The sequence below is a fragment of the Crocodylus siamensis genome, chromosome 2 (genome assembly GCF_052110815.1).
Source record: "Crocodylus siamensis isolate JL-2025a chromosome 2, ASM5211081v1, whole genome shotgun sequence".
NCBI lineage: Eukaryota > Metazoa > Chordata > Crocodylia > Crocodylidae > Crocodylus > Crocodylus siamensis.
In genome coordinates, this window is record NC_143396.1 from 277,164,768 (window position 1) to 277,286,915 (window position 122,148).

Sequence of the window (122,148 nt, forward strand, 5' to 3'; positions counted from 1 at the left end):
TTTCCCTTCTACTGGGATAGTCTCCCTCTGTGCCCGAAGGATCACGTCCTTTACGAACGACCACCCTTCCTGGACTCCCCTCTGGCCAATACTCTTCTCCTGCAGTGCATTGTTGACTAGACTTCTAAGCACACTGAAGTTAGCCTTCCTAAAGTCCAGCACTTCCACCCTCCTGGTTATCTTACCCACCCTATGCTGTATGGTGAATTTGATTGATTGGTGGTCACTGTCCCAAGGTGACCATGAATCTGCAGCTTCCCCTACCAGTCCTCCCCCGTTGCCAACATGAAGTCCAGTAAGACATTCCCTCTAGTGGGACCAAATACCTCGTGCGTTAGGTGAAGGTCCTGTGCACAGGTTAAGAACCTACGTGAACGGTTGGATTTGGCTGACTGTTCCTCCAAGCAGATGTCGGGTAGTTTAGGTCCCCCATGACAACCACGTCCCCAGACTGTACGGCCTCTGAGAGATGTCTCAGGAACTCCAAGTCTGGTGCTTCCTCTTGGTGTGGTGGCCTGTAGCAGACCCCCCCCCACCAAGCCCCTTTCCCCTTGACTTCCATGTATCCTAACCCACAATGCCTCAACTTTCTCCTCCCTTGATCCCATTTTGATTAGGGTAGATGTGTAATGCTCCTTAACATAGAGAGTAAACCCCCCCCCGCTGGTCCCTTCGGTACAACCTGTAGCCCTCAATGTGCACTGCCCAGTCATGGGTAGTGTCCCACCAGGTTTCTGTTAGCCCCACTAAATCCAAGTTCTTATCTGCAAGAAGGAGTGTGAGTTCTTCCTGCTTGTTCCCCTGCTCCTAGCATTAGTATAGAGGCGCTTGAGCCCTCTGAATGGTGCCTTTGGTGCCCCTCCCGTACTGAGGCCCAAAGGGCCCCTTGGAGGTTAGGGTCTGTGCAGGAATAGCTGGTGAAAGATCGCAGCCTGTTGTTAAGCTCACAGAATTTAACTTTAAGCATGCTCGATTATTGTGGTGCAACTTCCTTTCAGAAAAGTGCAAGTTCATCTCTGTGTCCTCAGATCTGAAGTGTTTTCGAGAGAATAGCTTGGAAAGAGTTCAGCGCAGGGCAACAAAATGCTCAGCAGCCCACAAAGCAACAAGGGTTGTGTAGCCTGGAGAAGAGAAGACCAGAGGGCAGGGGGTGGGATTTGATAACAGTCTTCAAATACCTGAAAGGCAATTTCAGAGAGCAAGGAGATGGGCCTGTCCCCATGGCTTCGAGCTGCAGCAGGGGAAATGGAGGCTGGAGATTGGGAGGACGTTTTTGGTGCTGAGGGTGGCCAAGCGCTGGTTATTCTTTCAGTCTTGAGAAGAGGAGGGGGTTTGTGGCGGTAGGGAGCGATGGCAGGGGAAATGGGGGTGGGAGACTGGGACAGCCTCCGGCTGCAAGGGCGCTCGGGGACCGGACCAGGCCGCCTGGACAACCGGTGGCCTCGCCACCTCCGCCTCCGCCCTGGGAGCTTTCTAGGGCACTTGGCCGGACGCGTCATCGGGGCCGCTCTCGAGCAGGGGCGCGCCGGCAGCCCTCGGGGGGGGTTCCCGCCCACGGTCGGGTGGCGGGTGTGCAGGTCCCGCCCCACGGGGGAAAGAAAGGAGCATCCCTGCGAGGCCGGGCGAGTGCGGAGGAGGAGCCGGGCGGCGCTGCGGCCCCTCACGCGGCTGTCCCGGCGGAGCGGGGCAGAGGGAGCCGCTGTTTCCCCGGCGGCGGCGGCGGCGGCGGCGATGGAGGCGGTGCGCGCGCTGGGCAAGGCGCTGTCGTGCGGGGGGGCGGGCAGGTCCCCGGAGCCCCGCGGCGCCGCGGCCGAGGAGCGGGTGCTGGTCATCAACACGGGCGGCACCATCGGCATGGTGGCCGAGAGCGGAGGTGAGCGGCTCCCCGGCGCGGCCCGCTCCGCCCGCTGCCGGCTCTGTCCGCACCCGCGTGGTGGCTGCCCTTTCCTTTCGCTTTCCTTTCAGCGCCTCGCGGCCGTGCTGCGCGCCGGGGGAGGGATGCCCCTGCCCCGGGCTCTGGGGAGCAGGGTTTCCCGTGACAGCCCGGCGCTGGCTCCAGCCCCTTGGATGCTCAACCACTTGTCCCCCTCCTTTATTTTCTGCCTGAGTGACAGCTTGAGGCTGGGTCCGATCACTTGGTGGTTTCCTGTGCTCTTGCTGCTTACCCGGTTGTCCCCCTCTCCTCTATTTTCTGCCCCAGTGTAGTGTTTTCGGCCGAATTGAATCCCGATTTGTTTGAATCCTCGCAGACTGCCGTTCATACCTGTTCTGGGCCTGTTCTCTCCGTTGTCAAGCTCACTTTGAATTCTAGTCCTGTGCGCTCAGATTCTCCCAAACTTCCCTCCCCCGTCACCAGACTGGTGTCATCATAGACATGTTCTCAGTCCTGCTCCCCAGGGTTTGAACGAAGATGTTGAGGGACGCAGGACCTGGGCCACACTCTGGCGACATCCCACTTGGTGCTGCCTTCCGGTTCGATGGGGTAGGTCTGGATGGTGCAAGACAGCACCAGGCGTCTAAGCGCTCCATGCTGGCTCTCAAACCACAAGCAGCGTAGCATAAAGGCAGCACAACAAGCTTTTTTGGGAGCTGCGCCATGCTAAAACAGCTGCACTTCTTCCAGGTCAGGAGCTAGCATGCACAAAGGAAGCAGGGCATGGCTTGGCTCATGTCGCGTGGGGCAGTGCTCTGGGTATTTGGCAAAGTTAGCACCGCCAGGGGCGCAGCTCTTCAGCTGAGAGGAAAGTTCCTTGATTTGGGCTTGTAGTTAATGTGGTCTCTTGAGACCGCAATCTTCCTCAACACCACAGGAGCCACATTTTATGAAGCACCTATATTCACAGATCCATCAAAAGCAAACTACTTTTGTTTATCGTCTGCTGGTGAAAACTGGCGCTGTCCCTGTAACTCGTCTTGAGCAGACACTTTGTCAAGGTTTGAGGCTGGCGCATAGATGAGACGCTAGCAGAGGTTGCAAATACAAGACAAGTGATTTCGGGAGAGTAGCTTGAAGGTACAACAAAGGTGGATGTCTATTCTTCTAGTTAAAAGGGTTTGCAAATAGTTCCTCCTCACACAGGCATTTTGGGAAGTTTCCAGAGACTTTGAGATTTTGTGAACGGTGGGTATCAGTAATAGGATTACAGCTAGTCTTGAGTTCTTGACTGAAGCCGGTTTTTACTGGGAAAATGCCAATCTGTCAGTAATATTTTAAGGAAACTATTTGGTGTATTTTTGAAGGACATTTCCTGAAACAGGCAGGACTTTGTTGGAACCTGGCAAGCTTGATGAGGAACCTGGAGCTTCCCAAATCTGTGGCTTCCCCAGGAAGATTGTTCTGGGTTAGGGTCTCTGGCTTCCAGGCTTCTCATTACTGAGTAGACAGCCTTGAAGCCTCGGCTCTCGGAGGGGCTCTCAAGGTCTAGTGTGAGGGAATCCAGAAGCCCTAAGTGCTCTTGCTTGAGACTGGGGCCCTAGAACCCCGGGGGCATTTTTATGGTGCTCTGGGGGTGGGAAGGAGGGGAGCGCTTTAATTAGAGCAGCTCTGAGCCACACTAAAGCACCCAGGGTGTCTTGCGTCCTCACGCTTCAAAATAGCAGCAGGGGTATTTTAGTTAAAGTTTGTTGAATGCGCTTTAGTTAAAGCTGCCCAGGTGCCATACTGAAGTGTGGGGATGCTGATACATGAGCCATGGAGACTGGCTGGAGCATGCTAACTGGCTCGCTTCAGCAGACTCAATTGATCAAGTCTTCTCTGATGCGCTGCAGTTATGGCGCAAGGAAGCAGCGACCCTGCATGTGTATAGGCACCCTGGGCTCCTTGGTCTGAAGAGTCGAGTGTCTCAATAACTGTCTCTCACTGTCTTTTAGTTGGGGGTTATGAAAAGGAAAGAGATGCTTGAGGGCTGTTGGGTGGGGAGAGGGGGAGTAGGGTATTCATGTGGTCAGTCAAATTAATCCTAATTCATTGGTCTCCGTGATTGTGTTTTGATTTATATTTTTTTAAGGATCTGTCTGGTTTGCCTAAACATGACCTTTTTCTTACCAATTACAATAAACATCGAGATCTTTCCATTCTACTTTCTGGATACTTCCTCCTCTCTCTCCTTAACTGCATCCTCCTAATGCTGAATAATAATGTGTGTATTCTTTGGTACTGGGAAACTGAAAGACACTAGATTTAAGGAGACAGATATTTACTTGTTTTTATAAGAATTTAGTCTGTTTTTGAGCTTTGCTCTGCATCATGTCAATCATTAATAGAATCTCATTTTGCTTGATTTACTTTCTCACAGTGGTACTGGATGACTATATCCAGATTCACGTGCATTCTCAACTTGTTTCTAGCAGCAGATTTACTCTCTGATAGTCTCAAGATATGCAGAAATCTTTTAGCTGTAAAGAAAATAGGGACTGACCAGAGTAGATGTTTTTTTTTTTAAACAAGCCTTCGTTCCTGCATTGTGGTATCACATTCTGTTTGACCACAGGTTGATGACTGCAAACAGTGCTGATTTGTAGCTTTCCCTGAGCAAGAACGCCTACTTTATTTTAGGGCAAGATAAACTTTGCAAGCATCTAAATTAGGTGAAGCATCATAGACTGAAACTGTGCCATCGCTGATTGCCTTCAAAGGTAGTTAGCTCTTCACAAATCTGGTGCTGGACCATGATCCTGTCTCACCTTTCCCTTTTTGCAGTCAAACAAGCTTCTGCAACAAGTGCTTTTGGATTCTTGTTTATTTGGTTGGGGGGGGTGTTGGCATCTAGTTTACTAAGGTAAATTAGATGTTTCATTTGGAGCCAGCATCTCCTGGATGCCCCCTGAGGTCTTGTCAGTCCATTTTGCCCTGCTTGAAGGTATTGTTCCTATGCCTTGCTGCAGGTAGCCTGAGCCAGGCCTTTCCCCTTGGCTAGGATGGAGAGCTTCCATTATTTTCTGTATAACCATCTCTTTCCTTTTGTATAAGGGCCTCAGCCCTCTGAGATGGGGAACTCCCAGAGTTATTTCAGACACTGGGTCTGCCCTAGATTCTTCATAACTTCTGATTGCTTCCTCCCTGCAGCAGTTTTCTCTTCTAGGTCAGCAAGGGCAAGCTCTCCATCTCATAGTGCTTGGTTACTTGTCCCAACCATTGTCCCATACCCATCATCTAAAAGGAGGATAATAAGGCACAGCAGGAGCTAAATCTAACTCCCTTTAAAGGTTTGATGTTCTATACTGTAAACCAGTGGTGACCTATTATTTCTGCCTGAGAACCAGACGCAGTTCAGAAAGGTCAAGTGTTGCAACAGGTTGGAACAGCTTCTCTGTCCTATTCCTCCTCTTTGTGCCATCTGATAGGTTAGAACTGAAACCACATCCACATCTCCCTGCTCAAGAATTTTCTCAACATAGATGGGCATAGAGTTACGATAACCTGCGCCTTCCCCATATATGTCTGTAGGAGGAACTTGAGATGAGAACTATTTCAGTGCAAATGGTGGGAGGTGTTTGAAGAGGCGGCGTTTCAGCATTTGCCTCTTCCCTCTGATAGATTCATAGATGCTAGGGTTGGAAGGGACCTCAACAGGTCATTGAGTCCAACCCCCTGCCCTGGGCAGGAAAGAGTGCTGTGGTCAGATGTCCCCAGCCAGATGCTTATTCAGCCTTCTCTTAAAGACCCCCAAGGTAGGGGAGAGCACCACCTCCCTTGGAAGCCCATTCTAAATTTTGGCCACTGTCATCGTGAAGAAGTTTTTCCTGATGTTTAGCCTAAATCTGCTCTCTGTCAGTTTGTGACCATTGTTCCTTGTTACCCCAAGAGGCGCCCTGGTGAATTTGTAGGCGGCCACAAGATCACCTCTCAACCCTGTCTTGCGGAAGCTGAAGTAATCCAGGTCCCTCAATCTCTCTTCATAGGGCTTGACCTGCAAACCCTTAATCATACAAGTGGTCCTCTGGACCCTCTCAAGGTTATCTACATCATTCTTAAAGTACTGTGCCCAAAACTGGACTCACTACTCCAACTGCGGTCTGACCAATGCCTCATAGAGGGGAAGCATCACCTCCTTGGTACTATTTGTCATGTGATGGATGATCAAGTGTGGTACTATTTGTCATGCTGATGGATGATCAAGTGTGGTTAGCTTTGCTGATGCTTTCGTCACACTGATGACTCGTGTTCATCTTGGAGTCCACTATGACTCTGAGATCCCTTTCCACTGCTGTGCTGCTGAGAGGGTCACTTCCCAGCTAGTAACTGTGCTGGATATTTTTATGTCCTAGGTGCAGCACTCTGCATTTGTCCTTGTTGAACTGCATCCTATTGTGTTGGGGTTGATTCAAACACATCTTTTTACAAAAAGCCTGGCTCATGAAAACATACTTCCACTTCCTAATCAAAGCATTGTTCTAATATGGTTGTACGGAAAGATCTGAGTTTAGAACTTCAAGACCTATAGGGTAGAAATCAAAAGTCCAATTTCGATTCTGGATGCTTCAAAACAACACTTCATAAAATGAACATCTTGGACAGTCTCCTGTTTGAATGTGATGTCCAATAAACAGCACAGCACTTAATCAAAAGCTGCAATCTTTGCAAATGCCCAGGTGGGGTAGATGGAAGCTGTACGTTGAGTGATAATACCAGAGAGTGGCTCCTAGATTTGGAAGTTGATGTCTTATGCCATTAAAGAGAAGGTAGAAATTTGTTGCAACAAGTTGGGAGGACTGAGTGGGTCACCTATTAACCGTGCAGTTTGGAAGATAACACAAATGTCAACCTGTCGAAAGCCCATTTAAAAGCAAGAAAAATGACAGCTTAAATGGGCAAAGGGCTTAAGAATGTGTTTTTGTTATTCACGTCACAGTGCAGATATCTAGGATAAACTAGTGAGAGAATAGCTTGTTTATGTCCAGGTCCAGCTTGATACCAAGCAAATAAAAATTAGCAAATGGACACCCAAGACATTTGAAGTTGTGCCTTGTGCTTCAGAGCTACAATGAGTCTTGTTCAGCAGCACAGCAGAAGTGGCCATTTGGGACAAAGTTAGGAGCAGTAGCTCCTGAATAGGAGAAGCATGGGTTTTAATTGAACGAATGAAATGCCTGAAGCTTGAAAGCATGTTAAGTATATTTTGTAAAACAAAGCACTCTGGCAGTAATCCAGACAAGCCTAGTTAAATGCTGGGGCAGTCTTGTGAGAAAATTTGCAATTTTCTTATAAGAAAAGCCTGCTACTTTATTTAATGCAAGCCAGGAAAGAGATTAGCAAGTTCCTAAAGACCTTCTATTAGGTAGTACAGACCCCAAGCCATGGGGGGCAGCTTGGCACTCCCCTAGCATGTACACAATTCTTGGTACATTAGAAAAAATAATAAGGGAGATGGTTTCAATTTCTGCATTTCATATTTAACTACAAATGTTTCATTTGTAAAAAAAAAAAATAAAAAAATTTAAGAGGATGGAGCTGGACTGTTCTTGGTGGTGGCAGATGTTGGAACAAGGAGCAACAGTCTCAAGTTGCAGCAAGGGGAGTTTAGGTTAGATATTAGGAAGAATTTTCTCACTAGAAGGGTAGTAAAACACTGGAACAGGTTACCCAGAGAGGTGGTGGAAGTTTGGAGGTTTCCAAAACCCAGCTAAGACAAAGCATTAGCTGGAATGATCTAGTTGGGGTCAACCCTGCTTTGAGCAGGGGGTTGGACTAAATGACTTCCTGAGGTCCCTTCCAACCCTGACTTTCTATGATTCTGTGCATTCGGAATTATAATTTGGCCTCTTCTCCCTCCTCTTTCTTCTACAACTTGTTTGGCCCAAGGAAATCAGTTAGCCCCAAATTAAAGCAAACTGGCACTAGTCCAAAAACTGGGTTTGAGAGCTTGACTTGCAATCTGAGCAAGAGTTCTGGACAGCTGAAATAGATTTATTCATATGAAGTTTGTTGGTAGAATAATTGCACTAAAGAGACTTACATTTGCACTGTAACTTGAATGAAAGTTATTTATAAATAGTTGTAAGGGGGTGAAGAAGGCACCGGGCTTGGGGGAGTCCCGAGCTGATGCGACCCGGCGTGGCTCGCGCGCCGTGGCTTATGGTGGGCGGCGGAAACTTACCTCCTGCAGAGACCCGGAAGCAGCAGGTGCTGGAGCGACCCGGACCGGCATAAGAAGAGCATCGGAGCAGCACAGTGGCACAGCAGATCCGGAAGCAGCAGGTGCCAGAGCCGATGCAAGCGGGAGCGCTCTCCAGTGGATCCGAGCCGCTTGGAGGTGTGGTCGGACCTTCTGGGGTAAGCAGGTCTCCGCAGTGGGGCTCAAAACCCAGGGAAGTGGGCCCAGCAAGGCTGAAGAGGGCTAAACGCCGTGGAGAGCAGCAGGGACCCTGTATGGGCCGTAGCCGTAGCGGACGGCAATGGGGCGGACGCCAGGGGCAAAGGAGTCACCGGTACATTCTTTCTTTTATCTTATAGATTTCATAGACATTAGGGCTGGAAGGGACCTCGGGAGATCATCGAGTCCAGCCCCCTGCCCAAAGGGCAGGAAGTCAGCTGGGGTCATAGGATCCCAGCAAGATAAGCATCCAATTTACTCTTGAAGGTGTTCAATGTAGGTGCTTGAACCACCCCCGCTTGGGGGCTCGGACAGTAAAGAAATTCTTCCTTATGTCCAGCCTGAAACGGTCTTGCAGGAGTTTGTGACCGTTCGACCTCGTCATCCCTTGGGGTGCTCTGGTGAACAGACGTTCCCCCAGATCCTGGTGGTCACCCCGATAAACTTATAGGTGGCCATCAGATCACCCCTGAGCCTGCGCTTTTCCAGGCTAAAGAGTCCCGTGGCTCTCAGCCTGTCATCGTAAGATCTGTTTTCCTGACCTCTGATCATGCGCGTGGCTCTCCTCTGGACTCTCTCAAGCTTCTCCACATCCTTTTTGAATTGTGGAGCCCAAAACTGGACACAGTACTCCAGCTGCGGCCTCACCAAGGCCGAGTACAAGGGGAGAATGACATCCCGGGATTTGCTCGAGAAGCATCTATGGATGCACGCCAGCATTTTGGTCGTTTTACTAGCCGCAGCATCGCATTGGAGGCTCATGTTCATCTTGTGGTCAATGATGACCCCCAAGTCTTTTTCTTCTGTAGTGCTAACCAACGTAGCACTGCCGAGCCTATAAGGGTGCTGCAGGTTTTTCCTCCCAAGGTGGAGAACCTTGCATTTTTCGGTGTTAAACACCATGAGGTTCTCGTTTGCCCATTTGCTGAGCTTGTCCAGGTCAGCCTGGATCACCCGCCTATCTTCTGGCGTGGATGCTTTGCCCCAAAGTTTGGTGTCATCGGCGAACTTGGCCAGTCCACTCCTGACTCCAATGTCCACATCATTAATGAAGATGTTGAACAGTATGGGTCCCAGGACAGAGCCTTGAGGGACCCCACTAGTTACAGGGCACCATGATGAGTGACTGCCATCAATCACAACCCTCTGGGTCCGACCACGAAGCCAATTTCCCAGCCAGCGGATCGTGGTGGAGCCAAGGCCACAACTGGGCAGTTTGGCCAAGAGGTGATCATGGGATACCAGATCAAAAGCTTTTTTGAAGTCAAGATATATGACATCAATCTCTTCTCCCTTGTCCAGGTGATAGGTCACCTGGTCATAGAAGGAAATGAGATTGGTCAAACAAGACCTACCCGCAACAAACCCGTGCTGGCTGTCCCTTAGAATGTTAACCTGGGCCAGTCCCTCAAGGATGGCCTCCTTAATAAACTTTTCTAAGATCTTCCCCAGGATAGAAGTCAGGCTAATGGGCCTGTAGTTAGCCGGATCCACTCTCCTCCCTTTCTTGAAGATCGTCACCACATTGGCCTTCTTCCAGTCTTCAGGCACTACACCAGAGCGCCAGGAGTTTTCAAAGACCCGTGCCAAGGGCTGGGCTATGACGCTCGCCAGCTCCTTGAGTACCCTGGGGTGCAGGTTGTCAGGGCCAGCTGACTTGAAGGTATCCAGCTTCTCAAGGTGTTCCTTCACGAGGTCAGCATTGATGGAGGGTAGGGGATCCCCCTCACCCAGATTTCCCTGTCCCATAGCAGGCATGGGCATCCTGTGTGACTGATGAAAGACTGACGCAAAGTACCTATTTAATAGGTTGGCTTTTTCCTGGGCGTCAGTTGTCAGTTGCCCCATCTGGTTTAGCAGGGGTCCAACATTGCCCTTGCTTTTCCTCCGGCTCCCCACATACCTGAAAAAGGACTTTTTGTTGTCCTTGATGCCTGAAGCTAGTTGGAGTTCAGTTGCAGCCTTGGCTTTCCTGGTTTGGTCCCTGCAGGACCGGACCAGCGCGGAGTAATCCTCCTTGGAGGTGAATCCCGTCCTCCATCCTTTGTAGGCTTTCCTTTTTAGCCACAGTAGGTCCGCTAGGTCTCTGGAGAGCCAGGGGGGCTGCTGTGCCTTCTTGCTGCCTTTCCTCCGTGTTGGAATAGATTTAGCTTGTGCACTGAGGATCGCTTCCTTGAGAAGCAACCACTCTTCTTGAACTCCCATCTCCCTGGGGTCGTGGTCCCTGAGGGCCTGACCGACTAGCCACTTGAGCTTGTCAAAGTCGGCTTTTCTGAAGTCAAGGACTTCTGTGTTGCTGACTGACTTGCCAGCTTTACGGCGGATGGTGAAGGTGATCAGCTCGTGGTCGCTGTCACCCAACTTCCCATCGATCACTAGGTCGCCGATTAGGTCATCCCCCGTAGCCAGTACCAGGTCGAGCAGCGCTTTGCCTCTCGTTGGCCCATAGACCTCTTGGGTCAGGTAGAGGTCATCCACGCACGAGAGAAAGTTTTGCGCCCACTCAGATTTAGCTGAGTGATCTTCCCATGAGATGTCTGGGTAATTGAAGTCACCCATGACAACCAAGGTCCTGGAGCAAGCGGCCTCAGTCAGTTCCCGGGCAAACTCCTGGTCATGCTCGGGACTTTGAGTGGGAGGTCTGTAGTAGACTCCCACCGTTGTGTCCCCTGTGCTGAATTCCCCACGAATTTTTACCCAGAGGGTCTCTAGCTGTCCATGCCGGTTGCCAACATCAGCTTGCAGGGACATGTAGCTTTCCTTGACATAGAGAGCTACACCCCCGCCCCTTTTGTCAACACGATCCCTCCTGTACAGGGTATAGCCCTCTATACCCATGGTCCAGTCATGGGTGGAGTCCCACCAGGTCTCCGTTATCCCAATGACGTCATATTTCTTTGCACTGAGCAGGAGGACGAGCTCGTCCTGCTTGTTGCCCAGGCTCCTGGCATTAGTGTACAGGCAGGCAAGTGTGCCCTTGGGGGCTCTTGCCTTGACCACAGATTGTGCCAGGGCTGGGGCAGGGGTGAGCTCCCTTAAGTGCCCCCTTAAGTGCCTTGGTCCGCTGGCTTTGCAAGGGCCGTTCAGCGGGCCAGCAGGGGCAGTAGTCCCCCCATCCCCCAGCGGGCTTAGTTTAAAGCCCGGTGGAGCAGGTCAGCCAGCCTGGCTGAGAAGAGCCTCCTCCCCAGGGGAGAGAGGTGGAGGCCATCTTTTCCCAGCAGCTCGCTGCCTCTCTCTCCAAAGAGCGGGCTGTGGTCATGGAAGCCAAAGCCTTCCCGATAACACCAGCGCCGCAGTCTTTGGTTCACCGCGTGGATCCTCCTCTCCCTCCTCAGCCCATAGCCCGAGACTGGGAGGATCGAGGAAAACACCACCTGAGCTCCCAGACCCCTAAGCCCCGCTCCCAACTCCCTGTAGCGCCTCATGACCTGGCTGGGGGTGCTCCGAGCCGTGTCATTGGTGCCCACATGAATCAGGAGCATGGGGTAGTGGTCTGTGGGCCGGAGGAGCTGCGGGATCCTCTCCGCAATGTCTCGGATGCGGGCCCCCGGGAAGCAGCAGACTTCCCGGGCTAAGGGGTTGGGGCGGCAGATTGCCCCCTCAGTGCTCCGCAGGATGGAGTCTCCCACAACAAACACCTTACGCTTTGTCTTGGGGAGAGCGGGGCCAGTAGCTGCAGTCGAGCCTGGGTTGCCTGCGGGAGCTGGCAACTGCGTGGGCTCTGCCGGGGCTGCAAGAGATGCGAACCTGTTGTTAAGCTCCGGCGGGGCAGCGGCCTTGGTGCGGCGGGCCTTGGGGCCCTTGACCACCTTGGTCCATGCCCCTGCCTGGGCAGAGCGGGAGGTCCCAGAGTCCTCCTCTAGTCGCGGAGGGAGACGGAGCTCTCCCCTGCGGCTCCCGGGGGAGAAGGGCTTGGCAGTAGGAGTCTGTCTCCTGCTCACAGTCCCTGATGGCACGCAGTCTCTGGACTGTGGCCTGGAGCTCCTCCAGCTGACGCGCCAGAGACCCCAGTAGGGAGCAGACCCCGCAAGGGGAGGTGGCCATGCTCCCGGGCCCCAGAGCCTGGAAAAGGGACAGGCAGCCCCCGCAGCCAAGAGCCAGGGGCTCCGTCTGCATGGAGCCCGGGACCATGGGCTCCGTCTGGGTGGCTGTCTCTGAGGTGCCCAGTGGAGGGTCTGTAGAGCCCGAGGGGACCCGAGGGGTGCGGCGCGTGCCCATCCGTGTCATGCCTCTGGTAGGCTGGCTACGGCTGGGGCTGGCTATGGCTGGGGGGGGTTGCAGGCAGGGTCTCGTGCCTTCCCACGCCCTCCCCTGCGCGAACTCCGCGCTAACTCAAGCGCCTGTTTATGCAGCCTGTTCGCGTGGCTCCGGTGGCGGGGCTCCCTGGGGGGCTGGGCCAAGTAGGGGCCTGGGCGGGGGCTTAACCCGGCCTGGCACCAGGCAGTGGCCTCCTCCCGGCAAGCGAGGAGTTAACCCCTTCCCACCACGAGCCCGCTTACCTCCAGCTGTGCTGGGGGTCGGCAGGGGGCTCGGCGGCTGCTGAGGGGGTGTCTGGGGGGCTTCGGGGGAGTGGGGGCGCAGCGGGCTTCACCCGCGCGTCTCTCACCGCTCCAGAGCCTACCTGAGTGCGATGCGGGCGAAGCAGCCTGTTGCGGAGTAAACAGGGGGTGATTTCCCCACCCTTCGGCAGACGAGGTAGCACTGGGGCCAGCAGTTGAGATTTGAAGCCGGCAGTACACCCTAGGTGACCTCAGCCGTGATTTTCTTTCCGTTGACTTCACTGTGCTTTATTTTGGTGCTATCCTGGAGTGTGTTTTCTTCCAGGTTGGCGGATCTCCTCTGGCGGGCTTTAAAATAGGCTCGTCGGGGGGAGGGGAAGATGAGGGTGGGGAAGGCTGTGGACCACCAAACCAGGTGGCACCCACAAGGACAGCCCAGCCTGAAGAAAGAGAGCTTTGGGAACGTGAAAGGCAGGGGGTGGACAGCAATACGGCACAGGTAAGGAACGGGAAGGTTAGAGACAAAAAGCCCTTTAGGACTTGGAGCGAGGGGGTAGCAAAAGCACCAGTCACAGGGCTCAAGTGCCTATATACTAATGCTAGGAGCATGGGGAACAAGCAGGATGAACTAGCGCTCCTGGTTGCACTAAACGACTATGACTTAGTGGGGCTGACGGAAACCTGGTGGGATCCATCCCACGACTGGGTGGTACATATTGAGGGCTATAGATTGTACAGAAAGGACAGAGTGGGGAAAAGGGGGGGAGGGGTTGCGCTCTATGTTAAGGAGCAATATACATCAACCCTCATCAAGACAGAATCAAAGGATGAGGAAGTAGAAGGACTGTGGGTTAGGCTACATGGGGGGCAAGGAGAAAAGGATTTGGTGGTAGGGGTCTGCTACAGACCCCCACATCAAGGGGAAGAAATAGATTTGGGGCTCCTGAGGCAACTCTCAGAGACCATAAAAGCTAAAGAGGCGGTGGTCATGGGGGACCTAAACTACCCGGACATCTGCTGGGAGACACAGACAGCAAAGTCCCACCGCTCACGCAGGTTTCTAACCTGTGTACAGGACCTCCACCTGACGCAGGAGGTACATGGTCCCACTAGGGGGAATGCCTTACTGGATCTGGTATTGGCAATGGGGGATGACATAGTAGGGGACCTACAGATCGGTAGCCATCTGGGGGACAGTGATCACCTAAAAGTACAATTCAACATAAGGCGTCGAGTGGGTAAGGTAACCAGTAGGGTGAACGTGCTGGACTTTAGGAAAGCTGATTTCAGCAAACTCAGGCAATTAGTGAAGGATGCACTGCAGAGTAGTAGTTTTGAAATGATGGGAGCCCAAGAAGGGTGGCTGTGCCTTAAGGAAGCTATCCTTCTCGCACAAAGCGAGACGATCCCCGTGCGAGGTAAAAGAGGGAAAGGGGCCAGGAGGCTTCCCCGGCTGACCAGAGAAATCCTGGGCAGACTAAGGGCCAAAAGGGGAGCACATAAAAAGTGGAAACAGGGAGAGATCACCAAAGAGGAATATACCTCTTCTGCTCGTGCTTGTAGGGAGGCAGTTAGACAGGCCAAAGCTACCATGGAGCTGAGGATGGCAACCCAAGTAAAAGACAATAAGAAATTGTTTTTTAGATATATAGGGAGTAAAAGGAAGGCCCAGGGAGGAATAGGACCCCTGCTAAATGGGCAGAAACAATTGGTGACGGACAGAGGGGACAAGGCCGAACTCCTCAACGAGTTCTTCGCCTCAGTGTCCCTAAGTGAGAGGCATGACAAGTCTCTCACTGGGAGTGTAGGGAGGCAGCAGCAAGGCACCAGACTTCCATGCGTGGACCCTGAGGTGGTGCAGGGTCACTTGGAGGAACTGGATGCCTTTAAGTCGGCAGGCCCGGATGAGCTCCATCCGAGGGTACTGAAGGCACTGGCCGACATCATTGCAGAGCCACTGGCGGGAATATTTCAACGCTCGTGGCGCACGGGTCAAGTCCCGGAGGACTGGAAAAGGGCCAATGTGGTTCCCATTTTCAAGAAGGGGAGGAAGGAGGACCCGGGTAACTATAGGCCAGTCAGTCTCACCTCCATCCTTGGCAAAATCTTTGAGAAAATCATCAAGGCTCACATTTGTGAGAGCCCGGCAGGACAAATTATGCTGAGGGGAAACCAGCACGGGTTCGTGGCAGGTAGATCGTGCCTGACCAATCTAGTCTCTTTTTATGACCAGGTCACAAAACGCCTCGACGCAGGAGGAGGGGTGGATGTCGTATACTTGGACTTCAGGAAGGCCTTTGACACGGTATCCCACCCCATACTGGTGAACAAGTTAAGGGGCTGTGACTTGGATGACTGCACAGTCCGGTGGGTGGAGAATTGGCTGGAGGGTCGCACCCAGAGAGTTGTGGTGGATGGGTCGGTTTCGACCTGGAAGAGTGTGGGCAGTGGGGTCCCGCAGGGCTCGGTGCTTGGACCGATACTCTTTAATGTCTTCATCAGCGACTTGGACGAGGGGGTGAAATGTACTCTGTCCAAGTTTGCAGATGACACTAAGCTATGGGGCGAAGTGGACACGCCGGAGGGCAGGGAACAGCTGCAAGCAGACCTGGACAGGTTAGACAAGTGGGCAGAAAACAACAGAATGCAGTTCAACAAGGAGAAATGCAAAGTGCTGCATCTAGGGAGGAAAAATGTCCAGCACACCTACAGCCTAGGAAATGACCTGCTGGGTGGCACGGAAGTGGAAAGGGATCTTGGAGTCCTAGTAGACTCCAAGATGAACATGAGTCGGCAGTGTGACGAAACCATCAGAAAAGCCAATGGCACTTTATCGTGCATCAGCAGATGCATGACAAATAGGTCCAAGGAGGTGATACTTCCCCTCTATCGGGCGCTGGTCAGACCGCAGCTGGAGTACTGCGTGCAATTCTGGGCGCCGCACTTCAAGAAAGATGCGGATAACCTGGAGAGGGTCCAGAGAAGGGCCACTCGTATGGTTAAGGGCCTGCAGGCCAAGCCCTATGAGGAGAGATTAGAGAAACTGGACCTTTTCAGCCTCCGCAAGAGAAGGTTGAGAGGCGACCTGGTGGCTGCCTATAAGTTCGTCAGGGGGGCACAGAAGGGAATTGGTGAGTATTTATTCACCAAGGTGCCCCCGGGGGTTACAAGAAATAATGGCCACAAGCTGGAGGAGAGCAGATTTAGATTAGATATTAGGAGGAACTTCTTCACAGTTCGAGTGGCCAAGCTCTGGAACGGGCTCCCAAGGGAGGTGGTGCTCTCCCCTACCCTGGGGGTATTCAAGAGAAGGTTGGATGTGTATCTAGCTGGGGTAATGCAGGCCCAGCACTCTTTCCTGCTTATGCAGGGGGTCGGACTCGATGATCTATTGAGGTCCCTTCCGACCCTAGCATCTATGAATCTATGAATCATAAGCAGATGACCGATCTGGTCGGACGGTCCTACCTGGTGGATCGGGCGAGGGTGTAGGGATGGAGGAGCCCTCAGAACCCAGGGACCCCAGAGAAGAGGAGAATCTAATTTCTGGACTGTACGCGCCAAACCAACTGGACCGGTACAGATCAACATCCAACATCCAAATCGTGGCAGGCGATGCAGACGTGTACGTTCGTCCAAACAGGGATGAGTCTTCCCGGGAGCAGTCCCTAGTGGAGAGGTTGGGCCGGCGGCGGCCAAAGATGTACCTAGCCTCTCTCACAACAGTGAAACATGGAATAATGGAATCGTAGGAAAATAGGACCGGAGGGGACCTCTTGAGGTCAGCTAGTCTAGCCCTTGGCCAGAGGCAAGATTATCCCTATCCAAATCATCCTATACAAATCTTTTTCTAACTTATTTTTCTAAAACTACACAGTCATTTCTGCCACACAGTCACAAGGCATGACACCTTAACATGCTGTAGGCAAAGCAGGGGGACTGTGGTGGCTAGTGTCCTGCTGCTGCAAGGATTGTTAAAATAGTCTCAAGAGATTCATGAGGGCCATGCCCCCGGCTAGGGGAAGTTTAGAAAAAAAAAATCCCCATACTGTACCCATCTGACCATGGGGTAAAATTCTTTTCTGACCCCAAGTGGAGGAGCAAGATCCTATAGACAGGAACCTCTGGGTTTTAGCCCCAGCAGAAGCATTGGTACACCCCAGTCTTGGCTGTAGCCAACACTCAATGCTCCTGAGGAAGGCACCCTCCCCCCCACCAGCAACATGTAGCAACAAGTGTGGGGTGAGGTGGTGGTGGTGGGGCAGCAATTCCTTCCCAGCCCCTTACACCAACCAGCAATGCCCAGAAGCATGGGAAGCATAGTATAGTATAGACAGAGCTACTTCTAGATCAATGGTTGTCCAACTTCTTGAAGACCTCCATAACCTCCCCAAGCAGTCTATTCCACTGCCTTGCTCTTGTAACAGTGAAGAAGTTTTGCCTGATACTCAGTCTGAACTTACTCTGCTGCAACTTCAGCAACTGGTCTACATCCTACTCTCTGCTGCACGAGATAAAAAATATTTTTCCTCTTTTTTATGGCAGCGTTTCAGGCATTTGAAGACTGTTGTCACATCCCCTCTTAAGCACCTTTTCCACCAGCTAAATGGGTCTATTTCCTTTCAGCCTCTCTTCAGGTAGCTTGCCTCCCAAACCCTTTATAATTATTGTCGCCCACCTCTGGACCCTCTCTTCACTTCATGTTGTTTTAAAAATGTCTAGCCCAGAACTGCACACAGTACTTTAGATGAGGCCTAACCAGTACTGAGTAAAAAGCACTATCATCTCTCATGTCTGCACCTAATGCTTCTGTTGATGCAGCCCAAAACTGTATTTGCCTTTTGTGTAGCTTCCTCATGCTGCAGGCTTATACTGAGTCTGCGATCTACCAAAACTCCTAGATACGTCTGCCATGCTGCCATCCAGCCAGGTGTCACCCATTTTGTTTTTGTGTTTTTGATTGTTCTTCCCGAAGTGTGGCATCTTGCATTTGCCAGCATTGAACTTCACCCCGTTAGCTCCAGCCCAGCTTTTCAGTTTGTCAGGAGCTGTCTGAATTGCACTCCCTGTTCTCTAGTGTGTTTGCAGTCCTTCCTAGTTTCATATCACCTACAAATTTGCTTAAGAAGCTTTTAATTCCTCTAGGCCTGGGGTCAGCAGCAACCGGAGGAGCTGCCACCACCTAGGCTGCCTAGAAACGGAGTCCAGCCATGGAGCCACCCCACCCCACAGGCAGTGGGACACCGTGGGCCGGGCCAGACGGCACCTGGGCCAGATAGGACTGATGGACCTGCCCCAGGCTGGTCAAAGGCCCTCTGCGAGCCAGTATTTTGCTCGCCTCAGTCTATCTTGTAGTAGTTTTTTGTAGCTTGCAATTCTTCAATTTGTTTGAGAAGCTTGTCCCCTTCCTTATTCAAATAATCCTGTGATAAAGTCCACAAACAATCTATCCATTGAATTCTGGTCATCTGCCCCTAAGTAGTTAGTTTGTCAAAGGAAGAGATCAAGTTTTTTCCATGCTATTTGTTCTTAATGAATCTGTGCTGGGTGATTGTGATCAACGCTTCCTTCTCCAGATGCTTATAAATGGACTTTCTTGTGATATGTTCCAGTAGCTTCCCAGGTATCAAAGTGAAGCTAACCAGTCTGTAGTTCCCCAGGCCCTTCTTTTTGCTTTTTTTTTTTTTTTTTAAAGAGGCTCTGTGTTGGCCATTTTCCTGTCCTAGGAGACAAGATCACTACCAAAGAACTTCATAAATATTATTGCCAAGGGCTCTGAGATCTCCTCTGCCATTTCCTTCAGTGACCTAGGATGAAGTTCATTGGGCTCTGCTGACTTGAATTCATTCAGACCCATCAAAACTCTTTATTTCTTTTGTTATTTTATCCTTCAGCTTGTCTCTTTACTTATCCAAATAATCCTTGTTTGCTGTCTGGTTGCAGCCTCATTTTTTTGGGTTAAGATTGAGGCAAATAAACTGTGGAGTAGCTCTGGTTTCTTAGCATGTTCTGTTAAGAGTTTGCCCTGGCTATTTAATGGTGAACCCATAGCTTTGGTCTTTATTTTCTGGCCAACATGTAGATACTTTTTCTTTTTGTCTTTTAACTTCCCTCGCCAGGTGTAGCTATTTTTTTCCCCTTTAATGTCCGGGTTTTTTTTGTCCCTGCTAGTTCTTGTGGTTTCCTGGCTGCCCATCTTTCCATTGACTGTATGCTTTCCTTTTGCATTTGAGGCATCCCGGAAGCTACTTGTGCAGCCACTTGGGCAGACTTTTGCATTCCAAATTTTGGATATTCAGACAGTCTTGCCTAAAATTGGCCATTCATATTTAAGCTCATGGTTCAATTTCAGCTCATGTCTCTAAAGCAGATAGCTTTATGTTACAGTTGCAAGGGCTGTCCAGGAGCCTGTACTGTTGAGTTGTACTTGTGCATTAAAGACAATGGAATGTGAACAAAGCTTCAAAACTTTGCTGTGTAGCAAGTGGGCAATATTGTGTTTGGTCTTTATTGCATACAGGATTCTCTTGTGTTACAGTGCCCAGTACATGTCGAGAAAACAGTCATTGTGGAGAAGTTTGTTCATCTATAAATTGTCTTTAACTCAATTCTTAGAATTTAAAATTGATCTAAAAGCGTATGAATTCTAAACAGGTAAGTGTGTAGTTTCATTTCCTGCTTTCTGATCATGTTAAGGAAGAAACTGATAGCAATTGCTTTTAAAACTAAATCAACACAGAAAATGAGTGTGTTTTATGGAGTAGGTGTAGATTTAAATCAGTGCTGGGATTTAAATGGAAGTGCAGTGCAAAAATGGAGAAGCCAAAGAGCAATCAACTAGAGAAAAAACTGGAAAATTAACATTTTGTCAATGGTTCTTCCTTTTGCCTTCTCCCTATTACTTGTGTTTTTGTTTTTTAGGACTTGCTCCTGAGCCTAACAAGTTAGTAAAGGCCCTGAAAAAAATGCCGATGTTGCATGATAAGGCATATGCCCAAGAAAGAGTCCCTGAGTTTCCAGATGACACCCTGGTGCTTCCGTAAGTACCTGAGAAGAAAAAATGTCTTGCTTAGTTAGAGGCATTTGTAGAGTACTCTGAAGCCTTAGCATGGAAAAGTCTTCTGGTGTTCCTGTGAAATGAACTTGGGGTCAACTAAACTTTTCAGAGAGTAAATAAGCCCCAGGACTTACAAACAAGGGGCATCTTCAGACCATCCTCACCGTCTCCTTTCCAGGGTTGATGTAAATGGAGCATGGGCAGGAGTGGGGATGAGAGCTTATTTTCCTGATGTGTGACTGAGCCCTTTGCTTAGCTGTTCAGGCATACGCTAGGTTAAAAGGGACTTCGCTAACAAGCATTTGAGATTAGATGTGAGAGATTCACATTTACTTTTGATTTCTCCCCTCCATGAAGTAGTAAGAATCCTTTGTGTATGAATTTCTCTAAATGGCCAAGCAATTCTTCAACAGGTTCTTGACTGGAGGGACATTGCAAGAAAATTAAGTTTAAATATTTGAAAACATGAACTAAAATAAGATTTATTCAGGTCCTATCTTGACTATTTCACCAGTGTAAATAATAGCTCAACAAAAATGTTATCTTGTAGTATTAAAAACACATCAGATAAATCACTACAGTGGCTTTTTGTAAATTGGGAGTTAACAAAATATTTATATTATTTTGAAACCAGAATGCCAAATCTCTGTTTTCACCTTGCTTGAGTCCCTGAAAAGCCACTGACACATCTGTATCTGTGACATGCCTTTTATTATCCCTGACATTAAGTCCACACAAAGTGGTGAGAGAGATGACCCAGCCACCCCTAGTGTTAAGGTTTTTTTTCAGGTAGTTGTATAGAGTAGAGGTGGATTTCATTTGCTGCCTTAGATCAGGGTGCTAAATATACACCCCATGGGTCAGATGTGGCCCATAGAGCCCCGCCATCCAGACCTTGGTGCTGCTCCAGAGTCTGATCGGACCCACACGGGGAATGGTATGCAATTGTGGTATACCTCCTCCCCCTTATCTTCCCCAACATACTGGATCTACCAGCTGCTTCAGCCAGTCTGGGACCCATGCTGCATGCAACATGGATCCCAGAGTGGCTGGAATGGGCACTGTGAAGTACGATCCAGCCAGAAAAGCAGCTGCGCCATATGCTGTGGCTCCCCCAGTCAGATTATACCTCACATGGCACCTGCTCTGGGACATGTGCTACACACTGTGTCCCTCCAGCTGATCTGGGGACCTGTGCTGCATGCAATGCATGCAACGTGGGTCCCAGTCTGGGTGGAGCAGTCACAGCCCCAGTGCGGCTGGTGTGAGCACCGCACATGGCACAGTCTGGGTGGGGCAGCCACGACATCCAGTACAGCTGCTGCTGTACTCAAACTGTGCTGTACATGGTGCTTGTGACAGGGCGGGGCCTAGGGGTGCCATGAACTCCCCTAGTGCCCCCTACCGTGCCAAGTTGGTGTCAATGCACCCTCACCATCTCACCCGCCACGTCTCGTGTTATTAGTGTTTAAGGGAGGCTGCCTTTTTATCTTCTTTGACACGGTGCCCTGAGATGTCCCAGTCTGTGCCCTGCCTTCGGTGACTCGGTGCCCTAAAGCCTTAGGGGCTACGCATAGCTCCTACCACCCCTGTACCACGCCTCAAGCCTTGCAGATATACCGGACGTTGTCTGGTCAGTTCCCCTCTTGGCGTCCTCATGGGTGCCCCCTGGCTTATCTCACAGTTGTCCGTGCCCTCATGGACGCTCCCTGACTTCTCCGCACTCCCACCCGCTCAGGGCTGGGGCCTTGCCTCGCGATCTCCCGCCTGCTCAGGGCTGGGGCCAATGCACCCCGCAAATGCTGCAACCTCTCCAGCGCCAGGAACCCCCATGCTACTGGGGAGTCCCTCTGAGGCCTCCTCCAACCCCTAATAGCCTCACCCGGTCCTCCAGTGTTATAAAACTACAAAAGCAATCAACATAATAACACGAACCAATCAGCTGTAACTCAAAACTAAGCCTCCTGGCTAAAGCGTTCTCTAAACCACACCCCATGTCGCACCCATAACTAGTGAGTTGTACCTCAAGGCCTTTCCATTTTCCCCTTTCAGGGCCAAGCTCTTTTTCTTGATCTAACAGTGCTCCTTCGGTCCAGCTGCCGGTTGGGAGAGGCAGGGAGAAAGAGGGAGCACCCACAACCTCCTGTCTGTGTTTTATAGTGGTCAGCCCTGCCCCTTCCGGTCAGCTGACCCACCAGGTGCCGCATACAGCTGCTTTTCAGTAGCAGGCACCTTAGTGCCCTGCTGCAGTGCCCCTCCCAGTTTCTTTGGGGGCCGCACTGCATGCAGCATGGGTCCCAGACCAGCTAGAACAATCACTGGACCAGGTATACTGGGAGGAGTGGGAGTGGGTCCATGGGCCCAGTCCAGCCTAGCCTACAGACCTGTCCTATGCCACTAATCTGGCCCGTGAGGTTGGATGAGTTTGACACCTCTGCCATAGGTGAAATAGTGACTTATAGTGTGTATTTACTGATCTGCATGGCACATAATACAATTGCTGCTAGGTGCCAAATGCAGTTACCTTGTCAGTAATTCTCAAAAGTAATTTTGGTAATTTAAATCAACCACCCTAGTTGTTGTAGGTTAGAAAGCTTAGCCTTTCTCCCAGATGTACGTTTAGCCCATCTGGGGTGCTCATTTGCTACTGTACTAGTATATAATCAGTGTTAACTGTGGATACAGTATACAGCATAATGTGAATTATCTCCACCATATGTCTGAAGAAGCAGCAGCTAATTAATGCAACCATACATTGGCTTCATGCTTTAATTCTACAGTCCCTGCTGCTGCTGCTTAAAAACCCTAAAAAAGCCAATTGTTTTTCTCCCCTAAATTTATGCAATATTATGGTAATGAGAGATAGGCTTTATAATTAATCTGCATTGCTTCTTAACTGTTGGGCAATGATTAATAAGCTTATAGGTTTTATTTAGAGGGCAATATGCTAATTTGATATGTTCCCCAGCTGTGATGAATGACTGCAACCCTGTAAACATTTTACATTACACAAAGAAAGTGGAGTGTATTTTACACAGTATGTCCAGAGTAAATAGAACTGTGGCTGTTTGCTGCAACGGTGGAGATTTGAACTTGTTCACTGAAAATCATCTTCAGAGGAAAAAATGGGAGATCTAGGCTTGGAAGTAAAGCAAGGCTTTAGATTTAGTCAGATCGTTGTCGTAAGTCCTTAAACATTTAAAAATATCCAGAGCAGGCAATAGTGGAATGAGGCTATGGTCAACATAATCTTTTTATAGAGTTTTCCCCTCAGAGATATTTTATTTAAGCTATTTTAAGAAAAAGGGATCTCTTACTTGTAGGTGATTTTTAAATACTTTATAACTGAATAAAAAATTATGTAGAGATACTTTTAAGGGAGTTGAAGTGGTGAAACCATATTAGTAGGCTTTTTGAGGCTGTAAGAGCATTTTGTGTGATAGATATGAATTAATAAAAAATGAACTAAATAGCTAAAGTGGTTTTAAAGAAATCTGATGAAGGGCCTAAATGGATTGCAAATTAAAAATTCTGTCTTGTTCTTTTGACACATTTGATTGCTGCTTCATAAAACTAAACATAGCAATATTTTATTTGCTTTTATCTTTCTTATGTTGTCATGATCTAAGAAAGATTTAAAGTAGAAGGTTAAGAAACTTTGCAAGATTTGGGGAGGAGAATATGGGAACATTTTGTGGACTTTGTATATCAATGTGATAACCATAGTGTATTGAAACGGAACGTTTTGTGACCTAATGATTTGTTTTTATGGAGGTGTTTCCACCACTAGAAAGAGAGATGACTGACCACCTTGTCATTTGTCAATGGCACTGAAATGTTTCCTTTTTAAACAGTGCTGGTTTCTCCTTTGTGCGTGTGTGTAAATATGGTATTTAAAAAGGCAAAATCTTATATAAAAATGAATTTCTTAGCTACGGTATGGCAATTATGTATGAATAAAAACATTAAGCAGATTGTCTGAACATTCATGTTATAAGCAATTAAAATATGCAGACCCACTTCTGCTGTGATGACTATATGAAATTAGCTGATTAATGATGGATTAATGCCAGCTGGAGATAATTGGCTCTTCCTTGGGCATATTTCTATTGTTAAAATATATATTCAAGAATAGTACACGTTATTGTTTACCCTTCTTCCCATCTGTGCGCCGTTTGCCTTTCTAACCTGTAAGCTGTTTGGAACAGGGACTATTTCTTACTATGTGTTTTGTACTGCACCTTACACAACACGGTCCCTGATTTTTATTGTAATCTTTGTGTGCTATCAGACAAAGATTATTAAAAGCTTTGTGAATGCCAATTATTGCAGCTGATAACTAACTCTCCTAAATCTGTAACAATTGTTAGACCATAAAAACTTACTGAAATAGAAATTCATTGTGAGTTGCTTGTTAAGAAATTCTCAGATTCATTGGTTCATAGATTAAAACCAGAAAGAAGTGGTAATCTGACCTGCTTTATGGCAGAAGCCAAAAACCTCACCCAGTAATTCTGTCAATCCCACAGCCAAATGGACATTCATATCTTTAGCTGCAGAAAGCTTCTGATATCAAAAGCTATTCTGGCCTCTGTTTCAACAGGCTTCTTGCATGTTGGCTGTCCACTGTTTATGAAGCTAATTGAAACTTTATGAATCTCAGTAAAATTAATGTCCATGTTTTCAGATGTTTGGGGTTCTTGCTAGTTTAACCTTATTATTGAATTTGAAGTTTCTTTTAGGAGCTTTTAGTACCATGCTCTCAGCTTTAAATTTACCATCACAATTTGTTTCCTCCCTCTTTCCTTTTGGTTTCATAATCTCGTCCACTTCCTCTTGCATCCTTATGCCTTCTCACCCAGCTAATCCTAGATAGGGCCAGGTCAGGAAGAGGTCTTATGTGGGTATCGCATCCTATTCTCTGCTTATTTCCATGATTTCTGATGGAGTAGTGTCTCATTTTTTGAATAATTAGGATCTGCAGGAGAGAAGCTTCCTTCCTGAAAACTTGACTTGGGCGGGACTGTGAAGAAAGCATGCTGGGGGGCATTCCCCTCTCCTATCTTGTGGACCCTATGCAGATCATCTGAGAGAGTCTTTTTTTATATATAAGGGGCTGAAGAGATGAGGCAGATGTAATGCTGTACTTGAGTAAGTGCATCAAGCCTCTATTTAAGGTTAGTAAGGTCCTTGATGCTGCTCTAAAGCCCTGGGTACATCCTAGGCACTGGGAAGCCCTGTGGTTTCCTTCCAGCAACCTTAGCAGGATTTTAAAAATGTTAATCAGTTTTAGAATTAAAGTTTAATAAGCCAGTCTTCAGGCTAGAATACTAGATCCTGACAAGATAAGTCCAGTGAAGTAGGTTCTTATCTTTCTGTCCTTTTTGCTTTTCACTGTAAAGAAGATTCTTTCTTGTAAAAGTGCTTCCCCCCGCCCCTTTTAAATACATTTGGGTCACTTCTAATTCAGGAGCTGCTATTTAAACTACGCCTTGAAATTGGTTTTATTAGTATACCCTGATATCCCGGGTAGAAGGCAGGGTCGATTTGCAGACTAACCAAAGCGTGTGTGTGATTTTTATTTATTTATACCACCCATTAATATATAAAATTATTAATCTCTCTTGCAGATCCTTATTTTAAATATAAAATAAAATGTAAAAGCACAAGCTTTTATGAGCTGAACCTCACTTCATCAGATGCTTTGAAAGAACATGGAAAAACCAGAGCATAAGGAGAGAGAAATTAGAATATCCTAATATGCCAATGTTCATTAGACTCTCATGGGATGGATTGAAGAGGCTAATAATTGGTAATTTATCCAATGAAAGGCTAGAAGAGAGTGTATAGTAGCTTGAAGGTTAACTTTTTTCATGTTTTTATTCTTGACAGTCTCTCTAAGCAAAATAAACGAATTGTCTACACAATTAAGGAACTTTCACCACTGCTTGATTCTTCCAACATGACTCCAGATGATTGGGCTAAAATTGCAAAGCATCTTCAGGTACTGCAACGTGCAACTAGTTTTTATTCTTTCAGTAATATATTGCTGTTTTTGTTTCATTGTTTAAAAGAATTTTAAATATTATTTAAGTATTTTTAAATACATTCTTTATGCTATCTTTAGTGCTATGCACTTTCTTATATTGTACTCTAGATATTCTGTTTCTAATAAAACACTAACAGAAAGGTTCATACTAAGGGCATGTGTAGGTAAAATGGGGCCCTTAAATTGAAGCAGTGGGTGTTTAAACCCACCGCTTTAATTTACGGCCATTGAAACCTCTGTGTTGTGCACATACCACACACTTACCTGCCTCTCCGGTGGCAGGGAGGGAAGGAGAGCTGCCAGCAGGCAGAGTGCTCCCTGAACTGTGGGAGGGGGGGCTGGTGCTTCCCTCCATGGCAGCGGTGGGCCCCGCTGCAGGCAGCAGCCACCTGCAGGCACCCAGCTCAGGTGGTTCCTGGGGGCACCGCAACCATGGAAGAAAGCACTGGGCTTCTGCAGAGCTCATGCAGACAGGCAGGTTCGGGGCTGGGGGGAGAATCAGGCTCATTGCTTTTCTTAGGTGGACTCTGCCTTCCTGGGCTGCTGCAGGGCTTCCTGCAGAGCCCCTGAGTGTTACGGAGCCCAGTGCTTCACTCCGCAGCTGTAGGAGCAGCAAACTAAAACTCCTTGGAGGAGTGTGCTGCACCACAAGTCATTTAAGGTGCATTACGCCGCCAAATTTCCTACAGCAGCTGGAATTAATGCGCAGTATGCTGCCGGGGCGTGCAAATGCCGATACTGTTAAAGCTGTGCAAAAGCATTTAGCCCTTTTAAGTGTTGTGCACACACGCCCCTCATTTCATCTACACATGGCCTAAATAGGGACTGTGCAAATAAGTCACAAGAGGATTTTGCTTCATGAAAATATCACAGTTTGTTTTAATGTTTGTGTATGTGCAGTCATGACTGAAGAAGAGTTTTATATGTGTTAACTTATGCATTTTATGACATGAATTGAAGAACAATAATGTGCTTGCTTTGGTAACTGGACATGTCTTAAAGTTTAAAACTTAAGAACATTCTTAGATTAGGGTTGCTAACATTTAAAAGGGTGCTGTGCAGATCGAAATCATAAGTTCTAATGGATTTAAATGAAAGATGCTCTTTTGAGGCCTGAAATTAATCTGTCATAATTCTGCAGATTAGTGAAATGGGCAGGGAACATTTAGCTTGGGCACAGAAACTAGCCTGATTAGCTTCATTTCTGGAATATGTGAAAGATATTACTGCAGCTGTGTTTCCAGTACTGTATAGGATTCCACATACGTAAAAAACAAAAACAAGAAACCCAAAAAGCCAGATCTATTAAATGAGTGAGTCTGTGTCATTATCCATTCTCTACTTCAATCCCCAAATCTAAATCTAGCATTGTCTTTTAAGGAGGCAGAAATTCTGCAGCACACGAGTCAGTGGAAGCATGAAAGTGGTGTAAGATGTAGGAAATCACACAATGAAAGATAGACGGACTACACTTGTGAAAATCCAGCGTTCTATTCACAATGCAAGTTGTGTATAAACTCCCCTTCTTCACCTTGTGGTGGCACCAGTGCAATCCCACCAACAGTGTTAATGCTGCAAGTTCTGCTGAAGGCAGTTTTGTCAGTGCAACCTGACTCGAAGCTGGTCTTGACAACCGTGGCTGGCAGCTGGGCTGCAATATCGCTACCACCAATAAGGGAGCTACAGCAATCCTGGGGAAACTTTTCAGGAAAAAAACCCTTGTTAAAACAGATTTAGTCAAAATAAGAACAGAAACGTTGCACCCCCCCCCACCTGCCCCACTGTCATAGGAATCAAGTTTATTGATTGAGTTTACTTGATTACTTGAGTAATGTAATGAAGGCAGTGGCTCATATAATGACTAGGTGACTGTTAGAGGTCCCACTCTGGGCCAGCCCACAAAAAACGTGTGTGGTTACAACTCCCAGCAAGAGCACTGGCTTTGCAGCTCAGGCAGAAACAGGTCATCTTTCTTGTCCTGAAGGGTCAGAAGCAGTGATACGTAGGTATCAGGTGGCTGAAGAAATCTCTTTACTGGAATGACCAACTCTTTGTTACTTTTCTTTTGCACTCTGGGTTTCACTTCTGCATTTCAGAAGTTGATCTCTTTCAACAGTGGTGCCAGCACACATGGGAACTTGACACCACAGTTTTGTCTTTTTATAGGGACCTCTTAAATTTCATATTAACTTTAGTTTCTGCTGTTAACAGAAATCTTTGTGAAAAACTGATCTCTATCTCTTGGTAGTCACTTCTAACCCTTCCCTAGTTATATACAGATCTCTTTTCAACGTCTTTACTGACTGTACGTGACCACATGGTAGAGATGTTTAGTGTTATCTTCTATGCATAGTTAAATGTTAGATGTACAGTTTACAGGGCACAGTGATGGCACATTGATGACTTGTCAAAGGCATCCTTTGGTACAAACGTCAGCCTAAGTTTGACATCACAACATGGTGTTTTATACCCCAAGATACTTTAGATCTTTTAAAAAAAAATTTCTGTTTCCTTCCAAGTTTTGCTTGTGCAGAACCACAAACAGCTCCTCTGAACTCTGAGTAATGAGCAATGGTGCCTTGATGAGTATTTGGAGATGAGGGCTCAGATAGCATGCCTGTTATGAGGAGTGTTGACATAAGGAGAAACTAAAGTAATGATTGCTTTTTCTGGCATTAACAAACACAATTTTAAAAAATCTGATTTCATTTCATGAAAACAAACAAGGATGCTCGCACTGAGGTTTGTGCTGCTGCTGGCACAGAAACTAGCAGAAACCAAAAATAAAACCAGAAAAAAAAAGGGAGAGAGGAGGGCAAAAAAAGTGTTTTGTGTAGATGCAGGTCTTAAAATAGTGGAGAGATTTGCTCTCCCTTTCTTCCCAAAAGTTAGCAGATACATTAATTCTAGCAGGTTCTAGTGCAGAGTGCATTCCTCTGCAAATCAAAATGTTATGAGAGGGACTTTACAATAATTTGTAGAAATCATTCTAGTTGAATCCCTTAACTCTTTAAAGACAATGCAGAACTCTTAGGTCAGAGATGATTCCTTTTATTCAACCAACTAAGAAATAGCAAAAATGCTTTCAGTCCATATTAGCAGTGGCAAATAGCCCTTTTACTGAAAGTTCTTTTGGTTCTTTCTTAACTATGGACCTAGAGCGCTGGTGATGATATTGTGTTTTTTTGAAGGACTTTGCTAGAGACTTCAGACTTACAGTAACGTGGCTGGTGCAAAGCTAAACAAGATTCAGCAGCTCTTGTTAACTTCTGAACAGAAGAGGTCTCTCTTACACTGGCAATGTGCCTGCTTCCCAATAGGATTAAACAGGCTCTTTTCTGTATGTTATGATAGCACTGGTTTGCCTAATCTGTTTCTGTAAATGGTGTAATCCCTAACGTAAAAGCCTCAACAAGAAATCAGACTATACTACTAATTTGCATATGTTAACATTCTTGTTTAAAGCCATTGCTAAGCTTTTCTTAATTAGCAGTCTTCTGGTTTAAAAAATGCTGCATTAATATGTATACAAAGAAGAATCTGTCTTTGACTCTTCCATAATTAGAACTACTAGATCTTATGCTTATTGCCATATTAACCCTTACTTACATTAAAATGAAAACCTGGACATCTTTAACAGGCAAGTGTGTATGTGTGTATTATACTTTTTAAAGGAAGAGCTATGATCATCTGCATGGGTAGAAGTGAAGCACTACACACCTGGTTTGGATCATTCTAATTGTATTTAATGTGGAAAATGTCTTTCCATCTTCAGAAATACTATGAGCACTATGACGGTTTTGTGATCCTTCATGGAACAGACACAATGGCCTATACAGCATCAGCCTTATCCTTCATGTGTGAGAACCTGGGTAAAACTGTTGTTCTGACAGGATCTCAGGTAATGATTGGTCTTAATTTTTCCAGTGCACATGTGTAAAGTACATGGCATCCTGATAAGACATGTAGGGGCAGATCCTTAGTTGGTATGAATTGCCATATGTTATAGCTGAAACCAGATGCTTCAGAGGAAGGTGCAAGAAACCCTGTAGCTGGCTATTGTGTAATATCCCATTTATATGAGAAACATCTTCCTATCCCCAGGCTGTTAGCGGTTTGTGTAAGCCCTAAAGCATGAAGCCTTATATTCCTTTTATAAATTGTTATCCTGTCTTATGCTGTTGTGGGTGCATTGTTCTCATATTTGAATGTAGATTATTCCCCATCTCTGTTATGGAGACAAAAGCCTTAATTTCTTAAATACTTTTTCCATTTTTTTTCTTTTACTTCATGGTTATGCCTGTAGGGTGTTTAGCTTCATTAGTACTGAAAGATTATACTTCATAGAGCATCTAACAGTGGTTAGGAAAGGAAACGAAGTGGTTGTGCCCATGCCAAGGGTGAAATCAGTGGTATAACAAGGACAGGGGCAACTGCCCTGGATGCCATCTTGGAGAGGGGCGCGGGGGGGCACAAAAAAGAGTAATTTATGTTTGCAGTTGTGCTGGTCCGAAAGTTGCTGCTTCCACTTTGCACTGGGTGCTTAGCCACATCCCTGCCTTGCTGGGTGAAATAATTTAAATTAATTTACCTATGGCTTAGACCTACTGCAGTGTGACTGTATTGTATGTTTGCAGCATTGGGTGTGTTGTTTTAGCAGGCTAGTTTTTTTATTTGAATTTTAAAGTGCAGCGCTAGTCACAAACGTTACTTGAAAAATGGCACTGTGACATTTCACCTTTTATCTCCTAGTAACTTCTTACTTGCAAATAAGCTTTATGTAGTACAGAGTACTAATTGATTATTTATGTAGTTTTAATGCTAGCCCTATAAACAAACATTATCCCTAGTGCTAGAGGTTCAGGTGATTATGCTCATAATGACACAGTGGCTGGCAGACAGTGAATTATGATTACTGCTCCTGGTTGGCTAGGAATTATGCACATATAATTTGTTACTCTCTTTTACCAACTCACCTGTTACTACTTGCCTCTTAGAGGGCGAGCTCTGTGGCTTAGGAGCTCTCATCTTACTTATGGTCGTACAGCATCTAACACATAAGGTGTGTCCCAGCCTGGTTGGCCTCTAAGCAGAATCATAATGTAGTTATTTGATAGCAAAATTTCTATCTCCATTGCTTTTGATATATTCATATGGGAGTGTGTTAGCTGTGATGAAACATCAGATGATGTAAGCCCTCTGCTTACGAAAGCTTATGCCATATATTTCTGATTTCATTAGTCTATAAGGTATGAATCTACCCTGCCTTTGTATTGGAAAGACCATAGAAATTTAGTAGCTGGTGTGCTGATCTGGGTCTTGAAAGACCTGACTTCTATTCCTGGCTCTACTACTAGTCTACTGAATGATCTTTGACAAGGTGCTTTACTTTGCTGGGCATCAGCTTCCCCTGTTGTAAATGGGGATAATGAAACTCACCTCCTGGTCTAGCAGTGACATGCGCTCCTGGTACCCTTACGTGATTAGCTGGCATTTGGAGCTTAGTAAAGAAGGCCAATGTGCCAATGCTGTCCAGGAAGGAACAGAATCCAGGTCGCTTTCCCTGAAGTGTGCAGACACCATAAAAATATTCAGGATTTTACTATTTCTCATGTCCTATTGTTTGGATGCCGACCTAGCATGTGACCCAGCAGCAGAGCAAGCGATCTTTAATTTCTTCATGGTTGAAAGGAGCTCAGGTCTGGGGGGTGACCTTTTTAACCAGGAGATAGTCTAAAAAGCCCTGAAAGTTGGCATTCCTTAACTTAGCGGATCTCAGTGTTTCACCTTATATTGTTTTACTGGTGGGAATTTCCTTGTTTAGCTCTTTCATTCTGCTAGGAAAGTTCTAGGAATTGATGCCATTTTGGGTGGTTGTCTGTGAAGAGAGGCTCTTGCTTATCCTGATTTTCTGTACCTTCTTTCTCCACTCCTACTCAAAAACCCTGATGGAACTGAAGACCTAACTCTCTGCTCTTTCTGCTTTTACAAGTGGGCTAGGCTTCACTTCTGAAAGCAGTTGCTTGATCAGAGAACAGTAACTTCTTTAATGAGATGTGTCTTTAAATATAGCTATTAATGAAAATCTGTTTTACATTCAGAGGGAGAAATCCCGCCATCTGCTTCAGTCTAAAAGAGTTTGGATGAAAAGTAAATTTTATTCACCATAAATCATATTATGGGAGATTTGCCTTGATTGTGCCATAAATTATTCATGTGCATTTGTATTGCATAAGCTGGCTTCTCTTTCTCTCTGCTGTTTGGCCTTTCTGTTAGCTATGGGATTTAATTTCGGACTCGTCTTTTTAGGTGCCCATATATGAATTGAGGAATGATGGCCGAGCTAACCTGCTTGGAGCGCTGCTGTTTGCTGGGCAGTTTGTCATTCCCGAGGTCTGTGTCTGTGGCACTTCTGGTGCAGTTTTACTTTCTTGAATTATGTGCAACCAAATGTTTACACCCTTACAAATATATGTTAAGCTGTAAAATCACATGCTCTAATCTCTCCACCCTTTTCCCCCTTAAGGAACTCTTTCAAGGTTAAGAGACTCCCCACAAGATACTACAACACTGCCTGCAGCCTTTTGCCAGATTTAATTTTATCCATATGCCCCTAATACAGGCAACCCTCGCTTAACGCTGTTTCACTTAGCGCTATTTCACTATCACACTCATTTGAAATTGATACCTGATTTCACTTAGCACTCAGCGAGTTTTGTTATAATGCTTGGGGTCACTATCTTGGGTTATTAAAAACAATTGCAGTCGCCATCTTGGATCATCAAATACTTTCGGTTTCACTTTAACGCTCATTTCACTTAACGCTCAATTTTTCAGAAACCAATTAAGAGTGTGAAGCGGGGGTTGCCTGTATATTCTGGAAAGATTGTTAGGTGTGTGAAATCCTGGCTGCACTAGATGGGAAATCAAAGTGTTTTCCCTTGTACATCAAGCTTGGGACTCAAAGTAACAAATGGAAAAAAGAGACTTTTGAAGTGCACTTACTACTGATAACAGGTGGGAGGTTTTGATGTCCCTAGAAACTTGAAATGCCTGTTATGTTAATAAAGAACAGCATGTGTAGCAGCTGGGGAAGCGTTCCTGCACTGCCTCACTAATCTGCCTTTAAATCTAACCTACATAGTGCATAGCATGCCTGGAGTGAGGGGAGTTTAATTTCCACTCTTGTTCCAACTTGGCCTGTCCATTGGTGCTGCCAGAGTGATATAGGCAAGACTGACACTTACTGGCTGTAATTTTCCAAAGTTACTTATAATTTGAATTCAGTTACTAGTCATTGTTAAAAAAATCTAAAAACATATTTAAGGGCCTGATCATGCTCAGAAACTTCTGAGCACTTGCCCTCTGCATATTAGGCCCCTGCTGGGTATCTCAGATCAGGCACCCAAAATCAGTAGTTACTTTTGAAAATCTTGGCCTTTTTTTCTCTAGGCCACCAGGAAGCCTAACACACTTTGAATTTCAAATACTTGCAACAAACCTTTAAAAAAGGGAACTCTGTTCCCTTCACCTATTTCCAGTTAAAGTGAATCAAAACAAAACCTTCCCTCACTCCTAGTTATGTAATTCTCCTGAGGGAATTAGGTAACTAGTTAACATTTAACTTGTTTTAAGAATTTAGGAATAACATAGTAAATGATAGACAGGCCAACTTTTTTTTTTTTTTTTTTTTTTTTTTTTAAGTATTAGCATTGTAAACCTACCACCCTCTAAGTTACTTTAAAAGTTTAGAAAATATTCTAAAAGGGGCCAATTCCAGCACTTATCTATTGAATCTTTCATTACTGGCTTATACAGAGACATATTTGTTTACTTGTTTTGCAGGTGTGCCTGTACTTTTATCATAAACTGTACAGGGGAAATAGGGTGACGAAGGTTGATGCAGGGAGTTTCAGTGCCTTTTGCTCACCTAACCTGCCTCCACTTGCAAATGCTGAGGTTGATATTACGGGTAAGCAACACCATTGTTTAAGCCTTATAATTCGTACCACATGCAAGAGCTTACTAGAGTTATTTCAATATTGTATCAGCGCTTACACAAGTGAAACAGTTTACACATGAATGTGATTTAAAAGCAGTGAATACTGACAGTGCTGTACGTGCTGTACAAGGTGCCTAAATGTTAATTGTAACAGATGTAAAAAAGTAGTGATTTTAAGCTTGGGTAAGACTTTTGTGCAGGTCTGCACTTACAGACATTTTCTAAAGATCCATCATTTTCAAAAGGGAGCACTTCTGAGATGATGCTTAGTCTGAGGATAAAAGTAAAAATGGATTTAGTTATAATATTCTTAAAGGGGGAGTGATAATATTGGTGAGCTTACATTTTTCTGTCCTTCCTTCCTGACTTATTTAGTACTTTATTTAATTGGGATGAGTGAACCTTTTAAAAAAATAGTTAATAGTAAAAAGCTACAGGAGTATACCTGTACCAGTACTCAAGGATGTTGTAATAGAGTCAGCTTCTGTTATGGATAAAATTTTTTTGGGGGGGGGGGGGAAGGGAATCTCATTTTACTATTAAGGTTCCAACAGGTTGCTATAAAACTTGACTTTTAAGCAGCTTTTGGAAATTGAGCAGGTTAGACAAATATTTCCTGGGGACATTCTAGATATAATTGATCCTGCGTCCATGCAAGAAGTTGGACTAAATGAATTTCCTTCTAGCTCTGTATTTCTGTGAAATGTATCAACATGACAGTGCCCAATGTATTAAATGTTTTAATTATATAAAATGGGAATAGAGGTGATGTGGATGTACTGACTTTTTAACTTCTTTCCTTTTATAGCTGATTTTCTTGTAGATGCACGTGAAAGCAAGTTAGGTTTTTTTTTTTGCCTAGTCTCTAGAGGATGTCTGCATAATTTAAAAATAAAATATAGATCAGGGTTCAGGCCTGGATTCTGCTTCTATGGCTTTGGCCCAGGCATCATATATGTCTTGAGAAGTCAGTTAGCATCTTTGTACTTAGCTTTGAAGGTGGTTGTAAGGACAGATCCATTAATGTGTTTGCAGATACTATGGTAGCAAACACTATGGGGGGGAAATGTAAAGAAATCCATGGACATAATTTTACAGGGCTCCTTCTACTCTGTTTCAAGACTGCCATTCTGCATAGTTCCAAGACTGGAATACAAAGGTGGTTTTGATTCAGGACTGAGGTACACTAGGTACTGCTCATGGTACATCAGCTATCATTAGGATATCTAGTAGGTAAAGGGAACATGCTTTCTATCAGTACAATTTTGTTAAAGTTCACCCAAGCAAACAAGGTATTTGTACATTTGCTGGAATGCCGGAGCTGCTATTTTCTGTCTTAGGTTGCCAGGAAAGCTTTCATTTGTATTATTCCTGTACATTGTGAAGATTTCTATTTTTTTCTTTTCTTTTTCGTTTTCCCTTGGATCTTTTTTCTCTGAAATGTCATAAATTTAGATAATGACAATCCTAAACATTCATTTTCTAAATGAAGAATAACAGAACTAAGCTGAACATAAATTCTCTCTTGGACTCTAATGATCTGTGTTGTGAGTACTTAACTTTATCATTTTGGTACTATAAAGATATCTGTTACTTGGGCCATGTTATCCCATTAATTTTTAAGCAGAACTCCCTATTGAGTTGAGTGGGGAGTTCTAGTTTTAAAACTGATGGTATTATGTGCCCTGTTATTACCTGTTTCAGTTGATTGCACTGTTAGTATAGTGTCGTTTTTCCAAGATAGAAGTGCCAGTATTGAATGATTGTTTCATTTTGGAAAAACATAGTTCACAGCCTACAGACAGTAGCTACACTAGTGCAGCTTTCCGCTGTCTAGAATAAATTGTATGAAACATGGTCATCTTCCTGGAGTGTGCACTAAGAATCCTCATATGAAGCTGTCATGGAGAAAAGGAACCACATGGGGCTTTTAAAAATAAACAAGACAAACCCATCTCTCTATCTTTTTTAAATTACTTGGATATATTGTCACTGTTCACTATTTCCTGGTTGCAGCTGGGTCCATCTATTTTGCTGTTTCAGCATTATAAGCCAATCTCTTGCCAATGCCAGGAGGAGGTTAAGCAGCTTATGAAAACTTTTCCTGTAAGAACCCAGTTCTGCCAAAACCTGCTGAGATGGAGGATGCTAGAAACAGACACTGGGAGGGTAGGTGATTCCTTTCCAGCAGTAGAGTAAAAGGCATGGGAAGTATAGGAGTGTGACGGGACCAGAGCTACATATCATCAACTGATTGATGTAGACACTGAGGAGAAGATACAGTAGGAGGTTAGAGTGCTAGCAGTATACTAAGGCTGTGCGAAATGGCTTTTCTGATTCGGTTTCAGATTTGGCCGTTTCGGAGGACAGTGATTCATTTCGGTGTTTCAGATCACTGTCCTGTTTCATTTTGGCCAAATCTGTTTCAGAGATTTGGCTCCTCTGAATCTGTTTTGAACAGGCTGCAAGCTTTACACAGCCCTACTGCCCAGCTGGGCAGGGCTTGGGGCCGGGGGCTTGGAGCCCGAGTGGGGAGCAGGACGGGGCTGTGGGTGGCTCATCCAGGGGAGGAGGAGGAAGGCCACTGCCCTCCATATAGGTGAGGAGACCTCTGTGCAGATCTCTCATCCCTGTCATGCCGGGTCGCAGAGAAGGGAAGCAGCGCAGAGCAGTGAGCAAGCCTGCTGGTTCCTGCCATGCAACTCAGCTCTGCAGAGAGCTGAGATCCGTGCTGGGGGTCTCCTTGCTGCTGCTGCCCACCCTGCGCTGCCCTGGCAACATAGGGCTGCGTGGGGCAGATAGTGGCAGAGAGGAGACCCACGTGCGGATCTCTGCTCCCTACGGAGCCAGGTCACATGGCAGGGCAGTGCTGGTCCCTGCTGTGCAACCTGGCTCGGCAGGGAGCAGAGATGCAGGGTGGCGAGGAGATCCATGGCGTGGATCTCTGCTCCCCGTGGAGCCAAGTCATTTGGCAGTGCAGCAGCGTACAGCTGTCTCCCTGCAAGCCCGGCTCTGAAACTCTGAATTTTCCTAAACATTTTGGATGCCTCATTTCATTTCGGAGATGTTTCTGAGCCATTTCGATTCAGATTTGGTGTTTCAGGCGTCAAAACGGCCTGAAACACCTCCAAAATGAAACGGCTGCTGAAATTTCGCACAACCCTACTATATACTCTCTTGCTGATGTAGACATGCACACAGCATAGCATAGAGAGGGATACAGAATACAGGAAGTCATCAGTGCTCTCTTCCATTTTTTCCCCCTTGGGACATACTCCCAATGACCAGTCCTTCTGGCTGACTTCTGACTCCTTCAGCCATTTTTCCCTATGTGCTCCTGGCTGATTTCTTGCAAGCTTTTTGAGGCTTTTTTAGCAACCTCTTTCTTTCATCCCAGTCCAGAGATGGATAATATCTGGATGTGCCAATTTCCTCAGCATTTTGGATCCAGTGAGCTAGATCCCAACTGGAAGCAGTGACAGTGGCGAGAATATTCCAGAGAGCTGTCCGTGTGAGCAAGGGAGGGGAAGTCTGTGTAGATTGATTTAAAAAGGCCTACTTGAAACAGGAAAGGCAAACAGAAGATCAAACATGGGAAAACCATTTATTTATTTATTTTTATTTTTTAGTCATCAAGTACAGACCATGACTCCAGGGAGATAGTTTCAGCATATTTCAGAACTTTTCTTCTTCCATGTTGCCTAGAAATGTCAAACTAAAAATCTATTTCATTGCTATGGCTAATGTCTGCCCATCTGGCATGTGGTTTGTTAGCTTGAGGGTGTTTGAATGTTTCTTAACACAATTCTAAGACTTCTGCAGAGAAAAAAAGGCACATAAGTGTATGGGCTGTGCAAATGGATACAATACAAAAACCTGAGAGGACAGGCTCTTGGCCTCATTTTCCTTGATAACACCACTGATGATGAGGCTAGTCAACACCAGCCTGGTTTAACTGTCTTGCTTCTGATTATTCACAGTAAAAGCCCAAGTCATTTTATTTTTGTTATCAAGATGCATCAAGGCAAGTGCCAACGCTGCATATTGAGGTGTGTGTCTTTTGGGGTTTTTTTCCTTCACTTCTTGTAAATACAGGCGTGTTTATTCTTGTAATGAATATTTAAAGGGAATGGTGTCATTTGAGGAGGTGTGTACAAGTTATCTTATAATGAAATGTTGCCAAAAATGGGGCTGTGTTTTTATCTTGTTTGCCTGCTTTACGAACTTCCATCCATAGGCTGGTCGAGGCTCCCCACCCCTTGGCTCTTCCCCTGAATGTTAATGAAAGCTGGGGTAGTTTATATAATGGTATGACTTGCCTGTAGTTTTTCAGAGAAGGATGAGAAGAAAGTGGTGCTGTCTGTGTGGAGCCTAGCAATCATTAAAAGCTGTATTTCTCGTTTGATTTCATAACTTTGAGTTCAGTCACCACTCCTTAGGGAGGTGTCTCTCAGTTACTGCACTCCTGTAATAAATAAGTTTAAACCTGCATTGTGTCATATATATATATATATATATATATATATATTGCTTAACAAAAGTTTGTTGCTTTTAAAAACATGCTTGAATTAGTCTGATTTCTTTAGCCTCATTCTGATGTGTAGTTTTGTCTCTTTCTACCAAAGTTAGTAAAGACTAGAAGGACACAGTCTGAAACTTCCTTAGAGAGCTTCTAGCACCTGCGAATTGAAATCAGAGAGATCCTTGATGCTTTTTGTTCAGTACTTCTAAACCTTCCCTTTAACAAACAGGATCCTCAGTGACATAAAGCACCAAGTTAAGATCAGGTACAGACATTACACTTTTACCAGTATATGTGATTGGAAACTGATCTATAGCTATAACAGAACAGAAGTTCAGTGAACACAGTCTGGTTTAAAAATGGTGGAATGTGGTCTAGGATTTGTGCCCCCCACCAAAGGGCTAACATATTTTCGATTTGCTGCCAACCGAAACTACACCACTTATGGAAAACCATGCAACTTAGATTGATTCTGCCTTGGGCATTTTGAATGTCTGTACCTTACCTAAAAGTCTACAAATGGCAAAATAAACCACTTCTTTGCAGTTAAATTGAACTGCATAGTAACTGCAGTACAGCTGCCTGGGTTGTAGTCGGACAGGTTCAGCAGTGGAACGTCAGCTGGCCAGATTGTTGGGCCCCAAACCGAACAAAGATTTCAGCATATACCTACATACAAAGGCAGATGAGCTGCTTTCAAACTTGGATGTTTAAAATTAAACACCTGAAAGCATGGCCAGGTTTTTCTAAGGAGCTAAGCGTTTGTCAGTCCCTCTGATTACATGCCCTTTTAAAAATCATGGTACCTTTTAAAGTCTAAAAGGGTTGCAACTGCCTGGCATTTTTTGTAAACCTGGTTCTGTTTTTAGTGTTTAATTTTAAGCAACCAATTTTTCAAAATGTTAAGCTCTTAAATATATTGTACTTGTATCCCACACATTTTAGCTTATCTGTATTTTTACCAGAGGTCATTTTGGACATTCAGGACACAAATATAACTACCTCATTTTTAAATATTATTTTTAATGGCGTACATCCTCTTTAAAGGCTTGCCTTGTCCTTGGCAAGACCAGTAGCTTGCTGATCATTGTTCTTACACAATAAGTTTTGTATCATATTTACATAATGCAGAGGAGTAAAACCTTTTTGGAAGCACAATCTATCCAAGTCAGAACAGGTTGCTTGTTACCTGTTCTGATGTGTCAAAGCTCAGTAACTTTGCTAATTAGTTATTTTATCATAGGATTTTGTAAAGTTTTCTGAACCCAGAAAGCTAGAATTTTCTCATGCTTTCACTTGTATGGATATACTTTGAAATATATACTACTTTTATATTGCCACTTCTTAAAACTGTCTCCATCAGCTGAGTCAGAGCCTGAGGTGATGCCACAGCTACGTAGAAGGCTTGTCATCTGGCAGAATGACAGGACATAAACCTTAGTCATGCTTTCTCCTTTCTTTGGGTGCTGTTTTTGGTCACAAAAAGCATTCGAAGAAGTTACTGAATGAGTTTTTCACCTTTGCATGGCATTCTGCCTGAGTCAGAATGGATGGAAACTTAGAATTTACACCTTTTTTTTTTTCCTCTTTGAGAACAAATGCAGCTCTGGTTTGGAACCTGAATCAAAGCAGAGAATAGTATTAACTGAAAGATGGAAAACTAGCATTTGTAGAGATAACCATGTTATTCTGATCTCCGAACTTATGATCAGCAGTAAAAAGGGTGGATTGACAAGAATCTTGACCTACATAATAATGCTGATTTTTGGAAAGATGTCTGGGCTCTTTTAATTTGGTGTGAAACCGACATCTCTTTCAGGGGATGTTACTTTCTTGTATACATCTTGTTCATGGATTGTAAACACAGAGCATTATTCAATAATGTATACTTCAGCAAACACTTGGAAGCTTTAAGAAACACCAGAGGAATCCTGATTATCTCTGTTCTTAATCGTCTAATCTTGGCCATGTCTTAATTTTGATTCATGCCAAGATAAATGATCACAGTTTATCTTCCCAGTTTCTTTAAAGAAGAAAAAGGTATGCTGATATTTTTCAAGCTATGTTTGGTAAATTCTCAAGGAAGTATTGGCAAAGTCAACTTTTTTGACTGTGAATAGAGGAAAGGAAGCTTAAAAAGTCCCTTTGGTAGTAATGGCTGTTGAGGATAGGTGAGGCTGCTTTTAAAAATTGGAACTATTGTTATGTGGGTGTTTCTTACAAAAACCACCACTCCTTCCTCTCTTCACACCCTTGAACCAGACTTGAAAAAACATCCTCAATGCACACTTGCGAGAGGACAGCTTACTGGCCTACGTGAGAATGATTTCTGCTGCTTTTGTCCTGAAGACTCTGCCCTCTTCTCCAGTTCTTAGGTATCATATCTTCCTTCCCCCACTAATCACTTTGCATCAGTAACTCTTCCTCTTGAATAGACTTGCTGGAATGGAATCGAGCTTTGAGAGACCTGGAGTGCTGTTTTCAGGTTCTTACTGATAGTGTTTATGTAGAGCTAATTGCATGCATTGCATCGTCTGGGCACCGTCCCAGAGAAAAGCTTTTTTGTGAGGAGATGAATGCTGACAACTTTCACATAGGTGCTTTTTGCAGAAAGGGTTGCTTGTTTCTTTCAAACCCAGATGTACGTAGGAAATCAAACATGCACTGGTCTACAAAAAAACCGCTACTCTCCTAAGATTCTATATAGCACTTGCACAGACGTGACTGAGCATGTAGATAAGATTAACTTGTGCATCTAAGACTTGATTAACATTGAGCAGCTTCGCATATATATTTAGTGTTTTCTGTCCTTCTGCTGTTAATTTTACTTTAATCTGTGGAACCTCCCCACCCCCTGGCCTTGCTGCAGGAGTTAAGCCTCCTATTCTTGGCACAGCACTGCGAGGAAAGGAGTTAGAGCTGTCAGTTTCTGAAACAAAGACAATAAGAATTGGCACAAAGCAGCAGAGCTTGGTAGCATGTAACTAAGCAGGTTTTTTTCCCCCCCTTTAACTGTTTCAAATATTGCTTCTAGGTATAGAGCAAGGCAGATGTTCTGCTCTATAGCTTTGAGTACTCTCTTTTCTTCACTGCGGTTGCCCAGAAGTCACTAATCTCATGGCTGATTGAGTCTTTTTCTGGAAGTCTGGTTTTCTGGTCTGCAATATCACAGACTTTTATTTTTTTATTCCTACAAATTGTGTAGTTAGTAACTGTGATGCATTAAGCATATAACTACATAGCATTTAGGCATTTACAAGAACCACTTTAATGTTTAGAGTCTGGAGGTCAGCTAAATCTCTGCTGTCCTACTGGTGTGAAAAAGCAGTATTACCATATTTACTTGAATACAAGACAAGGTGTTTTTCCTTCTAATTTGCACGGGGGAGAAGCCCCTTGTGCTAGAATTGCATACAAAGAAACCTCACTAAATACACTGTGTAGCATTAAACTGCTGCCAAAAGCAGCATTTGCTCAGCAATGGAAACGAACTATGAAGGTTATTAAGTGTAGCCAATACTGAGTATGGCTATAAAACACATGGCATGCACTGGGCAAACATGCTTATGGGAACCTTTTTAATTTTTGGTATGGCCCTTAAAAATGAATGGGTGTTCCCTCTGGAGGGAACGGACACCAGGCCTGGAGGTACTGCAATACCAGGTCAGCACTGGGAGGACTAGAGCCAGCTCTGGCACCTACCCCTGGGTGCCAAAATTGCTACATTTTTAATTTTGTGTCTCAGGCCAAATTAGCCAAATCGGTTCTGAATTCTATAGGTTGAGCAGAGCTTAGTCATTCAAATCTGTGTGGCACTACCGCTGGCAAGCGTGCATCCTACATGCATGCCCCAAGTCTGGAGCCCTTGGAGTTCAGATGCTTCTGAATCTTGCTTGCCCTTAGCCAAAATGCCAAAGAAGCAAATTAGGGACAAATCCCCCATCTCCATAAAAATAAAGCACATAGCTGAGCTTCTTCTATTAGGAGGCTGTAGCAGATTCTTGTTAGGGGGGAGGGGACCTGTCCATAGTGCATTAGACAAGTCTCCACTCTTAACTACACAACACCATTCAAGGTGATCTTGGCCTGAGGACTATGGTATTTCTCCTGCTGGGTAAGAACAAATTGAATTTTATCAGTATATGTTTAGGATTGTGGATCCCAAAAAATGACAAAGCCAGTAGGGAAATACAAATTGCCTGAGCAAGGGACTAACATTAGAGGGACGGAGGTGAGGAGGGGAATGCAACTAGGTTATAGAAAATACAATGCACTACACTACACTTGATCTAAGCCAAAAAGCCAAGAAGTTTATTGCTACATTTGATATGCCGTGGGGTGGCCCATTTGAATAAAACATATGATAATGTGCATTAAGCACAGTCCCCCTCACTACCAACTTAAGTCATAGCGAGCCACTACATTGTATACACTTTGACTTCCTCTTCACTTCCATAGCTGAACTGTGCCTCCCCCCCCCCTGCATTTCTAGTGATTTCTGTTTCATCATCAGCCTTAAATGTCTGGCAAACATCACAAAACAAGGCCCCAAACAGTTGACCCAGAAGCTGTCTGTGGGCCCCTCTCTCAGCTGTCACATGTGATTAGTGGGGCCCTGCCCTCCATGAGGTGGAAGCAGACCAGGTTGCCCTGTGCCTCAGCTGCGTATAAATGTTTGGAGCATCTCAGGATTTCTCATGAGAATACCCGATTCTAGTAATGAACGGGGTCTAATTAGTACATGGATCTTTTTGTGGAGGGTATCTAGAATACACACACATTAGGAGAAGTGCTGAGCTGTGGGGTCATCGTGGCTTGAAATACTGTTGACTCTGGTGGGACCGAGCGCAATGAACTACAGGTTTCCCTTGCTTTATGCTGTACATGTATTCCTGGAAAATGGTGCATAACTCAAATTTGCATAAAAGGAACCCACTTTACAATGTAACAAATAGGGATATGTTCCAAGATCTTGACTGTACTAACCCCCAGACCCATTTTTACCACTTTTACAAAACAATTTTGGTACTTACCAACTGCAGATAGTACACACAAGCACATTATTATAATGGGGATGACAACTACAGAAACATGTGTTGCACACAATGAGCGAGGAGCACAGATCCACACAGGAGACTATATTTTGGTGCTTGTCACTCCTACAGCGCATCACTCAAAGCATCCGACTGTGGGCTTCCACCACACCGATCTCATAAGAGTGAATTTACCTTGCATATAATGAATAATTGGTATAAAAAGGGTCATCACATAAGTGCAAATTCACACACACAGGACCTGCATAAAGCGAGGGAAACCTGTATATGGTAAATCATGAGCCTTTGGCTTTGGACTAATATCATGTATAGTGGGGGCATCTGAGCTGCAAGGTCTCCAGGTTGGGGCTTGTATGTAGCACTACCTGGATTTTGTGAGTAACTGAAGCTCCAGACCAATGGGTCTGGGAAGGGGATACTTGCATGGTAATAGAGACATACAAACTTTGAGCTATTGAGCTCTGCTCAGTTAAATTTTGGAACTTGACTATTGGGCTTTGCCCAATTGAATTTGGAACTGATTTGGCTTTGAACAAGATATATTTAAAAAAAAGTTTGTACTACATATAAATAAGTACCCAAGTGCTTCTCAGAAGTATGTTTGCTGGGTACCTGTGCTAAAACATGCAGCAGTTTTATAGAAAGGTAACATGCATCAGTTCTGGATAAACAAAGTGTATGGGTACTATATGCAAATTGCTGCAGCCGTATTTAATTTCAAGGCTGTTGTTTAATTTTGCTCCATGTGCCCAGGGAGAGCAGTTTCCGACAGTAAGGAGAGGGGGAAGGGGCTGCTAGAGGAAAAAGTTGGGGTGAAGCAGAGAGCAAAGGGCTACCTGATTCCCCAGATTGAAATTGTCCTTGTTGTAGCAGTGGGAGAGGGTCGAATTCAAGGCAGACTTCCAATAATTAGATTATGTATCTGGAAAATTGTAACAATTCATAAATTTTCCATATATAGAATCTAATTATTGGAAGGGCTATTTTATACTCAGGGTAGTCTTTTATTTATGGTACCTGTTTCAGACTGTCTCTTTAACCATTCCCATCTGTTGTGAAGCCACTTAGAAGCAAGCTGTGTTTCCAGTGTCAAGCTAATATGTATTTTCCTGCCTGCAAGAATCCAGATGCTCACACTGCTCTGTGTGTTTCAGTCAAGACAGCCTGTGACATTGGTCAAGTACTAAATCCAGCTGGGTGAGCTCCTGAATTGTGCTGGTCAACCTCCATGCAGTGTTACAGCTCTGCATGCTCTCCCAAATCTGCATATATCCCTCTTGCTCTCATACTTCCAGCACAGTGGAGATCATTTCCTGATGTATGGCTGGTTTGCTTGGCATTATATTTGTCCTGAATGTTGCATTCAATCTATTTCACAGTGTAGGAGTACAGACATTTGTTTATCTAATCCCTTCTTTTCCTTTCCCCTCCCCTCCCCTGCCTAAGCGTTGTGCTTAAGGCCCTTTTTTGTTTGGACCTATGTAGAGGCCCTTTTATGCTGAGGATAAGTGTTTTTGTTACTTTTCAGGGAGGGTGAGGAAGATGAGGAAAGAAATATTCAGAATAGTTATGATGATATCACAGTATGATATAAAGGCTGTATATGCATAGGTGATATCAGATATGGATAGTGTGTCTTGATTCATTCCCCACCCCCCACCCCGACACTCATGTCTTAACATCAAGGAAGGAAAATGTTTTGGTGTAGGTTTGGAGGGGGGCTGTTACCCACATTCATTGGCTAGCAGATAAACAGCTGTAACTACTAACAGAAAATCAGAATAGTGGCTGAATGTTTTCAGATCTGAGTAATTCCTTACAACACTGAGTGGAAAGGTCTACCGTGTAAGAACGTATGATAAGGCATTCGTATACAACTCAGGGGCTTCTCCAAAAATGAAAAGAAACAATTTGTTTTCCACTATGAACTAAGTTTTATAACGTTATCTTTGCTTTCATTGCAATATAATGCCTCAGGCCATGGACCACTGTATGCCAAAGCCCTTTTGATTCAGACTTTTTTTTCCCCCTCAAGTTGTCAGAATTACTGACATTGCTCTCTTGTGCTGGAATCGTAAAATTTTGAAATCAATAATGCATGACTTGGCTTGTAATAATGGAACACAAACAAACTATTAGTTAAACAGCTGGCTTCTGGCTTTAAATGCATAATTGCAGTTAATTGAATCCTTGCTATTTTATTTAATCATTAGTAACTACATTATAAACTCTGGAGATGATTAGTGGCAACAATAACAACATCTGTCTTTAATATGACATTCAAAATTTGTGTCACATCTCGTGTTTGAGATGATGCAGGGTTTTTTGACTTTCAGTACACGTGTTGATATCATTTTGATTACAAAACAATGAAGTTCCTATTAAAATATATGAAAAGTAAATATTTCACTTCCACTCGGCTTGCCCACTCTTCTGTTGGTTGCAGCATTCTGAGCACTGCAAACAGATGGAGGTGTATGTAATGAGCAGAGTGATGGCATGGTGCAGTGGTGATGTTATGAGCCTAAAACTTAACATCAAACACCTTTCAAACCCACCAAATTAACTCTTTAAATTTATGTTCCCAGAGGATTATATTCAAATGTATTCAGTCAATTTGGTATACAGCAGATCATGCTGGTCACTAGTTGGAACTGAATAGGTACCCTTGAGTTTAATATTTCTTGTCTTGAGTCAGCACTAAAACTAAACTGTTATAAATTATCCCTGGAGGGGTAATAATGTAGAAATTATTACTGCTGCTGAATAATATTTTTTTTCCTGGGGATTTAAATTGTTTGGCATTTTCAGGACTTAAAATCTAGCACAATAGAGCTTGAACTGAATGTGGCTTTCAAGTATTATTGAAATATCTTAAACCAAGTTAGACGAGTTACTACACTTGCTGTGATTGGGTGGCTTTTTGCTTCCCTCGCTTTTAGTTTTTATGATATGGAGGCCCCACTGATGACATACGGCATCAACTTTAAAAACAAAGTGTAAAGTGCTACGGATATACCTGATACATTGTTGTGAAGTTTTAATATTGAACAAGATGTCTTCTTAACAGTTAACTGGGAAACAGTGTGGAGAGCCAACACCACTGAGAAATTTCGAGTCCACACGAACATGAACACGAATGTTGCGTTACTCCGAATCTTTCCGGGCATCACTGCTGCTGCTGTAAGCATCTTGTTTTTATTTCTGGAAACTTTTAGCCCCCAGGCACGTGTGTCAGAGCTGCAGTGCTACAACGGCTCATATGCACTGGAGACTTAATGTGGTGTTTTTTAAATTAAAGAATCTTGAGCAAGGTTTCCGAATTTGGTAAGATTGTCATCCTCCTGTGGCAAGCATTTTTATCAGTAATATAGCTGGGCTGTCCTAGCATTCCAAGACTCTCTTTGTGTACCATAAACTCTTAAGATGTTCAAAGCATCTTTAATCTGAAATGCATGTGTCCTGGAATCAATGATAAATTGTCTGCAAGATCCATTTGAACTCTTGATGAGAACCTGCAAGCTACAGTAACTGGGAAATGCTCCTTTGCCAGGCAGTAAAGTGTGTGTGTGCGCGTGTACCTTCGGCAAAGAACCCACAATATAAGGAACTGGAAAGAGAAAACTGCTGCTTTAAGGCTTCTTTTTAAGATTCTCTTCCTGATATGGGATTCAGTAGCGTGACTCCCTGCTCCCATATGGAGTCCTGTTGATAAATCAGACCCAACTGTTGGCCTCTGGATCACTTTGAAGAATGTGCCTTTACTGTGATGTTCTTTACTGCTTAGTATATCCACACCTCCACTAAACTGGCCTCTTACTTCTTTCATGACCATTGCTATCTTAAATTGAATCAGGTAGTTTAAACAGCATTCCTCAATTGCATTAGCATCCTTTTTAGGTGCATAGGAACAGATGGAAAGGCAGAGAGGTGGCAGACATGTAATAAACTCCTACTGTATAGCTAGCACCATGGGGGATTATGCTGTATGTGGTCAACAAAGAAATATCTAAGTTGTCTAAAATATCTTCCTAGGAAAAGAATTTCACCAAACATCTTTTTCACACCAAGATATAGTACACACCTAATTTCCAGCTGGCTAGAAGTAAACTTCTTTCCTTCAAGATTAAATAAGAAATCTATTCATTCAGTTTATAAATATTTCTATATTCATTTGATAAGTATAAATGTAATCCCTTGATGTTCTACTGTGATGCACCAGCATAAACTCGGTAATAGCATTTAAATAATAATTCATCCTTCCCTTCCCCCCATCCCCAAGGTCATTTCTGTGAAAATAATTAAATAATTTAATTGCAGTTTATTTTTAAAATACTGTACATCTATCAGTGATTATTTTTCCATGGGAGACTAAGAGAATTAGGCTCTCAGCGTTCATAGCCTCCTTTGAAAATTCCATTTGTATTTTGTAGAAATGATATTCACAAAGGGCAAGTTTTAAAACTGCCTGAAGAATTACTTTATAAGATTCTTATTCCTGCTTAAATAAAAATAACCCAGCATTTTAATTAAATATACTTCTATATGTCTCAGATTGAGGGAACATGTTTGGAGGCACTCTGAAGTTAGTAATCCTAGCATCACTTTTTGTCAGCGTCCTTCTCATGGAAAGGCTTGTGTCAGATGAGATTGAACTGGTTTTCAGTTGTATAATTTGCACAGCTGCACCCTTATTATTAGTTAACAGGCTGCCAGTAGTACACACCTTTGTAAATGCAAGATTTTTTTGTTGCATTTCACTTGTGAGTAGATTCCAGAGAGATTTCCTCACTGAAGAAATTATGTTTTGTATACTGAACTGACTTCGGTGGGGGGGAGGGGAAGCCAACCTACTGTTGGATAAAGTGATCACCCTACATCTATCTTAGCCTGCACTGATATTACAGATTTTTTCAGATGTCCCATGATCTTTTATGTGCTCTGATGTGCTTTAGATTTTGAATCTGATTTCCTGCTAAGGTCCATATTCATCTGGCTTCCCACATTATTTTCTCCCCAGTGGGACCACTCTTTCCCCCTGTACTTGTAGGCTTCCACCCACCAGTTTTGGACCCTTCCTCAATTTCTTTTCCCCTGAATTCTGATATTGCATTTGTCATACTTGTACAGCTTTGAATGTGGTTAGAATGTATACTCAGGTGAGAGCATCCTCCATAAATACCATCAATCATGCCATCCAAGTTAGCTATGCTTTTAGCTCTTCATTAAAAATAATTTAGTATTTTTATAAAATCCTTTGATTTAAATATGCAGGGGGAGGCAAAAAGGGGTTTTAAATCAAATGTGTATACTGGTATAGCTATGTGACATATGCAACTTTAAACAGGTGAAGGCATTTCTTCAGCCTCCTATTGAGGGCATTGTGCTTGAAACATATGGAAGTGGTAACGCACCAAATAACAGAGAAGATTTGCTGGAAGAACTGAAGAAAGCAACAGATCAAAAAGTAGTGATTTTAAATTGTACCCAGTGCTTACGAGGAACTGTTACTCCGGTCTATGCAACTGGACAGGTGAGGGGAAATAAAACTCATTCTGGTTCTGATTTTGTGTAAAAGGAATGCTTGACTGATACAGTTTTGTCTTTACTTTTAATAATTTACAAAATAAGGCCAAAACATTTACAAACCCATGTAGCGTTCTAAATGGTTTTCCTTATTTGACTGCTGGTGTTCCTAGTAGGCTAATCTACATGTGACAATGAAGTTTATAGTGAGAAAGATGTACACAGTATATTGTGTACTGGGACATCTTGCAGAATGAAGGCCGTTAAACTATAACCTCTGGAGACCTAAAAGCAGGTGGGAGCTAAGGGGTGTGTGAGTTTTGTTTTTTGTTTTTTTTTAAGCAAAAATTCAACTGCAGAGAGATACCTTGATATCGAAGAAATTCAAAATATTTTTAATAGGTTTCCAATGTGCAGTTCATAACCCTTAGGTTAGACGCTGCATCATTAGAGCTAATGAGTCTTGGTTTGACTGGAGTTTGTGACCTACGTGAGAGCTCTGAATTGTGAGAGTATGGGGGGAAGTGACTTCATTTGACTTACTTAACTTGACTGTTTAATGGCTAACCTTTTGTATAATATGCCTTGTATTCAGCCTTATACTGTATGGTTCAGTTGCTTTAATAGCTTGGAAAAAAAGACTTGATGCAGCTTTAGTTTTGCTTCAGAAAAAATGTTGTAATTTAAAATGCCAATATACTGGTCATTGGGAAATGGGTAGGGGGAAGGGGAAATGGAAGTATTGGAAAAGCAGCCTTTGCAAGATTGAAACCTGGTTCTTTTCTGAAATGAGAACTCAGATTTTTATTTAGGAGCTGTAAAGTTTTTAGCTAATGTTAGAAGATTGAGGAGCTTGATTGTTGTGGAGGTCCATACTCTATTACTACTGCAGCAGAACTATGTGGAGACTGAAGAAAGTAATTGAACAGAAGGATTTTAAACAATGTAAAGTCTAAACACTAAAAGTTACCAAAATCTTTAAACTTGCAGAACTTGAATATGAAAACTAATTAACTATATGGTCTACTGCTTCAACTATGATATAGTGGAAGGAAATGAGCTTTTTTTCTATCTTGCGATATTTCTCCAAGCACAACACCTCTAAAGATTATTGTTGTTAATTATGGGTCCAAAGCAAAATGTACAGTGTTAGCTTTGCAGTAAAGAATCACTGTCTACACGTGTGCTAGTATTAGGGAGCAGTAAATTAATTAACTCTACCATAGGATAATACTGTGTTGGGGATAGTACTATCCTACGGTAGAGTCATTTATTCTGCTGAAATGCATGTACAGTCAGACCCCGAGTTACGTGGGGGATACATTCCTGAAAAACACAGTGTAAGTTGAAACTGTGTAACTTGAGGCATTTAGTCAATGGAAAACAGGGGGATAGAGACCTGGGACCAAGATTTGATAACATTATTTCATAATAAAAGGATATTTAAACACAAAAATAATGGAATTAATAGCCTGATTAAAACCTTTACTCCTGGCTATGTGCTCATACAGAGACAAAGCTTTAGCCCTAATTGCTGTGCTATCGATCACTGCTCCTTTTGTATTGGCCATTTAATTGATCCAAAGATTAAGGAGTTTCTCAACCTTATCTAAATGAGGAATTCTAGTCACCAATGACACTCAAACTCACAGAGGTCGTTGTTTTCACACAGTCTCTAATGTTTTGCTCACTTTTTTAATGGTACGCACAGTCAATTCACTTAAACTGTATTGGCGAGCAATCGACGCAGCGCCATTGCCTTCTCTTAATTTATCAAGGATTTCTATTTTCTGAGCCAGGGTGATAGACTTACATGCTCTTTTGGGCACAACATCAAAGGCTTTTTTTGGCGCCATTTTCACAAATATTCAGGGGTTAATGTAACTAAAAATGATGGACAGTCTTGGAGGAGATGACAAGTAATGCTAATGCTATGTAAGCAGACTCCAGACTAACAACCGCTCTACCACAAACAGTGTAAACGTGAAGCAGGGTACTATGTAAGCTGAAACATGGTCATGGTATATAAAGCATATCTATGTGAATCAGTGTAACTTGAAACTGTGTAACTGGGGCTGGCTGGGGCATGAGGGTGCTAAAGTGCAAGGGCACTACGTTTAACCGTCATGCCCCAGCCAGCCCCTCTGCTAACTAATGCCACCACCCAAAGCTCAGGGCTAAGCCCCTGGGCCCCCTGCCAACCCAAGGTTGCTCTGTCCTGGCTCAAAGTGCTGTGGTCCTGGGCACACATGCAGATGCTGTGCCCAGGAGCATCTGACTCCGGTGTGATTTGTGCTGGAGTTTATTGCTCTGTGTTAATTGCATGTGTAGATGCACGCAGTGTAGAAGACGAAAGCTAAAGAACCCCTTTTCCTTTCATTCCCTAATGTATTCCTTGGCTCTGGAACAAACTCACCTTCCAGATAGCTCTATAGATGTGGAGGGTGGGGGGAGGTACATTTTCCCTTGTGTTTTGAAATATCAGTCTGGGGCTTTCACAGTTAGGGCATGATTTTTTTCACTAAATAAGTTCATAGGATTTCATAGACATTAGGGCTGGAAGGGACCTTGGGAGATCATCGAGTCCAGCCCCTTGCCCAACGGGCAGGAAGTCAGCTGGGGTCATAGGATCCCAGCAAGATAAGCATCCAATTTACTCTTGAAGGTGTTCAATGTAGGTGCTTGAACCACCTCCGCTGGCAGACTGTTCCAGACCTTGGTGGCCGGGACAGTAAAGAAATTCTTCCTTATGTCCAGCCTGAAATGGTCTTGCAGGAGTTTGTGACCGTTCGACCTCGTCATCCCTTGGGGTGCTCTGGTGAACAAACGTTCCCCCAGATCCTGGTGGTCACCCCTGATAAACTTATAGGTGGCCATCAGATCGCCCCTGAGCCTGCGCTTTTCCAGGCTAAAGAGTCCCATGGCTCTCAGCCTGTCATCATAAGATCTGTTTTCCTGACCTCTAATCATGCGCGTGGCTCTCCTCTGGACTCTCAAGCTTCTCCACATCCTTTTTGAATTGTGGAGCCCAAAACTGGACGCAGTACTCCAGCTGCGGCCTCACCAAGGCCGAGTACAAGGGGAGAATGACATCCCGGGATTTGCTCGAGAAGCATCTATGGATGCACGCCAGCATTTTGGTCGTTTTACTAGCCGCAGCATCGCATTGGAGGCTCATGTTCATCTTGTGGTCAATGATGACCCCCAAGTCTTTTTCTTCTGTAGTGCTAACCAACGTAGCACTGCCGAGCCTATAAGGGTGCTGCAGGTTTTTCCTCCCAAGGTGGAGAACCTTGCATTTTTCGGTGTTAAACACCATGAGGTTCTCGTCTGCCCATTTGCTGAGCTTGTCCAGGTCAGCCTGGATCACCCGCCTATCTTCTGGCGTGGATGCTTTGCCCCAAAGTTTGGTGTCATCGGCGAACTTGGCCAGTCCACTCCTGACTCCAATGTCCACATCATTAATGAAGATGTTGAACAGTATGGGTCCCAGGACAGAGCCTTGAGGGACCCCACTAGTTACAGGGCACCATGATGAGTGACTGCCATTAATTACAACCCTCTGGGTCCGACCACAGAGCCAGTTTCCCAGCCAGCGGATCGTGGTGGAGCCAAGGCCACAACTGGCCAGTTTGGCCAAGAGGTGGTCGTGGGATACCAGATCAAAAGCTTTTTTGAAGTCAAGATATAGGACATCAATCTCTTCTCCCTTGTCCAGGTGATAGGTCACCTGGTCATAGAAGGAAATGAGATTGGTCAAACAAGACCTACCCGCAACAAACCCGTGCTGGCTATCCCTTAGGATGTTAACCTGGGCCAGTCCATCAAGGATGGCCTCCTTAATAAACTTTTCTAAGATCTTCCCCGGGATAGAAGTCAGGCTAATGGGCCTGTAGTTAGCCGGATCCACTCTCCTCCCTTTCTTGAAGATCGGCACCACATTGGCCTTCTTCCAGTCTTCGGGCACTACACCAGAGCGCCAGGAGTTTTCAAAGACCCGTGCCAGGGGCTGGGCTATGACGCTCGCCAGCTCCTTGAGTACCCTGGGGTGCAGATTGTCAGGGCCGGCTGACTTGAAGGTATCCAGCTTCTCAAGGTGTTCCTTCACGAGGTCAGCATTGATGGAGGGTAGGGGATCCCCATCACCCAGATCTCCCTGTCCCATAGCAGGCATGGGCGTCCCATGTGTCTGATGAAAGACTGACGCAAAGTACCTATTTAATAGGTTGGCTTTTTCCTGGGCGTCAGTTGTCAGTTGCCCCATCTGGTTTAGCAGGGGTCCAACATTGCCCTTGCTTTTCCTCCGGCTCCCCCACATATCTGAAAAAGGACTTTTTGTTGTCCTTGATGCCTGAAGCTAGTTGGAGTTCAGTTGCAGCCTTGGCTTTCCTGGTTTGCTCCCTGCAGGACTGGACCAGCACAGAATAATCCTCCTTGGAGGTGAATCCCATCCTCCATCCTTTGTAGGCTTTCCTTTTTAGCCGCAGGAGGTCCGCTAGGTCCCTGGAGAGCCAGGAGGGCTGCTGTGCCTTCTTGCTGCCTTTCCTCTGTGTTGGAATAGATTTAGCTTGTGCATTGGGGATCGCTTCCTTGAGAAGCAACCACTGTTGTTGATCTCCCATCTCCCTGGGGTCATGGTCCCTGAGGGCCTGACCGACAAGCCTCTTGAGCTTGTCAAAGTCGGCTTTTCTGAAGTCAAGGACTTCTGTGTTGCTGACTGACTTGCCAGCTTTACGGCGGATGGTGAAGGTGATCAGCTCGTGGTCGCTGTCACCCAGCTTCCCATTGATTACTAGGTCGCTGATTAGGTTGTCCCCCATAGCCAGTAGCAGGTCAAGCAGCGCTTTGCCTCTCGTTGGCCCATAGACTTCTTGAGTCAGGTAGAGGTCATCCACGCACGAGAGAAAGCTTTGCGACCGCTCGGATTTAGCTGAGCGATCTTCCCACGAGATGTCTGGGTAATTGAAGTCACCCATGACAACCAAGGTCCTGGAGCAAGCGGCCTCAGTCAGTTCCTGGGTGAACTCCTGGTCAAGCTCAGGACTTTGAGTGGGAGGTCTGTAGTAGACTCCCACCATTGTGTCCCCTGTGCCGAATTCCCCACGAATTTTTACCCAGAGGGTCTCTAGCTGTCCATGCCGGTCGCCAACATCAGCTTGCAGGGACATGTAGCTTTCCTTCACATAGAGCTACACCCCCGCCCCTTTTGTCAACACGATCCCTCCTGTATAGGGTATAGCCCTCTATACCCATGGTCCAGTCATGGGTGGAGTCCCACCAGGTCTCCGTTATCCCAATGACATCATATTTCTTTGCACTGAGCACGAGGACGAGCTCGTCCTGCTTGTTGCCCAGGCTCCTGGCATTAGTGTACAGGCAGGCAAGTGTGCCCTTGGGGGCTCTTGCCTTGCCCACAGATTGTGCCAGGGCTGGGGTAGGGGTGGGCTTCCTTAAGTGCCTTGGTCCGCTGGCTTTGCAAGGGCCGTTCAGCGGGCCAGCAGGGGCAGTAGTCCCCCCATCCCCCAGCGGGCTTAGTTTAAAGCCCGGTGGAGCAGGTCAGCCAGCCTGGCTGAGAAGAGCCTCCTCCCCAGGGGGGAGAGGTGGAGGCCATCTCTTCCCAGCAGCTCGCTGCCTCTCTCGCCAAAGAGCGGGCTGTGGTCATGGAAGCCAAAGCCTTCCCAATGACACCAGCTCCGCAGTCTTTGGTTCACTGCGTGGATCCTCCTCTCCCTCCTCAGCCCATAGCCCAAGACTGGGAGGATCGACGAAAACACCACCTGAGCTCCCAGACCCCTAAGCCCCGCTCCCAAATATTATCTTTCACTCTGTTTGGAAAATCTGGGCTCCTATACACATGCAGCGAGGCTGCACGTAATTCCAGCATGTAGGAATACACTTGATTACTTGAGTCTGCTGGAGCATGGCAATTACTGCACTCCAGTATCATGTGTATTGGCATCCCTGTGCTGAAAAATGGCAGTGGGGGCACTTTGAAAGCTCATTCGAGCTTTAGTTAAAGCATCTCCATTGCCATTTTTCAGCATGGGGATGCTGATATATGTGACACTCTGGGCGTTTTAATTAGCTTGGCTTTTGGAGTCTCGCTAATTAAAGCCCTCCCGCCCCCAGCATGTCTATAAATGCCCTGTATCGCTTCACTCCTCTGAGAATTTCTGACATGAAGAGGTGTCTGGTGGATAGTTATCCTTACTATAATGTGTGGCAAAGCACAGTGAACAGCCTCGGTCCTGGAAAAACCTGAGTAATTACACTGGCCTTTTTACTTACCATTTTAACATTCACTAAACACATAAACTTCCTTTGTCCTCACTGCCTTGCTCATTGGTCAGTGGCCTCTATGTACATATTGAAGATAGATCAGGTTGGTTCTGGTTCTGTTTTCAGTTTGGTTCAAACATTCATTAAACTTCAAAGAGAAGCAATCTTCTTGTGGCTTGTGTTTGGTTTTGCCAGAACTCTGCACATTATGCAGTCTAGTCTCATGTCTGGTCACACACTTCTAATGCAGCTTGGAAGGGTATGAAAACATCCCTACTGCGAGCACACTTCGGTGCTGGAACTCATCCAAGGTAATGCCCCCTAATAAAAAGCTAAATATGTTTGTGTGAGAACAGGCTACTTGGCAATTTGTAAAATGCCACTGATTGAAAAGCTGATAATGGCAGCTGTTCACTGAGAGGTAACCTAACACCTATGTAAATATGCACCCCTAACCTTTTCATTTTAAGATAAGGAAAGAAATAGACTTAGCAAACCAGTGTCGGTATCAAATACATTTATGGAAATGTAAAAGTGTTTATTTGACAGTCATGGCTATTAGCCAATATATGTTGGTTCTTTAGTAAAATGTTACTATAGCAACGCTCAAATAGATATTGCATTCTATATAGTTTCCAATCACGTATGTGTACCAATACCATATACTAGTGCTTCTGAATATTACACTAATTCAGGTGAATCTCTTTTTATTCAGACTCTCACTGCTGTAGGAGTAATTCCTGGAAGTGATATGACACCTGAAGCAGCCCTAGCTAAACTGTCATATGTGTTGAGCAAAACTGATATAAGCTGGGAAGAAAAGAGAGAGGTAAATATTTAACTAATGCATTTAGGAATTTGGGTTTTATAAATAAAACTTTCACCTATTTACTCTTCTGGCCTCTGTCTAATTAAATAATCTTTTTTTTTTCCAGTGCATATCTATGAGCATTTGTTTCTACAGATTTAACATGAATGATCACAATATCTTTCTTAATGCCAAATGATATAATTATAAATGTGAAAATAGATATGCTTGATATGTTTGAGGTGGGAGAAAAAGCCCTGCTTAAGGATCAGTTGAAAACCAAATTCAGTACTGAGCTTGTCTTCCAGCTTCAATGTATGGGCCAAATAAATAACACCTGAATTGGAACTGAGAATGGAGATGGAAACCCAGTCCCATCTGAATCAATATAAAAACTTCCACTGACTTCAGTGGAGCCAAGCTTTCACCAGTACTTCAGATTTTAGCTTTAATGAAGCAGGTGGCATTTTGCTACTTATTTCACTAAAGTGTGTGGTTTCTGAGTGTTAATATTTAGGTGTAATTTTAAGAAGATAAAACAGTTTTTATTAGGTATGCATATTAAACACGAATGACTGTTGTGTTTGTTGTAATTGATAAATATTTCTTAATGTATAATGCTGGATGCTTTTTCAGTTCTTAATGTCATAAATTTTGGGGGAAATAGGCACAGGTGATTGTTACTCTAATATATAATCCAGTATTGACTATCTGGTTTTGTTAGGGGAACTGTAGAGTGCACAGATTGTAATTGCTGTTCTTGTGTTTATTGACATCATAATCCTGATTAGTTTGGGTTTCTTTGGATGACGTAAGCATGAGACGTTCCACAGTTTTAATTTTTTTTTTCTATTGGATAAAACCAAGCCTGAGCTTAAATTTGTTTTCTTATAAACTTTTGAAGAGGATAACTAGTTATCTGTATGTGAAATCGTTAATGTTAGTACTGTCAACCTTATCTCTCTTCTGTCAAGCTTATTAGAAAACATGACTCTTTTTAACTACCAGCTGCTTGATAAATCTCTCCTTGCTCGAAGAGAAGCAGTGCCTTTTTACTAAAGGAAGGGTCTGTTGGACTCTGCAGGAACATGTCCAGTGGTCAGCACAGTGGACGATATGGTGGCTGCTTTCCTAAAGAAATAGCAGTGCCCAAGTCGGTGGGAATCCATACATTACTCCACAGATGAACATGCCATTTCAACTGTGTTTTGTAAAAAGAAATGGTATTTTAGCAAAAGCCCTTCAGTTTGGCTGCCTGGCCAGTCTTTGGGGATGCCCATGATGCACAGCAAGCCCGTGTTCTTTTCTGGGTTTCAGTTTTTGCCCTGTTCACATAGAAGAATGTCTGACCTGGGCTTGTAAGTACTTTAAGTCTGGGTTGGCTTCCTAGCTGATGGTGTTAGGTTATAACTCAGGCTGGCATCCAACCACTTCGCAGTGAGAAGCCAGGCTGTATTACTTGAGTGATCATCCTTAGGTTAGCCTAATGTGGCTCCAAGTACCAGTTGCCTAAGTTAGCTGTGGAAGGTAGACTGCTTTAACTGGAATAATAGAAAAATAGAACTGGAAGAGGGACCATAGCAAATCCTTAATTCAACTTCTTGCTCAAGGTAGGATCTTCTCTGTCTATAAACCATCCCAGAGAAACATTCTCATGTTTTCACTTAAAATTTTTATGGTAACAGATTCCACCATCTCTGTAGGTAATCTGTTTCAGTGCTTAATCACCTGCATAACTAATAAGTTCTTTCTCATATCGAACCTAAATCTCCCTCGTTACAATTTAAGACCACTACTTCTTGTTCTACCTTTTTGGACACAGAACAGTTGATCACCATTCTCTCTCTAATAATGGGTCCTTTTGCATCTGAAGATGTCTTATGAACTCCCTTCGATCTTCTCTTCCAATGAAATAATCTCAGTTCTTCCAAACTTGCATCATGACCATAAAATTTAGGTCAGCCTGTGAAACTCTGGAAATTCCCATGTACCCAGTAAGTATGTAACTTCTGACACATGTAGATATGTCTTCCAGCAGATGGTTATAATAAGTGCTTGAATGTCTTTTTTTTTTTTGATGTGCCCAGATGCAGATAAAGCCAAGACATTTCTTCTTCTAATGTCATACCTTGCCTTTTATAAACATCCACTGTCCGGTTCTCATGATTCTAACTGAGACAACTAAAAGCTTTATAGTTTTATCAGCACCCTTGAGAAGACAGGGACAGCCAATAAAAGTCATTGGAGTCAGGAAACCAAATTGATTTGCTAATGATTGTCAACGTTGGTCCTTCTTTCCTCCACTTGTAATAGAAGCTGGTTTCTAGATTTTAATATATTTTGATTTTTTTCCCTGCTGTTTGTTCAAGAGGTTGTTTCTAATGGTTATGGATAGATGTCTAAGCAGAAAATGCGATTGCTGCTTTTTTCTGACTAGTTCTAATGCCCTCATCTTGCAAATAATTATGTTCATGCTTTATGTTAAACCATTGACTTCCGTGGTTCACTTAAGGGTAAATATGTGCCTGTCTGTAGTCAGAGCTTTAGAACTTCAGTTTTCTAAAATACTGGAAAAAGACACTATCTTAGAATGGTGCAGAGCATTTCCCAAAAGCACTGTTTGTATACTAATGCTAGTTTCTTGTTCAGAGTTTTAATATGCCATTTTATTTAGAAAGGGTGCTGCTTACCATATTAGGGGATCCCGACCTATGAATGCATATTACTTCTCCTCACTTCCTCTCTCCCCCCACTCCAGATATATTGTTCTGCCCTTTAGATTTTCCTGTGCTAAGCAAAAAGGCAGTTTAAAGCTTATAGACGATATTATGGAATTTATCAATGTGTGCATTCTACTAAACAAGATTTTTTTTTAATTTTCTTTTTTTTTTTAACAGTAATTTTCAGCCCTTTGGTTTTTCATAGATTTCATAGACATTAGGGCTGGAAGGGACCTTGTAAGATCATCAGGTTCAGCCCACTGCCCAAAGGACAGGAAGTCAGCTGGGGTCATAGGATCCCAGCAAGATAAACGTGCAAATGTTTCTTGAAAGTGTCCAGAGTAGGTGCTTGCAGACTCTGGGGGGAGTCTGTTCCAGGCCTTGGGGGTTCGGACAGTAAAGAAGCTTTTCCTTATGTCCAGCCTAAAATGGTCTTGCGGGAGTTTGTGACCATTGGACTTTGTCATCTCTTGGGGTGCTCTGGTGAACATTCATTCCCTCAGATCCTGATGCACTTTTCCATGACTTCCCCATAACTTTCTAACTTAGGCTAATAAAACATGCCTTAAAAGCACTAACTATCTTTCCCCTTAGTTTTTATAATGCTTTATCTTGGTTGCTTTTGCAGAAGCTGGGTGAGAATCTGAGAGGAGAAATGACTGTAGTACCCACAGGAGCCAAGATCTCTCTCACAAATAGCAAGTTTATTCAAGTACTTGCAAAATTTCTAGCTACAAGCTGCAAAGAGGTAAGGGCTTAAACTGAACTCTCACAAAGCAGAAAATTCAACTCAAACAGCACAGCTTCAAGGTGCACTGCAAAGCAAAAATGAAAAAGAACATAAATTTTAGTGCCTAGTTGAGGCAGCATACAAGAAGTACAAAATTTCACAATCAAATCCCTAACTTTTTTTTTTCTTTTTTATTTCTATAAAATCATCCTCTTGATTTCCTGGTTCACAGTTCTAGGCAATCACAAAATCTAAAAGGCTAAGTCACGCTTGGTTCTTGTGAAGTGAAAGAAAATAAGATCCAATTTGTGTGCATGTTCTGTGCCCAAATATACTAATACTTTGGAAAGTTTGAGACAACTAGGAAAATTCCATAATTATATACACAGGTGCAGATAGATGACTGGCATGAGGGGGCGGTATTTTGTATACTGACAAACATGAGGTGTCACTACCGATTGCACAGGTAGGATGATATTACGTGACTTGATGGAGAGCCTTACAAGACAATGTATTCTGACCTTCTCTTGGCTTGGTCTCAAGGAAGGTTCAGTGTACTCAAGGGTGAATAAATATAGGCCATAATAAAATGGGGCCAACTTAGGATGCATGGGGATGGGAAGAAAGCAAAAAGGACTGGGGATTGGGTGCAACATGGAGTTAGATATAAAACAAGCTGATGACAAATTCCAGGCTGTCACTCTGAATTTGTAGAACAGGAATCATTCTGCAGTTGGGTTTCAAAAATGCCAGCAGTGAAGAAGAGTTGATTTATAACAGAGAAAATTGGCTGTAGGTGTTTAAGACAGTTCTTGTGGTGACAAAATAATTTTGCAACACGAGTTAGTAAGCTCTTTGCTGTCATACAGAAAATGTCTTCAGAATAATTAATCCAAGATTGATAGCCCCAGAGAAGATTCTGTTGCTCATCTAAACATAGTTTTTATACTGTTTTTGTGAGGATGAAATTACATCTATTTAAAAGGCTTAAATTGGCAGCATAGCATATAATTAAATGCAGTAGGGTTTATACTGGGTTTATTATTCTGAAAGGAAGTAACCAATTCCCAAAATATTTAAGTGATGCAAAAACTGTGTGTAGCCCAGACCTAAGAGAGGTTACAGAGCAAAACCATTGATCTCTGGCTCTTTTCATCTTTGATTGCAATACTTATTTCCTGACCGTGCTGCCAGAGATGAGCAAGAACTGTATTGGACAAGTGAGGCATTGGCAGTCTGAAGCTTAGGGGGAAGGGGAAGGGGAGGGGACAGCAAGGAGGGGCACAGGTTGTAAATTTTTGTTTTGTCCTCTGTCCCCAACTCTGAGTGGAATAGAGCCAAATATTTTCATGCTGTTTTTGGGGTTTTGTTATTGTTTAACTTGTGCTCTTAAAGGCTGAGTTCAGGGAGAAATTTGATAGGGCATGTGGACCCCGCTAGTGTGGCCCACAGGACAAGTAGGCCCACCTGGTTAGAAGTTGGATAGCCCTGAGCTCATTCATTCTTTCTTAGAAAAGCACTAGATTTGTGAGAGACACAATGCCTTTCTTTGGTGTAATGTTAAGGTGCAATTCTCTTTAGCTGTAACAGCATTTCTGTCACTTCATAGACCAAACTGACAAGTGTACACCATGGTGAGAAACTGTGGTTTCTCTTTCCCATTATCATGTTTTAGAAGGCCCCACAGAGTATTCTAATGCATGCTAGATCTAGAATAATGCAGACAATATTGGCATTATAAATGCACTGAAGCAAGGTTAGGATGCACCAGAAGTTTAGTAATGTTGTTTGTACAAAAGCGTGGCTCAACACCTTTAAAAATGTAATCCAATTTTTCTGTCTATGTAGTATATTCTTCCATTATGAAAATTATGTTCATCACTGCTGGCAGCTCAGCTGCTGCCACTTTCCCATGTTCTGTCATCACCCAAAGTACAGAATTGCTCAGCTATGGCTCTGCTGCTTCCAGTGGATGAACAAGTTCAAGGCTATTCAACTAGTGGCCTGCAAGCCGCATGTGACCCCCTTGGCACCCATTCAGTCCCTGCTTACCCTGTTGCTCCAGCTGTTATAGCATCTGGAGTCTCTGCACTCCCCTTCCCTCTTTTGTCTTCTGCATTCTGGGCCTGCCCTGGGGAGTGGTGTAGCAGAGCACAGGGAGCTCTGGGTGAGGCCATGGCTACGTGGTGAATGGTGCAGTAGTAGAAGAGGGGGGCAGGGGTCCATGCGGTATCATTGCAACAGTGCGGTGGGGGGGGGCATCTGTGTGGCCCACGGAGCACGTGGACCCTGCTGACTACAAGTTGGACAGCTCTGAGCTAGCTTATTCAGAGGTAGCCTGAGGATCTCTACAGGTCACTGCATTGTGCTATGTAAACATAACCTCTAAGACTTGATACACTTATTGCTCAGGAAAGCAAACATTTTAGAACATACTGATACAATTGCATGTTATTTATTGGCCAAATCTAGTTCCTACAGAAGTCAATGAGGCCAGAAATGGTTCCCAAGGAACTAATATTTGGTTTTAAAATGAGCACATCTTGGTAACAGGCTGGAAATTACTGTATGGAATTCAGATATAGTCACTGGCATGTAATTCTGCAGGTATTTAAGCTGTAATTAACATGTGTGTCCCCAATAGTGTAGGATAGTTAATTTTATTCCAGTGTTACTGGAAAGGGAGCAATTTCCTAAGTAGTTGTAGGTAAATTGGATTTTATAAACTGGGGAAAATGTGTACACCACTCCTTTCCTTCAAGAACATGGACATCATCATCTTAATAACTAGTGTGCTTCCCATTTATTATGGAGAAATTACATCTAAACCCGGGTGTACTATTGTTGTGATGTAGACATCAGTAGTAGGAGAGATGCTAATGTTGAATTACAAGATGTACAAGTTACTGACGCTACCTGCATTTTATTTTGTTGCTCAGGAGTTGGAAGCCGTTAGAGATGCATTAATTCCCTCTTTAGCCTGTGCTGCAGCTAATATCGGTGACATAGATGCTCTTAAAGCCATAGGAGGACAGGTAACATTGACTTTTTTTAAAGAAGCTATTTTAAAGTATCAAATACAAACTGCATTAATAGGTGCACTAGTAAGTGATTAGAAACAATCAATGTGTCTTGATGAAAGTGTAGGCTAAGATATTGTTAGCCTTTTTAGAAGTTCCAGAGTTGGAAAATGTTGATCTACAAAGCTGTTGCTAGTCCATAAATCTTTTAAGTGCTTGTATTCCTCTCTAACTACTGGACATCTCTGCATTATGATTTTGCATGCAGAGTTGTGCCAGTAATTGATTTTTGCCTTGCTTGGCCCAAATTTAATAGGGAAGGGAAGGCAGTTGGCTGGAAGTGAACCCTTGCACCCGTATACTTTCTTTCATTATTTTTAGCACAATATACAATTTGGAATGAATATTTTTTTAGGTGAGTTGAAACATTGTGTTCAGTTTGAGAGGTATGATTTCTTTCAAAAGTAGGCCAAGTTCAAAATGAAAACACTTGAAACAAAAATTGCCAGGTCTGTCTGTGTCACGGAGTGGAGTCCTAGGGGTGGCCATGATCTCCCCTAGCGCCCCCTAACGTGCCAAGTTTACTTCAAGCACCCTCTAAATCTTTCCTGCCACGTCTTGATCTTAAGTATTAAAGGGAGGCTGCCTTTTGTCCTCTTGGACACGGTTTTTTCCTGCTGTCACATGTTCAAGAACCTCTAGCCTTTCCTTTAGTGTGTCCGTGTTCTTTAAGGTCTGCAGTTCTTGCCCTGCTGTTACCTTCTCTTCTGACCTCTTAACCTCCTTCAGTTCTTGGATTTTCATGGTCATCAGGTTACTTGCCTCTTGTAGCCTCTTATTTTCAGCCTCCAACCCCTGAATCTCTTTCCTCATAGTTTGTATTTCAAACTGTAACTGTTCTTTTTCTGCCTTTATCTCTGCTTCTGTAGCCTGGCTATCTTCTAGGAGGGTTTTAAGCGACTGTACCTGTTCTCCGAGCTGGTCTTTTCCCACCTCCACACTCTGTAACTGGGACTATAACCCCTCATTCTCTTTTACTTTGGCTTCTAACTCCTTTTCAAGGGACAGGTTCCGATCAGGCAATGTCTCATAGTTTGCCATGTAAGCTTTTACCTTCTCCATCTCCTGCGCGATCACCTTGCCATCTTCTGAAGTTCGGGTTTCCCTCAGATTTTCTCGCAGCTGTTTGACAAGATATTCGGCCCCCAAACATCTCTCCTGCCATCTCTCCAGGTCCTCATGCAGGCCTTCTATTTGGTCCCCTTGGCTGTGGACTTCCTTTTGTAGGACTCCTATTAGGCCTCTGGCCACCTCCAGTTTCTGCTGCATCTCCTGCTGTTCCCCTGCCTGGGTTGTGCAGGCTTCAGGTGACCTTGCCGTCCACACTTTCATCTCCTTCTGCATCTTCTGCAGCTTCTCTTCCCTCTCTTGGCTCTTCTGGGCTTTATTCGCAATAAGCTGTTCTAGCGCATGAGTTCTCCCAGCTTCCGCCACTATCAAGCTCCTAATTTCTTTGGAGCCTCCTTCCTTTTTCCCTGCTTGTATCCGCTGTTCTAACCCCGTGGCCTTTGCCTCCACTTGTTCTTTCTGAGACTTTGCCGCTTCTAATTCCCACTCTAGCCGGGCTGTCTTCTCCAACTCATCTATCCACAATAGCCAGGCAAAATTCTCCTGTCTCAGGTTCTCTATATCCACTGCCTCTGCCATAGCTAGCTTGGTCTTACTCCCTTCCTGATTGGGCTCTAATGCTTCCCCTTGTACCGTTTCCGGGGTGGTGACTTCCTACTCTGTCCCCCCCGTTCTGGTCCACATCATCTCTGTATTCCTACTATTCTCTCTCAAGTCCGGTTTTAGCCCATAGGTTTGTTCCCCTTTTCAGGGACATGGGTTTCTTCCCTGCGCACGGCCAAATTCCCGGCCAATGTATCACTTTGTCACAGAGCGGGGTCCTATGGGTGGCCATGATCTCCCCTAGTGTCCCCTAACATGCCAAGTTTACTTCAAGCACCCTCAAAATCTCGCCCGCCACGTCTTGATCTTAAGTTTTAAAGGGAAGCTGCCTCTTGGACATGGTTTTCTCCTGCTGACATTGTGTTCTGTTTTTTATAATGGGGTTTCCGTGAACCCTGGCCTTATGGGCCATGTGTGGCTCCAACCACCCCTGTACCACACCCCAAGCCTCGCTGATATCCCGGATGGTTTTCTGTCTGGCTCGCTGTGCCCTCTCTGGCGCTTGGGCTCGCTGTGGCCCTTGATTCTCACTGCGCCCTCTGGCGCTCTGGCTTTCCACAGCCTTGTCTCTTGCAACTGCGCCCCACAGGTGCTCTGGCTTTCCACAGCCTCGTCTGGCTACCCCCTTGCTTTGGGGCTTCTCTCACTGCCCCCTTGTTCTGGGGCTCCCTTGCATTGCCCCTTTGCTCTGGGGACTCCTCGTGCTGCCCCCTTTGCTCTGGGGCACTGTGGAGCCCCTATGAGGCCTCCTCCAACCCCTAATAGCTTCACCCAGTCCTCCAGTTGTAAACTGTAAACAGAAACTCAAACCTCTTGGCTACAACATAAATTCAAGCTGCTTGGCTATAAAATTAGTCCCGCCACATCAGGGGCGCTCTGTCCTTCCCCCAGTCTCAGAGCTATACCTGCGGTCCAGCCTCTCCTCTTAGGTCAGTCCGGCAGAGCTCCTTCCTCTATGGCTGCTAGCAGGGAACTCCCTGCCTGGCCTCAGCCTGGGAATTATATAGGGGCCAGGCCCTGACCCTTCCTGTCAGCTGACTTCTACTGGTTGCCCTGGCAACCTGCAACTGGGCTCCTTACTTACTGCTTCCTAAGTAGCAGGCATCTCAGTACACTGCTGTAGTCTGCATTGCATTGGACTGGGCTAGGGAATGCTAGAGAACTGTTAAGAGAATGCATCCTGCCCACCCTCCTCTACTTCAGAGATGCCATATGCTGAAAAAGGTGTGATGTCCCCCCTTTGAGACTCTTGCCTGCTGCCACTCAGCCTTGGGTATCCACATTAGTGCATTGAGTATATGCGGGGCAAGAGTAAATGGCTGGATGTATGTTCACAATGGTGTTCCCCACCATCATGGTCCAGTCAGTACAGAAGTGCCCAAAATGTTTAATTTTGAGATTGCCAAAATGAGGCAGTCAGAATTGCCCCAGTTGATCCCAAATGGTTTTGGTCCTGCTGAAACTGTGTTTTTTGTCAAACTTGCTAAAAGGAAGAATCGCTCCTCTCTACTGAACCAGCCAGCTTCTACTGTGTTGCTGTTACCTCTTAATCAGCACAAGCAATGTCTGTGTTGCAGGATGGAAACTTGAGCTGTGAAGATTACGATGGCCGAACTCCACTTCATGTTGCATCGAGTGAAGGACACTTGCCACTAGTTGAGTATTTACTGAAGTCTGGGGCCACCGTTTATGCTAAAGACAGATACGGCACTACACCACTGATGAATGCAGTTAAGTTCAGGTATAGGAAATATTTTACACAAATGTCTATGAAAGAACTAACCTTATATTTTGCTTCAGATTTCAGTCACTTCTAGCTAATGGTTTGGGTCCATATTCTTAAGTACTTAAAAGGAGGGGTCAGTTGTGTAAATGACAGCAATTACCATAGTTTCAAAGGAGAAGTAAATGATTTGCCTAATTAGATTTTATCTAAAGTAAACAGAATTTTGGAGGTCTGTAATTTAAGGTTTTTTTGTTTTTTGTTTTGCATCTGCCCCTTAATTATGAACTCCATTTTTGGCAATGAAGTTTTTATTTAATTTTAAAAACAAAGTGCATCTTGGCCAAAGTGGTGAGGTGCTATATTTCTTTTGGCAGGAAGCAGAGTCAGGAATTAAAGCAGTGGGGAGCGGGGTGTATCTAACCTCCTGCCCCATCAAGAACAAAGGACCAGACTACGCCAGTAGGGTTTGCATCAAGTCTCTTGTCTACATACCTAGGTGGGGCTTAAAAAGCAGCATGAGTTAGAGGGACAGTCTGTCTTTTTCAATCTGCCCCTAAAAAGCAAAACCCAAAAAGTTGCTTGAGTCCAATGATTTTTAGTGCACTTAAAGTGCATGTCTGTCTTTCACCCCAAATATTCCTGTTCATAGAGAGGGGGAATGTCTGTTTTCCCCCGAACCCCCTGTCCCCTGTCGGGGTTGGTTGTAGTTACCTCCAGATTCTGACTGTTCTGAGTCAAGTGGAAAAACATCTACAAAAAAGACTCCAGGCTTTTTGTCTCTCCAAGAGCTGTGCATCATAGCTCAGCAGTGACCCTGTTCTCTGCTAACTTGGGGCTCAGGCCCGTGCATGGCCATTTACTATGATACTGTTATATTTAAACAATTCCTACATCTACATATTTGGCCATATCTTAGAGCTATGAAAGCTTCCCCCCTCCTCTTTTGATATAAAAAACATTTTAAGAACCTTATAAAAGACAGATCAAAACTGTCTCTAGCTCGACGGAGAGACTATTATGCTACTATTAGATGTTCCTGTGAATCAGGCACCTGCATAGCGCATATATATATATATATAAACCACACCCAACTACTGCCTGAGGAATTTCACATGAACTTGATGTTTGGATTCCTTTGCATTGCCACTCCTATGATAGACTCCTACTGTGACTCGTAAGCGCTTTAAACCTGTATGCCCATTCTGAAATGGGGAGTCATGAAAGGAAACTGAATCCTAACTATTTTTAGAATCATAGAAAATGAGGGTTGGAAGGGACTGTAGGAGGTCACACCTAGTCCAAGCCCCTGCTCAAAGTAAGACTACCCCCAACTATCTCATCCCAGCCAAAGCTTTTCCTAGCTGGGTCTTAAAAACCTCCAAGCATGGAGATTCCACCACCTCTCTGGGTAACCTGTTCCAGTGCTTTGCTACCCTCCTAGTGAGAGTTTTTCCTAATATCCAACCCAGACTTCCCTTGCTGCAACTTGAAACCGTTGCTCCTTGTTCTGTCTTCAAAGAGACTGGTGGCCAGCATTAGGTTTTGTTTAAGTTTGTGCCTTTGTGAGAATGAGAGGAAAACCTAAATATGCCACTTCATCATCTCCCTAAAATTGGCTTCCGGCCTTTGGTGTGAATGTTCTACACTTTATACTGAGTTTTAATTGGCACTGGATGTTAGAAATCTAATTGAGCTAGTTTACCTCTAATCCTGATGTGTGCATGTGTGTGTGTGTGTGTATGTGTGTAGAGTTATATACGTGCCAAAAAATTTCTCTATTGCAAAACACTTTAATTCAGATCATAAAACAATTGCCAGCTGAAGGTGAAGAAAAACTCTACGTAAATTGGCACATTTTGTTTTACGTTGTAGAGGGAAAAGAAAGGACCCGCCTTAAAAATGAATAGTGAAGACTATTCACTGTTTTAAATTGTGGTCAGAATTGCAAAATACAAGGGTTTTTTAATGGATTTTTTTTTAACTTAACAGAACCCTGCATTGATTGATCTCACTTCCTGGAAACGTGTTTTAGTTTAATAGCAATATGATCATAGTACGGTAATCACTTCTCTTAAGTGATCACTTACTGCTTTGATTCCACTTTTGTAACCTAACATGCATGTTTGAATAGTAGTTGTTGTTTTCTCTCTCCCTTTTAACATGAATAAAATGGTTAAGGCTCACATTTTCTGCCAAAAGCATATTCATAGACAAACAAAACAGCCTGCCTTCACAGTAGTATCTTGACTAGTCTCTTGCCATAAATAATTTTTTCTTAACTTTTAAAATTTCTCCTTTATAGACATTAAAATGTTGAGCTGCTTTAAAATGAAAACTAGATTGCTGCATGTCCATTTTCTGTCTTCTAATACGTGCACATTTCCTTATATTGTACAACTTACTTGAAGTCTCATTCATTTTAGGTAAAGAGTAATGAGACCATTATTAATGTAGAACAATTATTTTAACATAAGAAAATTAGCATCTCTTTCATTTTCCTAGGCCCTCTATGGGATGCTCTTTTACAACAACAACAAAATACTTTTAATAAAAATAAAACTTTTTATAGGTATGAAAAATGTTTCAAATCAAAGCTTCATGTATATTGTGTGTGTGTGAAACACTTCCTTTTTATCTTGAATTTATGGACCAAAAAGGAAGAGTTGGATACATACCATATTAGCTTGCTGATGTGACAATATCAGAGGCAAGAGCAGGTGAAGATACCTCTTAAGTCTACATGTTTAAATACTTGATATTTGAAGGGTTCCTTAAGACTTGAGGTAAAGCACAAATTAAAATATGATCCTGGCTCTTTAAATCACACTGACATTTGTTTGTTATGCAGAACTTCAGAACTTGAAATTCATAATGATTCAACACTGTGAAGGCTAAACGAGAGAAACTGAGCCAATGGTATCATAGTTTTCTTAGTTGCTAAGGAAGCGAGGATAAAAAATGAAGCCAATCAAGCTGAGATGTACATCGCATCTGCGTCTTTTTAAATGGGTGGTGAAACATGTGCTGCCCAAAGCCCCAGTCCTGCAAATGCTTATACATATCCTTAATTTTGCATGTGTAATTCATTCCTTTGATGTCAGTGCATTTGCATAAATGTCTATGGTGTCAGGGCCTGAGTCTATAAAGCAACACAGAATCTTGGAAATAACAACTGCGTCTAAACAAGGTGTTGCTGACTTGAGAGCCATGTCCTGCAGAGTCGGTGTTGATGGAAGTTGTGCAAATCTGCCCCTCATGGGGTCGAGTCTGAAAGATTATGCATTCAGTTCTTTAAGTGCTTACTGTCCGTTAATTAATTTATATTCCTGCTGAAATGCCTGGCATGTATTTGCTGCATATTCATATCATATTATTGGTGCTAGTACTGTAGTCATTCAGGGGAAAAAAGTTTGAAAATGCTGAAAACTTTTAGTAGGGTTGGTGTGTTGTTGTAGTTGTGATGATCTAGGGAATAGGTGAGAAAGAAGGTGGGTTTTTTTTACATATTTTTTTTTTACCAACTGTATAGTTAGGAGAAATTTTAGACAAGCTTTTATGCACATGAGTGACCTGAGGAAGGGCATGTTATTGCCCAAAAACTTGTCTAACATCTCTCCAGTTGGTCCAATAAAATATATCACCAGAAAACCCCCCTACCCCAAACCCTTGCTTTTTACATGGGTCTTCAGAGTTGCATGACATGACACAGTCAGTCTTTTAATGTTAAACAACAAAGAATGTCCAATCAATTAAGCCTCTAACAATAGCCCTAGAGGAGTATATATTCAGTCATTTCCTTGAACTTTTAAAAACAAATACCAAGTGTCTTTCATGTGGATAAAAATATGCACTAAGTATCTTAGAGCTTGAAACCAGTCTTGGAACATTTAATCATGTTAATGCAGATAAGCATGTAGTCGCATAAATTGTGGTAATATGGGTATAGTTTAAGTTTCTTAGCATTTAAGAAACCAATACTGTACTAAGACTTCATGAGAAAAGCAACATATGTGACTTACTGGCTGCACCTACATATTTCACTCATGTCCACTGACTGGAATGTGTGAGGTGCTCAGTTTGCATTTTTAGGCAGATTAGCCCTCAAGTGTGAACTGTATCATGCTGCTACTATAAATTATATGTAATAATTATACATGATTGTTTCTCTTTAATATTTTTTTATTTTTATCAAATAGGATACTCAGCCAATATGTGAACAGTGCTAATTGCTGGGAAACTATCTCTTTTTTAAGAGCAGTAGTATTATTCTAGAAGACCCCAGGAGGGAAAAATATTATTTATTTGATTTATTTTTCCCCCTTTTATTTAACTTCCTGTAAAACCCTCACTCCTGATTAAAACTAACTTGCAACTGCATTACAACTTTGAAAGATAATGAAAGAGAATTAATTTCCAGGGGTGAAGCTGTTGAAAAGGTAGAAAAATGACTTTTTAAACAATTTGGTCTGCACTTAAATCCCTTGATAAGTACTTGGCCAAACAAAGCTAGCCAATGAAATTAATGTCTGCATTTTCCAACAGTTTTTTCCCATTGTCCATTTTTACACTGAACATAACATTTGTGTTTCTGACTGTTTTAGTGGCATTATAGACATTTACAAATTCTGAACAAGATACAGGAAAGACATAGGGCTCTGAGGCAGTCTATTCAGACACCCTGGCAGCTGTTGCCTGACTCTTGCAAGGCCACTGAAAAAAGCATGGTGACTGGGATTCCCTCTTGCAGCAACTGTTGACTTCACACAAATCCCAGAAGACTAAGGGGAGCTGATCATTCCTCTGTATCTTCAGCACTAGAGGAGGAGGTAGCTAAAGAAGAGAATCTGCTCAAGTGGCCAAAAATCTGCCAAAGGAAGGGAAGCTGGAGCCTTTTTGTGGGTTTTTAGGGGGAAATGCTTTCTGCTGCATGGGGAATGCTGATCCCAAAAATAGCCATTTTCAATTGTGCTTTCAAACTTGCTTGTAGAGTGCTGTTAGGGCCCAGATGCAAAGTCACATGGGTCTGGTGGAGTTTTGCAAGCACTGAGAGTAAGAAGCCGTAGAGATTGGCAGGAATGGTCTGACCCTGCTTTGGGTTCTTGTTATTGGGAGGAATTCTCCATGGGTCTAGGGTTATTTTCCCCAATGTGGACTATATTTAATTATTTTTAATACTGCAAAAATGCCAGTGGAGCATTGGTCTTCATGCTATTATGCTGAATACCAAGTGGAGAACTCTAGTTTTAGGAATGTTAGAAATGGAAAGTACTCTAAGGCAGCCATCACAAAAAGGAGGCATAAATGCTATTTATGTTTAGTTCTGTATAAAACTCAGGTTTGACTAAGTGGAAGAGATCTGCCTTAATCACTTATTTGCTTATGCCAACACTGTATTTTAAATGATTACCAAATTGCTTTGTATACTGGCTAAATAGGTCTGACATGAATTGCATTATAGAATTAAAAGTAAATGCAGGACTGCTTCATGCTTGCTGTTTCCAAGAGACCCTTGGTGGTAACCTGCCGTGTCTCAAGGGACTCACTTAGTGAGATATTTGAGATAACTAAACAAACTTACTACACACTTACAGTAAGGGACTTTGCTGGCTTTGCTGCTGTGAAACAAAAGGAATGAAGGTTTCTGTTTGCTCCAGAGCAAAAAATGCAAACTCCCCATTGAGCAGCTTGAAGAATTTAATCTTTTGAAAGGCAAAATTGGTGGGGGGAAAAAAACCAACACAAACCACAATCCCATCATGTAGATGTTGGATAGGAATTCAAGAAATCAAGGTCTTCTAAGGTTTATGTTTTTAAATAGGCTTCATCTTGACAAACTTAAAAGTAGGTCTGATTCCTCCAGTTGAAGATAAGCTTATTAACCTCTTGTTCAGTTCCAAACCAAGAGAGTAATATTGGGATCTCCTAGAAAAACATAATATATGGAAATGATAGAAATGTTACATAAGTTTGAACTTGCTTTTAATTTTGCTGATGAATGAATGTTGAAGGGGGGCTGACTTTCATACCTAAGCCTTTGCTTTTTCAATCCAGTGTATTTAATGAGTAGTGTCATGTTTGTTTATTCCAGAGTATCACTGCTATGTCCACCTCTTCACACACACAAGAAAGTAACAGCATGAGCAATTATACTTGAAATAGTCATTGTAAAGCTGTCTCTGGTATCTCCATGCTCTTGCTGAAATTTAAATTCTGCTTTGGGGCCTGGGTGTTAGGCAGCAGATGGATTAACAACCTTTCATCTTTCTAAATTTGGTTCCAAATCTTGCAGGTCACAAGTGAAAGGCATTACTGGATGAAATATTCCAACTGTTACACCTTTTCCACATGCTTTAATGTCATCTCTTTTTATTATTACCTACCTATGGTCCATTAGCACATTTTGCATCCTTGCCACAGCTTTTTAGTGTAAACAATGATGTTTTAAGAAACCACTGCAGTAGCCTCAGTTAAGCCATTTCCAGGCTCTGTGGCTGAGGGACAGAGCTGGTTTGGTCATCTGAAATCTATTGGACAGTGTCCAAAGAGTACATTCAAAGGGAAGGACCATGCAGGCATCCTAAAGGATCATAGGTGAGGTAGTAGGCTCTAAAGAAGTTTGGAAGAACCCAGGTTGGCACTTAGCTTCTCCACAGTTCAAATACAAATTTAAAATAAATGGAATTTCATGAAACTTCAGAAGTTTGACCATTTCCCTTTTCCTTTTTTTTTTAGTTCATTAAGTCGCATTACTAACATTTAAATAAGATACATTTTAAGCTTGAAAAAAACAAAATGTTAACCTAATTACTATACCGTTGTTACTGTTTTAGTAAATGGCTTGATGGATTTATCTATTCATTTCTGCATGTTGGTGCTTGCATAGAATAATAGAAAATAAGGTTTGTAAGGGACCTCAGGACCTCAAAGCAGGGCCACCCCCAACTAGATCATCCCAGCCAAGGCTTTATCTATGCAGGGCTTAAAAACCTTCAGAGATGGAGATTTCACAGCTCTCTGGGTAACCTGTTCAAGTGCTTTACTACGCTCCCAGTGAAAGAATTTTTCCTAATATCTGACCTAAATTTCCCTTGCTGCAACTTGAGATCCTTGCTTCTTGTTGTGTTGTCTGCCACCACTGAGAACAGTCTTTGGAACCACCTTCAGGTAGTGGAAGACAGTTATTAAATCCCTTTCGAGTCTTCTCCAGACTAAATAAGCTCCCTCAGCCTCTCCTCAGAAGTCATGTCCCCTAGCCCTCGAACCATTTCTGTTGCCCTCCACTGGACTCTCTCCAATTTGTCCACATCCTTTCTATAGTGGGGGCCCAGAACTGGGCACAGTACTCCAGATGTGGCCTCACCAGTGCTGAATAGAAGGGAATAATCACTTCCCACAGGTGCATCGTATCTGTACCTGTACACATCCATCTTTTCTAAATAGTCCTTAACCTGTTCTTTCATCACTGGCTGCTCACCATTTCCCCAAACTATGTTGCCGGGTGCAGTAGTCTGGGAGCTGACCTTGCCTGTGGAGACTGAGGTGAAAAAGACATTGAGTACTTCAGCCTTTTCCACATCCTCTGTCACTAGGTTGTGTTCCCCTTTCAGTAAGGGACCCACACTTTCCCTGGTCTTCCTCTTGTTTCTGACATCTCTGTAGAACCCCTTCTTGTTATGCTTCATGTCCTTTGCTAGCTGCAAGGCCAGTTGTGCTTTAGCTTTTCTGATTTCATCCCTGCCTGTCCGAGCAATACTCTTGTACCCCTCCCTAGTCACTTCTCCGAGCTTCCACTTGTTGTGAGGTTCCTTTTTGTGTTTTAGCTCATTAAGAGTCCCCCACGAAGCCACGCTGCTGCTCTCCTTCCTTCCTTTCCTTAGGATCCTGAACTCAGTAACGTCATGATTGCTGCTACTGCACACGTTGCCACTCACTTCTACATTCCCCACCAATTCTTCCCTGTTTGTGAGCAGCAGGTCAAGAAGAGCATGGTTCCTAGTTGGCCTCTCAAACACACTCTCCAAAAACTTCCTGGATTGCTTGTGCACTGCTGTATTGCCCTCCCAGCAGATGCCAGGGTTATTGAAGTCCCCCATGAGTACCAGGGTCCATGATTTGGAAACTTGTGCTAGCTATTTGAAGAAAGCCTCATGTATCAGATATGCTTGGTTTGGTGGCTTACAGCAGACGCCCACCATGACATCACCTTGTTGCTGTCCCTTAACTCAGAGACTTTCAACAGACCTATCCCCGGCTTCATCTGATATTCTGAGCAATCATACAGCTCTTTTACATAAAGAGCAACTCCTCCTCCTCCTCTTCTGTCCTGCCTGTCTATCCTGAACAGTTTTATACCCATCCATAACAATACTCTAGTCATACACGCTATCCCACCAGGTCTGTTATTCCAAGCACATCATAGTTCTGTGACTACGAGAGCACTTCCTATTATTCCTCCTTGTTTTCCAGGCTCCATGCATTTGTGTAGAGACATTTGCAGTAACTAGCCAATTGCTGTGCTTTCTCAGGAAGAATGAGAAGGCCTCCCCGGTTGCCCCTTCTTGCTTATGCTGCCTCCAGGCCACTTGCTTTCCCACTTACCTCAGGACTTGGGCCTCCCTCCTCTGGCAAATGTAGCTTAAAGCTGTCTTGACAAAGAGCAAAGAGACTATAATGGAAGCAATAAGGAGCAGAAGTATAAGAACAGATTGAAAGAACTTGTGTCTATTTCTGTTAGTATTGGATTCGGGAACTCTCTTACATCTTCCTAGAACTTGCATGCAAGATGATTAAATGAGGTGAAAAGCATGTGTCTCTTCCTGCCGGCCATCTTCACCTGGGGGATCTGTTCATTAGCCTCACTTTCTATTTTTGTGGTGGTGGCTGGCTGGCTGGGAGGAGGGTTCTAGTCTGGGGAAAAAGTGAGAACTGCTGTGTGATTGACAGTGGTTGTAGACTGCTTGTTTTGATCTGTTGTTTTCTTCCAAAATATCCGGTAAAATGATTCTTTCTTTCTTTCTTGCTTGCTTTTTTGATAAAGACATATGAAAGTGATTCAGCTACTGCGAGACACTGGAGCTCACCTTTCCCATCAAGACCTGCAGAACATTGGAACAGAGCTTTGCAGGTAAACCCGACTTGAATTCAGAAGTGACACTAATAGAAGCTGGTCACTTAGGCTAATATCCTGTAGTTACAGGCCTTGTCTATGTTAGTATATGCCAGCCAGATTCTGTATTCTGTTTGTGTTTAATTTAATAATTATAAAAGGCAAGTGAAGTAACAAAGCTGACTCTTGGCTGTGTGACACAACAGTAGTAGCACAGCACAGATCCACAAGAAAAGTAGGAAGCATAATGGAAACTGTAAGGAGGTTTGAAAAACGATCTTTCTGGTTTCTAATTCATTGCCATTTCTATTAGGCTATAGTGAGTTTGTATTTTTAAAGCATGCAGATTTTTTTTTTTTTGAGATTAGATCCACAGGAACAAGGTATATTCTTAGCAATGGATGTATATTTAAATTTCCATATTATGGAGGAGCAGTTTAATTTTTGACTACAAAGAGGATAGCATTTCTCTCAAGAACAGCAAGTTCCAATAAGTTTTTGGGTTCTGTCTTGCAACTTGAACACTCTGGCTTAAATCCCTGATAGTACTTAACTGCGTGCTTAACTTCAGCATGTAAAGTCCTCTTCAAATCGACACTTCCCAGACACTGCTCCTTCATGCTATTGTTCCATTTCTAAAACACCTATAAAACTCAAGGCATATATAGATCTTCTGAAGAAGTCATGGGGCCTGCACGGTCATGTGCAGGTAGGTTCCTCTGAGAACTGTTGTGACTTCTACTGCTATTAAAGTAACATGTCTTTCTTTCCCACTTCCCTTACAGTCTCCAAATTAAAAAACTTAGGTCTCACTCAGACAAAATCCCAAGAGAAAACATTGCATGTCAAGGCCTACAGGCCTCTTCTAGACCCACGGAGGAAGTGGATTCCATAATCAAGAGTCCTTCACTGACAACATGTAGCTACCAGTTCATGGACATCTATATATAGAGTTTTACTTAGGTGGAGTATCTCAACTGCCATGACAAATATGAAACACACAGTATAGGCTTATACTGCATACCTCCCAGAGAATTGTAAGGGATGGAAAGAATAGAAAGACTTTCCAAATCAAGAGCTTTTTAGTTCTAACTCACCTTTCAAGAATATTAGGAGTGGCTCAGAAAATTACATTCTTTCAGAAATTAATTTACCCATACTTTTCAAGCCTTCTACCATCTGCAGGACCTGTTTAGTTAGCTAGCCTGAGAGCAGAACTCTAGAAAATGAGCATACGGTCTCAGACAAAAACTGAATGTCATGTAATTTGTCACACTGCTTAGGGAATATCATATGAACTGTCTCTGGATCACATGTTATCCTGTCTACTAAATATGCTGTTGAATATAGTACCATAAACTCCTGAGGCTTTCTGAGAGAACTTAAATTTGCTTTAATAGTGCTAGGCAAATGGCAGCAATACATTTTTGAAAGGTACTGTACATGTGTGCAGGGGCTGAATGAGTAAGTTTGTGTGTGGTTACTACATAAGAAATGGGGGTGGGGAATAAAATTCATGGTCTAATATGAGCAGAGCATGAAGCAGCTCTGAAGTAGCATAGTCATGAGCTAGAGCCCAACCCTGATTTAGAGCCTGTGATTACTATAGAAATATACACTGGAATTAAGTGGCCAGCCCCCTTGACTGTCCTTTATGGAGCTGGGATGGAGTCCAGTTCCACATCATACTAAGTGTTAAGACACCCTGACTAGCTGGCTTTTCAGCAGCCCATTCCTTCACAAGAGAAGCACTTTACTTAAGCTGCTCAGGGCTTCTTCTATCACCCTTTGTACTTAGCTAGCTTTTCCCCATGGGGCATGAGTCAAAATGCTAAAAGGTTTACGGTTAGTTAACTTTGGGATATGACAGTGCTTGGAGGATTTGGCTGCAGAATATCAACTAGAATTTTCTTCTGCAGGAAGAGAGAAATGTACTTGCAAGTAAATTTCGATGACATTATTCTGCCTTATAGCCAACCTTTTTAAGGGTTCGATATTTCATTTTATTTTAAAAAGTGTAGCAAGAAAGTTTCATTATTGAAATGGTGGATTCTCCCACTTTGAAATGTGAACTTGCCAGTTATCTATTAACATCTTCAGAATCTGTTTTTATCCTACAGAGGTATTATTAGCTTTATGGAAGACAAAGCTGAGGCTAGGCATAATGGTGTATTCTTGGATTTTGTTCTGAAAACTGCTGATCAGGATCTGGTTTAGCCAGGAATTTGATTTTAACCAGACAGTTAAAATAGAAAACAACACTAGAAATTGAAGTGAAATGTGAACTGTTTATAAGTTTTCATACTGCAAAACTGAAGTAAAGGCAGGAGAGCAAGCAAGCAAGTTCACTCTCTCTCACAGGTATTATGAAATCCAAGGATGCTCTCAAAGTTTGTTTTCATAAACATATGCAGGCGAGCAAAGATTTTAACTGCAGTCATGGTTGTTGGGGACATACAGCTCTGAATACCTGACTATCTTTCAAAAAAATACAGTATGGCACAGATTCTTGTGGCCTTAATCTGTCATCTTGGTTACAAAGCCTAAATGAAAGGTATGTAGGGACTGACTTTATTCAGGGCTATTGATCATATTTAGTCTAGAAAGAATTATTTGAGTACTGCACAGAACTATTAACTTATGTCAAGGTTTTTCACCAACAGAGAAGCATAATCTCTTTACTGCCTGGATAACACAGTAGTTATAGGCATCTTGCTTTCCTCGAGTAGTTTTGCACAAACAGAGAACAGGCATGGTTACTAGCTGGAGCTGTGCGAGTCCCTGAGAACAATGAAGTCCTAACATCACTTACAGTTTGAAGGGAATTGCCTGAAGGCTGTTCAGCCTTCCCACACTATGCAGGACAAGTCAGCAGTACCTCCATGGGAAATGTTGTTTGCAACCACTGATGCGTTTACAAGCTGAAATGTGATGGTCTTCATTCTTATTTTGATGTTATCACAATGTGTGTTTTGAAACAGTGAAAAACCCCAGGATTGGCAGGCTGTGTTTATGCTTGTCTATTAGTGTGCAACCTGCACATATTACTTAACATTCCTACTTGTATCGCTATTCTGCTATCTTTGATTTCTCTTCTGTCATCACGGTATTTTTTTCCCGATAATGGCCATTCTGGTAATACCGAACTGTTCCCTACTCTTCCTTCCCAAATGGCAAAAATGTAATGACCATTCTCATGTGTTCTCCCTGCCTCCAGCAAGGTGTATCAGGTGGCCCAGTAGCTTAGCAAATATGTCCATGTGCACATTGCTGGCATGTGTTTAACCCTCACTGCTGAAGGATGCCTTGTTTATATTATGACTTCAATTTTTGTATTTTTAGTTTTTACTCCTTGATCTTTGATGTGAAAAGAACCATGAAAATGATCCATTTGTTCTTTAGTAACTACCCCCGAAGACTTTTAAATTTATAGGTAAGGTTGCTGCCATAAATACTAAAATCTGTACAAAATACAAAGCAAATATTACAACGAAAAGAAATGTGATATACTTTTAAAGTCTTTCAACATATCTGTCAGTAACATATGTATATATTAAACTATGTGAAACACATAATTAGTACTTATGATGAAAGCATTCAAGTATATACCCTGTGACTTGGTTAATGTGATTTTTGGAACTGAAAGGAGATTTTTTTTCATGTTGATATTATTTATAACAACAAAATTTGTGAACTATAAGTAGTCAAACATGCAAATTTTCTATAATGAGCTAAATCTGTTTATTCTTTGGCAGGTAATTGTTCAAATTCCGTTTAACTGAGTAAACTGAGAATGCATGTTTTCCTAATGTGCAGCAACCTTTAATTACTGATTTGTCATTGACGATCATTATTTTTGTTTGTTTGCTGACTTCAAAGCAGTTTCATAGTTCAAACCTCCCTGGCATTGTAACTTTGAACTGCCCTTTCTGAATAGGTGATGTCAAGCAGACAGTATCCAAGCACGGCAGTTCTTGCTCGTGTTGCTACGGTGAATTGGCTGACTTGCCTGGATGTTTTGGCTACGCTTCTGAATGCTCTCCTGCCTGGGCAAAGAGGTTTTCACTTTACAAGTGCCTGAATGACAAACCCACTTCTGGCTACACAATACTTTGTCTAGGTGTTGAGAAGCTTTGGAATCCTGTGCAAGAGGCAGTGATTTCTTAAGAGTGATATTATTTCTTGGGCCAACTACATAGTTGGGATAAAGTTAATCCAATAGAAGAGATCATCCTAAGAAATCCTTGCCTCTTGCACAATTTCTGGACCATCACAGCTACAATATCATTCTTACACTACCAAATCCTATATACTAGCTTTTGTTTTAAAGTCCAGGAGCTTCCTCTTGTATCTTTGGCAAGAAGCGAATCTTCCTAAACAAAATACCTTTCATTTGTTGAGGGATCACTTCTGGAGCACTTAGTTTCCCTACTTTCCTATTGCTTTGCTGACTCATGCATTTTATTTAAGGGCTCTTCCTTTAGCTCCATATTATATTCCCTGCCCCTTGATCAGTTGTCAAGAGGAAGGAGCTTTCTGTAAAAGTGTAGTCTCAAAAATGCCAGCCTGCTCCACTATTAAACTCTCACACACAATGCAGGCCTGGACTCTTCTTCTACCCTGTCCCACACTATCCTACAAGTCATAGACACAAGGAAGGCCTTTCCTTTGTTCCCCTTCTTACTCTCCTCACTAGCTTGTATTGTAGTTAAGAATGGCCTTGCTCCAGCTTTCTTCCCACTCATCTTTCAGTTGCAGCAGTCGGAGGCCTTCACTCCCCTTTCTATGTTTTTATAAGTATCTAGAAATATTTTATCAATCTCTATGAAGTGGTTTCAGACTCAGCTGTGGATTGACATGCCGTAGCTTTCTTGGCTGCCAGCCCTTGACATTTCACCTTCATTTCCCCACCCCACTCCCAGTCAGAACAGCTCCACTGCATAAAGTGCCTCCTATCATCTGTACTTCACATGTTCACAAAGAGCGATATTCAGGGCAACAGGCGGGGTACCACAGTCTGACCTAAATAAACCAGCCTTTTCCTTCTCTCTCTCCTATCTTTTTCTTCTGTGAAAACTATCAACAACTAGGTGACTGTCAGGCTTCAGAACTGACCTCTTGAAGTGGCTGGGGTGCTCGGTTGCTATTTCAGCCTGTCTGCAGACTCAAGATACTGGGATTCATCCAGGTTTTTTTATTTGTAACACAAGAACTAGAAACACTGTCCAAACTGAAAGCTTACAGATCCCAGATCCTGATAGGTCACCAAGAGGCAGCAGGAAACTTTTTGGAGTGGGTCACACGGTAGAGTTTTAATCCACTTCTTTGTCTTTTGATTCATTGTGTTGTATGGTGTTTTCTATAAATGTGGATGCAGACCATCCTTAGCAGAGGTTTTATTCTCAGAACATGTAAAATGGATGGGGCGAGGTGGCGGGGGCGGCTATGAGTTTTATAAATAACCCTTTAACAAAGATCCAAATAACGTAGCTGTCTTAAAACTATCCAAAAAGCACCACAAACAGGGCACCATAATCTCTGATCATGAGTAGCTACTTGATGCTAAAGGAAATGTTTTTTTCACATATGTTATCTATAGCCTTTGGAGCCTTCTTCAAAAAGGTGCAGTGTTTTGGTAGTATGTCTGCTCTCCTCTTCTCTACATGGATCCTCAAACTGGTATTGAACAGATGGAACCCTGAAACAGAATTGTGGGCTAAACCCCCTTTAAACTTCATTTAATGAGATAAATATGTTGTGAAATATGAAACTGCAGGTCTCTTTTCCCTTTGGTCATAGTCACACCCACTGGGTGAAACTAGCCTGTTGTAAGTTGCTTGTAGTACAGCCCTGTTAATTTAAGGAACTGATTCATCAAGTAATGTTGCTTGCTCAGCTGTTCATAGCTTTTGTAATCTCCCTCCCTCACCCTACCACCCTGGAAGCCATGCTGAACCTGTTGTTTGTTTCAGTATTCACAGTAATTTCCCCTTTAGGTAACAGAATGCATCATTATAGTGAATATCCTTAAGATTAACTTTAATGGTTCCTTTTCTAGACTTGCTGCTAATGGTGATGTGGAAGGGCTGTATGCCTGGTATCTGGCTGGTGCAGACATGGAAGAAACTGGTTATGATGGCCGAACTCCCTTACAAGTTGTAAGTGTGCCCTGTGCTATGTTGCATGTGGAGCTCTAGCCATATATGCTGTGGCACAACCATCTGGAATGTCAGACAGTGTTTGGTTGGGAAAGTTAAATGCAGTTAAATGTGTTTGATTAAAAAAAAGCAAATCTTTGCTTCAGAGTTGACACTCCCAGAACTGCTGTCAAGTAAAATTGTCCAGCATCATCATTCAGGAATAAGCATTCCATTCAGGCTTTCAATAGTTTGTGTTAGTTTTTTGATTTCTCATAAGAGTGTGTGTGCACGCACATGCACATGCAGGCATGCACGTACAACATGACAGCATTTACTCTTTATATTTCTGTTTACAGGCAGAGACTAAAGGCAATTCAGAGCTCCTAAACTTCTTTGATCAATGGAAGACAAAGAAGGTAAGGATATTTTAAAAGCTTGAGGTTACTGGAACCCATCTAGATCAGCCTTTATATTTTTTGTTAGAAAGTTATATACTTAAAGCACAGAACAGTACTCAGGAATTCTGGATTCAATCTTCTATTGAAACACAAACTTTCTATATGACCTTGAGCACATAATTCATAACAAATTTTATACATTGGCAATTAGATAATAAAAGACCCGAATGTAAAAGGCCTCACAAAATCACTTTATTATGGTAGATGCTGACATGGGTTAATGGAAGATGAGATTTCCAGAAACTGTATCTGAATTCTAAACTATCAGCACTAATTCACAAAATCAGCAAATTGGGCATATCTTCCTCAAGGAACAGTCAACAAAACCCTGTGCATTGTCTAGATGCTTAGAGGTTTGGTATCCAATTATAGAAATATGTTTAAATTGCCTTCAGTTATTTCTCATCTCCAGTACAGTGTGCTCCTGCTGTAGAACAGATCTCTCTCTTCCAGATCAGAGAGGCAAAATATTAAAGCACCCACCCCAGAAACCTAATTCATTGTTTTGGGGTAGATTTCTACTCCCCTGCAAATGTAGAACAGGGCTGCTGGTGGATGTGAGCAGGAAATTCCATTTGGACTGGCAGAATTTGACACCCTTTTAAATCAATGGTCACCAACTGGTCGATAGGGATTGACTGGTGGATCCTGGAGCTTCTTAAAGTGAATCCTGGGCCATGGGGGCTGAGCATGCATGTGCACCACCTCTCCTGCCCCCTGTTCCCCAAGCCTAGCAGGTCAGTTGGTGGGCGGAGGGAAGGGGCAGAGGCCCAGGGGGGATGTGCAGTGGGCTTGGGGCGCAAAGCCTGGCCCACAGCTGCAGCTGGGGTGGGGGATGGAGCTGCAAGTGGCTCGTCCAGGGTGGATTGGGGAGCAGGGCAGGGCACACAGCCTGGGAGGGCATGGGGGTGTGTGTGCCCCTGGATCTGCATGTGGGGCGGGATGGGCCAGGGCTGGAGCTAGGGCCAGGGCAGTGGCAGCACCAGGCTGTTCCTGGCCAAGCTGCACTGGGAGAAGGGCCACCGGGTGGGAGGGGGAAGGAGCTCTAGCCCCTTCAAACCCCCACTTCCAGAACCACCACTGAGTGCAGCATGGGCCAGGCCTGGCAGGAACAGCCCAGAGCAGCCTTCCCCTCCTCTTCCTCCTCAACCCCCCCGAGGACATGTGGGGGCTGGCAGGCGTGGGGAGGGCAAGCTGGTGCTGCTGGCTGGAAGGTTGTGCTGGGGTGTTCCTGCCAGGCCTGGCCCATGGTGTGCTTGGGGATGGCACTGGGAGTGGGGATTCAGGGGGCTACAGCCCCCCCTGGGGCCCCGCTCCCAGTGCTGCCACCACAGCTGCCTGGCTTTAGCAACGTGGCCAGGAACAGGCTGGTGCAACCCTGGTCCCAGCCTGCCATGCGTGCAGATCTGGGGACCCCCCCAGGCCCTCCTGGGCTGCGTGCTCCCCTCTCCCCCTGCCCCTTGGGCAAGCTGCTTGTGGCTCCATCCCTCGCCCTGCCCCGACTGTGCAGGGCTTGCTCCTCCCTCACCCCTGCTGAGTGGGTGGCAGATCGAGGCTCCAGCGGTGAGGGAGGGAGTGGGGCTAGGGCTTGATCTGCCCTGCCCCCCATAGCCCTTTCCCCTCCCCGCAGACTTACCTGCTGGGTGGAGGTAGGGGGTATATCTTTGGTTCCTTTTAAATTCCAAAAGTGATCTCTGACTTAAAAAGGTTAGAGACCATTGTTTTACATGCTGGTATAAATAAGTACACCAGCTTCTGGGAAGTGGAGAGTCTGACCTTCTGTCCTTTAGGGCATCTATACACGTGCTCTGTGGTGGGGAGGAGAGGGGGGAGGCACTTTAATTAGAGTGGCTCTGAGAGCTGCTCTAATTAAAGCACCCACAGCATCATGTGTATTCAGCCTCCTGTACTTCAAAATGGTGGTGGGGACATTTGAACTTAACTTCATTCAATGAGCTTTATTTCAAGCACCCCCACCACCATTTTGAGGCATTGGGATGCTGAATACATGTGACACAAGAGGCTGCTGGAGTGCATAAATTAACATGCTCCAGCAGACTCCATTAATTGAGTCTGCTCCATCGCAAGCAGATGTCCAGCATGTGTATAGGTGCCCTTAGTTTTTAAAATAAAAGGAGTGGATGTGGGAGGAATGACAGTCTTGAGCTAAATTTGAAGCCTTTAAGGTTTTCCTGTAGTCATGATGGAATATTTTCAAGCATTTTTTAATATTTTCACAATGCAGGAAATGATACATGAAATAACTTAATTTTTCAGAAGTCAGTGGTGGGGTTGTGGGGGGAGGGCTTTCAGATAAAATATTTGAGATTTGAAGAGAAACTCATAACCTTAACTCTGTACCATGCAGCAACTTTCTCGTGCTTCCTATGGTCAGAACCACCTCTAGACAGAAAGGGTCTTGACTGTTGGGTCAAAGCTCACTCCAGATGCTGCAGCTGAAGCTCCTAGAAAGGCTATAGCCATTACATGGAAATGTGGCACAGTTTAAAACTAATCTTTCCTTTTATATGTTGTCTCCATAGGTCAGAGAAGATGAGTATGCCCGTTCTGAGTACCAGTTTTGAACAATTAGAAGTTGGACAGTTAATAAAAAGAGGAATGTGCTGGGGTGTATTGTAAACCTAAAATAGATGTGGAAATATTTAACTTTCTATGTAGTATGTTTATTTTAGCACTTACTTTAAACATGAAAACCTCTACTAGCATGTCACCTCTCAGTATAGTTTGCTTTTCAGTGCTAAGTGGCTGATTTGTATAAAAAAGGAATGCCAGGATGGAAAGCCTCTTTATTGTTGTAATTTGGGGTGGGGGAGGGTTGGGCAGGGGAGTGTTAATTTATAATTTACTGAATCAATGAGGAACATGCTTCATGCAGACTGCTTCCTGTTGCACTGAATCTGTGAAGGGAAATGTTCATAGTTAATTGTACTTTTTTGGGTTTAAACTAATAAAATTTCTGGGGGAAAAATGTTTGTGTCACTTCGCATGTTTTTGCAATAGTTTTGATCATCTTGGTAATAATTACAGCAGTTGTGTGTCAGTGCAATAAATTGTTAGTCAAAGCCTTCTACTTGCAGTTCTGTACTACTCTACCAATATGTCATTTCAAATTTCACTGTTAGGTCTGATGCTGGAAGCATTTAAGGGACTCTTTAGGTAAACTGAGCTTTTGTATGAATGACACATTTTATCAAGACTCAATCAGAATGACCACAGGTTGGAGATCCACTCATTTTTAGTAGCTAAGGAACGAATAGTTTCATGGTTTAAAGAAATAACTCTTCTAGATATGAAAGCTTTGTAATATCTTGTATCCAACATGCTAACTAGAATTTGCAAATACAGGGTGTACTTTTAGTGTGTGTGTGCACACATGCCAAAAGTACACCCTGTATTTGCAAATTCTAGTTACCATGTCGGATATATATACACATTGTGCATGTAGGTGATGGAGAAATTTCTGCTAAGGTAAAGAGCTGTATTTATCTAATTTTGGTTGTTTTTCTGCCACCCAGAAATGGAGTCTTTGCAGAAGCATCAGGTAGCATCTCTTCTTATTTTCCCCTTTCCTACTGCCCTTATTCTCATTCAGTCAATGTGCCATTGATCCTTTTCTGAGCTCTTTAGTGTTGGAACATTCCCAGGCTGCATTATATATCAGACTTTACTAGGAATCTGATCTTGATTCACACAAGTTGAAACCACCATTTTCTCTTCCAGATGCAAAGACTTTTCACTTTAATGCTATATGTTGCATATATGACTTAATTCACAAACTTAGAATTGCATTATCTTGATTTATACTAAAATAATTTAGTGTGCCAATTCACTGACATTTTTATAGTTACAGAAAAAAGCTTTAATATATGTCATTAATAGTTTACAAGCCTAATTTGATATGAGTTGGATTGAACAGTATTGGTTTATTAGTAAATTCTCTTACTAAGGTACCGTCTTGACCCATTGTATTAAAAAAATGTTAAATTGCTGAGGTTACTCAGGAAGTAAATATAGATCTCATGTTAATAGTATGTTAAACCAATACTGAATTAAGCTGATAAGATCTAAAGATAATGTTAAAATAAACTTCAAAAACTGGGAAAAAGTCAACATACTAACTTCTTTCTCATAAACCAGGCAAAAAAATCTCGATTTTAAATATCTGGGACCAATCTTTCAGGCATGTGAGTGGCCGCTAGTCTCTTGAAATTGGTGTACTAAGGGGTTGGGCTAAATGACCTCCTGAGGTCACTTCCAACCCTACCTTTCTATGTGATTACAAGAATAGACCAGTGCTTTAGAAATGTTGGAATTAAAAGACTTTCCTTACAACATCACAACTTCAGAGAACACTTGAAGCTAGAATGTAGTGATTTCAATCATGTAGGTGGAGTGAGCACTTGCTTGCTATGGTGAGGATAAAGATAATATTGCTTTGTAAATGAAGAGAAATACAACAAAACCAAATAAAACCCAATAGTCCTGTATTGCTGGTGTGATAGGTTAGGTGCACCTTGGGAGGGGTAGCATCCTACTTGCAAAATTTGTATACAAGTTGTAACCTGCCAAATAAATGGTCAACATCATCTACAAACAAGGATTGTATGACAGCTGAGATGTATTACAAGCTTCAACACAAGGCTTACAGAAAAGAGCAATGCTCTTTATGTATATCTAAATCATAGCACCAAAGTGAAGTACAAATAGCACAAACAGTACAATGCAGATCCAAACACTGTGCCCCATGGGACCCCACTGTGCAATGAACCAGACTGTAGAAAAGCCACTTACATGAGCCAATTGGTGAAATAAAACTCAATCAATAGTATGTGGAGTTGCACCTAGATCTCCAACTATTGAAGTATGGTCCATGGGTTTAAATGCAGCAGAATGGTGTCCAATTTTCTATTGTACTTTAAACCCTGTGCATGTACCAAGGAAAGAGAACTTTATAAAACAAGTCTTGAATCCTGTCAGACTTTAGAGAAAGGTCATTAATTTCGGGGAAACTTTATAATCATGCTCCCTCTATTCTTTCCTCTTTATTACCTAGAAATACTCTATGTCAAAGTTGCTGAGATCAAAATAATGTAGATACAAAAATAGTCCAAGATAGGGCAACTAAATCACTGACTCATAGAAAATGAGGGTTGGAAGGAACATCAGGAGGTCATCTAGTCCAACCCCCCTGCTCAAAGCGGGACCATCTCAAACTATATCATTCTAGCCAAGGCTTTGTCTAGCCACGTCTTTAAAAATCTCCAAGGGCGGAGAGTCCACAACCTCCCTGGGCAACCTGTTCCAGTGCTTTACTTCCCTCCTGATGAGAGTCCACTGTAACCCCCAGGTCCTTTTCTGCAGAGCTGGTGCCCAGTCAGTCAGCCCCCGGCCTGTACTGGTGCATGGGATTGTTCTGTCCTAAGTGCAGGACTTGGCACTTCTCCTTAGTGAACCTCATGAGATTTCTTTTGGTCCAATCCTCCAATTTGTTGAGGTCTCTCTGAATCCCAGCCTTACCCTCCAGTGTATGTACTACTCCCCCCAGCTTCATGTTATCTGCAAACTTGCTGAGGGTGCACGCCATCCCATCTTCCTGATCATTGATGAAGATACTGAACAAACCCAGACCCAGGACTGACTCCTGGGGCACTCTACTTAATATCAGCTGCCAGCTAGACACTGAGCCATTGATCACTATCCTTTGAACCCTACCATCCAGCCAGTTTTCTGTCTACCTTACAGTCCATTCATCCAACCTGTACTTCCTTACCTTGCTTGCCAAGAATGCTATGGGAGACCGTATGAAAACAGGCCAAAGTCAAGATATATATCCACTGCTCTTCCCACATGTACCTTTGTCTTTTAAAGCAGGCGATTAAAACCTGGGCCAAATTATAGTAGTGTGCCATTGCAGTGGTATAAGTGTGCAGGTCTTATAGTCAAAGCAATTGGTCATAGTCTACCCTGATGTTTACTCAAATCTCCTATTTTTATTGAGTTTATAATGAAGAGAGACTTTGGTATACTCTGTCACTAAGAAGGGGTTAGATTCCTAGACATTAGATGCTGGAAGGGACCTCATGAGATCATCGAGCCCAGCCCTCCTGCCAGAGGCAGGTAGTCTTCAGGGATCAAATGATCCCAGCAAGATAAGCTTCCAAATGCCTTTTGAATGAATCCAGAGTAGGTGTTTGCATCACCTCTGGGAGGAGTCTGTTCTAGACTTTGGACACTTGGACTGTAAAGAAGTTTTTCCATTTATCGAGTCTGAATCGGCCTTCAAGAAGTTTGTGGCTGTTAGACCTGGTTATCCCTTGCGGAGCCCTGGTGATCGAGTGTTCTCCCAGATCCTGATGCACGCCCCTTGTATACTTATAGGCAGCCACCAAGTCCCTCCTGAGCCTTCTGTTTGCCAGGCGGAAGGGTTGTGTTCTTCAGCATCAGTTCCTTGATGACTGCGTGAAAGCTGACATTCCCTGAATACTTCTAATCTGGTTCTGGAAAGCCAGCAGATCTGGATTGTTGGGAGAAGAATCCAAACATTTTAAATGAAACTTCGTAACGCACAAGAAAAAACTTATTAATGCAATGGTCTCTTCATCCCCCAGTGACTCATTTCCACTGCTGGCTTGGACATTGTTTTTCTTCAGTTCATCCCTTCTTCTGCCTATTTGATTTTAATTCTCAGTGCATGATGACAATTAAGTAAGTCCTGGTTCAGTTAGGTTTCTAATGGCAGAAACACACACATAGACTCTCGCAAAGTGTATGATGGCCAGATGGCATTGTATTGTGGGTAGCCAAACAGTAATTCACATTCATATCTGGGGGGCACTCTGCCTATGCCAGACAAACATCTTTGGTAACTCCATCCATTATGGCGTTAAAATGTCATTTACTGATCATCGTGCACAAGCTAGAATGTCAGTACATTCAGCCAAAAAAGCATAATGAAATAAATTCCCCACATTTTCCCCTGGTGGCATCTCCTCATTCCTGTTGAGCTACAGTATTCCTCCAGTTAACAAAATCTTCCCAGCCTCAAAGCTTGAGGCCATCTATAATTCTCTTTGACCAAAAGAACACTATGTTTGCAAGACTCTTCATAACAAGGATATGCCCCCTCCCCTAGTAGACAGAATAGACAGAGTTTCTGGATGTTCATAGGTTATGTTGTCTGTCAGAACAGTCAATGTGTGGATAGATAAAAATAGCTTTGTATTACTGTTGTAGTGTCCAGTGACCCACGTCCTAACCGGGGCGGTAAAAACACAAAGATGTGTTCTTTTTGTTCTAAAAACCATGCAATTAAATTAAGGCAAGATGCAAACAGCGGCAACAAACATCAGGAAATCAGGGGAAAGGGAGGGCAAGAGAAGGTTGATTATTTTGTAGAATCATAGTCATAGAAAAATAGGGCTGGAAGGGATCTCAAGAGACCATCTAACCTAACCCTCTTCTCCAGGCAGGACCATCCCTGTGTAAACTCTTCCAGTTAAGTGTTTGCCTATCCTGCTCTTAAAACTTCCAAGGATGGAGATTCCACAACCTCTCTAGATAATCTGTTCCAGTGACTAAACAATACAAAGCTAATATCCAATCTAAATCTCCCTTGTTGCAATTTAAGACTACTGTTCCTTGATCAGTCTTTGAATTCTCTGGGCATTCAAAGACTGTTGTCACATCCCTTCTTGGTCTTCTCCAGATTAAATAATTCCAGTTCTTCAAACCTTTTCTCCTGTCACGTGTCCTAAACCTCTAATCTTATTTTTTTGTCTCTCCACTGGATTCTTCTTGATTGACAGTGGCGATGCGTAGGGGGTGCACAGGGGTGCCAGTGCGCCCCCCCCGCCCCCTCCATGACCGCCAGCTGTCGCTGACTGGTTGCTGGGGGGGATGTGCCCCCCCGCCCCGACTAAGGGTGGCACCAGTTGCCCATGTTGATTGGGCACTGCACTTCAATAAAGACATAAGCTAAAATTGGGCATAGTACTCCAGGTGAGGCCTTGCCAATGGTGGATAGAGCAAAAGAATCACTTCTTCTGACTTGCAAGTAACACTCCTATTAATACAACCCAGTAAGGTATTCATTTTCTTTTTTTCCTCTCAATGTCATTCTAAATCCTAACCCTATTCTCCAAAGTGTCTCCAGTCCATCCAGCTTGGTGTCATCTGCACATTTGTTAACTATGAACTCAGTCCCATCCTCCAAATTGTTGATGAAGATATTACAAAATATCAGACCCAGGACAGACCACTGGCAAATGACAATCAATGCCTCTTCCCAATCTGACATCAAATCATTGATGACTTCCCTTTAAGCAAAATGATCCAACCAGTTATGCATTAAGGCTGCAAACAGTGTTACCAAAAGCAAACAAATGTCCATCCCTTTTGTTGTGTCACACATGCCCAAATTTGTGGCCACAAAAGGTGGCATCAATTTATGGTGCTGTTTTGCAGCAGATTCTTGTTTTAAGGTGAGAGAACACGGGCCTCCCAGAGCTGTCCATACTCTCCAGCTGCCCTGGCTTCAAGGCCCCAATCCTGCACACTGTGGGAATGCCCCTGTAGGGTTTCCTCACTTTTCAGAAATGTGCCCTGAGTTGGAACTGGGGTGCACCTAGAAGGAAATCAAGTTAGTCAAACTTGACTTGCTCTGGATGAATGGCTGTTCTTGATACTCTTGGTGCTTAGAAATAGATTCAGATTGCTGCATGCTTCTTCCAGATATCGAGGCAGACTGACTAGTGAGTCCCTTGATTTCTTTTATTCCTGTTTGTAAAGATAGGCATAATATTTACCTCTTTCCAGTTGTCCAGGACCTTACCCAACATCCATGACTTTCCAAAAAGTACAGCCAGTGTCTCTGCTATAACCTCAGCCAATTCCCTGAGTACTTTAGTATGTATTTTGTCTGGCCCTGCTGACTTGAAAACATCTAGCTTCTCTAATCAACCTCTAATCTATTCTTCCCCTACTCCAGGTATATGAACTCCCCCCATCCCTCCCATTAGCTGCCAACTGTGCTAATCGTCTGACAGCTGTCCTTATTTGTGAAGACTGCAGTAAAAAGGCATTAAATAGTTCATCCTTCTCCACATTATCATTACTAGATTTCTCTCACCATTCACTATATTATTTTTGGTCATATTTTTACATTCAACATACTTGTAGTATGCTTCTTTGTTACCTTTTATGTCCCTATCTAGCTACATCTCAATTTGTGCATTGGCCTTCCTGATTTTTTCCTGCATACTTTTGTGATACCCTTATACTTATCTCTAGGAACATGGCCAAATTTCTACCTTTCTGTATGATTCCTTTTTGAGTTTCAACTCATCAGAGAGTTCTCTGTTAGTCAGCCAGGTCTTTGCTGTTCTTCCCGTCCTCTTTTTGCATTAGGATAATCTTCCCTTGCACCCTTCATAGGGTATAACCAGCTCACCTAGATTCCTTTTCCCCTTGTACTTGTCTCCCATGGGTTCCTGCCCCTCACTTCCTTGAGTTTTTTTTTTTTTTTTTTTTTTTACAAAAGCAGACTTTTTATTGCCATTGTCTTTTATACAGCTGCTCTTCCACCTTGCTTTCCCTAGGATCTTGACCTCTACCATTTCATGATCGCTGCCACCCAAATTGCCTTTGACCTTCACATCAAACTGGGTGGCTTTTCCACCATCTAATACCAAAAAAAGCTATCCCTGACCCCAAAAACTCACTGGACTGCTCATGCAGTGCTGAGTTACCCTCCCAACAGATATCCTCAGGGGTGAATCCAAGGATGGTGCAGTGGGGCAGTTGTCATGCTAGCAATAACATGCTATCATGAAAGTCCTGCTACTCTGTTTCCCTGTGCCTGCGTCTTCTGCACTGTCTGCACAGCTGGAGTCCCCAGCTGGAGTGGGAAACCTGGGGGGACAATGCAGGAAGCAGGAGAGGAAGTAGGGCAGGGGTGGGCAAAATATGGCCCATGGCTTGATTGGTGTCCGGCCTGCAGTGAATCCCTTGGTTTCACTCAGCCCAAGTGCAGGGGGACAGCCCGGCCTGTGGCTTGTGTGACCAGTCCTGCTGCCCCCAAGTGTGGAGGTGCTGCCTGGCACAGCCCATCCTGTCCCTGTGTGCAGCTTGGGCATGCTGGGAGCTGTAGTCATTGGGCCAGACAGCACAGCAGCCAGACTCAGCTTCCTGGCAGCCCTGACTGCCACAAACCAGGAGCAGGTGTATGTTCTGCCATTACTGGACCCTGGCCACACTGCTTGGGAAGCCTGGCCCAACTGCCCCACACCTACTGCCAGAGGCACTGGACAGAGCAGGCAGGGGGTGGTGTCTTTATGGAGACTGGGACCCCTCATGGGCAGGGCAGGGCAGGGCACGCTCAGCCTGGCAGATGGGATGGGGCCAGTGGGGAGCAGCATCTGGGAGGGGCATGAGTGGGTAGGGCTAGGGCCAGGATTGCAGGGTGGTGACAACATGGGGTTGGGACCTGCCACAAGGATGAGCAGGGAGTAGATTGCAGCTCTGCCCTGGGCCCCAGCCTCGTGCTGTCACTGCCCAGCAATCCCAGCTCCGGCCCTGGCTGCCTGTCCTGCTCCTGAATGCCACTCCCTGCCTGCCCACGGACCCATCCAAGCCATCCGGTGAAGCATGCCCTGCTTGCAGGGGTCCTGGGCCCGTTCCCATGGAGATGCTACCTATCTGCCAGCTCCATCCGGCACATCTGGTGGTGGGCGTGGGGTGGACAGGGCTGGATAGGATAATTTGGCATTTCCCCAGGCCATCCTTCCCTCTCCTCCCCACTGTGCTGAGTGGTGTAAACAGCTGTGATGGGGTCGAGGCTGAGTCAGCAACCCCCCTCCCCAAGCCCTGCGGCTCTTGAGCTCACCAAAACTCCTTAAGTGGCTCTCCAGCTAAAATAATTGCCCACTCCTGATCTACAGTCCATCTACAGTTGTGCTGCCAAGGCAGCAAGCCATGCCCACCAGCTCTGAGCACATGATGTCAGTCCCAGAAATGAGGTGGTGAGAATGCCAACACATTCAATGAGGGCAGGAGATGTGATCCGAGCTGTAGGGCAGGGAGGTGAAGTGACATAATCGAAGATCATGGACAAGTGATTTCTTTGCCTCCATCTTCCTAAGCAGGGACCAGAACAGTCACCCCCCCGCTGGGCCCCCCTCAGGCCCCAAGGGAGGCCATCTAAGGCCAAGGGTTAGTGAGGAACTAGTTAGGGAGCTTCTGGAGGGACTGGACGTATTCAAGTCAGCTGGTCCAGACGAGTAAATTGGATACTTATCTTGCTGGGAACCTATAACCCCAGCTGACTTCCTGCCCTTTGGGCAGGGGGCTGGACTTGATGATCTCCCAAGGTCCCTTCCAGCCCTGATGTCTATGAAATCTATGAAATCTCCACTCTAGAGTACTAAAGGAATTAGCTGAGGTCATTGCGGGACCCCTGGCACAGCTTTACGAACACTCATAGTGCTCTGGTGTGGTGCCAGAGGACTGGAAGAGGGCCAATGTGGTTCCCATCTTCAAAAAGGGGAGGAAGGAGGACCCAGGAAACTATAGGCCAGTTAGTCTTACCTCAATCCTAGGCAAGCTGTTTGAGAAAATTATTCTGGCACATATCCATGAGGGGCCAGCAGGGGATTTCATGCTTAGGGGCAACCACCACGGGTTCATCAGTGGCAGGTCCTGTCAGACCAACCTGGTGGCCTTCTATGATCAGATCACCAAATCCTTAGATGCAGGGGTAGCAGTGGACGTAGTCTTCCTGGACTTTGGGAAGGCCTTCAACACTGTCTCTCACCCCGTTCTCATTAAGAAACTGGGGGGGCTGTGGTGTTGACACCCACACAGTCAAATGTGTCGCCAACTGGCTGGAGGGCCGCACCCAGAGAGTGGTGGTGGATGGGTCATTTTCGACCTGGAGGGATGTAAGCAGCAGGGTCAACCAAGGCTCGGTCCTCGGGCCCGCACTGTTCAACATCTTCATCAGTGACTTGGACGAGGGGGTAAAAAGCACCCTGTTCAAATTTGCTGATGTCACTAAGATGTGGGGGGACGTGGGCACGCTGGAAGGGAGGAATAGGCTACAATCGGACCTAGACAGGTTACAAGAGTGGGTGAATGGGAACAGGATGGGTTTCAACACTGACAAGTGCAAAGCGATGCACCTGGGGAGGAAGCACCAGCACCAGACCTACAGGCTGGGGAACTCCCTTCTCATCAGTGCAGAGGCAGAAAAGGATCTTGGAGTCATTATTGATGCCAAGATGAACATGGGCCGGCAGTGTGGGGATGCAGTCAGGAAGGCCAACTGCACCTTGGCATGCATCCACAGATGCATCTCGAGCAGGTCCAGGGAGGTGATCCTCCCCCTCTATGTGGCACTGGTCAGGCTGCAGCTGGAGTACTGCGTCCAGTTCTGGGCACCGCACTTCAGGAGGGATGTGGACAGCATGGAGAGGGTCCAGAGGAGGCCACTCGCATGATCAGGGGACAGCAGGACAGGCCCTACGAGGACAGGCTACGGGACCTGAACCTGTTCAGCCTCCACAAGAGAAGGCTGAGGGGGGATCTAGTGGCCTGTTACAGACTAGTCAGGGGGGATCAGCAGGCATTGGGGAAGTCCCTGTTTCCCTAAGCACTGCCAGGAGTGACCAGGAATAACCATCACAAGCTGGCAAAGGGTAGATTTAGGCTAGATATCAGGAGGCGCTACTTCACGGTCAGGGTGGCTAGGGTCTGGAACCAATTTCCAAGAGAAGTGGTGCTGGCTCCTACCCTGGGGGTCTTTAAGAGGAGGCTACATGAACACCTTGCTGAGGTTGTTTGATCCCGGTACTCTTTCCTGCCATGGCAGGGAGTTGGACTCGATGATCTACTCAGGTCCCTTCTGACCCTAGAAACTATGAAACTATAAGTAATTTTCAAATCCATTAAGAAACTAGCCAAACCATCCTCCACACACCAGAGGGTTAACTGACTGCAGTGGAGTCCCAATAGTTTTTGTGAACAATACAATATTCCTGGTTCAGACCATACAAAATTTTCCCAGAGCTCACCATGCCATCTCTCTTGCTCTCATTCAAATTCCTCCTAAAAAAACTCCTAGGAATGAATATATTTAAATACAGCATTGTGTACATATGTCTTTCTATCTGAATCATCAAGACACATTTATGTTGAAACTCCCTGTTTGATCTTATTGTTGCAACCTTTCCCCTGCCTCATCAGTTCCCTCCTTTGGTTCGGTTGCTATCTTCTTTCATCATCATTCACCTACAATAAGATTGGAAGTTCCTTGAGGCAGAGTCCTGTATTCGAACTTGTTCTGCAAAGTACCTGTCATCCTCTTAGGCACAGTAAAACTAATAAAAAGTGGATTGCTGCACGTGGATTTGCTGCTTCTCCTGGAACCCACTATCTCATGTTCCTAACAAATGTCGATGTGCCACTTCTTGTTTACTTTCGTCTCTGTAAACTGATTTGTCAGTGTAACAATCTGTTGAGTAAAAGGCAGGGCAGGGTGGTAGCTTATATAGAGCTGATAGTATAATAACTGCTTGGCAGAAACTTGTCGTTAGGTAATAAACACCGTGAATTACAGCCTCAAATATATATATTTATAAACTTGTAATCAGGAAGTCTCTTTAAGTACTTGCCCACGTAATATGAGGTGATATATGGAGAAATAAGGTATATGGCAGGGGGTGAGGGCAGGGATTTTTCCCACAGACCCATTAATACTTAGTTGACTATAGGGAATTTCCAGCTGGTACTTTTAAGTACAAAATTTAGACCGCAAGCTAGAAATACAAATATGAATAAGGATTAGCTTCGTGTAATAATAAAAATGTCTATTTTAATTTGGGAAACACCATTACTGTGGGTACTACATTTTGCTTACTAAAAATGTAACAATTTAGTGGGTGATGGATTTGGACCTGGTGTATTGAAAAATAGATTATCCTTCAGCAATGCAAAATCTAGTCCCCAGGCAGTAGATACATACCAATTTAATGTACAATATTGCCCTTCACTGTTCTCCTTATGTTTTTGATTGCACATCTTGTTCATGCTGTGATGCTCTAACTTGTGTAAATTACATTATACAAATTATACAATGTTTTCTTCCCATTGTGGAAGTAGAAGAGCCAAGGATCAAACATGCAAGCACATGATTGCGGGTGTAAACCAGCCAACAGTAGATGTCTTTTAGTTCATTGTTACGCAAGTCAGTTCCTTCAATACCTGGTTTAGAATAAGAAACAGATGCCTGGGCTTTGCACACGCACAGGCTCCATTAGTGATTACTGCAATTACCTATGCTTTTGCATCAGCAATTGTAACATGAGGCAAAAGAAAACCCTTGTGATACAAGGCCAGCATAGGAGCTGTCAAACTGATCTGTCCTCTGGGAGTAGTTAGCCTCTTTGGGATCTTGACATTAATGAGGAGTTACATGGATATCAATGGGAGCAGAGACACAAACGTTAGAAGCAGCGTATTTCAAGTCAACAGTCGGTATTTCTGCACTTCAGTAGCCCCGCAGTAGGATATGTCTAGCTGTGACCTTTCTATTGTAATCCCAGCAGTCAGGGTAGCTTTTCTGAATTGCATCTAGCAGCAGATAAACATTGAAGATGTCAACCTCAGATAAGAATCATTTAAAAAGGAATAGTCTCTGGCAAAAATTTTGAATCCCATCCTGATAAATGAACCAAAACATTTCTGAGCCCTTTTCAGACAAATTTAGGCCAAAACTACTGCCACCAGAAACTCTTTTAGTGGTTTGAAATAAGGCTATCAATGAATGAACTAGCCACAAGGCAAAAGGCAGACAAAGTTCTTTGGGTAAATCTTATATCTTTTACTAGACCAACTCAAATAGGTGGAAAAATTCTTTGTAAGCTTTTGGGTATAAATACCCTTTGTCAGGCTGAGAAAGCATCTGCAGTCGGTCTGTGCTCTTCCTGGGTGGAATGAATAGCAAGGAAGCCAGAGGCTGGTCTGCATGCAGGAAAGGCAGTCAGTGAAGATGTAAACTGAGGAGTCAGTGGGTGAGACACAGGTAGGGGGAAAAGGGGAGTGAACGTAGCTGGTAAATAGTGGAGAAGTACCACAAGACAAAAGATTTTCAAGTGATCAATAACTCTTGCCTCTACCTACATAGTAAACGTATCATCATGGCATCTTTAAGCATGTTTTGCTGCTCTGTGCAGGCTCCCTATTAAACTGGAAGTACCATTGCTGTGCGTGCTAATTAGCACTGCTGTGTGACAGGATTAGTTAGCCCAGAGGTGGGCAGTTATTTTGGCTGGCAGGACACTTAACGCATTTTGGTGAGCTATTGAGAGCTACACATGCAAACTCTTTTAGAAGATATCATGTTAACAAATTATAGATAAAAAACAAATCTTATACTAAAAAATCAAACATCTACTATAATATATTTCAATTTTATTTCAGAAATATTTTTGGTCCTGATTTATTTTTTGAGTAGCATATATAGAGGCAATTGCATAATAGCTTAATAAAGTCTTACTCTTGTATAGTGTGTGTGCGGTGGGCTTGCATGCATGTTTGTATGGGGGTGCTGTCTGAGTCCTAGGTCCCAGGACTAGGGAGAAGGAGAGGAGCCCAGGGGGCATGTGCACCAGAGCTTGTCTGGGTGGTGTGGTGCAGTTGCAGTCCGCAGTTGCCTCAGTGGCACTCTGCATGGGTCCAAGCCCCATGCAGTCCCGCCTGCGGCAGCCTGTACCACACTCCTGCCTGTACCTGCCAGGCCCAACCCCAGCCAGTATGCACAGCTTCCCAGTGGGGCTGCTTCTGGTGCAGCTGAAGCCACCTGGGTACTGCTCATCTCCCCACACCTCCAGTGGCCCCTCCTCTTGCCCTTGCTGTGCCACTTTGGGTGGGAGGGAAGCTGCAGCCGGGTGGCCCCTGCCCCAGCGTGTGGGGATCCAGCTCCCGGCCTTTCCACCCACTCTGCCCATCTGCAGTTGGCTGCTCATTGCACCAGGTGGGCGAATGGGTGGAAGGTGGGTGAGAGCTGGAGTTGGAGCGCAACACATGCTAAGGCAGGAGCTGCCCGGCTGAAACTTCCCCCCTGCTTGGAGCAGCTGAGGAGCTGCTGGAGGTAGGGGGAGCCAAGCAGGACCAGAGCAGCTGCAGCTGCATCGTGATCAGCTGTGCTGGGAAGCTGTGCATGCTGGCTGGGGCCAGTGGGTTGGGGTGGGAGCACAGCATGGGCTACCCCAGGTGAGCACTGCAGGGGCAGCCACAGGTTGGATCCAGTCAGTTGGTGGGTTGGCTTTGGCCCACAGGCCATATTTTGTCCACCCCTGCTGTAGAAGTTACTGGTGATGATGCCCAGGCCACCAAATGTCCATCTTAAGGTTCCAAGCCCAGACTGAGTTTGAAGTGCTAGAAAATACAACCTTTTCCTTTATCTAGACCTGAATGTAAATAGTGTGTGACAAAGAGCAGCACCTCAAGTTAGCACCCCAAGACAAGGAGTACTACCTCAAGGTGCTACTTGACATAAGTAAGGATGTTGGAATTTGTTCCCAAATGAGCACATTCAGTGTGATGTCATTGGTAGGCAATAGAAATAAAACCTTGCATTACCAGTTGTACCATGTCTTTTCCCTGAGAAGCCATCTTTAATGTGAGCGGTCTCGCACTTTCAGAGCATTCATAATCCTCTCTTCTCCCTTCCCCCATGCACACAACTACGACCTTTTCCTTGGCTGCTTTCTGTCCCATTCTCACCCACCACCCAAGTTTCTCTCCTGGCCACATCTCTTGTCTTTTCAACCTCTCCTGATTTGTGCCTCCTTGTAAAGCAGGACTATTTCCCAATTAGAAATCAACCTACTTTGTCTCCCATTTGAAAACCTGACCCATTCTATAAATCATTACAACCCTAATGTTCAGTATTAAAAGGTGCTGAAGTCAGTAGAAAGACAGTGCACTGGGCACCTAGCAGAATGAACCCCTTCTGGCACATAGCACTCTGCATGTGTTATATTGGATTGTCACAGCATATATTGTCAGAGGATATATGTGGCTTTTCAGGAAGGAAAGTGTTGCTGTCCCCATCACATCCTGGTGGTGCTGCTGCTGCATGGTCCACAGCTCTTTATTCATCGGCGTTACCCCTGCCTACTTTACAGCTAGCCTTCCCTGAAGGTCATTCCACTATCTGCCACCTGTGGACATGGTGGATAGCAGCACAGCTCTGCCACCATGAGGAGTACAAGTCACCATTATAATAAACCTGTCCAGTCCCCAGCCATGGGTCTACAAGTCCTCAATGGTACAGCAGGTAGAAGAAGGTGTTAGACTCTCAACAGCTGCAAAAGTGGACAAAAGCTGCAGGAGATCTCCAATTGTCTCAGCGTCCTTGTCATTGGATCAAGGTCATGTTCTGCCAAGGACCACATGGAAGCTGATATGGAGCAACCTCTCCATGAAACCCCCCCATGCACAGGTGTCTTCTATGCAAATTGCTTTAGCACATTGTTCAAGTGCTTTAGCAACCAGCTAGTGGCAATGGGAGCAGGACTGAGATGCCTGGAGCTCCTTGTCATGAACTGCCATAAAGGTAAAAATTACAAGAAGGTCATCTCGCACTTGGATGAGGTAGGAGTGCAATTCAGCAGTTGTAACTGTGAGCGAGCAGCCCCCTTTAGGATCCACACTACTCATCCCACATAGGGAGGAGGATAGAAAACGTGCCCCAAACACTGTCTGCCTACCTTTTTTTCCTGACTGGATAACCCCATCCAGTGGGATCACTTTTTCTGCGGTTGAAATTAACAGAGACACACAATCAACTTTGGAGCTTGGAACATCAGGACCCACCTGGACAATCCTAACTGCGAATGCCCAGACTGCCGCACTGAAATTGTGGCTCAAGCATTCAGGTGATACAACATTGATATCACTGCACTGAGCAAGACCCAATGAGCGGGAGACGGGAGACGGGCAGCTCAAAGAACAAGGAGGTGGCTATGCCCTCTTTTGGAAGGGTAAACAGAAAGGGGAGTTGCTACTAAGAATGAACTCATAAATTAACTCATTGGACTAAATGAATGCCTCATGAATCTCCATCTCAAAATAGCAGGGAGCCAATATGCCACTGTCATCAGCGTGTATGCCTTGACTCTTTAGGCACTGATGAAACCAAAGAGGAATTCTAGAATATCTTGACCAAGTCCTCTCTGATGTTCTGGAGGGAGAAAGGCTTATTCTGCTCAGTGATTTCAACGCTAAGATCAGAAAGGACTCAAAACTCTGGAACAGACCCATTGGTAAGGAAGGAGTGGGAAAAGTCAATTCCAATGGCATCCTTCTCTTGACCAGATATGCAGAACATGGACTCACCATCACCTGTTCTACCAGAAAAATAAGCATAAGACATCATGGCAACATCTGTGATATAAACATTGGCACTTGGCTGGTACTATGTCATCATTTGTGCCCAGGATTACAAAGATGTCCGCATCACCTGAGTTGTGATAGGAGCTGATGATTGCTGGACCATCACTAGCTCATCCACTCAGTTATATCACTCAAACTGGCGCCCAAGCAATGGATGCAGCAGAAGCAGTGCCAATAGAAGGTTAACATCAAAGGACTCAAAGACTCAAGGAAACGAGACCTCTTCCACCAACACCTCAGCAGAAAACTGGTGAATTCCAATCAACAACAATGTTAGCAGCACTTGGGGAGCCTTCAAATGCCCTGTCATCAGTGCCTGCAATGAGACGATTGGATTTTCTACCAGGAAATCCCAACACTGGTTTGACAGGAACGATTGGGACATCCAAGAGCTGATCAGTCAAGGCATATGCTCAAGAAGGGGACAGAGAAAGCTCTTCAAGAATGTCCTCAAGACCAACTTGAAAAGATGCAACATTGACATTAACCTGTGAGAGACTATCAGCCAGGACTGCTCCAAATGGAGGAAGAGTCTGGTGCAAGGATCTGAGTACTTTGAAACTTCATGACAACAACAGGAGATGGAAACGCATGAGTGGCAGAAACACTGTGTCGCAGACTGAATCAGGAATCTGGAGCCACCCATCCTGAATGGAAACGCACGCTTAAGTTGCAGTCGAACCTGTCATTCCCAGTTGCCAGCCATCCTTAGACCCACAGTTAAGGCAATCACTGAAGAAAATCATCCTTCACTACGAGGGATTGCTGATGACAATATTGGATTATGTCCACATCTGCCTCTAGACTATAAACGGTCTGGGACAAGCACCTGGTTTTTTAAGCACAGTTCATCAATTATGCTGATGGTACAGTGCAGCATTAAGATATATTTTGCAATTAAATGTAACCTTAAAGGGATAATTTAATTACCATTTCATATGATTACCTTTACCCGTAGCTTAGTGAGGTATTTCACTGAGGATGGAGGGTAAACATTGATTCATGACCAATTTCATTTTTTGTTGCCTTGCAAATTACCAAAAATAGCACACTAGTGTCATTGTCTTATACATGATATCAGAGTTACAATAGTTTAATGACTTAAAAAGACTAGTTAACTATATTTCCCAGATTATAAATAAAAGTTTTCCACATATTTTCAATGCCAGTTCTATTATTTTACTGTTTCATAAATCTTGTATTCCTCCAGAAAAGAAGAACAATGTATTGCTGACATATTGCTATAAAAGGGGAGTGCAATCTTAGCCTACTTCTGTTGACAGCCAGCTACACTTTCCTAACTTTTAAAGCTTTCAGCTTGTTGTCTTTCTTTTAACTAATGGAAATAAAAAGGACTTTAGGTAAGTTAATAGTTTTATAAAGGAAAAGACTCTTACATGCAAAATGATGAATAAATGGCTAGGCTGTAGTAGTGCAGAAGAAAGATCTGAGAGTTACAATGGATCACAGATTGAATCAAACATAACATATATCAACATAAAATTGTTGCAAAAATAGTAATAGCATACTGGGAGGCATTAAATAGGCTTACTACATCCAAATCACAAGAAGTGATTTTTCAAAGTACTCAGGATTGGGAAACCCTCTTGAGAACCATATCCAGTTTGGGGCACTGCACTACAAGAAAGATGTGAACAAATTGGAGAGAGCCCAGTGGAGAGTAAAAAAAAAAAAAATGACTGGAGGTCTAGAAAGCATGACTTACGAGAAAAGGCTGGAAGAACTGGGAGGGTTCCTATGAAGAGAATGGCAATGCATAATTATCTGTGTCCACAAGGGATAGGACAAGAAGTACTGAGCTTAAATTACACAAAGGACATTTGGGTAAGGTATTAGAGAGAACTTTCTAACTCTCACGGCGTTGACAGAAGTGATAGTTGTTGTGGGATTGGCCCCCTTAAAGTGCTCTACAGCTAACAGAAGTACACAGCTGCAGAGTACTTTAAAAGTGCCCGATCCCATGACAAATTAACCCTAATTTCATGAGGGTTCAGAAGGTTCACCTCCATTAACTTCTGCTTGTTTCTGCATGCAATGAGGGCTGGGCTGATGCAGCCACCCTTCCTCCCTGCCCCTGGTGCTGTTTGCAGAATGGGGGGGGAGTGGAGGAAACTCCAGCCTGCCCAGCTAGCACTGGAGGGGGGAGAACACGTGGACTGGGGTCCCCCCTCACCTTGGGGAAGCTCCAATCCACCTGCTCCCCACTCCAGCACAGGCTGGGCAAACCCCAGATCAGAGCTCCCTCCCCTCTGTTCTCCCTCTCCCATCCTGCAGACAGCACAGCACAGCACTTGGAGGGAGAGGAGCGAGGGGGCTATGGGAGAGATACTGCAGACAGGCACCTCCTCCTGGATCAGCTCCAAAGAAGAACTTGATCCCCCCCTCGCTGACCCAACAACAAATGTCTCTTGGGTTGGTGCGGGGGGAATGTGGTGTTGCTGTAACTCATGGGACTTTCTGTGAAGTGCCAAGAGTTACAGCAGTGAACTGCACATCTGTCAGTGCCCTCTTTGTTCTTAAGCACTGGTAACAGTTACCTAAAGATGTGGTAAAATCCCTATCACTGGAAGAATTTAAGTGCAAGTCAGACAACATTTGTTCAGACAGTGACGATCCTACCTTGCGTGGGGGTTTGGACTAGACGATCTTGAAACCCTTTCCAGACCTATTTTTCTGTGATTCTATGAACTGACAACAGTTGTTTGTCTACTCCAGTTGCAGAAGTTATTTATAAATAAAGAACCAAAGTTCTGTACATGATTTGGGCAGGTAAGTGTAGTTTTCCTATTCATGATCTGAGGATTTATGCACTTGCTGGGTGGATCAAGTTCAGCTTATTCCCTTTAATCCTGCATAAACAGCAGACACTATATTCCAGTTCCCCCTGCCCATCCCTCTCTCCCTCCCAACTCAGCTTGTGGTAAATGAACAAAAGATCATTGCTGTCCCTTTTTTCCTGAAAATAATATCCTTAAAACCTCATTAGGGTGTCAGGTATTTAATGGAGTATGTGTGTGTGTGATATCATCCCTGGCTACTCGATTCATGTTAATATTCCATACATTTTGCGATAGGGATGAAGGAGAAGTTCTGTAAAGCAATCTCTCTAGGAACCACCTTGCTTCCACATATCATCCTACTAAAATCAAGGGTACTGAGTGTCCATACACTTAATGCTCACCCTAGGTTGGTTGGGGACTTTCTGAAAGATGGCTTTAGTGATCTGGTTGCTGAGAGACGTGGCATAAAACTTTGGTCTCTCTGCTCAGGCTTCTGGAAACACTCTGTTTACACTAGGAGCTGGGATGATTAATGCACAGACACTGGGTGTACTCATTTCGTTATTAGTCAGGTGATACCTGTTCTTACAGGGGATTTCATCTGGGATTGTCCTGCTTTGTCTACATAGTATTTTTAATATGCCAGTCATTATGGTATCTGGGTGCCAAGATAACTATACCTAGCACTTACACAGTACTTTAAATGTTCAAAGCACTGTACAAACATTTTAATGAAGCCTCTTAATATGCTGCCAGGCAGGTAAGCCCCATTTTAAAGGTGTGGTAAAGGGACTTGGCTGAGGCCACTCTGTGAATCATTGGCAGAGCAGGGTTTACCATCCTGACACTTTGTAAATCCCTCCAGATCATATTCACTCTGTGAGATAAAAAACTCAAAGTTGCTTTCTTGGGTGAGTTAGAAGAAACTGCTGCTGAGCAACATGGGGTTCAGCACTGGCTTCTGACCTGGTTCAGCGCTGACAACTAACAATGATTAATCCTAATGAGCTCGCCACACAACAGTTTTTGTTCAAGCGCTCTGATTACTTTTTTCCCATCAACGTACAGTGGAAATTTGACAGTGACAAACTTCTAATGGCAAAGTGCCCTTCTAATGTGGCACCATCCATTCCAGCATAAGAGCCTGGTTTATACACGTTAATAAACTAGGTTTCTTTCTTGTGAGCAGGTGGGGGGTCCCCATTATTCCTATTTTACAGGTGAGAAAACTGAGATTCAGAGCAGATAGGCCAGCATCTTCATGCTTACATGCCTGAAGCATGTTCAAAATGCATTTAAAGTGGTTTGGTTTTCTGCCGCCACTGAAGTCTGTGAAAACTCCTGAGTGCTGAGCACATCTGCATGTCAGGCCAATTGTGGAGGTTACTAAGTTAGGAACCTAGGTCCAGTGGTCCAAGTGCCCTGATTTTCATAGGGTCAAGCATCCACAGCTCTCAAAGAAGCCAGTGCTCATTACCTCTGGAAACCAGCCTGTTTCAGGACACTGTTCCAGGCCACTTCCACAGGAAGTCAAGCAGCAGGAGCTGGGACCTGACCTCAGCTCTCTGGATTCTTCGCAGGACTGCCTTTCAACCCAGCGGGTAGACATGGATTGACCAAAACAGCTTTAGAAACGTCAACTCAAGGACCCATGTTTGCAAAGGTCAGTGTCTATATCTGAACACCTAAAGCCCTCCATTTTCAAAAGGGCTGAGACACCCACACCTGACTCACTGACCTAAATCTGGACGCAGAAGTCCAAATAGGGATATCGGTCCCCACCTTTAAGTACCTGAGTCTGAACATGTTGGCCGTGATTCCAAGAAAAGTCTTTGCAGAGGAGGAAAGAAACAAAGAAAAGAAAGTACCCTGCATCTTCAAACCACGTAGATTTAGGAATGTCATTCCAGGTCCGCATGCCTAGAATGACATTCCTAAACCTATGTGGCTTGGATCAAAGATGAAAGATACTCGGTGCTCCCATTCCTTTGGGCTGGTTTGTGGGTGCCCAGTAGGTTTGGAAACCAGGGTAGTCTGTGCAGGCCTATTTGATGTGCATTGAGAACATGGGCCAGTGCCCACCAAGTAAAGCTGAAAGTCCCCCTTAAGATGAGGGGCCACTAAGTGCACATCAAGTGATGATGGGGGACAACTAAAGAAGAAAACAGGGGCAGGAGCGAAGGTCAAAGGTTCAGAATGAGTGCACCCAGGCAGGACATCAAGGAGAGCATGCTGCAAGGGCCCACTGGCCCATCAAATCGAAGGAGCCAGTGAATATTACCCAGTGAAGCCCTGCCCAGAGACTCACAGCCTGGGGACAGGAAATTGGCTCTAGAGTCCCCAGGGTCCCGTGGCCAGAGCCTCCCTCCTGATCAGGTAGATCGCTTGCTTGGGGGGATGTCTTGTATGCAGGACCCTGTGCAGACTGGAGCCTGGGGACTGTCTGGCTAAGCAGCAGCTCTGCAGAAAGGGACCTGGGCATCACAGTGAATAGGAGGCATTGCTCAGGGCCGCATTGGTAGGAGCACTGCCAGCAGACGGGGCAAAGTGATCATTCCCCTCGATTCGGCAGTGGCGCGACCACCTCTGGAGTCCTGTGTCCGGTTTTTGGGCTCCCCCTATCGTGGGCAAAATAAAGACAGTCCAGTGGAGGTCCATGCAAATGGTTTTGGGCGGTGGGACACGTAACTTAGGAGGAGAGTCCGAGGGAACTGGGCTGATTTAGCCTGGAGAGGCCAACACCGAGGGGGGACGGAACAGCAGCCTTCAGCTCCCTGACGGGGGTTCAAAAGAGGATAGGGACGGACTGCTCTCGGTAGGGGCGGAACAAGGAGCAACGGTCTCCGGCTGCAGCAAGGGGCAGAGGTCAGAGAGGAGGAGAAGCCCTCCCGCAGGTGCTGGTTTTGGAGCGGTCCGCAGCCGCGCGAGGGGAGCAGCCCCCGCGGGGGCAGGGCCGGGCGGGAGCTGGAGGCGGGGCCGGGTGGAGTCTCTTACTCACCTGCGGCAGCCAGCTCCCGCCCGGGCGAAACCTCCGCGGCTGCCGCCCGCCCGCCCGGCGGGGAGCGAGGCGCCTCCTCAGAACAGGTTCGGCCGCCGCCCGCCCGGAAAAACTGGTCCCGGCAGGGGCGCGGGCCGCATTCCTGGCGGCGGCTATAAAGCGGCGCGGCGCGCGGGGCCCGGCCACACGTCGGGGGCTCCGGCTCCGGCTCCGGCTCCGGCCTCGGCCTCGGCCTCGGCCTGCGCCGCCCGGGTTCGAGCCGCGCCCGGCCGTCGAGGAGCGGGCGCTCTCCGCCTCCCGGGTGCAGTGGTTCTTAACAGTTCAACAGTTCTTTAGGCTAATTGTGAAATGTTTAGGACCACTTGACCCGCGAGGCGCCGCCGGCGGATGCCTCGGCTCGTCGCGGGACCAGCGGAGCCGTCGGGACTCGCCGGGGCTTGAGCGCCGCGTGGTGTCGGGGCGGAGCCGGGCTGCTGGCCCCGCGCTCTGGCCCGCCCCCGCCCAGGCCCCGCGGCGCCTGGCGTGCAGGTGTCGGGGTAGGGGCTGCGCGGCTTCCGGCGCCTCCTTGCCAGGCGCAGGCCTCGCCGGGGGCCAGGGACCTCGGCAGGTGCTTGGCCTCGCTTCAGGGGCGCTGCTGACAGCCTGGGGCAAAGCCCCCCCGGCATCGGAGCGGGTGGGTGGCCCTGTGTCCTGAGACCTTAGCTCTAGGGTTTCTTGAGAGGGAAATCCTGGCCGTGGCTGTGCCCAACAGCTTGATTTCACGTGGGGGCAATCCTTTCTGGGGGGGTTTTGTTTTATTTTTTTAATCTGCTTTTTTTTAATTGAGAAGGTAAGTCTGGCATCTCTGCTCTCCCCCCCCCCCAAAAAAAAAAAAAAAAAGAAGAGTTGCGACTTCTGTCCACCACTGAACTAAACTAGAAGAGTGCACTTGTAACTTTGGTTGCCCTTTTTAAACATGCAGTGCTTTCTAGTTTGTAATATTAGGACTGAGGTGCTGTTTCACTGGGGAAATATCACATTTGTTGCTGCTTTGCTTGCCACTGCTTTACAACTGTGTACCTGGTCTGAGGATGACTGCTGCAGGTGTCTTTCCTGGACCTCTTAAAGGTAACGGGGTTGCTGAGTTGACTTCTGTGTGGCCAACTAGTTGCGTTGTGTTTTAGTGGAGCATTTTGGTGGGAGCTGGACTGTCTGAATATGAACAGGCAAAACTGATCTGTAGAAGTGCTACTCAGCGACAGCTTCCAGCAGTTGGTGTAAGTCACTCTGTTTGTAACTCAGAACACGTTAAGCAAGGTTAATTAAGGCAAGGCAGGGTTTAATTTAGTTGGGAGTCAAGCTATGGTGTCTTCTAGCAGTGTTTCTCAAACTGTCAGGCCAGCCTCCTTAGGCAAGCTTTAACAAGCCCGGGGAAAATGGGAAAACAATTTTTGCATAGGATTTGGCAAAGACAACCCCACATCCATTAATGATGCTTCCTCATTTGCCAAGACAAATTGAAATGCTCTAGCAAGAAAAAGATAAAAAGTCTGCCCTACTTTGGCATCTGATTCAGTGCCATTCTATCTAGGGTCTAATATATGGTACTCATTATTGCAGTCTCTTGAGCACCTCCCAAATATTTAAAAAGAAATAACAATCTCATTCTGCACACACAGGTCTCATTAACTTCAGTGGGTGTTGTGAATGTTTAAGTACTGTAAGGCTGAGCAGTGTGGAAATATACTTGCAAAATGCAGTGCAATCTTGAGTGGCTCAGCTGGTATAAATCAGTTGCCTTCTGTTAAGCTGAGTGGAGCTATACTGATTTGCATCAGCTGGGGCATGCCCCAAAAGGTGGGCCTGCTCCTGCCATCCCTCCATATCCAAATTACCAGCTGACCCCAGCAGGAGTATTGACTGGACAAAGGGGTTGGGGAGTGCTTCCTCTTTACTCCAATTAAACAATATTAAGATTTAGGACCATGTAAGTAGTGGGTTGTTGTGTTTTTGCCTTCTACGTGTGAGTGCAGAATGCTCTGAGAGAGGTTGAAAAGAACCTGCCTGATAGAAAAGGCTGTGTTCTCTTGTAAAAGTCTTGGTGACAATAATGGAGCGCACTGGGTGACACAAAGAAAAAGGAAGCTGTTCTGTATTGTAAAACTAAAGGCAGGACAACCCTCTCCTGATGACTTGCATGACCCGGTGTTGCACTACAACCCTTCAGGTGGAATGAGGGAGGGCCACTGGATTACTGGAATGCTACTTCCCCGTGTCACTTATAAGGTACAGAATCATCTTGGAGCTAACCTTTGTTTTTCTTTTCTCAGACTGATTGAACCCCTGATGACAGGCTTGTCATTTTCATAAGCTGGCAACAAGCCACTTGGAGAAACAAACAGAAAAGCCTTAGCTATGCCTTGAAAACTTCCTGGCAAGTAGCCCTTCCTTGAGAGACAGTCTGAGCAAAGTGAAAAACCCAAGGGGAAATGAACACTACTACTCTTTTTCTGCCAAAACAAGTCAAATGTTGCCCCTCTGCTGTATAGTTTTCACCAGTAATATCAAATATTTGGGATGGAACGGCAGAACTGAATCAAACCACGTAACCAAAATCTTGGCTATTGTATGACAACATCTGATGATCATTTGTCTGTTAAAATGAGCAAGGGAGATTCTTAAAGGTTATGATTGGGGTACAGGCACTAATGGATTAAGTCTTTCAGTCATCCTGGGCTCAAACCAAAGATGCATTTCTGTTGAAGAATGGAACGGAAAAACATTCTTCGACCCCCCCGCCCCTCTTTCTTTGTATGCTGCTTACATGATTGGAATCTAACATTTTCCATATACACAATAATGCATTGGCCATGATAGCCATCAAGAGATCCAGCTGGAAACTCGACAAAGCACTTAGATCAAATCCAAGTAATGTTTGAAAAAGCAATCTGCTCTCCCTAGCTCTTTCAACTGCTGAATGCCCCTCCATGTTCATGGGGTGATCCAGGAGTTGGTGTAGTCTTGCTGTTACTTAATATGTCACTGAATACAAGACATCCTGGAAAGCATCATACTTGGGTTCTTGGCTAAGACATAGTCGCACCTCTTCAAATCCATTGAAGTAGTAGTGTGAAAGCCATTTCGTTGTTGTTAGAGCTAATAAAAATCATTTTACTTCAAAGAATCTACAATCACAATTTTCAAAGGAGCCTGGGCTTGGCTTCTAAGCTAACAGCTGTAGTTCTGTTCACACAGTAATTTGCAGGCAGCGATAACAAGCCTTCATCATTTAACCACCCATTGGTGTCAGGAATTGGTAGGTCCGATCCTGTTTGGCTTTCTTCATCAACTGCCAGGGGAGCAGGATATAACTTGCTTCTGGAAATCAAATACAGGAGGTAGTGCTCATGCTCAGATACCTACCTGGTGTAAATTGACATACCACTTGGAGTTTGATATAGCTAAGTCAATTGACCTCAGCTGAGGATCTGCCCTAGTATTCTCTTTCTCGCCACAAATGATTGTGAGCAGAGAATTGTAGGTGCAAATGTGCTTAGGAAGATGCATGTTCTCACTACATTTAATTTAAAATCCATGAGACTTGCTACTGACAAGTGTGTTTGGGGGGGCAAATCCTTTCTATGCCGTATACTGAGGGAATGACTGTGCTAATATTGACAATGACACAGTTCCCCACTTGGCATCAGTTTATGTAGGAGCCTGTATTTTTTAGAATTCATGAGTCTTGAGGCATGGACAGATATATAATCATGTCATTTTAAATCAGGGGCACTAGCCACTCAGGAAAGTGCATCAGCTGGTTTATTATATTCGTTTAATCTGTCCACTTGTAACCCATAGTAAGGGATGTGTCATCACGGTAATTTGCACCTGAATGAAAACAGAGGGGAAACTGCTACAGTTTAGTTTTATGTCTTCTGGCTTATGAGTGGGCAGACTAAATGATTATACCAGCTGCAGCTGCATAGAGGTAAGCCTCTTTTCCTCCCTTATAAAGCAGAGTAGCTGTTTGCTCCATCAATAAGCATTTTATGCATTTTAAAGGTGCTTAGGATTTTCAGGCACTTGTAATTATGGCCACATTATGTGTGTAGGGGCTGGGTGTGAATCCAGGGGGTGCACGTCCCCTGCCCTTTGATTCCTGTTCCACCCAAAGTGTAAAACAAAACTACCTGGCAGTGGCAGCAGCATTTCTGTTCTGGCTGCAGTGAGGGAGTCACTTGACTTGGTGGCTCATTTTTATCTGCCTGACTCCTTCTAAACCTTTCATTCTGTAGCTGTTAATGATGTGCTGGCCTTTTTTTTTTTTTTTTAAATGGTATTAATGTTCCAGTAACCAAGCTATCCTTTCTTCTGCACTTCCAATACCTATTAGCTGCTCCTGGCAACATAGCTCCTATTTCACAGCCCTGCAGACTGTTTTTAACTCCAGCTGAAAACATTAATTCAGGTGTGGAAATAACTATCAGTGAAACATTGGAGGCATTGTCAAGATGCTCAAGACGGCTTAATTTTGTTCTATGAATCTGAAAGTTTCTAATGACTGCAGGTCTAAAGGAACAGCATCTTTTGATTATTTTTCCTTAGTTTGTTGTGTTTCTTAAATACATAATGTATGATAGCAAACAATGCACATTCCAATAGTTATATTTGTTTTTGCTTCTATCTTCAACTAAGTAGTAGAACTCTAGGAACCTGGAATATTAGTAAAGCTTCTAGGTTAATTTTACTTCGAGAAAAATGTTTTGTGGTATATGTGATGATGTACCACACCATCTGCATCCCCCGTTTCAAAATCCCAGATCTGCCAATGATACAGCAGTCATTTTAAGGATGATGCAAACCCATCCTATTATCTCTCCTGCTTTTTCTCATCCCTGCCTTATAAAGCCCTTACTTGAATGTTCCTTCAGCCAGCCTGGCTTCACTTCATTTCTGTGGTCCTTCCTGCCTGCACTTTGCTACCTGATCAGGACTAGTGTTGGTATCTGGGAACCTGCACTTTAATCCTGAAGCACTAGAAGTATGTTTTTATAATAGCAGATTGCAAATAAAGTATTCCCATCCCATTTGCTCACTCCTCTTGTATCAAACTATTGGCTTCATTTTAATGCAGATATCAAAGTCTGGACCAGCAGTGTCTCATCGCCTGTGTAATGTTGGATCATTTAATAGACGAACAAAACCTCCAAGCTGGTATGTTCCACCTGAGATGAGACATTCTGACATAGTGGCCACCTTTGCCCTTTGGGTTAAACCTACGTTGTTCTTCAAGTGCTAAATTTACTTGAATTACCTTTTTCTTCCTGCTGAGCAACAGGAAGCAATTTTGTGAACGTGGGGTACTAAAATTAGAAATAATAATTCAGTGACACTTTTACAGTAGTCACATGCAGGAATTTTCTTTCCTCCTTCCTACCTAGTTTAACCTTCACAATATTATAAAGTAGCTGTAGAGTCTTTTTGATGTCGAGATGAAATAAATTTAAAATGATGCTTAGCTATTTTAGAGCTGGCCCTTTTTCCCTTTTCCCAGGAAAAATTCCGGGAACACTCCAACATTGTATACAGGGGGAGAAGAGAAGAGAACAGAAAAATACTGACTGCTACAGCTATCCACATCTAGTCAAACAAGGCTCTTGCAATGGGGAGGCGCTGTAATGGGATATAGCTGAACAGTCTTTAGCAATTATAAGCTACTGCAAATCACCCCTGTTCATTAGGCAGCATGTTCTGCTGGTGTTCCAGTCTGCACTGACTGTTGATTCATAGATTTTAAAGCCAGAAGAGACTATGATTATTTCATGCTGGTTGCTTGCACAACACAGCCCAGGGAATTGCACTCAGTGACTCCTCCACTGTGCTCAATTACTTGCATTTGAAGATGAGCTTCCCTTTTTTTCAGACAGATGTTCAGTCTTGGCCTAAAGTCTTCACGTGCTAGAGTGGCAAGTGTTGGGTTTGCCATAATTGGGTTTGAAATGGTTTGCACCCAACTGCCTTAGAGACCGTCTTAGAGTGATACAACTGCTGAGAGTCTCACAGCTAGCAGACCTCTTGTTTAAAAAAGAGGGAACAGTTGGCAGGGTAAACCATCTTCAACTCGTTACCTGGTGCAACAGAGTTATGTTGGACTTCAAAGCGGGGTACAAACCTTGCCCATTCTCCCTGACTCTTTCAATAAAGTTTGTACACAGTGGAGGTTACTGATGATAGTAAATTGGGGGATAATTCTAGTTTTGAGGGGGCAATTTATGTTTTTGAAGATAAGGTTGGCTTTGAGGAGGACGGCAACATCTTTTATTATGTCTATTGTATGTTCTGCATGTGTACAAGTGCCTGCAGTCCTGCATAAACTAATAGTGTCTCAGCTGTAGCATCTGGGCATCTCCCTAACTTTGATAAGCATATACCTTTAGAAGGAATACACTTGTAAAATGGCCTTGTACCCAGAAGGAGAGATCTATACATATCGTGAGAATGCATAATGAAGCATGTTTGGTGAGTTACAATTAAGAAACTATCACCATATTCAGTAAAGTTTCATAGTAGCTAGGGGCAGGAGGGACCCAAACAGATCATCTAGCCTGACGCCCTGCCACAGGCAGGAATGAATGCTGGGTTCACAAGACCCCAGATAAGTGATCATCCAATCTCCTCTTGAATTTCCCCAAGGTAGGGGTGAGGACCACTTCCCTGGGAAGTTGGTTCCAGGTTTCGACCACCCTAACTGTAAAATATTGCCATCTGATCTCTAACTTAAACCTATTCTCCATCAGCTTATTACCATTGTTCCTCGTCACCCCAGGTGGTGCTGGGGAGAAAAGGGCTGTACCTGTTTGCTGTTGATCTCCCCTGATGAGTTTGTAGGCAGCCACCAGGTCCCCCCTCAGCCTCCTCTTGCTGAGGCTGAATGGGTTCAGGTCCCTCAGTCTCTCCTCCTAGGGCCTGTCCTGCTGCCCTCTCACCAAGCGAGTGGCTTTCCTCTGAATCCTCTGCAGGCTGGCCACATCCCTTTTGAAGTGCGGCGCCCAGTACTGGACACAGTACTCCAACTGCGGCCTGACCAAAGTCTCATAGAGGGGGAGTATCACCTCTCTGGACTGGCTTGAGATACATCTTTGGATGCATGACAAGGTATGGCTGGCCTTGCTGGCTGCAGTCTGGCTCATCCTCATCTTGGAGTCAATAATGACTCCAAGATCCCGTTCTGCCTCTCTGCTTTCAAGAGGGGAACTCCCCAGCCTGTATGTATGCTGTGGATTCCTTCTCCCAAGGTGCAGCACCCAGCCTTTGTCTACATTGAACCCCATCCTATTCTCATCTGCCTACTTCTGTAGTCTGTCTAAGTCTAGTTGCAGCCCCTCTCTCCCTTGAAATGTGCCTAACTCGCCCCACATTTTAGTGTCATCAGCAAACTTGTACAGCATGCTTTCCACCCCCTCGTCCAAGTTGCTGATGAAGATGTTAAACAGTGCAGGCCCAAGGACTGAGCCCTGGGGTACCCCACTGCTCACATCCCTCCAGGTTGCGTACAACCCGTCCACCACTACTCTCTGGGTGCGTCCCATCAGTCAATTTTTTACCCATTGTGTAGGCATCAATGCCGCAGTTGCTTAATTTATTGATGAGGATGGGGAACTTATTTTCTTATTGTATTAAGAAAAAGAATGGCTTGCTTATAATTCAGCCTTTATATGTTGTTCACTTTTTCTGTCCCTATTTTATATGTGTCTGAATTTTTAAAAGTTCACCCTAGTTTTCCCTTTATTCTCAACTCTGTAATAAGGATTTGGAGAAAAAAGCTCATGTAACCCATTGATTATGCCACAGTATGTTAATAATGTGTACTGACGAACACCTGAAGAGCCAAGCTGCTCTTGCCAACATGTAGAAGCAGGCCTTTGTTCTCTATCCTGAGCAGAGGCTCTTTTGAAATCCTTTTGAGGTATGTTCTGTATCAAATATATTCAAATAACAGGCAACAATTAATAATGGTGCTGTCACTAATAAGCAGTAGATTGAATCTTACCAGCCGACGGCAGCAGCATCTACTAAGGGGTCGATGCCCTTGAAATCTCCCATTGGTAGATTTGCCATTGATTTCATTGTGTGAAAGTCCAGGCCCTAAAACTGCTTCATAAAGTTCCTAAATGGAGTGGTTCCTACACCCTGAAGGAGCTTGCTTTCAAAGGCACAGAAATCAGTTCTTTACTCAGCTGTGATTGAAAGTCTTAACTCTCCTAGGCACTTTTGACACACTCACTCATTGAACGTTGAGTCTGCAAATCTAAATGTCTAAAGCTGCCTCTTAAACCCATATTTAGCTATCTAATTACATATGGCCTATTTTTTGGAATTTCAGAACACTGAAAACTCTAGTGAAGTGAACTTTGAAAAAAGTAGGTCATAGAAATGCTTACAAATAGCTTTGGGGGCCTAACTTTAGGCACCTGGGCTTGGAAAATTCAGTCCAATCCAATAGCATCTTCACGTGTTAACTTTAGACATCCCTAGGAGGATTTAATATTCTGCATCTTCCCAGATGTATAAGTCAAAATAGTTTTAATACATTTGGGGAAAACATATTCCTTAAATATTCTATCTCACTGGGTGCATTTATACATGCTTTACGGCGCTTTTCCTAATGCACATTAAATTTAGTACCTCCATTGTGAGGTACTAAACAGCTACACTGTCTTAATGCACAGTAATGATTACAGACATTTTTTATGTGATGCTTTAATGCATGGTAAAATAAGCTACTGTGAATTAAAGTACATTTGTAGATATACCCACTATGTACTTTTTCCAACTTCTTGTTTGTCACTGAGCCCATAAATTCTTAGTAAATAAGGATTCAACATATAAGTACCATAGTTTAAAGTCTGTTAAGCCTTCATTGATATGGGCACATATTACTCACTCCTTGTCCAATAAACAGTCCACAAACATCTGGCCTGGTGTGTACCTGAGCACTGATACAACTGCAATTTTAGATGCTAAATAGTATAGTACTCAGTAAATTGTGTTTGCTTTGATACAATTTTTATTCTACAAATGTTGCTCTAAGGAGCCATAAAGAATTATTCTTCAGTGTTTATTGATCTATCAAAGCACTACAGAAAGAGTTTGTATGAGAATATTCATCTATGGTGACTTCTTTCAGATGAAAGACAGGTAACTAATCTGGTTACAGATTACTTCTCACACTGCAATTGAGATTCCATCTGCAGATTAATCCCAGAGACGGTATGGAGCAATATTACAATTGCAGGTTTTAAATAACTCCTGCTGAGAAGTACTGTAAAACTGAATAAAAAAAGTGTGTAATCTATCCTCCTTTAAGAGTTGACCTCTTATCTTTGCTAGATGCCACAGAAAACATGCCTTATTCACACTGTTGGGTACTGTGATCTGCAAGACAGAAGAATCGAAATGCTAAATCTTAGGTAGTGACAGCAGCCAATCATGACAAGTGTTGATGTACGGGCTGACCCAAAATGGAGACAAGAAAGAACAGGGTGGCATGATGGGTTAGGATGGACATGTTCGAAACTGTGTGTTGGTTTTTGAACCATGGGCATGTCCAATAGAGCATCACCCAGAGGAAGGATGCGCCGGCTTGAAATGTTGGTGTTCTGTCCTGCGTTATGCTTTCTTTGTCCCCCCACTTCTCTGTTTCTCTCCCTAGTCACTGTCTTTGCAATGTCTCCTCTTTTCTTCTAGGTATCTTCCTCCCTGTTGCAATTCTGAAATCCCTCTTGAGGGCTTCACTTGCATCCTTAATCCATCACAACTGCCAAGGTGAATAATCATTGATTTGGCAAGAACAGGTCATGTTTAAGTAACATAATTTTTCATGACAAAGCGATGGGCACTGTGGATGGAAGGAGAGCAGTAGATGCAATGTACCTTAGTGTTAGTAAGGCTTTCAATGTTTTCTCATGACATAAGTTAGCTAAGGAAGTATGGTTTGGAAGAAACTCCTATAAGGTGAGTACATATCTGACTGGAAAATTGTTCTCTAAAGAGTAGTCATCAGTGTCTTAATATCTAACTGGGAGGGGGATTCCCAAGGGGTCCATCCTGGACATGATTCAGTGTCCTCTCAATGACTTGGAGGATGGAATTGAGTGCACATTTAGTAGATTACAGGTGACGCTATGCTGGTTGGAGTAGCAGACACTTTTGAAGACGAGATTAGTATTCAAAATGGCTGTAATACTTTGGAGAAATGATCTAAAATAAATCGGATGAAATTCTGTAAGAATAAAGTGCAAAGTAATGCAACGGGGATAGAGCAATCACAAGGACAAATACAGAGACTGACTAGTTAGGCTGCAGCACTGCAGAAGAGAGTAGTTAATCAAAGCAGAATAGGAGTCAGCAATGTCCTATTGCTGGGGGGAAAAAAAGCAAATGGCACCCTGGGGTGCATTGACTAACAGGAATATCATGTGCAGATCATGCAAAATGCTTCTTTCATTCTGTGCAGCACTGATGGGACCTCACCTGGAGTGCTATGTCCAGTTTTGGTCACCTCACTTCAAATTACAGCAGGAAGGGTTGGAAGAACTGGACTTATTTGGTCTGGAAAAGAGAAGACTAAGGGAATTGATAAATCTTCAAATACAAAAAAAAGTTGTGTTACAAAGAAGATGGTAAACAGCTGCTCTCTCAGTGTCTGCAGGGGACAGTATAAGAAACGTGGGCTTAAATTGCAGGAGAAAACTTCTAACTTTGAGGGTGGTTAAATATAGAAAGGTATTTTCTGAGAGGTTGTGAGAGATGTCATTGGGGGGGGTTAAATACAGGTTGGGCAAATGTTTGTTAGAGATGGTTTAGAAAGGGGGGTTCCTCTGCTGAAGTCCCTCGCAGCCCTTTTTCCTTTGGGTCTAAGATGATCAGCAGTGAAATAGTCTTTAGAGTTAAGGTGTCACTCAGAGCAACAAGAGAGGGTGGGGGAGACCAGCTATTGTCTGCACAGCGAAAAAGACGTCATTATATTTGTTCCTGTGCAGTTCACGTTTGAATGGCTAGAAACTTTCTGTTATCTTGAATGAAAGCTGAAATGCTGCAGAGCTGGAATGTGTCACGCGGGTCACAATGACGCATCCCATGAGCCAGTTCTGACAAGCAGGCTAGGGGCTGGCACTTCTTGTTTAAATTCTTAGACTTCTCTGCATTGGCTACCCTCAGATTATGTGAGATCCATATGCAGAAAGACAAGAATGCAGTGAGCCAGGCTATTTTTAGTCATACTGGGTCAAAAGGAAGTGGAGGGCGAGTGGGCCTTCCAGTTTAAGTACCATCTCTTTATTCTCAGTGGCATGGTCTGCCAGAAACTCCGTTGGCTGTTTACGTCAGCAGCTTCCTTTATGTATTTGCTTCTTTACCAATGATCCTACGGCCCTTTTATGTCCTTTATGACGTTCAGGCTTACTACAGTCCTTGTACTTGGCTTTTCTCTCAGGTTGTCGAAACAGGGTCCAGCATTCGTTGAGCAGGCCATCCTTCTTCTCCAGAAGGAAGAGGAGCATGTATAAGGAGGGGCTGCTAACCCTCAGTGCAAAAAGTGGGTAGCAGGGGAAAAGAGAATTCATCGCTACTGATGCCAGTGGAAAAGGCTTTGAAAACCTACTTCGTACAGCACACGAGACAGGAATAAAAAATCACCAGGTGAATGGAAAACAGCTTGTCTGTGACTGTTCTTGCCTTTGTTTATTTTTATTGTTTGTGCTTCATTAGGTCCTTTAGAAAATCCTGAAATTTCAGGAGCACAGAGTGTAGGATTAAGTGATGTCACACATTCCTGAAAAGATCTTTTTGCCCATTAAGTTGCAGGCACATAAGTGACTTTTCGTTTAGTGCCGTCTCCCCGACAGGTTTCGTTTTTCAGATACGCTTTTGCAGCCGCAAAACGAGCTCGTGAGCGTTTCCAGGACGGTTCTTGGCTGCGCAGCGCCATCTGCCGGCAGGCGGGGGCGGCTCCGCGGCAGCGCGGGACGTCCCGGCCGGAGGCGGCGGGAGCTCCCCGCTGCAGGTGTCAATGTTCACAGCGTCGCTTTGAAAAAAACTCGGAGCTCAACTACCTGCATCCGTCTGCGGGTCAAAGCCGCGGAGGAAGGACGTCTTCCGAAGCCCCTCGGACTCTCCCAGCTGCACAGTCGGCGCCATAAAAGGGGCCCGCCCAGGAAATCCCTGCCTCGCACAATTGCTGGACCAGCCCGGCTGCGGCAGCCCGGTGCCACACGCGGCTCTCCCCTCCGGGCGTCCCTGCGGCCTCGCCCGCTTCTTTCCCGTGTGCGGAAAGGTGCGGCGCGGCCGTGCAGCAGCGCGTGGGGCCCCGGGGCCGCTGCCACGCGCGCGCGCTCAGCCGCGGGAGGGCGGGCAACGTGCCAGCGCCCCGCGAGCTGCGGGGGGAGGCCTGCCCTGGCGCGGTGCCCGCCTCCTCCAGCCCTGCCGGCGGGGCAGGGGCAGGGCAGGGCGGCGGGGTTGCTCTCTGGGCCGCGTTTTGCCCGGGGCGGGGCGGGGCGGGGCGGGGCGGGGGCCCAGGCCGGGCAGGTCGCTGCTCGCCGCGGGCGGCGGCGCTGTCCGCGGTGCTGAACGCGCCCGGGCCCGGGAGGGCGACCCCGCGCTGGGGCTCTCCGGGGGGGCCTCGCCCCTCCCGGCAGGGCGGGGCAGACACTGCGGTCCGAGGAAAGCCCAGGGCCGTGCGGGTCTCGGACGGAGTCGCCCTCGGGCCGGGAGGAGACTAGGAACGGGCAGCCCAGAAGGAGCGAGCCCGTGCCCCCTTCCCCACCCCTCTTCGGGGCAGCTTGGCCTGGGGTAGCGTTGTAGGTGGGGGGGAGGCCTGCAGACGAGCGAGCGGGGCTTCCCTTGATGACTTGCGAAGGAGAAGGGGGCTTTAAAAGCTCCGCCACTGCTCACCGCGACCCCGACGCGGCCGGCTGAGCGCAGGATAGCCGGCACGAGGCGGCCTCCGGCTTCCCTGCCCGCCTTCAGGGACGGCTCCGGGCCGGCGCTTCCTTAGCTCGTCTCCGCCACTCCCTCGCTTGCAATCGCAGGCACGGAGGGGCAGGGAGGTGGCCTCAGGTCACTTCTTCCCGCAGTTTGTCACCCCTGGGCCACCCCGGCACACCGGGATCCTCGGTTCCGGGGGGACCGACCGCACGCCGGGATTCAGCCCCTCCCCGGGCATGTCCTGCGGGGCGGCACCGGCCACAGCTGGAAGTGGGATCGGACTCCCGGAAGCAGAGACACGCACGGGAGGGAGCTCAAGGGGTCCGTAACACCTCCCCCCCGCTCTGAGCCAGGGTCAAATGTACCTAGAAATGCCCCCAGAAATGGCCGATGCCCCCCAGAAACCTCGCCTGAGCGCACATCCTTGAGGGGTCTGCCTGGCCTTTGTCTTTTCTGAGGCAGCTGTGATTTTTGACAGGAGGGATTTCTCCCCGCTGGAGGCCAGGATGAAAACGGTGAGCTTCTCCGCGAGCCCCTGCCAAAGGGCTCCGTCCTGCACCCAGGACAGCGCTGCCACGGGTTGCAATAGGAGGTAGATCCAGCCCCAAGTGACCGTCCTGCCCTCTTCGCAGTCCTGCATTTCCCCCTTACACACAACCCAGCCGTGACCCTTTAAGCTCTCGCTCACAGGAGTCTGCAGTTTGTAACTTTAACTTAGGAGTTAAAGGTGTTGTTTAAAGTTATTCTGCGTGTCTGCTGGGTTGCCCCTTCCTGTGTCTCCTTCTCCTCTGTTGGGTTATTTTAGGGGCCTGTCAGGGTGGGCTCCGGGGGAGACGGGAGGACACATACATTGAGAAGCTGGACTCCGGCCCACCCAAGAAGGCAGAGGGCCGCGTGAAGAGCCCTACTCACGCACAGACACGGAGCGCGGTGCTGCCTGCTGGGAAGCACAGAAGCAAGTGCCCTCTCAGTCCTGGGGTTTGCTCTGGGGGAACCTGAGCAACACGGAGGTGGCTCTTCCTCACATCTCCAGTCCAACCTTTCTATATGGTCTGCTCCCCAGGTCTGCACAGGCCTCTGCCTCTGGGACTGGTCTTGCCAGCTCTTGTGGTGCTACAGGGCATCTCAGGTGGTGCACCATGGTTAGCTTCTCCTGACAAACGCACTGCTGGGTTGCACAGAGGCCCCAGGATTTCAAGAGAAAGCAGGGTGGGTGTTTCCAGCTTCAGGAAGGGAGCATGGCAGCCCTGGATGCAGGGCTGATGGTTTTTTTATCCTCCCTTTTCAGTTTCCACCCCAAGCTGAACTTGGGTCAACCATGTTTTAAAAACTGCCGAAGCTTCACTTGTTTGTCCTGACAGTGGACAACTCCTGGCCTAGTTCTTCTTAATCCAGTGCAGGATATACAGGGCAAGCTGAAAAAGCAGGCCCAATATGCTGCACAGGCTTCTTGACACCGCCCTCCCCCCCCCCAAAAAAAAATTCCTGGAAAACTTCAGTGGTTTATGATTAAGCCAAACACTTCTCCGGGGGAGACCAGCCCTTTCCAGCATCCAGCCCCTGAGCACACGGTGCAGTTCACTGAGGAGGAGACAGCGAGACATTACATCCCGGATCAATATCTCTTGCTCCATTACGCGGTGTCTGTACATTATACAGATGTTTGCGGCGGGGCACGCGTGTTGGAGGGTGTACAGATGATTGGAGGGAGGGAGATTAAAATATTGGAGGATAATCTGCTCTCCCCAAGCAGATGTTGGGTGGGCCGTGAGTCATTAGTAACACTGCCCCCTCTCAGCGAGGGGCAGGGCCCCGTGGTGATGACACTACTCAATATTGAGCTCATCTTCGATTACTTCTAGGCTCGCTCCCTCCAGTCGCATGCAGTGAGCCCCTCCTAAAGGACTGGCAGTTTCCAGCCTGCTCCACTTCAGACTCTAGCTCTTTAAAGAGCTCCTAATGCGTTGTGTTTTACTAACTGCCTTTTATTTAACTATGCACGAACTGTTTTGTGTTCCCGGTGTCGGGGGGGGGGGAGATTTCGGTTCCGTTCCCCGCCCCCTTCCCGTGCTCCCCCAGGCTTTGATGTCCTTGGGAATATTACACCAGGCAGATCAAACGCTGCAGGAGAAGGGACGAGTCATTTCTAAAACTCCGCTTGAGCCTCCCCGCTCCCTGCAAGCTCGCGGAGGGAAGGCGCCGAGCAAGTGCACGGACTTTAAAGCGAGCCCGATTACCACGTCCTTGAAAGGGCCGAGCGTGTCAGGTATAATGCCCAAGAAAAATGTTATGTCTGACAAAATGCTTATATTTTCCTGTGCTATTAATGAGGAGTTCGCCCTGGGCTATTTCCCCATCTCAGAGGGCAGCAGATGCGGGAAGTCCTCGGGGATCAGATCTTTGAAATTTCATCAGCATTCATGGGTGACCTAGCCTTTTCAAGCACAATGATAGACATGATAAATCATCTTTACAACGAATTCTAATTATCCTTTATGTGGCCTGGGTGCCTCTTGAAAAGCAGAAATCTAACACTTTTCCTTATTGCTTTCAGCTTTCTGTGTGGGTGTCCGAAGGGGCTTGTCTGCCTCCTCTGCCTCCGCGGATTGCCTCGCATCGCATTAGCCCCGCGCCGGTGAACGTGCGGGCCCCGCGCTCTTCCATGACGTGATGGGATTGCCTGGACTCTAGGAAATGTAACTCCCCCCCCCCCCCGCCCCCATGAAATTCCGGGCCACGGTGTGAGATAGGATTAGAAGTATATCATTATAGCAATTAATACTATAATGCCTCCATGATTAGTGTGCTACATTGAATTTCATGGATTTTTGCTCACTGTTGCCTAGATTTCCCTTGGGTCCTCTAGACCAAACCATTGTATTCTTAGTAAATTAAATGTGAAATCGCAGCAATATACTTAATAAATCCGCTATAACCTCTATAGCATATTAATACATACATCCAGCAGAAACCCCGCGCCCAGCCAACGCGATCCGAGAGGCAGCGGCTTCTTCTTCCTCTGAGGTCCACCGCCGAGGGGCTGGGGACGTTTCCTGGGTGGGATGTGCTGCCCAGGGGGTGAGGAGGACAGACGGCGCTTCTCCCGCGCCAGCCTTCGTCCAGCGGCCAGGCTGGGATCGCCGCGCCCCGAGGCCGCCGGCGGAGCCCGG

At 44.7% G+C, this 122,148-nt stretch overlaps 1 protein-coding gene and 1 pseudogene across 1 annotated transcript; one reads left to right on the top strand and one right to left on the bottom strand.

The window, feature by feature from the left end:
* The first annotated feature begins 1,350 nt into the window (after positions 1 to 1,350).
* Positions 1,351 to 84,807, top strand: ASPG (asparaginase). The gene is made up of 16 exons (XM_090034659.1): positions 1,351 to 1,873; positions 19,733 to 19,850; positions 25,761 to 25,872; positions 29,693 to 29,818; positions 32,227 to 32,310; positions 33,763 to 33,889; positions 46,566 to 46,678; positions 48,843 to 49,028; positions 56,016 to 56,129; positions 59,457 to 59,576; positions 62,498 to 62,593; positions 65,887 to 66,050; positions 75,073 to 75,159; positions 81,200 to 81,299; positions 81,638 to 81,697; positions 84,283 to 84,807. Exons 1-16 carry the CDS (start codon positions 1,351 to 1,353, stop codon positions 84,322 to 84,324), a joined length of 2,172 nt encoding a protein of 723 aa, XP_089890785.1. The 3' UTR covers positions 84,325 to 84,807.
* On the bottom strand, positions 62,648 to 64,285 carry LOC149872255 (uncharacterized; annotated as a pseudogene).
* Positions 84,808 to 122,148: the final 37,341 nt, after the last annotated feature.

Bases quoted from the DNA above. Each gene is read 5' to 3' on its own strand.
- ASPG (XM_090034659.1), top strand. From the start codon at position 1,351: ATGGCAGGGGAAATGGGGGTGGGAGACTGGGACAGCCTCCGGCTGCAA. The intron at 25,873-29,692 runs GTACTGCAACGT...TTCCATCTTCAG, and splicing joins AAATTGCAAAGCATCTTCAG to AAATACTATGAGCACTATGA. The intron at 81,300-81,637 runs GTAAGTGTGCCC...TTCTGTTTACAG, and splicing joins GCCGAACTCCCTTACAAGTT to GCAGAGACTAAAGGCAATTC.